Below are 126,704 nucleotides of genomic sequence, written 5' to 3'. Positions count from 1 at the left end.
TTAGGCATCTTATGCTCTTATTTAGCCCAACGGTCCGTGGAAGCATATCTTGTTATCCTCGTTTGACAGATAGGAAACAGGGTTTAAAGAATGCAGGTAACCTGCTCAAGGGCCCAAGGCGCCACGTCCAAAAGTGTGAGTTAAGGTTGGAGCCCAGAACTGTTAGACTCCAACAGGGATGCAGAGAAGTATAAGCTGTGTTTGCCACCAAAGAGTTGATAACAATGATAATAATGAGGAGAAGGAGGCAGCTGCTGTTTATTGAGCACCTGCTGTGGACCAGGTACAGTACTAGGCACTTCGGTTACACTACTAGGTCACAGGAGCGGAAAGTCCCCATGCCCGCTCAAACTCTGTAATGAGTGGGGGTCTGATTTCAATAAGAGAGGTGGTCACAAAGACAGGGAGCTGTACTTTTCAGTGTGAATCTTGCACTTACTTGGTTAAATTTTTCCCTAAGTATTTTATTTGTTTTGATGCTGTTACACATGGAATTCAAGCGTATCCATGTCTGGGCTTTAAGAAGTCTAGCTTCCTGTGAAATGTGAGAGGAAAGGATTCCGTATTGATACTAAAGATTTCGGAAAGCTGATTATAACAACAGATCCATTCCTAAATGAGGCCAATCTTGGAATCAGTTCCATTTAGAAACCAGTATGTGCTAGGCACTGGAAATAAGATGAAGCTCCTTCTCTCTTGGAGTTTAGGTGTTAAAGGTGTACCAGACAATTAAAAATTTAGGACTAAAATTAAATAGATTATGAAAAGGACTGTGAAGAATGTAAACTGAGTGCTAGTTACAGTATTTCAAGAAAATTACTTAACATGCTGACTTTAACATTCTAAGTGTCTTCTCCATGTGTGCACACAGGGTAGACCTCTGAAAAGTGACGCTGTAGTTTTTTCTAGATTAATGGCTCTGTTGAGACAAGGTGGGATGGGGGAAGTTTTCCCATGCTAATGTAAAGGGCCATTCACTTGGTTTTAGACTCTTTCCCAGAATGAATTGCTCACCTGCCCCAAACCCCTCCTACAGAAGTTCTGCAGTCATCACTGATTCAGTGGTAACCCCTAATAATAGAGGGGTGAATTAATAATGAGACGTGAATATTGAGAGTTTGGAGGAAATGGCAACATTTTAGAATAACTGTAAGGTGTGTTCCCCTCCCGCCACCTTAACTGGTGCTCATTTTGCAGGTCAGCTACTTTTCTTGTCAGCCGTGTGGCCAAAGCGGGGAAGAATGTCTCTCAGACTTGAGCTTTGAGGAGGAAGAGTTCAGATTGCCAGAACTGGACTAGCACTTTTGAATTTCCCAGAATGCCAGGTCCTGTGGTTTCCTTGGGAAGCTCTGCATCCTTCCCAACCCCCCGCCACCCCTGGGCCGCTGGAGTTTGGGGCCACTCGGGTCTGCAGCCCAAATCCCGCCTCATTGTTTGGGGCCAGGGAGGGTAGGGAGGGCTTGGGAAGAGGGCCTGGCAGGAGGTAATTGTCGCCTTTGCAAGGGGAACGATGGCTTGCGCCCTGGGGACTCTGAGGAAAAGGCCCACTCGGGTGGTGCGCATTGGATCTCCGCAGGAACCTAAAAACGGTGGCGGAACTAAAGATGTCGTAAATAACGGGTGGGACGTTAGGTGGGGGAGGGGCGCGCGGTTGCTGACGGTGAGCCCTCGCGTCGCGGCGCTGGCATAGCGGTTCGGTTCGGCTCTGAAGGAGGATATGGCTCCGGCTCCTCAGTGGCCTGGGTCACTGCGCCTGGGAGCCGCCGCGTGTTATGTCCTGGCTGCGCCTTTGGTTGCCACAGCTCTTCCTCACGTGCCAACAACTGTGGCTAGTAGTCCTGGCAGTTCAGCCTCCGGAGTGGGCCCGGGACCCCGTCCAGGTGACCCCCAACCCCGCGCGGCTGACCGAGGCTTGGTCTTCATACGCCTCAGACCCCCCTCCCAAATTGCCCCATGCCCTTACACCCCTGGCAGAAGCCAGGGGCTTTAATTACTTGACGTCCTCGTCTCCAGTCCAGATGTTGGCCCCGCCTCATCAGGAGTTGACTGAGACTGAGGTTCCATACCCGGACACGGATTCGGTGGGAGAGCTGCCTACAGGGCCAGATCAGTTTGCTGTTCCACATCAGGATCTGAATAACAAGCAAACCCAACATCAAAAGCGCCCAGAGGCGGTTCCAGTGCTAGACTGGAATCAGAATCAGGCCTTGGTTCTGCCTTCTCGACACAAAAGTAAGACGAAAAACATAGGTCTAGATCAGGCTGAAGGTCACCAATCATTTGAAATAGTTGTTCCACCTCTAGGTAGTAAGAGCTCAAAACCAGTGAAGTTTATTGTTTCACCCCCAAACCTGAAGAAAGATCTAGTTCAGCATCGACGGTTTGCCAAACTTGTTGTTGGAACTATAGGCCAATTTGAAAAACAACACTCAGGGTCTAGAACAACAGTTGCAGGGTGATTATTTAGATCCCAGTATGGATGGATGCCTTTTACCCTGAGGAGAGCTTACCTAGGGATTTTTTGGGGAGCCCAGATGAACCTCCAGAGCCCCCTGAGGAAGCTGAAATTTCTCCATCCCAGCAGGAGGCCCAAACTCGTCATCCAGAGCTCACTGAGGAGGCTGAATCTTTACCCCAGCAAGAGGCCCCTGCTCAGCAGCCACAGACCCCTGAGGAGGTTGAATCTTTTTCACCCCAGGCAGAGGCCCAGGCTCAGCATCCAGAGCCCACTGAAGAGGTAGAACCACCTCCACTTCATCAGGAGGCTCCATCTCAGCCTTCAGAGGCCCCTGAGGAACTAGAAACTTCAAGTCCTCAGGAGGCCCTAGCCCAGCCTTTGGAGACACTTAAGGAGGTTGTAGTTCAACCAGTAGCACCTCATGGGGTAAATGAAGCTCAGCAGTCAAACTTGTACAATGTCACTGTTAAACCTCTGGATCTGGCACTTACCATAACTCCACAGGTCACGAAAGAGGTTGAACCTTCTCCAGTCCAGCAGGAGACCCCATCTCAGCCTCCAGAGCTCCCTGAGGAGGTTGAACCTTCTCTACTCCATCAAGAGGCCCCAACTGAGACTCCAGGGTTCCCTACTGAGTATGTACTTCAAATTCCAGTGAGGGATGAGGTAGCATCTCTACCTGGCGTTCAGCATCACGCTCATTCAAACTTGCCCAGTGTTACACTTCAACCTCTGGATTTGGAACTTACCATCACTCCAGAGCCCACTCCGGAAGATGAATTTCCTACAGCTCAGCAGGAGGCCCTGGCTCCACCTCTTGAGCATCCTGAGGAGACAGAATCTTCTCCAACCCAACAAGAGACCTCAGCTAAGCCTCCAGAGCCTCCTGGAGAGGTTGAGCCTTCACGTGAGCGCGAGCAACCAGCTCCGCCTTCTGAGCCTCCTGGGGAAGTTGAACCTTCTCCAACCCAGCAGGAGACCACAGGTCAGCCTCCAGAGCCTCTTGTGGAAGCTGAGCCTTCTCCAAGTGAACAGGAACAAGCGACTCAGCCTTCGGAGCCTACAGAGCCTCCTGAGGAGGTGAAACCAGCAACCCAGCAGGAGACCCCAGCTCAGCTTTCAGAGTCTTTCGGAGAAACTGAAACTTCTGCAACCCAGGAGGAAGCCTCAGCTCAGTCTCCAGAGCCCCCTAATGAGGCAGAATCTTCTGCAACCCAGCAGGAGATCCCAGCTCTGTCTCCAGCGGAGACAGAACCTTCGGCAACCCTGCAGGAGCAACCAGCTCAGCCTCCAGAGCCTTCTTCAGGGGAGGTGGAACCTTCTCCAACTCAACAGGAACAGCCAGCTCAACCTCCAGAGCATCTTGAAATGACAGTTTCACCTCCAAGTCACCATCATGCTGGGCATTCAAACTTATCCAGTGTCGCTGTCAAACCTGCAGATGTGGAGCTTACCATAACAAAAGAGCCCACGCCAGAGGTGGGACCTTCTCCAAATCAGCACAAGCCTTCAGCTCAGCCCTCAGTGCCCCTTACTAATGCAGAATTTTCTACAACCCAGCATGAGGCCCCCACGCTGCCTTCACAGCCACCTGAGGAGGTTGAACCTTTGCCAGTTCAACAGGAGGCTTCAGCCCAATCTCCAGAAGCCGGTACACATAATAAACCTTCAGTACAAGAGGAGATCCCAGCTCAGTATCCAGAGCATCCTGGAGAAGAAGTTATACCTGCCACAACCCAGCAGGAGACTCCAGATCAGCATCCACAGGCTCCTGAGGTTGTACCTTCTCCACCTCAGCAGGAAGCCACAGCTCAGCATCCACAGTCTCCTGGTGAGGTTGAATCCTCTCCAACTCAGTCTCCAGAGCTCTCTAATGTGACTATAGTTTTCTCTCCAGAGCATCATGTGACAACAGTTTCTCCTCTAGGTCAGGATCAAGCTCAGCTTCTGCAGCGGCCCGCTGTCACTGTTAAACCTGTGGATCTTGCACTTACCGTAACTCCAGCGTTCACTAATGAGGTTGAAACTTCTCCACCCCAACAAGAAACCTCGGCTCAGTCTACAGTGTCCACTAAGCAGTTGGAACCTTTGTCAGTCCAGCAAGAGGTTTCAGATCAGCATCCAACCCCCTCTTGAAAATGATGAACCTTCTCCAGTTCAGCAGGGAGCCCCAACTCAACCTGAAGAGCTTCCTGAGGAAACTGAACCTTCTCCAAGCCAGCAGGAGAGCTCAGCTCAGCATCCAAAGCCCACTGAGTGGGTTGGACCTTCTCCAGTCCAGCATCAGCACCCAACTCAGCCTCCAGGGGCCTCTACAGATGGTGCAGCTCAATCTTCAGTACATAATGAAGTGACATTCTCACCTCTAGGTCCAGGTGAAGTTGAACATCCAGTGTTGCCTAATGTCACAGTTAAACCCGTGGATCTGGCGGTTGTCTTAACTCTAGAGCCCACTAAAGAGGTTGAACATCCTCCAGTGCAGCAGGAGGACCCTACTCAGACTCTAGATCCCCCTGGAGGGCTAGAGCTTTCTTTAGTCCAGGAGGAGGCCCCAGCTCAGTCTCCAGTTCCCCAGGGGGGCTCAGCTATATCTCCTGAGCCCCCTAAGGAGGTGGTACCTTCTCCCACACAGCAGGAGCTTCAGGCTCAGTCACCAGAGCTCCCTGCAAAGGTGGAACCATTTCCAGTCCCTCAAGGGACCCTTCCTCAGCTTCTACAGCCCCCTGAGAATATGGAATCTTCTCCAGTCCAACAGGAGTTCCCAGACCTACCTCTGGAACCCCTTAAAGAGACAGAACCTTCTCCAGCCCAGCAGGAGGCCCCATCTCAGCCTCCAGCGGCACCTAAGGAGGTTGTAGCACAAACTCCAGTGCATTATGAGATGACAGTTCCAACACTAGGACAGGATCAAGCTCAGCATTCAAACTTGCCCAGTGTCACAGTTAAACCTTTGGACAAGGGGCTTCCCACAGCCCCAGAACCTACAATGTAGGCTGAACATTCCACAGCCCTGCAGCAGACTGCAGTTCCTCCAGCATACCTCGAGGTGACATTTCCAAATCCAGAGCAAGTTCAGGCTCAGCATCCAACCTTGACTGAGGTCACAGTTCAACCTTTGGACCTTGAACTGACCATAAGGCCAGAACCCACTAAGGAGGATGAACCTTCTCCAACCATGCAGGAGACCTTAACCCAGCATCCAGAACCACCTAAGGAGGTTTTTGTAGCTCAGCCTCCAGTATATCAGAACCCAATAGTTCCAGCACCAGATCAGGATCACACTGAGCCTCCAACATCACCCAGTGTCAGAGTTCAACCTTTAGACCAGGGGCTTACCACAACTCCAGAACCTACCATGGAGGCTGCACATTTCACACCCCTGCAGGAGACTATAGTTCCTCCAACATACCCCGAGGTGACACTTCCAAATCCAGAGCAAGTTCAGGCTCAGCATCCAACCTTGACTGAGGTCACAGTTCAACCTTTGAACTTCTTACTTATGTTAACTCTGGAATCCAGTATGGAAGTTGAACCTTCTCCAACCATGCAGCAGACCCAAGCTCAGCCTCCAGAGCTCATTAAGGAAGTTGTAGCTCAGTCTCCATTGTATCCCAAGGTGACAGTTCCAGCACCAGATCAGGATCATGCTGAGCATCCAACCTCACCCAGTATCACAGTTAAACCTTTGGATCTGGAGCTTACCACAACTCCAGAACCTACTACAGAGTGTGAACATTCTACAGCCCTGCAGCAGACTACAGCTCCCCCTCCAAAACACCCTGAGGTGACACTTGCACAGCCAAACCTGACTCAAGTCACAATTCAACCTATGGATGTAGAACTTACCGTTACTGCAGGATCCAATATGGAGACTGTACCTTCTCCAATCATGCAGGAGACCCCAACCCAGCCTCCAGAGGCACCTCAGGAGGTTGTAGTTCAATCTCCATTCCAGCAGGAGGTGACAGTTCCAACTCCAAGTAAGGATCAAGGTCAGCATTCAACATCATCCAGCGTCATAGTTCACCATGTGGACCTAGAGCAAACCACAACTCCAGAACCACTATGGAGGCTGGACATTCTACATCCCTACAGCAGACTACAGCTCCCCCTCCAAAACACCCTGAGGTGACACTTGCACAACCAAACCTGACTCAAGTCACAGTTCCACCTGGGGACCTGGGAGTTAACATATCTCAGCAACCAAGGCCATCTGAGACAGTTCTTTTTCCTTCGACTCAGTATTCAGTATCCACAGGTCTTCCTGGTGTAAAATATACCCCAGAAAAGAAGCAGCCAGAACAGAACGCCACCACAAACATCAGCATATGTGAGCTCTGTACCTGCAAAAATGAGACACTGTCATGTGTTGTTCTCAGCCCAAAGCAGAAGCTCCACAGAGTGCCTGAGCCAGAGCCTAACGCCTACAACAGCACCTTCACCATCATGTAAGAATCGCCTTTCCTCATTTGTTCTCTGCATCCTGCCTGACATGGCAGCCTTTCTTCAGGTCTTCCTGGGTCCTCCTTATCTCCCCAACCCACATTGACTGACTTTCTGTTTCCACCTTTTGTTTGTCAATGATTCCTTATCTTCATTCTCCTTCTTACTATTTTTCCCTCTCCTCCAGTCTTTTACTTTTAATTGCCCTTATTTTTTCCTTCTCCATTTTTTACCCCATTATTTAATTCCTTAACATCTACTCTTCTCCCATCTTTACTCCATCCTCTTTACAGCAACATGTCCCTCTCCCCATCTCATTGGTGGTAATACAACAAAGTGGTTAAGAGTACAATTTCCGGAGCCAGACTACCTGGGTTTGAACCCAGGTCTGTCATTTATTAGCTTTATGACTCAATTTCCTCATCTGTAAAATGGGGATTATGGTAGTCATCATCTCATAGGATGACTCCTATGACTCCTAAATCTCCCAATGACTCCAATCTCATTGGGAGATTTAGATGGGTTAATATAGGTAAAGGTCTTCTATCAGTGCCTAGCATATATTTTAGTGTTAGCTATTATTATTATTCAATCCCTCAGTTATATCTAGAACTCATCTTTGTCCCCTGGCTTTCTATATGTAGCACCCATTTTGTGCCCAACCCAGGGCTAAGTACTGTGGGAGCCACAGAAGTATACGGCATTGTCTCCAGAACATGACAATGACAAGTGGGAAGAAAGGGGATATGCCTTTAAAGGGAGGTAATATATAATTAAGTCTTAAGAGAAATACAGAGAGGTGCTGTAATTCACCAGAACCTGTAATCACAGGGGTGTGGAGGTCACGGAAGGCTGCATGGATAAGCTAAATCTTTAGCTGGGACTTGAAGATTGGCTGTGATTTGGCAGCAAAATAATAGGCAGTACAGTCTAGGCAAAGGTGTGACTGCAGGGATGATCAGAATTTAATAGATTAGTCTGGCTGTGAAGAATTGGGTTAGGCAACAATGAAAGATAGGATTATGAAAAACCTTGGCTATCGGCAATGGGGGTTTGAAAGTTACGCTGTGAGATATGCGGGGCCACTGCAAGTTTTCAAGCAGGAGAGACAAATGATTAAAACAAGTGGCTTATTTTAGATTTCATATGTAGAGCGATCTAGAGAGGAAAGCTTGATTCAGGGAGACCAAATAGAATGCTTTAGCAAAATCTAGGAGTAAAGTGAGAAGGGGCCGAATTAGAGTGGTTGTGATGGAAGTAGAAAGAAAATGCCGAGAGTACTACAGAGGAAAAACTGACGAGATGTAGTAATTGACTAGAGTTGGGGGATTGCAGTACAGGAAAGAGAAAAATCACATGTGTTGATGGGCAGAATGATGGTGGTATAACAGGTGGAAATCCAGCAGTTGGGAAGCAGTGTCAGTTTGAGGGAGATGAGTTCAGTCTTAGGCATCTTTTATTGGTGAGCATAAAGCAACCAGAAGGCTCTGTTTGAGTGGAAATGTCCCTCAGGCAGATGGGCAGACAAGTATCCGTTTTGACTTATTTCTGACTCGCGTGAAAAATGTGCATATAAACTGAATAGTTACATTGTTGCTGAGGGAAGAGGACAAAGCTAAAGCTAAAGATTCAAAGTCATCCACTGAGTTCGTGGTTCACACTGAACCTCAGGCATTTAACAGCTTCTCTTAAACATGTCTAATTCATGGATACATTCTCACTGTTTAAAAAAAGAAATGTCACAGAAGTATAAAGGATAAAATGTGAAAATCCCACCCCACCTTCCCTACCACCAATAAGGTAACTCCTGTTACTGTTTTGATGTGTGTCCTTCCTTCCGAGCTCTTTCCTTTGCATTTTGTTCCCCTAATGAGGTAATAACTTTACTCCTTGCTCAGTGACTTGTGCTTTTCCCTATGCAATATGTTTAAGAGATATTTTCATATTAGTCCCTTTAATTTCTAATTGCCCGTATCCTTCTGACACCTGGACAGATTCTGAGGGCACTGAGCCAAAGCTTTGGTGTTGCCTGGCATAGGATTTCTGTATATTTATTTGCTGATATTGATAAATGTTTGCCATTTTTCTCATTGATTTGTAGGAGTCATTTTAGACACATAAGTGATTTTGGAAAAAAAGTAATTGGCATTATGTATCCAAGAAATTGGACAGATGGAAAGTTCAGGTTCTGAGGAGATGCCTCATTGTTTGTGCCAGTGGCATCACAGTATGTTTTTTTTTTTTGTTTTTTTGTTTTTTTGTTTTTTTGAAACATATTTATTGGAGTATAATTGCTTTACAATGGTGTGTTAGTTTCTGCTTTATTACAAAGTGAATCAGTTATACATATACATATGTTCTCATATCTCTTCCCTCTTGCATCTCCCTCCCTCCCACCCTCCCTACACCCTCCCTACACCCTCCCTATCCCACCCCTCTAGGTGGTCACAAAGCACCGAGCTGATCTCCCTGTGCTATGCGGCTGCTTCCCACTAGCTATCTATTTTACATTTGGTAGTGTATATATGTCCATGACACTCTCTCACACTGTCACATCTCACCCCTCCCCCTCCCCATATCCTCAAGTCCATTCTCTAGTAGATCTGTGTCTTTATTCCCGTCTTGCCACTAGGTTCTTCATGACCTTTTTTTTTTTTTTTCCTTAGATTCCATATATATGTGTTAGCATACTGTATTTGTTTTTCTCTTTCTGACTTACTTCACTCTGTATGACAGACTCTAACTCCATCCACCTCATTACAAATACCTCCATTTCATTTCTTTTTATGGCTGAGTAATATTCCATTGTATATATGTGCCACATCTTCTTTATCCATTCATCTGTTGATGGACACTTAGGTTGCTTCCATGTCCTGGCTATTGTAAATAGAGCTGCAATGAACATTTTGGTACATGACTCTTTTTGAATTATGGTTTTCTCAGGGTATATGCCCAGTAGTGGGATTGCTGGGTCGTATGGTAGTTCTATTTTTAGTTTTTTAGGGAACCTCCATACTGTTCTCCATAGTGGCTGTATCAATTTACATTCCCACCAACAGTGCAAGAGTGTTCCCTTTTCTCCACACCTTCTCCAGCATTTATTGTTTCTAGATTTTTTGATGATGGCCATTCTGACCGGTGTGAGATGATACCTCATTGTAGTTTTGATTTGCATTTCTCTAATGATTAATGATGTTGAGCATTCTTTCATGTGTCTGTTGGCAATCTGTATATCTTCTTTGGAGAAATGTCTATTTAGGTCTTCTGCCCATTTTTGGATTGGGTTGTTTGTTTTTTTGTTATTGAGCTGCATGAGCTGCTTGTAAATCTTGGAGATTAATCCTTTGTCAGTTGCTTCATTTGCAAATATTTTCTCCCATTCTGAGGGTTGTCTTTTGGTCTTGTTTATGGTTTCCTTTGCTGTGCAAAAGCTTTTAAGTTTCATTAGGTCCCATTTGTTTATTTGTGCTTTTATTTCCATTTCTCTAGGAGGTGGGTCAAAAAGGATCTTGCTGTGATTTATGTCATAGAGTGTTCTGCCTATGTTTTCCTCTAAGAGTTTGATAGTGTCTGGCCTTACACTTAGGTCTTTAATCCATTTTGAGTTTATTTTTGTGTATGGTGTCAGGGAATGTTCTAATTTCATACTTTTACATGTACCTGTCCAGTTTTCCCAGCACCACTTATTGAAGAGGCTGTCTTTTCTCCACTGTATATGCTTGCCTCCTTTATCAAAGATAAGGTGACCATATGTGCGTGGGTTTATCTCTGGGCTTTCTATCCTGTTCCATTGATCTATATTTCTGTTTTTGTGCCAGTACCAAACTGTCTTGATTACTGTAGCTTTGTAATATAGTCTGAAGTCAGGGAGCCTGATTCCTTCAGCTCCATTTTTCGTTCTCAAGATTGTTTTGGCTATTCGGGGTCTTTTGTGTTTCCATACAAATTGTGAAATTTTTTGTTCTAGTTCTGTGAAAAATGCCAGTGGTAGTTTGATAGGGATTGCGTTGAATCTGTAGATTGCTTTGGGTAGTAGAGTCATTTTCACAATGTTGATTCTTCCAATCCAAGAACATGGTATATCTCTCCATCTATTTGTAGCATCTTTAATTTCTTTCATCAGTGTCCTATAATTTTCTGCATACAGGTCTTTTGTCCCCTTAGGTAGGTTTATTCCTAGATATTTTATTCTTTTTGTTGCAATGGTAAACGGGAGTGTTTTCTTAATTTCACTTTCAGATTTTTCATCATTAGTGTATAGGAATGCAAGAGATTCCTGTGCATTAATTTTGTATCCTGCTACTTTACCAAATTCATTGATTAGCTCTAGTAGTTTTCTGGTAGCATCTTTAGGATTCTCTATGTATAGTATCATGTCATCTGCAAACAGTGACAGCTTTACTTCTTCTTTTCCAATTTGGATTCCTTTTATTTCTTTTTCTTCTCTGATTGCTGTGGCTAACACTTCCAAAACTATGCTGAATAATAGTGGTGAGAGTGGGCAACCTTGTCTTGTTCCTGATCTTAGTGGAAATGGTTTCAGTTTTTCACCATTGAGGACAATGTTGGCTGTGGGTTTGTCATATATGGCCTTTATTATGTTGAGGAAAGTTCCCTCTATGCCTACTTTCTGCAGGGCTTTTATCATAAATGGGTGTTGAATTTTGTCGAAAGCTTTCTCTGCGTCTATTGAGATGATCATATGGTTTTTCTCCTTCAATTTGTTAATATGATGTATCACGTTGATTGATTTGCGTATATTGAAGAATCCTTGCATTCCTGGAATAAACCCCACTTGATCATGGTGTATGATCCTTTTAATGTGCTGTTGGATTCTGTTTGCTAGTATTTTGTTGAGGATTTTTGCATCTATGTTCATCAGTGATATTGGCCTGTAGTTTTCTTTCTTTGTGACATCTTTGTCTGGTTTTGGCATCAGGGTGATGGTGGCCTCGTAGAATGAGTTGGGGAGTGTTCCTCCCTCTGCAATATTTTGGAAGAGTTTGAGAAGGATAAGTGTTAGCTCTTCTCTAAATGTTTGATAGAATTCGCCTGTGAAGCCATCTGGTCCTGGGCTTTTGTTTGTTGGAAGATTTTTAATCACAGTTTCAATTTCAGTGCTTGTGATTAGTCTGTTCATATTTTCTATTTCTTCCTGGTTCAGTCTCGGCAGGTTGTGCATTTCTAAGAATCTGTCCATTTCTTCCAGGTTGTCCATTTTATTGGCATAGAGTTGCTTGTAGTACTCTCTCATGATCGTTTGTATTTCTGCAGTGTCAGTGGTTACTTCTCCTTTTTCATTTCTAATTCTATTGATTTGAGTCTTCTCCCTTTTTCTCTTGATGAGTCTGGCTAACGGTTTATCAATTTTGTTTATCTTCTCAAAGAACCAGCTTTTAGTTCCATTGATTTTTGCTATTGTTTCCTTCATTTCTTTTTCATTTATTTCTGATTTGATCTTTATGATTTCTTTCCTTCTGCTAGCTTTGGGGTTTTTTTTGTTCTTCTTTCTCTAATTGCTTTAGGTGCAAGATTAGGTTGTTTATTCGAGATGTTTCCTATTTCTTGAGGTAGGCTTGTATTGCTATAAACTTCCCTTTTAGCACTGCTTTTGCTGCATCCCATAGGTTTTGGGTTGTCGTGTCTCCATTGTCATTTGTTTCTAAGTACTTTTTGATTTCCCCTTTGATTTCTTCAGTGATCACTTCATTATTAAGTAGTGTATTGTGTAGCCTCCATGTGTTTGTATTTTTTACAGATCTTTTCCTGTAATTGATATCTAGTCTCATAGTGTTGTGGTCGGAAAAGATACTTGATACGATTTCAATTTTCTTGAATTTACCAAGGCTTGATTTGTGACCCAAGATATGATCTATCCTGGAGAATGTTCCATGAGCACTTGAGAAAAATGTGTATTCTGTTGTTTTGGGGTGGAATGTCCTATAAATATCAATTAAGTCCATCTTGTTTAATGTATCTTTTAAAGCTTGTGTTTCCTTATTTATTTTCATTTTGGTTGATCTGTCCATTGGTGAAAGTGGGGTGTTAAAGTCCCCTACTATGATTGTGTTGCTGTTGATTTCCCCTTTTATGGCTGTTAGTATTTGCCTTATGTATTGAGGTGCTCCTATGTTGGGTGCATAAATATTTACAATTGTTATACCTTCCTCTTGGATAGATCCCTTGATCATTATATAGTGTCCTTCTTTGTCTCTTGTAATAGTCTTTATTTTAAAGTCTATTTTGTCTGATATGAGAATTGCTACTCCAGCTTTCTTTTGATTTCCATTTGCATGGAATATCTTTTTCCATCCCCTCACTTTCAGTCTGTATGTGTCTCTAGGTCTGAAGTGGGTCTCTTGTAGACAGCATATATATGGGTCTTGTTTTTGTATCCATTCAGCCAGTCTGTGTCTTTTGGTGGGAGCATTTAATCCATTTACATTTAAGGTAATTATCGATATGTATGTTCCTATTCCCATTTTCTTAAATATTTTGGGTTTGTTATTGTAGATGTTTTCCTTCTCTTGTGTTTCTTGCCTAGAGAAGTTCCTTTAGCATTTGTTGTAAAGCTGGTTTGGTGGTGCTGAACTCTCTCAGCTTTTGCTTGTCTGTAAAGGTTTTAATTTCTTCATCAAATCTGAATGAGATCCTTGCTGGGTAGAGTAATCTTGGTTGTAGGTTTTTCTCCTTCATCACTTTAAGTGTATCCTGCCACTCCCTTCCGGCTTGCAGAGTTTCTGCTGAGAGATCAGCTGTTAACCTTATGGGGATTCCCTTGTGTGTTATTTTTCCCTTGTTGCTTTTAATATGTTTTCTTTATATTTAATTTTGGATAGTTTGATTAATATGTGTCTTGGCGTGTTTCTCCTTGGATTTATCCTGTATGGGACTCTCTGTGCTTCCAGGACTTGATTAACTATTTCCTTTCCCATATTAGGGAAGTTTTCAACTATAATCTCTTCAAATATTTTCTCAGTCCCTTTCTTTTTCTCTTCTTCTTCTGGGACCCCTATAATTTGAATGTTGGTGAGTTTAATGTTGTCCCAGAGGTCTCTGAGACTGTCCTCAGTTCTTTTCATTCTTTTTTCTTTATTTTGCTCTGCAGTAGTTATTTCCACCATTTTATCTTCCAGGTCACTTATCCGTTCTTCTGCCTCAGTTATTCTGCTATTGATCCCATCTAGAGTATTTTTAATTTCATTTATTGTGCTTTTCATCGTTGCTTGGTTCCTCTTTAGTTCTTCTACGTCCTTGTTAAATGTTTCTTGCGTTTTGTCTATTCTATTTCCAAGATTTTGGATCATCCTTACTAACATTATTCTGAATTCTTTTTCAGGTAGACTACCTATTTCCTCTTCATTTGTTAGGTCTGGTGTGTTTTGACCCTGCTCCTTCATCTGCTGTGTGTTTTTCTGTGTTTGGGGTCTCCTTTTCACAGGCTGCAGGTTCGTAGTTCCCGTTGTTTTTGGTATCTGTCCCCAGTGGCTAAGGTTGGTTCAGTGGGTTGTGTGGGCTTCCTGGTGGAGGGAACTAGTGCCTGTGTTCTGGTGGATGAGGCTGGATCTTGTCTTTCTGGTGGGCACGTCCACGTCTGGTGGTGTGTTTTGGGGTGTCTGTGGCCTTATTATGATTTTAGGCAGCCTCTCTGCTAATGGATGGGGCTGTGTTCCTGTCTTGCTAGTTGTTTGGCATAGGGTGTCCAGCACTGTAGCTTGCTGGTCATTGAGTGAAGCTGGGTCTTGATGTTGAGATGGAGATCTCTGAAAGATTTTCGCCGTTTGATATTACGTGGAGCTGGGAGGTCTCTTGTGGACCAGTGTCCTGAAGTTGGCTCTCCCACCTCAGAGGCACAGCCCTGATGCCTGGCTGGAGCACCAAGAGCCTTTCATCCACACGGCTCAGAGTAAAAGGGAGAAAAAATAGAAAGAAAGAAAGAAAGAAAGAGGATAAAATAAAATGAAATAAAATAAAGCTATTATAAAGCAAAGCTATACAGACAAAATCTCACCCAGAAGCATACACATATACACTCACAGAAAAAGGAAAAGGGGAAAAATTAATATATCCTGCTCCCAAAGTCCACCTCCGGAATTTGGGATGATTCGTTGTCTATTCAGGTATTCAACAGATGCAGACACATCAAGTTGTTTGTGGAGTTTTAATCTGCTGCTTCTGAGGCTGCTGGGAGAGATTTCCCTTTCTCTTCTTTGTTTGCACAGCTCCCATGGTTCAGCTTTGGATTTGGACCTGCCTCTGCGCGTAGGTCGCCTGAGGGCGTCTGTTCCCCGCCCATACAGAACGGCGTTAAAGGAGCAGCTGCTTCGGGGGCTCTGGCTCACTCGGGCGGGGGGGAGGGAAGGATACGGATGCAGGGCGAGCCTGCGGCGGCAGAGGCCGGCGTGACGTTGCACCAACCCGAGGCGCGCCGTGCGTTCTCCCGGGGAAGTTGTCCCCAGATCACGGGAGCCTGGCCGTGGCGGGCTACACAGGCTCCCGGGAGGGGCGGTGTGGAGAGTGACCTGTGCTCGCACACAGGCCTTTTGGTGGTGGCAGCAGCAGCCTTAGCGTCTCATGCCCATCTCTGGGGTCCGCGCTGATAGCCGCGGCTCGCGCCCGTCTCTGGAGTTCGTTTAGGCGGCGCTCTGAATCCCCTCTCCTTGTGCGCCGCGAAACAAAGAGGCAAGAAAAAGTCTCTTGCCTCTTCGGCAGCTGCAGACTTTTTTCTGGACTCCCTCCCGGCTAGCTGTGGTGCGCTAACCCCTTCAGGCTGTGTTCATGCCGCCAACCCCAGTCCTCTCCCTGCGATCCGACCGAAGCCCGAGCCTCAGCTCCCAGCCCCCGCCCGCCCCGGCGGGTGAGCAGACAAGCCTCTCGGGCTGGTGAGTGCTGCTCGGCGCCGAACCTCTGTGCGGGAATCTCTCTGCTTTGCCCTCCGCACCCCTGTGGCTGCGCTCTCCTCCGTGGCTCCGAAGCTTCCCCCCTCTGCCACCCACAGTCTCCGCCCGCAAAGGGGCTTCCTAGTGTGTGGAAACCTTTCCTCCTTCACGGCTCCCTCCCACTGGTGCAGGTCCTGTCCCTATTCTTTTGTCTCTGTTATTTCTTTCTTCTTTTGCCCTACCCCAGTACGTGGGGAGTTTCTTGCCTTTTGGGAGGTCTGACGTCTTCTGCCAGCGTTCAGTGGGTGTTCTGTAGGAGCAGTTCCACGTATAGATGTATTTCTAATGTATCCTTAGCTGCTCTCTTTCACAATTCGTCTGTTGTCTTGAAACCTTTCTGTCCTCTCTTTCCACACAGGTATTGCAGTCTACTTTGATATCCGTGTCTCATTCACGCGTGGCAAAGGCATCCGCAGCCTTCCATCGCGGCTTCGGTGTGCCCGGCTTCCATCCGCCGCCAAGTCCCTATATCCACAGTATGTTTTTATTAATTGTGCACACCGGGAAGCTGATAAGCTGTGGGAATTAGAAAGCTGGTCTTTTCTGCATTTGAATATTCCCCACACGGTGGCCATGATTCTTTTCCTTATTCTCTACATTCTTTTCCTGCCTATTCAAGGATATGAACTGTGTTTCTTCACAGAAATTTCCAAGGAAACTCTATTTCTTACATTGATGAAAGTATATGGAAGGCATACCGCTGGGCTGAGAAGCTGTGAGTATATTCTCCCCAAATATGAATACAAAAAGCTAACTGCATTGTAAGATCCTTCGTGGTCCAGAATTTTGAGGTCAATACCTGTGAGAAAAGGTATTTCCCCTTCCATATCCCAAGGCAACCTAATAATTTAAATTTTGTGTTTATTTTAAAAATTAAATTTGGCAGGACCTCTTTAAAATCAGTAAGAGACAATTTAAACTTATTTTCCATTATACAAGTAATACATGATTATATTCTCAATAGATAACAATGAAATAACAGGTATAATGAAAACCCTCCGTGTGCCCTAATCCCCCACCCACTACTTTGAGTTTAGTATTAATCCTTCCAGATTATTTTCCATACGTTTGAGTACATACATATTTACAGATAGCAAAATAGGTTTGTGTGTTTTTCTTATCTTTTTTTTACAGAAGTAACATCCTGCAACTTGATTCCTTCATTTCATGATATGTCTTAGATTTCTTTCCTTCCCAGTACATAGAGGGTTACCCCATTCATTTAAACTCCTGCATAGTATTCCATAGTATGAATGTATCACAGTTTAATAATGCCCCTGTTGAAGGATGTTCAGATTATGTCCAGTTTTCTTGTTACTTGCATTGCTGCAATGAATATCCTTGTGCATGCATTTTTGTGAGCCTGGTCATTTATTTCTATAGAATAGTTATCTAGAAATGGGACTGTTGGGGTGAAGACTATTTAGATATAAAATTTTAATTGCCCTCAAAAAAGTTGTGCCACAGTTCCGGCAGAGAGCGCGGTGAGAAGCGGATCGCGGCCTCCTAGCCCGGGGCCCTCCAGGCCCTCCGGCCTCCAGTCGGCAGGTGAACTGGGGGGCCCCCGGGACAGGCTCAGGCTGTGTCTTGCCGAGCCCCAGAGCCCTCGCCGCAGCCGCCCACTGGCAGGGCCCGAGCCTGGAAGCAGCAACGAACTGCTTCCCCCACCCCCACCTCCGCGACCTAATGGCGGCGGCCCCTCGGAGCCCAGATCCCACCCACCGCCGGCTCTCTTTACCCCACGCTGCAGGGGTTAGGCGAAGCCTCCGGCAGGCCACCAAGGACGTGGCGCATTTGGGCGTCGGGCGTGGCAGGGCGAGAAGAATGGCGGCCACTGGAACGCCGCGGAGGGCCGTTAGAGCCTCGAGGGCCCGGGAAGGGGGGGTCTACGTGGACGCCAGCTCAGCCACCCTTAGGCTTTGGAGCCCGTGCGGATCCGGGACCTGAGGTGACCTCTCTGTCCCAGTTGGACGAGACGCCGGACAAAGGCCTTAATGGGCCCGGAAGGTGAGCCGAGCCCCGGTCGACGGTGGATGGAACGTTAGCGGGTCATCGGGCGGTTGGTCGTCGTTCTACCAAGACCTCGATGTCGGAAGATAGAAACGGTAGAATAACGTACCACGTGCGGCCAATAGGAAGTGCCCGCCACCCTTTGGGAAGATTTACTGGCCGTTTATAGAAGGCCTGTGTATATAATATGAAAAAGCTGCTCTCAACTTTCCCCCCAACCTTTCCAAAACTTTCCGCTACATATAGGCCTTCTAGATGTGAAGAGGTTGCCGACGTATGATAGAGTTAAAGTCACATGTCTTGTAAATGCCCATTTGTTTCCTTAAGAAAACCGTAGAAAAGAAATGTCTTCTGGAAATGACTTTGCGAAATGGAGCTGTTTGACCACCTCTAGAGGCGACATCAGGAGCCACAGAGGTCCACGTTCGTTCAGTGGGTTAGAGGACATGGTATGACAGATGTTGAGGAGGAAGAAAAGAAGACTCTATGCCAGACTGGTCACAGTTAGAAGATATATCTAGTCTTAGATATATTATTAGAAAGACTAATATCTAGTCTTTCTAGATGTTCTGAAGTGCCTGATATATGTTCAAAGTAGAGGTAGTAAAAAGACATTTTGTAAATATCTTTTTGTTAAAATTCGTATGAAATGTTGTTTTGGGGGGGAGGGGTGGCCAAACCACCTTTTTGAACAGTACGCAGTATGCACTGTGTTTGTGCACTGGTTCAAGGTCGGGGGGAGGAGAAGGAAGTGCGAAGAGTTCTGTGCCAGTGTGTTTATAGTGAGGCAAGATGAACCATTGTCTTTTTTATGTTCCCGCATTTTGTTTCACTTTGCTGTGTATATGGTGTATATAATGGACAAATGAGTCCTAATTGACAACACCTAGTCTTTCTAGATGTTAAAGAGGTTGCCAGTGTATGACAAAAATAGAGTTAGTAAATAATACATTTTGTACATTTTGTGTTAACATTTCTAGGAAAGATTGTCTTCTGAAAATTTGAGCATTATAGCCCTCTGGGTTGGTGTAGGGGGGAGAGAGAGAAGGGGGTTGGTCTTAGAATGGCTAGAATGCTGGTATTTTGAAGACACTTTCAGATTATAACTGTTACATGTGTGCAGTTCGTTCAGTACTGCTCTGTATATAGTGGACAAATTAAGTCCTTATTTGAAACATCTAGTCCATCTAGATGTTTAGAAGTCCCCAACGTATGTTAAATGTAGAGGTAGTAAAATATCACTTTGTAAATATCTTTTTGCTAAACTTCATAGGAAGTACTGTCTTTGGGAATGTTAAATGTTAAACCACCTCTCTGAGCAGTATACTATTGTCTATACTTGTTCAGTGGTTTGGAGGAGGGAGGGAAAGAATTGCAAAAGGTAATATGCTAGTGTGTTCATACCTGGACATTTTCGGACAAAACCATTTTTTGTATGTTCATTTTGTTTTGCTGTGTATATAGTGTATATAATGGACAAATTGAGTCCTAGTTTTGCAACATCTAGTCTCTAGATGTTAAAGGGGTTGCCAGTGTATGACAAAGTAGTAGAATTAGCACATTTTGTACACTTTATTGAAATTCATAGGAAAGCTTGTCTTCTGTAAATGACTTTTGGATATGAATTTGTTCAGCCACCTCTAAGCATTACACATGCACGTACTTGTCCACTGGATTGGCAGTGGAGAGAAGGAAGTGAGGGAGGAAATGGTTCAGGCCAAAATGGTCATATTTAGAAGATACCTCAGATTATAACCAGTTACATGTGTGCAATTTTATTTAACAGTGCTGTGTACATAGTGGACAAGTAAGTTCTTATATGAAATATCTATTCTTTCTAGATGTTTAGAAGTGCTTGATGTATTTAAAAGTAGTTTTAGTAGAATAATGCTTCTTGTAAATAGCTTTTAAAAACTGATGGGAAGGGCTTCCCTGGTGGCGCGGTGGTTGGGAGTCTGCCTGCCAGTGCAGGGGACACGGGTTCGAGCCCTGGTCTGGGAAGATCCCACATGCCGCGGAGCAACTGGGCCCGTGAGCCACAATTACTGAGCCGGCGCGTCTGGAGCCTGTGCTCCGCAACAAGAGAGGCCGCGATAGTGAGAGGCCCGCGCACCGCGATGAAGAGTGGCCCCCGCTTGCCACAACTAGAGAGAGCCCTCGCACAGAAACGGAGACCCAAGACAGCCATAAATAAATAAATTAAAAAAAAAAAAAGAGTTAAAAATATAAAATCGTTAAAAAAAAAAAACTGATGGGAAATACTGTCTTTGGAAATGGAATTGTTAAACCCCCTCTCTGAACAGTATACTCTGTGCTTGTTCATTGGGTTTAGGGAGGTGGGAGGGAAGACTGCAAAAGATGTTTTGCTAGCAGGTACTAGAACATTTCAACTTATCCATTGCTCTATATGTTACATGCATTTTGTTTAACTTTACTGTATCTATTTTGTATATACTGGACCAGTGGGTCCCAATTTTATAATATCTAGTCTCTAGATATTAAAGAGGTTGCCAATGTATGACAAAAGTAGAGTTAGTAAACTAACACATTTTGTACGCTTTGGGTTAAAATTCATTGAAAGGCCATCTTCTGAAAAGGACCTTTGGAAGTGAAATTGTAAATCACATCTAAGTGACACCTATGCCTGTACTTGCCCAATGTTGGATGGATGGCAGAAAGGAGGTACTGGGAGAAATGAAGTGTTCTAGATTAGAATGTTCCTATGTAGAAGACACTTTCAGATCTAACCATTGTTACATGTGTGTAGTTTATTCAACACTACTGTGTATATAGTGGACAAACTTAAGTCCTTCTTTGAAACATCTAGTCTTTCTAGATGTTTAGAAGTGCACAAAGTATGTTAAAAGTAGAGGTAGTGAAGTAACATATCTTGTAGATATATCCTTTTGTTAAAATTCATATGAAATACTGTCTTTTAGAAATGGAGTGATCAAAATGATCAAACCACCTCTGAGCAGTACACATTATTTTATTTGTGCTGGTTCAGGGAGAAAGAAGAAAGTGTAAAGAGCTTTATACCAAGACTAACCATTGTCTGGTGTGTCTCTGCGTTTTGTGTTACTTGGCTGTGTACGTAGTGTACATAAAGGACAGAGGTCCAAACTTACAACATCTAGTCTTCCTAGATGGTAAAGAGGTTGCCAGTGTATGACAAAAATAGCCGATAAATACATTGTGTACACTTTGTGTTAAAATTCATAGGAAAGATTTCTGAAAACAATTGGAGGAAGTAAAATTGTTTAAATCCCCTCTAAGCATTACAGAGGCTTATTATTCTTGTCCACTGGCTTGATAGAGATGAGAAGGGGAAGCTTCTAGGCCAGAGTGTTCCTGTTTAGGAGACACTTTGTGACTATAGCCTTTGTGTGCAGTTTCTTCAGTGCTACTACATGTATACATAGTGGACAAACTTAAATCTGTGTTTGGAACATCTAATCTTTCTAGATGTGTAAAAGCGCACAACATATGTTGGAAGTAGAGAGTTAAAAGTAACACCTTTTAAGTATTTTTTTTCTGTTAATTCATAGGAATGGTTGTATTGGGGGAGTGGAAATTGTTAAACTTGAGTCTTGGAGAGTAAGCTGACTATTCACTGGGTGGTGGAGAGGCGGGGAGCGGACAGGGAAGGAAGTACAGAGAAGGGATCTGTGCCCATGAGTCTTTAGACAAGTTCAGATTGTCTAACCATTGTTCTATTTGTGTGTTTTAGTTAATATTGCTGTGTATTAAAGAATAAGGAAGTCCTAATGCCCAAAGTATATTAAAAGTAGAGGTAGTAAAATAACCCCTTAATAAACGCCCTTTTGTTGGTTTTTAGGAAGGGCTGTGTCTTCTGGGAGCATCTATGTTAATCCACCTCTTGGAGCTAGATATAGTCCTGTACTTAGTCGCTGATATGCTGGAGGAAGGGTAAGAGGAAGGGTGAAGGGAAGGGCTCTTAGCTAATATCTCCATATCTAGAAGACAGTTTTAGGTTATAACCATAGGTCTAAATGTGCATTTTTGTAAAGTACCAATGCTTATTATGGACAAGGTTCATTCATTATTTTGCAACATCTAGGCTTTTTAGGAGTCCTGAGGTGACAATGTATGATAAAGGGTAGAGCTAGTGAATTAACCAATTTGTAAATATCTTTGTTATAATTGATAAAAAAGTAGCATCTTGGACATGGAATTGTTAAACCATCTGAGAAACGTACACCAGGCCTTGTTCATTAGGTTGGCAGCAGAGGGGCAGAAGGAAGTATAAAAGGGAGGGAAGTATGTGGATGTGTTCCTTTTTATATTTTGATGATAACCATTGATGTGTGTGCATCTCTTAGCTGTACTATAGGAATACATTGTTAAGTAATTCAGTGGAAACATACCTCCTTGCTAATACTTTAATAGTTTAGATCAGATAATGAATCCTCTTAAAAGCATTATACTTTGGGTACTGTGTTGCTTTATGTCTCATTTTTAATTGAACGTTAAGGGAATGTAGTATTTTAATCATAACTCTGCCAATATCTTTATCTAGAGGCCTGTTGCCATTTTTGTCTTTTCTGAAGTTTTTGTCACCAAGAAAGGATTACATTTTTTTTCCTTCCAGATTGAGTTGGTATAGTGTATTTTTGGTTATCAAAATACTCATAGCTTTGGGACTTTGAAATGGTAAATATTCATGATGTGTGAAAAAGCATGATACATAACTGTATGATCTTAATTACATAAAAATGGATGCTTAGTTGTGTTTAAATACACAAACGAGACCTAGAAGGACACATCAAATGGTAAACTGTGATGATGGATGACTTTGTTTTTTGCTTCTTGTGTTCTTTGGTTTCCTATTATGCACGTGTTAACTTTTAAGAAATAAATGTTATTTTGAAAACCTTAAAAAAAAAAAAAAAGTTGTGCCAGCTTATACTCCAGTCATCATGCTGTCATGACATTCATTTCCCCACACCCTTCCACCACTGGATATTCTCCCTTTTTTTTTTTTTTTTTTTTTTTGCTGATCTGACGGGTGAATAAAAGGGGTCCCATCTGAATTTGAATTTTTCTTATTACTTGTGGACTTAAATATCTTTATATGTTTACTGAACATTTGTATTTTATCTCTGAATTGTCTGTCCTTTGCCCATTTTTCTGTTACTATTTTTTTTTATTGATCTGTAGAAAAAATCAGTTTAGATACATAAGTGATTTTGGAAAAAAACATTCAAAGTAATTTTTCATGACAGTCTGTGGTCATATCCTTAGTTCAACTTGAATAGACAAGTCATAAATGACTTCTGAATTAATAATGAGACATAACAGTCAATCTAAAAACAGGTATTATGACCACCCTTAAAGAGATGCCCCCTTAGTCTGATATCTTATTGGTAAGGAAAAAAATGCTAGAACCAGGCAATTTGTTTTAATTTACAGATTTCCTAAATAGTATATGTAGTTTATATTTCCCGTGATAGTATCTAACTTGGAAATTTTATTTCCCAAACTTGTAAGAAAAATGAAAGTCATTTGGCATAAGAAATAGATAACTTAATTTCCTCTGGGAGTGGAGGGGGGTGGTAGACTGAGGGACAGAGGTAAGAGAAAAAGTTTGAATTGTGTGCTACATATTTTTGGAATTTTGAGATGTGAATATATATTACATATTTTTAAAAAATAAATTGAAATTAAAAAATTAATTTTTAAAAAACATGTGTTTGGGAGGTGATACACTATAACATGAGTCTGGTAAGGTTTGAAGATTTCTAAGTCACCTTGAAGTTTATACCTTATAAGCAGAGGTTCCTAACTTGAGGTCAGTGGTTCCCCAAAGCAGAATTTCTTAACCTCCCTCCTGCTCCCCCGTGTATACCTCTTTGGCAAGCTGCAGAAGCTTATGTTCTTGGGATAATGTTTTAAAATGTATAATAAGTCAAACTATATAGAAAAACAGAGGAAACCAACTATATTGAAATAGTTTTCAGAATATTTTTAAAATTAGTGAAATAGTAATAAATATGCTTCTCTTAACACATTAAATAACAAGATATAGTGGTAGGTCTGATAAATATTATAACTCCAGGGTAGTGATGAGAATAAATGATATTTCGAGGTATCTGCAGCATATACGTGATATGAAATGACCTGTGATTTCTATTGGGGACCAAATGAACTATACTGCTGATCTACTGTGGTTTGTTGCCTACATTCATAATGGGAGGAAGTGCTGATTTTAGTTAGAGATTTGTGAAAACTGAGATGTAATTTTATTTCCCATCCAAGTTTGGCACTCTGGATTCAGTCCTCTCTATTCACAGACCTCTGCCCTAAAAGGATGATCCACAAGTCGAAATTGCATGCACACTTTTGCGTGTGTTCAAGAAAGTGCAGTTTTTTAGGGAAAAGAACCATTGCTTTTATGAAATTCTCAAAGGATTCTTGTCTCAAAAGATTGAGGCACAAATGTAGGGGAGAAGAAAGACATTTCTTTTCCTGTACTTATCCTCATGAGTGACGATAAATGGATAATTTGTTTTAAATAAAAGTATCTGATAGTTGATAACTTGTCACTTTCTGAATTCATTCAATAAATATTTTTCGAGTATCTACTATATGCCAGGGACTGTTTTACATGCTAGGGTTACAGGCCCAAGAATGAAACAGCCCAAGTATCCCAGTTCTCAGGGGGTTTACAAATATATAAAAATAAGTATATAAGTATAATAAATAGATAGATATAATTTCAAGCATTGCTAAGTACTTTGGAGAGAAAGAAAGCAAGGGAAGGAGAGTAAATCAGTTCCAGAAAGGCCTCTTGTTTGCATTATATATATACTTAAATCAATCAAACAAACAAACCCTGAGCCCTCTCAATTTCCTAGAAGTTACAGAGGTGGAGAGAAGGATAATTGTCAATAATACAGAATCAAGAATGAATGTGAAATCCAGAAGATTGCCGTAGACCAGAACCCTGGTCAGAAGTTAGACATGGATCTTTCTTAAACGTTACTTCATGCCTGGTTTTGATATTTTCATGGTGTGAGAAAGTTTTAGATCTGGCTTTAACTCTGATTCCCCATAGTTTTAAAATTTTTTCTTCAGTCAAAATGAATATTTGGAGTTCTACAGATTAATGTATTTTATTTCAGTTATTCAGTTATTGCTTATTTGAAGCTCCTTTTTGGGTAATTTTTTGGTGACTGACTCATTCTCAGCCTAAACTTTACTTCTAGGCTGAATTTACCGTTGTTATTTTAAAAATTTCTACTATCCTGTCATCCAAACAACTTTACAGAAAGAAACCCCATTAGTTTGAAATACATACTGTTTGGTTACCCCCTGTCCAACCATGGTATTCAAGCTCTAACCAGTCTGATGTGGGCATCAGCCAATCAGAGAAGACAGTGCCATAAAGAGTTGAGGATCAGCCCCATCTCTTTGCTGTACTTACTGAATCCTTGTCAACGTTCAAAGTTATAATTAGTATATGTGAGTTCCACTTTTGTGTAGCTTTTTTTCATATACCATCATTTCCTGTGACGTTTGTATATCATTTATGGTATATACATACAGTTTTGTTATGCGATATGAGGAGGTAGAGTTTTTTCCAACCTTTGAAGGTATGTAAAGGGTTACTATAAATGTCGTTGGACATATTGATTTGGTTTTTTTCTTTTTGGATCATTTCCATGGAAATATGAAACCGCTACTTAGAGGTGAGAAAACAGTCAATCTTAGCACCATCTGTTGACCATTCCCCCTAACATGTATTCTGACAATCACTGCGATTCCTTCTAACGTGGTGAATTTCAAATTGAGGTCAGGGTCTTTGAAGCATGCTCAGGGCTCCAAGAGTTCTTTGTGGGAATTGAAGTCTTTTGTGTTTTTGTTTTAGTGATCTTTTAAAAATGTGTGTGACTATATTCTGTATAATATGAACCACCTTAATAACTGAGTTACAGAGTTTCCAGTTAGTAATATTTTAATTCTCATAAGCTATGAGTGAAGAATTAATTTATGAGCTGGAATTAAGCTATGAGATGGAATTAATATAAATATGTGACCAAGAGACACTGTGAGTGAAAAGCAGAAGGTTTTAAATGCAGAACTCAGTGGAAATAGTTTCACAAGGCAACATACCCTGTGCTCAGATCGCCAAGGCTCCTGAAGGATGTACCACTGTTAATATCACCTGCAAGGAAGGGGATTCTTCCAGGCAAGAGAAACCTACCTTTGACGTCTTATAGAGTTTCTTCTGTACTGGCTGTCTCTACTACTCCCTCACTCCACTCTTGGGATACTGGCTATGTGCCTACCTACTTACCAGATATAAGAAACAGGTGCAAAACACCACCCCCTCCTCCCCGCAGCATGTTCCTAGTCTTTATTGTGAGACCAGCGGAAGCAAAGGGCTTAACATTCCTCTGGCAGACCCAGGCATCAGGCTTGACTGTGAATCGTTCCTGCTCCCTTCATTCTGCATTCTGGAGAAGTCATTGGTTGGATCTCTCAGTTTCCTAATTTATTTTTTAACTGTCATTTCTGCTTCTCATATACTGAGATTTTTTATTATTGCTAACACTTTTCATTCGTATATTCTTTTTTTTTCACACACACTGTATTTTATTTTTACAAGAGATAAATAAACTGACACCAAGCATTGTAAATGGATGACCACAACAAAAGCAACAATGATTGCAATTACCAAACACGAAACACACTCATACTATGTCATAATATTGACATTCAGTCCAGTAATCCTCCAGTGTAACAGCTCCTTTACTTTTCAGTGAAAATTGATTTGTATATTTTTTGCCTCTGAGTCCTTGTGGGATTTTTTTTTTATTCAATTTTCGTATATTCTTGAGTTGATTAATGGATGCACTATCTGCTTACATCTGTCTGAGGGTAATAATTGTGCTATCCTAAGGTCCTCTTGTGCTTTTTTAACTCTGATTCATTGGCTATAAGCTCTTATGTTTGTTTTTGTTTTCTGTCCTTAATGGAGTTGGCTTTCTCACATTGTTTGGTCCTTCCTGAGTGTAATTCATCTTTGTAGTTGAGATTCTACTGCGTTTGTTTCCCAGCTTTAGGGGAGAAGTGAAATGAGCTGTTGGGGCTTATTACTCCCAATGGGTTCCCCTGAGAATAAGGCAGAGGTGGAAGGTGCCTTCTGGTGGCTAGTCAGGGAGTGCATACCTTTCTTCCAGGGTTCTGGGACCTTTCCCCCTTTCTAACACCAATTGCCCCTGCCTAGAGGAAGACACATTTTGCTGCCTGGATCAAGGAGGAAAGATGTGGGGTTGATGTGTGCTGTAGGCTGCTCCTACCGCACTATTCCAACTGATCACCCTGTAGGTAGCTCCAGGATGTTTCTGGTAGGGGAGCATTTGTGGAGCTGCTCCCACGCATTGAGCTAAGGTTGTGACTTTTAAGTTATATCTTTTCTATCATTCTTTGGGATTTTGGTGGAAGTTGAAGGGGTGGAGACTTGACATGTTTCAATCTGCCAACTTGAAATAGCACAACTTCTTAGGAAACAATTTTGTATGCCTATTACATCCTAGACAAACTCAGGCAAATATGTATCAGGATACAAATACAAGAATGTTCAAAGCAGTATTGTTTTTAATAAATAAAAACTAGAAAAATCTCAGTATACACCAACAGTTGAATGAATAAACTGTGGCATAATCATTCTTAGAAGTCATACACTTCATCAGAAACATAATGCAAGCCACATAAGTAATCTTAAATTTTCTGGTAGCCACTTAAAAATAAAAGTAAAATGAAACAGATGAAATAAATGTAGATATCTTTTACTTAACCCTTATATCCAAAATATTATCATTTTAACATGTAATCATTATATAGATTATTAATAAGATATTCTATGTTTTTTTATACTAAGTATTTAAAAATATCCAAAGTATTATCATATCTACATGTAATCAATATAAAAATTAATGAGAGAATCTACATTTTTTTTCCCATAATAACTCTTTGAAATCACAATTTGGTTGCTAAATTTTATTACCAATACTTGATCGGTCTTTAGATTTCATAAAATTTACAGTCGAAAAAGTAGTATCACATATGCAAATTGTTGCTAACATAAACATTTTCCAATAATTACATTGAGTATCAGTTTTTTTAATTTTAATTTTAAAATAATTGAAATTAATTAAATTAAAAATTCAGGGGCTTCCCTGGTTGCGCAGTGGTTGGGATTCTGCCTGCTAATGCAGGGGACGCGGGTTCGGGCCCTGGTCTGGGAGGATCCCGCATGCCGCGGAGCGGCTGGGCCCGTGAGCCACGGCTGCTGAGCCTGCGCGTCTGGAGCCTGTGCTCTGCAACAAGAGGGGCCGCGATGGTGGGAGGCCTACGCACCGCGATGAGGAGTGGCCCCCGCTTGCCGCAACTGGAGAGAGCCCTCACACAGAGACGAGGACCCAACACAGCCAAAAATAAATAAATTAAAAAAAAAAAAAATTCAGCTCCTTAGTCACATTAGCCACTTTCAAATACTCAGAAGCCTCATGTAGTTGGACATGCAACACTACATACTACAGGCAAAAATAAAATAATTTTACAAAATAATGTTGAATGAAAGAAGCAATGTGGAAAATAGTACATATAATATGATTCCACTTATATAAAGTTCAAGAAGAAGCAAGACTAAACTGTGTTGTTTATGGCTGATAGAGAAAAGGCAAAACTACATTTAAAAAGCAAGGAAATTATTATGAAAGTCAGGATAGTGGTTCCCTCTAGGAAGTCAGAGAGAGGGTTGTGATTGGAAAAGGGCACATGGGGGACTTCTGGGATGCTGGCAGGATTCTTTCTTGACATGAATGGTGTTACATGGGGGTCTGTTTTGTAATTATTAAACAACTGAACAGTTGTTCAATTGAATTATTGAACAGTTATCTATATTTTATGCACATTTTAATTTTCAAAAAATTTTTAATGGGGGAAAAAATCAGATGGCTTCATTTGCCCTGATAACAGTTGTGTGTGGGACTTCCCAATAAGGTTTGGGGAAAGAGAGGAGGGAAGGGCAGCTCTGCAACGTTGGTGCCACCCAGAGCTGGGTTCTAACAGAGATTTTGTGATCTAGAGAGTAGGCATTAACTATATGATTTGGTGGAAAGAGTGGGTGGGGTGTGTGTGTGTGTGTTTGTGTGTGCGCGTGCGTGCGCATGCGTGATGGAGAGAGACGGACACAAAGGAGGACGTGAAAAGAAGGTTTAAATGAAAACAGAGCAGAAATCACCATCCCTAAATTAAATAAGAATTAGGTTGTTTAGGTGGGACCATTACCCAGCTTTCCTCCACATATAGGAGTTAGTCCTATGTAGCATATAGTTGTAGTTATTTTGCATTTTGATCCAGAAATAACCTTTTCATTTTTCAGAATTCTCAGTGAAAATTATTTGACTGAATTACATAAGGACTCATTTGAAGGCTTGCTATCCCTCCGATATTTGTAAGTTAATCATATTTATTTATGAGTTCTTATCTATAAAGTAGATTATCTATAAAGTAAGGGGTTCAAGTTAGATAATCTCTTCAATTTCTTCTAGCAATAAAATTCTACAATTCTTTAAGTCTGTGTAGGGCCCCAGCCGATCACTAGCACTAAATATCTCCTATTCATTTTTAATTTTTTAATTATATAGACAAGGTATAGATAGAAAAATACCCTTTAGTTGTAGAGGAAAAGTGGTAATGAGGTCTGAGCAATTATAGACTCCCATATGAACCTTGTTATATAAGTGTTCATACACTCTCCATCTGTATTTATATTTTGTTTATGACCTATGGATCAAATCCGGCCCACAGTCCATTTTTATACAGCCCATAAGTTAAAAGTGATTTTTAAAGGGCTGTAAATGAGAAAAAAAAGAAACGAAGTAAAATATGTGACAGAGACTGTATGTGGCCTGCAAAGCCTAAAATATTGACTTATCTGGCCTTTACAGAAAAGGTTTGAAAAAGTTGGTTTAGTAAAATGAGAGGAATTAAAGTTAACCTCAAATTGTCACCTACAGGACAAGAAAATATAGAACGCTTACATTAATATGAATGCCATTAACTCATAACTTTGATAATTTAATCTAAATTAAATTAACATATAAATATTAAATATTTAAGCAGATGAAGTATGTAAACAGTATTGTCAAGGGACTTCCCTGGTGGCCTAGTGGTTAAGACTTTGCCTTCCAATGCAGGGGGTGTGGGTTCGATCCCTGGTCAGGGAGCTAAGATCCCACATGCCTCATGGCCAAAAAACCAAAACATAAAAAAAAAGAAGCAATATTGTAACAAGTTCAATAAAGACTTTAAAAATGGTCCACATCAAAAAAAAAAAATCTGAAAAAAAAAATCAGTATTGTCAAGAACACATTAAGTTACCAAAAGAATAAACTGTTGTTAAGGATTTCAATGCAGGAATTGTGATACCAACATTAAGAATGTTTAAGATGATGGTTAAGTGGTATATTTAGAAATGTTTACACTAAATAAGCATATCAGAAATGCCCCTAACAAAAATCTCTCCAGCCTTTTTTTTCTGGTTTTTTTGTTTTTTGGGCCACGCCACACGACTTGTGGGATCTTAGTTCCCTGACCAGGGATTGAACCCAGGTCCCCAGCAGTGGAAGCGCCGAGTCCTAACCCCTGGACCGCCAAGGAATTCCCTCTCCAGCTTCTTTATCAAAGAGGAAATGCTTGCCTAGTATTTCTTTTTATTTAGGGATAAGGAGATAACTGTTTTTTGCTATAAAAGCTCAGTTTTTGTCCTTTGTCCATGGCATCCAAAGCTGTGTATGTCATTAATCCTTATTAAGCCGATGAATGAGCCTCTTTAGCAAACAGATTCTTCTTGCAAATATAAAAGGCTTAAGGGAAGTGGGTATAAAGAGCCTCACATGACCCTAAAAATAGTTCTTTTAATTATCAAACCTTCCAAGCCTTAAGGGGCAATCACCTTTATATTAGTCTCTTCTCTGCCATCTGGGCTCCAAACCTTACAAACACAGTTTGGAGAAAAACAAATAAGATAACTGCTCAGTGGACTAGGCCCTTCATTACTTCTACTATGAAATACTTTATAATCTGATTATTTCATGTAGGCATAGTTGCTCCCACCCGGTAGAGGGCATATTAGAGTCACCCATGGAGTTTTTCCAGATGCTCCATTCACTCCCCAACATCCCACCGAATTATGTCCCTTCGGCGTGCAGTAGAGCAGCGCTCCTCAAACTTTACACCTGGGGATCTTGTTAACATGCAGATTCCGACTCAGTAGGTTTGAGGTGGGGCCTGAGATTCTGCATTTTTAACAAGCTTCCAGATAACGCTGATGCTGGCAATCCGCGGACATTTTGAGAAGCAAAGTATTATATTGTGTTGTGCAATGGGAGTTGCGTCGTTGAAAACTAATCCCTCCTCACCCCAACCATGGCTGAGAACAACTGATCTAGTCCAATGCCTTCATTTGCTACTGGAGGAACTGAGGCCCTTGCAGGTAAAGTGACCTGCCCGAAGAGACCCGCGGAGCTATATCATAGCAGGAGCAGGATGAGATGCCAGTCTGCACAGTTTCGGGTAGTGCTCTTCTCTGCCTCCAGCCCAGCTTCTAGGTCAACCTTCTGTGCAAGTAGCAGTCCCCTTTCTGAAAGTGAAGTCCATCTCCCTGGAGACAGTACCCTCTTGGGACTCATTCTTGTTTATCTAGAGGCAATCAGAAAATATCTCAGATTTCAGATGTCCCAACAGCCTTATCTGGCAGGTTTCCCCCCCGCCATCACCCAGCACACCTGCCCGCAGCCTGCCTCCTGGGGAAACCTCGACCTCAGCCTTCATTCCCATCCCAGGAGTGACCACAGGCTGGTATGCTGTGGCCAGGGCTCCGAGCAGCAGCCCTGATTGGTTGGCAGGGTGGATGTGGGAGAAGTATATAAGCTGCAGTGTCTCCCCTTCCCCCTTTCCTGGAGGGCTCCATAGAGCAAAAGGGTGTGAGATGCATTAGCTTAAATGCTGGTTATGGAGATGGTTTATAGAGGAAAATGACCTGGAAAGCAGAACATTTGGGCTCGGAGTCTACCTCCACATGGATATGTGCCCCCTTGGCCAGGATTTCTCCTTTGCTGTTTCAGTTCCAAATCTTTGGACTAGAAATTTCCAAATTTTCTTTCAAAGCTAACTTCCAGTGAGTTTGAGCACTGTGGGGCAGAGTTGGCCTTTTGGCGGTCGGATGGATTTTGTGCCTATGTGCCTTAAAAAAATGCATTAAATTATTCCTACACCTCCTGACCTATGACCACTCTTTTTTTTTTTTTTTTTTTTAGCGTCTGTATTGGAGTATAATTGCTTTACAATGTTTTGTTAGTTGCTGCTGTATAACAAAGTAAATCAGCTATATGTATACATATATCCCCATATCTCCTTTGCTTCTCCCCCCCACCCTCCCCATCCCACCCCTTTAGGTGGACATAGAGCACTGAGCTGATCTCCCTGTGTTATGCTGTGCTATGCGGCTGCTTCCCACTAGCTATTTTACATTTGGTAGTGTATACATGTCCATGCCACTCTCTCACTTCGTCCCAGCTTACCCTTCTCCCTCCCCATGTCCTCAAGTCCATTCTCTACATCTGTGTCTTTATTCCTGTGTGACCACTCTTATAGATCTTATTTCCGAGGGGTTGGGGAGTGGGAGGTGGGAGATGGGGAGGAGTAGGAGGGACAAGGCAGAGAGAGGATGCGGGAGAGGGGGCACCAGCCTGGCGTTGTACCTTTGGAATTCAAAGCAGGTCACAAGTAGCTAAGGTTCTTCCGTCATCTCTGGATGCCCTAGCATTCCCCGTTCTCTAACAAATCAGCCAAGTTTTTCTTTCCTCCCCTTTCACGTGGGCTCCTTTCCACCCCCAAGCTCCCTCTCCCGACAGTGACCCCATTGGAGGAGCTAGCGGATTCGTCGCAGCCTTTATCTGGCCTGAAAGCTGCGCCCGGGGTAGGGCAGGCAGCCAGCAGGACTCCGAAGGCTGCCTCGCTCCAAGAAGTGGTGCTGGCGCGCGCCCTGGTGGAAAACCAAGGAACTGCAGGTGCTCGATTCCGACTCCGCCCCCAGGCCCAAAGCCTTCCGGGTCATCTAGGAGCCTCCGCCCCTTGAGACCGACCTTACCCGAAGCGGAGGCAGTGGCGCTTGGGACTAGGCTGCGGATCTTGGAGGGAGAGAGGGTGAGGGGCATACAGTATTGGGGAAGCGAGAAACTGGCAGACAGCAGAGTGGCGTGCGACTCTTGAAGAGGGGTGGGGCAACGAGGGAGACGCTCCCGCGACTGCCCTGAAGGGTCAGGACTTCTGGTAGAACACGGCCCTCGGAGCATGCGGTCTGCGCCCGTCTGCTGACTCCCAAGCCTGGAGCCTGGGGAGAGAGTGGGCGTCTCCGTCGCGCACGCCGGGCATCGAGTGTGCGTGCGGTGCTGAGCGTCCAAAACCCGACGGCAGTGTCTTCCCTGAGTGTCTGCACGTGTTGGGAGAGGGGCTCCCTAGGACTGCGCCCCGCTCAGGATCATGGAGAGGTGGCACGAGAGGGACACACTCATCTCCACCTCTCCCCAGATGGCATCGTGGAGCCCTGACACCCCATGTTCCTGCGACTGCTTTGTCTCGGTGCCCCCGGCCTCGGCCATCCCAGCTGTGATCTTTGCCAAGAACTCTGACCGGCCCCGGGAAGAGGTGCAGGAGGTGGTGTTTGTACCGGCAGGCACTCACGTCCCTGGGAGCCGGCTCCAGGTGGGTTAGGCCTTAGAGGGTGCTGGGAGTTGTGGCAGAACTAGGCATTCTTCTAAGACCTTCCTCCTCTGCTCCCCCCACCTGGGAAGCTGCCAGATGTGGTGAAATGAGCATGAGCTTTGAGTCTACCGACCGGAACCTAACCTATTATTTAGCCTCTGTCGACCTCAGTTCCCTCATCTGTAAAATGGGAATAATAAGACCTTCCGCGAAGGGCTGTGTAAGGTGATGGGCATAAGTGCCACCACTTTATAGGTACCTCCTCCTTTCTGAGTGGACTCTCCCTTTCTCCTCCCTTATCTCCAGTGCACCTACATTGAGGTGGAACAGGTGTCAAAGACCCATGCTGCAATCCTGAGCCGCCCTTCTTGGCTGTGGGGGGCTGAGATGGGCGCCAATGAGCATGGTGTCTGCATTGGCAACGAGGCGGTGTGGACCAAGGAGCCAGTTGGGACAGGGGAAGCTCTGCTGGGCATGGATTTACTCAGGTGTGGACCCTGCCTCCCTCATCCCCTCAATACACCAGAAATCTGGGGCTGAGTACTGACCCAGGCCATCCTCCCTGCCCTGCCCCCAAGCCTGGTTCACAAGTGCCTCCCCCTTTCTGCCCACTTTGTCATCATCTCCCGGGAGGCTGCCCCTGCCCCGCCCCTCTCTTGGCCCCATCTCCACAGTCTGGTAAGGAGCTCCCAAGTGTGGCCATCTCTGGGCTTCTGCTGGCCCAGAAATAGGACAGTGGTTTAAAATTTTTTTCAATAGAAGTAAAATTTTTCTCAAATGAAATCTCAGGGCGAATTTTGATTTGTAAAACCACTAAACATGGAGCAGCTCTGATTGAAGAGGTTGGAGGGCTCAGGGCACTTCTTTCTCCAAGAATATGTTTCAGTCCTTTTCATGAACCCCTTAGAGCACAGCTTGAAAACCACTGGCCTATATGTGCTTAATACAACCGATGTTGGCCGATTTTCTCTGTGACTTGGGCCTGTCACCAAACCTCTCTGGGTCTCTTCTGTCCACTGAAGCTCTGCCAGCAGCCACTGATACCCCATCGCCCTCTGTCCCCTGGACTCTCTTTGTGCCAGGCTGGCTTTAGAACGGGGCAGCTCAGCCCAGGAGGCCTTGCACGTGATCACAGGCTTGCTGGAGCGCTACGGGCAGGGGGGCAGCTGCCGGGAGGACCCCATGCCATTCTCCTACCACAACACCTTCCTGCTGGCCGACCGGACTGAGGCATGGGTGCTGGAGACGGCGGGGAGGCTGTGGGCTGCGCAGAGGATCCAGGGTGAGGGGCCTGGCGCTGGGGCCTGCCTCCCAGAGGTGTTCCCCTTTTGGGATGAGAACAGTGCTGGGGGCAGGGAAGGCCCCATCCAGGAGCAAATGTCTCGGGTGGTGGGGGCATCCAGGGAGATGGGAAATGAGTCCACTCAGGAACTTATCCTCCCCCCTCACTTGGTTGAGTCCTCTTGTGCTCCACCCTGCCGCTTCCTCTGGGGTGCCTTCCTGGACTTCCTGGTGGCCAGGTTTCTCCCTTAAACGCAAGCAGGTTCCTCTTCTTGATGCTCACCACAGCTGCAAGCTCACAGTAATTTCTGTGATCGGTTTGTCTGTTCCCTTCACCACCGTGTTCTCAGCACCTAGCTGAACGCCTGGCACAGGACAGGGGCTTAACGATAAACGAGCGACTCCCCATCTCCTCCACAGAGGGGGCCCACAACATCTCCAACCAGCTGAGCATCGGCACAGACATCTCAGCAGAACACCCTGAGCTCCGGCCCCACGCCCGGGCCCAGGGCTGGTGGGGTGGGCAGGGTGCCTTTGACTTTGCCCAGATCTTCTCCCTGACCCAGCAGCCTGTGCGCATGGAGGCTGCCAAGGCCCGCTTCCGGGCCGGGCGGGAGCTGCTGCAGCAACGGCAAGGTCAGTGAGTGGATGGGGTGGGGGCCGGCCTCCCTCCCCTCCCACAGCTTCAGGGGGCTTAGTCTGAGGCCGGAGGGCCCCCTTCTGCCCTGGCAGGGGGCATCACGGCAGAGGTGATGATGGGCATCCTCAGGAGCAAGGAGAGTGGCATCTGTATGGACTCTGGAGGCTTCCGCACCACAGCCAGCATGGTGTCCGTGCTGCCCCAGGACCCCACACAGCCCTGTGTCCACTTCCTCACTGCCACACCAGACCCGTCCCGGTGAGAGGATGGGGAAGGCTGGGGAGAACGGGCCAGGCAGGGGAGACGGAAGGGTGCGATAGCCCTCAGTCCTTCCATCCCTGTCCCATCAGGTCAGTGTTCAAACCTTTCATCTTTGGTGTGGGAGCGGCCCAGGCCCCCCAGGTGCTGTCCCCCACTTTTGGAGCACAGGACCCTGTTCGGAGCCTGCCTCGATTCCAGACTCAGGTGGATCGCCGGCACGCCCTCTACCGCGGACACCAGGTGGCCCTGGGGCTGATGGAGAGTGAGCAGGTAACCCCCAGGGAATCCCCCACCCCCAGCTGGGACTCTGGAAACGTGAGGGAACCTGGGAGTGGAGGAAAGACTGCAGAGCTGGGGAGAGGAGTCTCTCCCTTCAGAGCCAGCTGTCCAGGAGAATGTTGGGTGCTCTGTCCTTTCTCCTGCTTCTGTGAGACGGCAGCCACGCCCCCCTTCCGGAGGGAAGCCGGTCCCAGGGACTCAGCGCTACCTCTCCCGGGCAGGATCGGGGGCAGCAGCTCCGGCAGAAGCAGCGGGACCTGGAGCAGGAAGGCCTGGAGGCTGTGCGGGGGCTGCTGGCCAGGGAGTGGGCCCCACCCCCCCAGGAGCTGGGCGGCCTCTTCCAGGCCTTTGTGGAGAAGGAGAGCCGGGTATATGCCTGAGCCCGGCTCCTCCCGGCTCGGCCTGGGGTGCAGCAGGCTGCAGTGGGCACAGGACCCCTGGAGTAGAGGGACAGAGCAACCCCTTCACCCCCTCCGCCTTGTTTTGAGTGGCCGGGTCGGCCTTTGCCTTAATAAATGTGTTCTATTTCCTCGTTCAGTGTCCAGGGCCAGTGGGGGTGGGAGAGCCGAGAGAGGGCAAAGGGCAGCCCTGAGGTGGCTGCAGGGCCTCTGGGTGCCTTGCTGGGCGGTGCATTCTTCTGACTTGGTGAAGGTCTTGGGGGGCCCTGTGGGGAGAGGAGGTGGCCCCCAGGCGTGTGGGTGTGTGTACACGGAGGAGCATGCATGCCTGGCACAGCAGGTGGCTGCTACGTGGGGAGGATTAGAACCACGGCTTTTTGGTCCTTGACTTGAACCTCGGAAGGGCACTCCCTAGGTGGGGCGGTGAGATGTGTGCACCGCGAGATGGCCTGAGACGGGGTGCCAGTCCCTTGGGTAGTTCCTGCAAGATCCTATTCTTTAGAATCAGGCTCTGTATTCCTGCCATTGTTTCTGGGTGCTTTTACTGACAGCTTCCCCTGAGATTCCCCCAAGTGACACGGAAGACACATGCAGGGCCTGGAGATACTTTACTGGGGACAGGCTCCTGCCACAGGCGAGGGCTCTGAGGGGGAGGGGAGACCCACTCCACTCCTCGTACCCCCGTGTTCCTGGGGCTTTGCTGATAGCGATGGGCTGCGCTTCACTTCTTGATTCTTTTGGTCACAGTTTTGGTCGTGCTGGGGGCCCCAGCCGGAGAGGCCTTGGCGGCTGCGGCCACTCTGACCCCCTTCCCTGCCTGAACAGTGCTTTGCTGGCTCCTGGAAGCCAGAAGGCATGGTTTCTTGGTGGCAGAGGAGGCTTGTGGCAAGGAGACGGGCTCCAGGGATGTCTCCTTCCCTTGCCTGGGAGTGACGGAAGGGCTTCTGTCCCCGGCCATGGGTGCCCCTGGCAGCAGTGGGGGGTCGGTGAGGGCGGGCCGCATCTCCACCCTCAGTAGGTGCTCCAGCAGGGCTGTCCGCTGCCTGTGCTCCCGGTGCCTGCTCATCTCCTGCCCCAGCTCCTTGAGGAAGCCTGTGAGGGGCCAGGACGGTGGGTGGTGGATGGAGCCCCGGGCTTAGCAGGAACAAACCCTCCCCTACCATCCCTAATGGGGAGGGGCCTAAGATGGGGTGGGGAGGATGAGTCACCTGCATGCCCAGACTGGTCTGGCCCTGGGACCACCTCCCCAGACACCACCGATGTCTTAGCTTCTCCCAGATCCCACAGGGCAGGGGTGTGCTCTGGGGAGGCTGCAAGCCTTGGAAAGCAGGGTCACCTCGCTCTGAGCAGAACGGGCCTTTCCGCTCTGGGAACTCCTCGTCCTCATCGCTTGAGGCTTTATCCTCCTCGTCCGAGGTCCAGCGCTCTGCCACAGGCTGCCTGTCTAGGTCCAGGAGCAGTGGCAGGGCTTCTGTCACCAGCTTCCTGCAGGGCAGAAAGAACAGAGGCTACCACCCAGGAGGGCACGCTTGGGTGTGGAGCCTGGGAGGATGCACAGACACAAGCCACAGCAACCACACCAGGAGGGGAGGTGTTCTCGAGCTGGAAGATAGGCCTGTGGTCGGGCCAACCAGCTGAGGGCAGGCCCCAAGTGGAGTTATGGGGGGCGGGAAGGCCAAAGGGGGCCAACTTGAGCTGGAGTGAGGGTGGAGAAGGTGCCAGGGACGGTGCCCCCAGGTTTGCAGGCCATCACCCCTCTCTTCCCACCTTCACTTCCTCCTCACCTGTAGCCATCCTGGTTGGTGCAGCTGTTTCCAGTCAGGTTGAGGATGAGAAGGCTCTCGGGGAATTCATCTGCACACAGCAAAGAGAGGAATAATGAGGTTCTCACACCCACCTTCCTGTCTAAAGCCACTGCCTCTTTGCACAGCCCCCCAGACCCCCGGAGGATGTGCCGATAAGGCAAGCACAGGGAGGGGGAGCAGAGAGGAGGGAGGGCACCACCGGGAGTTATTCCATGAGCCAGGGCAAGGGCGTTCCTACCCAGCTTCAGTATTTCTATCAGGTTCTCAGAAAGGTCCAGAAACTGGAGGTGTGGGAGGTCGCGGAGGTTTTCCACCTGCCTGATTCGGTTTCCTGCCAGAGACAGGAAGCTGTAGGGGAAGGGAGGGGGAGAGGCAGCTGAATCACAGAACAGCTGAAGCGGGGGACGGGGGCACCAGGCGTCCGGGGCCCCCCTGGCTAGGCAGCCGGATGATGAGTGGGGACACATGGCCTTCTGGGGTGAGGGAAGCAGAGCTAGGCTTGCAGGGTCCTCGGCTGACCAGCAGCTGGGCTTGGGGAGATCTGAGCCAGTTCTTTGAGGTATTACCAGGTTCCTCCCCTTAATCCTCCCTCTTCTTCCCTCCCCCAACCCAGCCTGAGCCCTGGCACCACGTACCGTAAGGAGGGGACGCAGGCCAGGTTCTCAATTCGCTCGATCTTATTCTGCAGGAAGAAACCGAGTTGGGGAAACCAAGCTGAGGTCAGCTGAATGAGGGGCCTTTTAAAGGGACAAAGCCCCAAAACCATGTCTACTCTTGAGGCTGGAGATCTGGCACTTTGGGAATGATCACCCCACTTCTTGAACTGGTTGTCACTACCTTGGGATGATTTGCTTTCTCCAGGTGGATGGTTGAGGGCATAAACTTGGGGCTGGGCTAAACTTGATTTAAGTACCCTGATCACCCCACAACCAAAGAGTGACCTGGACATCAGAGAAGGAAACCAAGGGGAAACAGGGAAAGGGAAAAGGCTTTGGTGGGGGATTACACACACGGAGGGGACAGTGTACCTATACTACTTTGGTCTGTCATGTTTCTGTGGGGAAAGGTTAAGGGATCTGGGTATATTCAACCTGAGGGAGGCTGGAGATCAACCAACCACCCACCCCCACTACCACCACCACCAAAAAGCCTTCAAGGTTCTGAAGGATGCAGAGGAATCTCGTGGTTCCTTCTTCCTTTTCTTCAAAACAGGAAATGGACTTGAGCTATATAACATGAGAGATTTGGGGCAGACACCAAGAAGGACTTCTAGAACAAGAGAAGTGTCTGACAAAAAAACAGTGACTCAAGAGCATAGTCAGCATCTCTTTTGGGTGGATTGGTCTTTCAATTCAAGATAATTCCTGATTCACCTGGAAACAGTTTCTATGAAGGTCTGCCTGCCTGAACACCAGTAAATGGGCAAGATGACCTGGTTGGCTCCTTTCAGATTAGACAGACATGGCCCACAGGGGATGGAGTCCTCTCCACAGGGAGAAGGAAGGGCAGGAGGCAGGAAGTTACCCCTTGCAGATAGAGGCTGTGAAGATTCTGGAGGCCCTCTAGGTTCCTGATAGTGGTAATTCCCTCCCGGTCCAGGCGGACAGTCTGCAGTTCAGCAAGCGTGTGGAACCTGGGCAAACGGTCAGCGGGGTTGGCTAACAGTGCCACTTCTGTGGTCTCTTAGGAGGAAGATGGAGGGGAGGGTGTTTCAAGGAGGGGGTGGATGGCTCAGTGACTGATCAGATGTCAGGGACACCTGCTTGACTCATGAGGCGGGGTCTAGATCGGGAACCTGGGTTGACTTGGAGACCTGGGTATCTGTCAGTAGCACTGGGAGGGATAAGAGTGAGAGGCGAGTAAGGGTCCTTGGACTGGGAAACTGGGTGATGGCAGCTTATGGTTCCTGCAGAGGCAGGGGAAGACTTCCTCCAGCCAGCTTGGGTAGGGGAGGCAGGGGCTGGGACAGAGAGGAGACAATCTCTGCAGGAAGATCCTTCCTCACCTCCCTTCTGAGTGGTCCCGGAGGGAAGATCACTTGTTCCACCCACCCATTCATTAATCCCAAAACATTTACTAAGTGCCCATTAGAGACAAATGAGAGAGTCCCTGCCCATCACTACTAGGGAAGCTGGCCAAACATCTATGACAAGTGGATGACAGAGGCATGTGCAAGGGACTAAGGGAGTCCATGGATTATACACTGAATTCAGACTGGGGTGTTCAGGGAATGCTTCCTGGAGGAGGTGACATATGAGTAGGAGTTAGCCAGGAAGGTGAGGGGGGATAAGGAGAAGGCATTTCAAGCAGAAGGTATAGTATGTGCGAATCCAGACTCTCTTGAACTTTAATGTGCCCATGAATCCCTTAGGGGGTCTTGTTAAAGTTCAGATTCTGATTCAGTAGGTGGGCCTGAGATTCTTCATTTCTAACAAGCTCCTAGGTGATGCAGATGCTGCCCACCCGTCCCAGCACCACTCTGAGTAGCAAGGTGCTAAGATGTGAGAACACGGGGTCTTAGAGAAATCACACACCTATGGAGAGTGGCAAGAAATAAGGCTGAAAAGGCAGCAGACGTCAGCTCAGGCTAAGGTGTTTGGATTTTATTCTGGAGGTAGCAGGGAGTCAAGGAAGGTTCTATCAGATTTGTCATTTAAAAGGATCACTTTGGCAACAGTATAGGGTGCCTGGACTGGGGGTAGAGAGACTAATTAGGAGTTTGTTGAGAGGTGATGACTTATTTAAGACCCTTACTTAAAGCAATTGAGTGGGCATGGTGAAAAAGAAATAGAATGATTTTTAAGGAGGGAGAATAGGTTGGACATTGCCACTGACTGAATGTGTGGAGTTAAGTAAAGAGAGGGACAAAGAAAGATAAGTTGACAAATTAGTAGAGCTCAGGGGACTGGTCATCCTGTGTGTTTCAATCTTCCAGCACCCCTTTCCTCTCCCATGCACTCACATCTTCTCTGACAGGTCCTCATCCTCAGGGAAGGCCAAGTTCCGCTTAGTGATAAGGGCTTCAGTAATGCACACACCGCCTTCCTCTGGACTCTGGGCAGGCTTAGCTGTGAAAAGAAGGGTCCAATTGTTACATTTCCTTATTCTTGGAGGCCTGACTGTACCGTTAGTCAATTGTTCTACCCAACATCCCACCTCCCTACTCACCTCCAGGCATGATCTAAAAGCTGCTGGCTTGGGGAGGGATTGGAACGAAGAGGAGCAGAGCAGCTTGGACAGCCCTGGGAATGGAGGAACCCAGGATGGTATGAGGAGAGAGAAGCTCAGAGAATTGGGGGACAAAGGAAAGGGGTTGATTCAGGGCAAATTGTTGGGGTGGCATAGAAGACGAAAGCAAATCGAAGTGGAGGGTCTGGAGTTTGAGGGGTGTATAGGGGCTTTACTGGCCGCCTACAGGGGGCTTGTAGGTAGATGGTGGCGCGTGCGGATGGAAAGAGCGGTTGGAGGAGTCTAGCGTCGTTGCTAGGAGACTGGACGCCAGATGGGTCATCCGGGAGGGCGGGCTCCCCGGTGCCGGGCTCGGCGCATTCGTGTTGCTGCTCCAGCCGGCGGCTCCGCCCTCCGCTTCCGGCCCCGGGACTACCCACAATCCTTAGCTCCTTCCGTCTCGCTAGGCTCCCGGTCGTTCTTCCGGTGGCGATGGCTGCGGCCGTGGCTGGGATGCTGCGAGGGGGTCTCCTGCCCCAGGCGGGTAAGGAGCGGCCCACGTCTTCTCGGCGCGTTCCTGCCGATGCTCTCTACTCGTCTCCCTCCTCTACTACTAATCCCCTCCCGAAATCTCTGATCCCAGACACCTCCTGATGACCCCTGACCCCAGCTAGATCGCCGGCCTCCTTCCCCCATCTAATTTCCTGTGAGTCCAGACTCTAGTAATAACGACAACACAGCAAAAACGTCAGCGACAACCACAGTATTTATTCTCGACGCCCCAGTCCCCCTGCCTTGTTTGGGGTTTCTCTGGCCCACCACCCAGCTCTTTCTGCCTCCAGAGATTCCTTAAGGTCTCAGCTTAAATGTCATCTCAGGCCTTCCCTCGCCACCCTCCGCAAAGGGTTAAATTTCCCCTGTTAAATCTGTATCTCTCACCCTGTTTATTGACCCCTTCGCCTTATCACAATCTGTAATTTAGCATTTGTTTTATTTGTTGTTTTCTCTATTAGACTTTAAACTCCATAATGGCAGAACCCATGTTCATTCAGCATAGCCAGCATGTGGCATGGTGCCTGACATTAATAGGCATGCTATAGATATTTGTTGAATGCATGATTTTAAGTACGTAATATAGGTCAGGCACGGTGATAAGTACTTTACATGTATTATTTCATTTAAACCTTAAAGCGTCCTTTGAAGAAGGCATTATCTTCCCCTCTTTACAGATGAAGAAACTCAAGTTTAGACCAGTTGAGTGACTGGTCAAGGTCACAGCTAGTAAGTGGCAGAAGAGAGATTAAAATCTGGTTCCATGTGTGTCAATTATATCTCAATAAAACTGCAAAAATTTTTGAAAAATCTTGTTCCATCTGATCTAACTTAACAGGTTTTGTGGCCACTGGCAAGAAAACCTCTCACTTAAGCAAATCTCCATGCTCTCTGACTGTTAGAGCCACCTTCTGGCTGCACCTTTCTCTGAGATCCCATTCCGGCCTTGGGAAGGGCTGAAAGTGGGAAGCTCTAGCTTGGGTCCTTTTGTTGAGCATGAAGCGGTTACCTTGGCTTAGGGCTTTCGAGTGGCTCCCTTGTCTTCTGAGGGGTGCTCTCCAGCAATGCCTGTAAACAAGAAGCGTAGAGAGGAGGGAGACTTGTTTGGGGGAGCTGTGAGGACAGTATAACTTTTCCCTCTTGCTTCAAATCATGGGGGAAGGAGCAATGCTTAGAGCAGTGGTTCTCAAACTTTAGCCAGCATCAACATCACCTGGAGGGCTTGTTAACACTGTTTTCTGGGCTCCGCTCCAGAGCTACTGACTCAGATCTAGAACGGGGCCCGAGAACTTGATTTTCTAACAAGTTCCTGGGTGATGCTGATGTTGGGTTGGGGAGGGGTGGTGGTGGTGCACACTTTGAGAACCACTAGCTTACAGCAGGGGTTGGCAAACTATGGCAGGGCTGGTCACCATCTTTCCTACATAGTTGTATTGGAACACAGCTACATCTGTTTGTTTACATATTGTCTATGGCTACTTCCATCATACAGTGGCAGAGTTGAGTAGTAGCGATAGGCCATATGGCTCTCAAACTTAAAATTTTTCTTTGGTCATTTAAGAAAACGTTTGCCCAGCTCTCTCCTCCTTTTTAAAATGTATTCAAAATACTTTCTCCTTTGTTCTCATTTTTTCCTTATCTCTGTGCATAAAGAGCTGGAGAAATGGGCGCCTCCAAGGATCAAGCACCTGAGCTAAGGTCACCAATTAAAGAGAAGAGAAGGTTCGGGGATTCAGGCTTTCTAGCAGAGTTCCTTGTCCCACTCAGTGCTGAGGCTAGCTCTGTGAACTCTGGTTGTCTGTGCCTAGGGGGTGGGTTTTGTCCATCTGGTGCAGACTGAGAGGCTGCTTCTCACCATATGGCCGTTTCTTCTCCCAGGCCAGCTGCCCACCCGCCAGCTTGTCCGCTATGGCTCCAAGGCTGTTACCCGTCACCGTCGTGTGATGCACTTTGAACGGCAGAAGCTGATGGCTGTGACTGAGTATATCCCCCCCAAACCTGCTGTCAACCCCAGATGCCTGCCGCCCCCTCCCAGACCCCCCCAGGAGGTAAGAAGCAGGCTGGGCATGTCGCCTGGTGGTGGGATGGTGGATTAAAGTGATCTTGTCTCTGTGGCCATAATGAAGTAGCACTCCAGGACGTGGTCATCCACATCATTGCTTCCCCACTCTGACCCTGTGGTCCAGATACTTTCAAATGAAATCTGCACTTGATTCTGCGTCGGCCTTTTGGGCTCTGTGTTTGGACAGGGCTCCCGGATTTCCTTCATTCTTGTCTCCAAAAATGTGTGTGTGAAAGCTATCCACACAGGCGGAGGTAGGAGAGAGCATCGCTCCCGTCTTGAAGCTTCCATGTTTTCTTAGAGGAACAATACGAGGTGTTTTGTCCTTGAAAAAGGACAGAAAGACCAGTGGAGAATTGGTAACTTCATGGTGGTTCTCAGCTCCACAAGTTCTCAACTTTGAGAAACACTGTCTTGAGAAAATGAAGTCTTGTTCTGTGAAAATACCTCCATTTTGAATTAACATTGCAAAAGAGTAATCTTGTATTTATAATTGGTAAAATAATTCAGCATGAGTACAGTGTCAGGGATAATTAAATGATTTTGACAGTATTATTATCAAAATAATGTTCGCTGGGTCAGACTGCTGTCCAGTTCAAGGGGACTGAGCGTTCTCAGGTTTTAAAAACACTGCTCTAGGGAATTTCCTGGGAGTCCAGTGGTTAAGACTCCGCGCTTTCACTGCCGAAGGCCCGGGTTCAATCCCTGGTCAGGAAACTGAGATCCCACAAGCCACACGACGCAGCCAAAAAGAATAATAACAAAAATTTAAAAATATATATTTATTTACTTATTTAGGCTGCACCTTGTCTTTGTTGTGGCACGTGGAATCTTCCTTGCAGCATGTGGGCTTCTTTAGTTGCGGCATGTGGACCTCTTAGTTGCCGCATGCATGCAGGATCTGGTTCCCCGACCAGGGATCAAACCCAGGCTCCCTGCATTGGGAGCGCAGAGTCTTACCCACTGGACCACCAGGGAAGTCCCAATAAAATTTTTTTTTTTTTTTTTTAATTTAAAAAAAAAACCCTTGGGGCTTCCCTGGTGGCGCAGTGGTTGAGAATCTGCCTGCCAATGCAGGGGACACGGGTTCGAGCCCTGGTCCGGGAAGATCCCACATGCCACGGAGCAACTAGGCCCGTGAGCCACAATTACTGAGCCTGCGCGTCTAGAGCCTGTTCTCCGCAACAAGAGAGGCCGCGATAGTGAGAGGCCCGCGCACCGCGATGAAGAGTGGCCCCCGCTTGCCGCAACTAGAGAAAGCCCTCGCACAGAAACAAAGACCCAACACAGCCAAAAATAAATAAATAAATATTTAAAAAAAAAAAAAAAAAAAACCCCTTGTGTCGAGGGCTGACTTTCAATACCAATAAAATTTTTAAAAATTAAAAAAATAAAAACACTGCTGTAAAGCCTGTGGTTATCAAATGGAAATGAAAAGATGGAGTGGGAGATAGAACATGTCTCTGAGAGTCAGGGGCCCAACTCTCCTGCCTCTACCCTGATCTTCGTTAGGGCATCACTGGAAGCTCCAGCGCCTGTCCCTGAGGGAGTAAGGGGTGTAAGGAGAAGGGGCATTTTACGTCCCCTTGGTCCTCCCTTTCTGACTGCAGGAGACAGGCCTCGTCCGGCTCCTCCGTCGGGAGATAGCAGCAGTTTTCCGAGACAACCGAATGATAGCTGTCTGTCAGAATGTGGCTCTGAGTGCGGAGGACAAGCTTCTCGTGCGGCACCGGCTGCGGAAGCACAAGATCCTGATGAAGGTCTTCCCCAACCAGGTAGAGAACGGCCCCCTGGCGTGGGTTGCCGTATTCCCCTCCCCCACCCCCATCTCAGACCCCAGCATCTCTCCCAAGATACGGCACTCCCGACTCCTCCCTGCCACGGCAGCCCTCCAGTCCGGGGCCTAATCTGTGATTAGGGTTTGAGGAGACCCTCGGCTTGAGCCCTCAGCCTGGTGTGGCCTGTGACCAAGGTGGGTGACTCTTTCTCCTACTCGACCCCAGTAAGCCCTTCTTTCTCGCTGCTCCAGATCCTGAAGTCCTTCCTGGAAGGTTCCAAGTACCAAAATTTGTTGCCCCTTTTTGTGGGGCACAACCTGCTGCTGGTCAGTGAAGAGCCCAAGGTCAAGGAGATGGTGCGAATCTTGAAGAGTGTGCCTTTCCTGCCGCTGTTGGGTGAGCACGCACCCCTGCCAGTTGGGGGTGAGGGTGGAGGGGAGTGGGTGCTAGAGCAGCCTGGTGCCATCTTCAAGGCTTGTGTGGGTAAAACTGTGGACATGCTTGGAGGGGACACCCTCTCACGATGGAGTCTGCGTCAGTAGCACCATTGGATGAGGGCTGCTTGTGTGTGTCACTCCACGGAGGGAAAGTTCAGACACCTTGAGTCTAGTAAGGGGGTACTGGGTGTTGAAACCCACAAAGACAAAGATACTTAAAACAAACAGCCCGGGCTTCCCTGGTGGCGCAGTGGTTGAGAATCTGCCTGCCAATGCAGGGGACACGGGTTCGAGCCCTGGTCTGGGAAGATCCCAAATGCCGCGGAGCAACTAGGCCCGTGAGCCACAATTACTGAGCCTGCGCGTCTGGAGCCTGTGCTCCGCAACAAGAGAGGCCGCGATAGTGAGAGGCCCGCGCACCGCGATGAAGAGGGGCCCCCACTTGCCACAACTAGAGAAAGCCCTCGCACAGAAACAAAGACCCAACACAGCCATAAATAAATAAATAAATAAATAAATAAACCCAAAAGTTAAAAAAAACAAACAGCCCAAGTGAAGGGTGCTGAGGGACAGTGAGCAATGTTTCCTAGACTCCCCTGAGGCCGAGAATCCCTGGAGGTGCTTCTTGCAGAGAATACTGATTTCACAGGTCTGTGTTGGGGGGCAGGAATCCGTGTTTATAATACAGACTCTCCCACCCCGCCCCCCCGCCCCAAACACACACTCCATGGTTTTTCAAGGAAGTTTAGGAAACAGTGACTTAGTGGAGGTTGGACCAGGTAGATGTATTATGTAAGGGTTTTCTAGGGAAGAGTTAGGAAGGAAGGGAGGGGATTGATCTGAAACAGTGGGAATGGGGCGGGGCACAAGTGGGAACCGGATTTGGGGGAAGGCTGGGAGGTAGAAAAGGGCAATGGAGAGCAAATTCCTAGGGTTGGACCATTGTTTTTGGAGAAGAAAAGCATTTGTGGGAGCCTCGCTGATCCTGTGTTCTTCCAGGTGGCTGCATTGATGACACCATCCTCAGCAGGCAGGGCTTCATCAACTACTCCAAGCTCCCCAGCCTGGCCCTGGTGCAGGGGGAGCTGGTAGGAGGACTTACCCTCCTCACCGCCCAGACCCACTCCCTGCTTCAGCACCAGCCCCTCCGGCTGACTGCCCTGCTGGATCAGTACGTCAGACAGCAACACGAGGAGGACCCTGTCGTGCCAGCCAGTGGGCAGCTGGATCCTCCCGACCCTGTTCCGGACTTGTAGCCAGCCTCTTGTACCCAGCCTGCCCATAAATACACTCTGCCCCGTTGGCTGTCGGAGATATGGGGAACTTGGGGTAGGGAGTGGCATTTGTTACCTGGCTTTCACTGGCAAAGATCTCTTCTAGTACATGGCAACCCAGAGATGCAGAGGGATCCCGTTTCAGAACGGAGGCGGCTCGTAGTCACTGTCTTTGTCCCTAGTTTTCCCAGCTTGGGACCTGATAGCAGCGGTCTCTTTCCGCTCTCCAGGTCCAAGGCGGAGGGGCCTTTGGTTTCTGTGTTCACTGTCCCTTGCTGCACGCGCCTCCCAGCCTATCCCCTCGTGGCTCCAATGTGCCAGAATAGCTCAACTGAGTAATTAGTTGTGCTGAGAGTGGCATCTATTGAGAGCCTACTATGCCAGGCTCCCTTTACATGTGCTAGATCCTGTATTTCTCACATGTTATCCCCATTTCACAGAGAGGAAGACTAAGAGGAGGAGAAGTTAAATAGCCCGCCCAAGGTCATGCTGTTGGTTAGAGGCAGCACAGGGACTGAACCAGGCTCTTCCTGCTCTGAAGATGCTGCCCTGGTTTTCTACACTAGAGCTTTTTCATTAGGGTCCCAAGTGTGCTTGGGTGTTAATTCTGCGCCCTCAGGGTGTGCCATGTCGTGGAAAAGTTGGGAGCACTGCTTTATGATAAAGTGAAATGCATTTTACTTACTGTGTTTTGCTGTTGACAAGCTTATCCTCCCTGTAGACTTATTCCCAAGGTCATCTCTGACTCACTTCTCTTCCTAGAAAATCCTTCCTCTTCCCATGTCCAAGCCTGTTACCTCCCTGTACCTGCTCCCACAAATGGCATTGCTTAAGTGCTTGTCCTTTTGAAGGCAGCTGCCCACTTTGTCCAGTATCTGACACATCTCAGGTGGTTCAAAACAAAAGAGCTGGGACTTCCCTGCTGGCACAGTGGTTAAGAATCCGCCTGCCAATTCAGGGGACACGGGTTCAAGCCCTGGTCTGGGAAGATCCTACATGCTGCGGAGCAACTACGCCCGTGTGCCACAACTACTGAGCATGCACGCTAGAGCCCGTGCCACAACTACTGAGCCCACGTGCTGCAACTACTGAAGCCCACTCACCTAGAGCCCGTGCTCCGCAACAAAAGAAGCCACCGCAATGAGAAGGCCGCGCACCACAATGAAGAGTAGCCCCCGCTCGCCAAAACTAGAGAAAGCCCGCATGCAGCAATGAAGACCTAACGCAGCCAAAAATAAAATAAATAAAATAAATTTATGAAAAAAAAAAAAAAAGCTGAGGGAAAGCCAGGATTCTGTTTTAATAAGGGGGTCTGGGGGCTCTCGAGTAGGAGGCCTCAACCAAGTCTCAGGGAACTGGAGGTTTTTAATGGAGAGGGGGTGTATGACTAGAAGCCTGCCCTTGTCCTTGATTGGAGCGCATTCCAGGTGGACACAGGGGTGATGCGGGGAGTTGGTTGGTGATCATTGCTTTGGGACTTGGAGCAGTGCCACAGCTTCCTTAGTCCTGGGCAGACACTGCTCTGGCAATGATGATCAGCAGCTTTTCCTTCCCTGGTTCAGGACCAACTTTCCACAGTGCCCAGCTCTGTGCCATTCGCCCAGGGATGCTCAATCAATAGGAATTGAATTAAAAGGCCCCTGAGGCTCCTGGATGCCAGAGCTGGTCTGGCCAGTGCTGCCCAGTGCTCTTCCTGACTCCCAGAACCCTGCCAGGTGCTAACAACGCCCTCCTGGGGTGGCAGGGACAGTGCTGAGGTTCTGAATGGAACAGAGAGCAGGCATCTCCTGAGAGATGTGTAAGCCAAGGCCCATGGGACAGCTGGTTGGGGAAGTGGCCTATGTCATATTGGGAATCAACGAAGAACCTCGAATTGCATCCTTCGCCTGCTGGCGTTGCCTGAAGCCACAGCATTAAACCCATTTCTTTCCAGAAAGTGGCTGCACCGAACTTAAACCTGTCAGTCCAGTTCACATTCATTTGAATGAATTCTAGACCTTTCTCAAGAGCTAATTTTTAATTAGAATTGAGCAGCTGGACACAGTACTCCAGCAGAAGGGCAACAGTATTCAGAAAGGGAGGCCGAGGATACCAGAGTCGGCTCCAGCTAGCCTTTTAACAGCCAGGTGGTTACTGCCCCAGACTTGCTCCCGATCCAAAGACTTGGTAGGCTGGGGGGTGGGGGGTGTCTTACCACATAGGTGCTTCCGGCCCCCATGGGTCCTGACCTGGTGGGGCATCACCCCCAATGACAGCCTCACTGTGGCCCTCTCGAACTTTGCCCTGCTGACTGCCTTTGGCACTGTCAGTTGTGGTTCCCTAGGGGCATCCTTCCCTTCCCGTCAACCTGAAAGCTTTGCTGGCTCCAAATTCCACAATCTATTTTCAGATGTAAAACGAGAGGCAGGGGTTAATAAGGAAATGGCCTTGGGTACTAATTGGGGTCAAGGCCATGCTAGGGTGAGTAAATTCTTTACCAGCACTAGCTTGGGGCCAGCAGCTCCCTAGTCCTCTGTGATCTATCTGGAACTGTGCCCAATGGGGACTCTGCCCCCACTCCCAAGCTTTCTGGGCGCTGGGGAGTCGGCTCAGCCCTGAGTCCTCCGGGGAGCAGGGGGGCAGAGCTGAGCGGCTGCCCGGAGTTTGGCTGGAGGAGGGGCCGGGGGAGGGGGAGGTGAGGAGATCCGGCTAGAGGGGAGGCTCCGACGTCTCCTTCCTTCCTGGTTCCTGCTGCAGCTGCCGCCACTGCTCAGCTCCGTGAGCAGGGAGCTGGCGGCCCGGAGACAGTGACTCAGAGGCGGAGCGGTGCGCGGGCCAGGGAGCACTGGTGTCCATGGACCCTGGGGTAAGGGGGCCGCGCTGGCATCAGCTGACATTCCCCAAGAAGGGGACATTCACCTGAAGCTGGTGGGTCTGCTCTTCCAGAGATGAGGGCGGGAATGGAGGTGGAAAGGGGGCACCCACCTGGCTCACCTCGACCTGCACCCTCTACTAACAGAGCCTCCCCTCCACCCGCAAGCAGTGAGGGGCCAGGATCCCACGGGGCCAGGAAAAGGGCACAGAGACACCCAAACACTGGAAGAGTTTGTTAACTTTCAATGGCTGAATGTAGGCGTTTCCCCCCAGGTCAGCCTCTGGTAGCATGGGGCCCTCTGCCCTGACCTCCTGGCCACCCACACCCCACCACGTCCCTGTCCCCTCCTGGCCTCAGCTCCACCGGAAGATCTGGGCTGCTTCCCCAGCCTCAGGCCAACCTTGCCCCTCCAGTCCCCTCCCCCGTCTCACACACACAGAGTCTCATGCATTATTGATCTCCCCGTGGAGCCAGGATGGCCAGGGCTGGTGCCAAGGGCGCCTGTGGGCACTGCTGCGGGACGTGTGCGGTCCTCGGCATGTGTCTCCAATGGCCCGTCCCCTGCTCTCTCCAGGTGGATGGCACTTCTCAGGAGCCCCAGGGACGGGGATGAAAGAAAGGAGGCTTGGGGGATGGGGGGACAGAGGGTCCGAAGTGGGCATCCTAGGGGGGCGATTGATGGGAGGCACAGGGGAAAATACAGGCTGTCTCAGGCCTCAGTTTCCTCAGGCAGAAAAATGGGAGCCCAGGAACTAGAGGATATGGAGGCCAATTGGTGGGGAGCTGGGGTCAAGAGGTTGGGGGGCTCTGTAAAGGGATGATGGCAGAGGAGTCTCCATGCCTTGGCGCTGGGGTCAGGGATCCTGGCGGAAGAGGAGCTGGGTTGAGATCTCACTTGTCCAGTCTCTGGATCCCTCTGTCCTATTTTGGAGCCTCTTCCTTCACTCCCCTGCCTCACCTCTGATTACCCACAGGGAATCCTCCAGAGAAAGCACCGAGTGTTTCCTGGAGCTGGGGAATGTGTGAGTGCCTAAGGTGGGACAGGGCTGACTTTTCGAGGTTTTCTTTTGGCACCGGCCTGCCTGCTGCGCGCTCCACCTCTCTGGGCAGTGGGCACGGAGACCTGCCCAGAGTGGGGTGGGGACAGGCTTGGGAGAGGTGTGGCAGGTGAGCGGAAGATGTGCTCGGGGGCTCTCATCCCAGAGGGTGCAAGAGGGGCTGGAGGTGGGGAAGGTGATAGCCAAGTCTGTGCTAACAGGGTCTCTCTCTGCTTCAAGGGCCCCCTCTGGACAAGGTGACATCTTTCCCCTTCCACTCTTCTCTACGTCCTCAGCAGGGAGTGGCCACTCCCTTCCCCATGGACTTCCAAGAGCGGGACCCTCCCTCCCTGGCTGAGAGCACACAGTCCGCAAAGCCCAGCAGTGCCCAGCAGGTCTGAGGGTGGGGAGCAGGCAGTGGGTGCGCCGAGCTTGGCCCACAGGGGAAAGGCAGAGGTGGTCGCCTCACCTGCCGCTCCCCAACTCTGTCCTGGACTGCAGGCCTCCGAGCTGTGGGAGGTAGTGGAGGAGCCTCGGGGCCGGCTGGGGGCAGAGGGTATCATGCCCGAGAGGCAGGAAGGCCACCTGCTCAAGAAGAGGAAGTGGCCTCTGAAGGGCTGGCACAAGGTAAGGAGGCAGGGCCAAGGGAGGGGCCAGATGGGGGTCCGGACAGGGATGTGTGGGGTTGCCGGGCGGTACAGGGTGTTTGTGTGTCAGAAGAAACTTCTGTATGGTTGCTCTCTCCCCACGTCCTTTCCTCTCTGCCCCCCGGGTCCTGTCCCTTCTGGGCAACGTCACAGAGATACTTTGTGCTCGAGGATGGGATCCTTCACTATGCAACGACTCGGCAAGATGTGAGTCAGGGCCTCGGCTGGGGGATGAGGGAGGAGTTTGGCCCCAGAGTGCCCTGGGCGGGCAGGGGGCTTCTGGAATCCCCCAGAGCAGGGTCTGAATCCCAGGTACACCAATTATTGGGTGTGGGGTCTTGGGCAGGTTACTTCCCTGGGCCTCAGCTCCTCACCTCTAAGGTACAGAGAGTGCAGTCACCCATTTATAGAGTCTTTGTCTTGGTGAGGGCTCTCAGGACAGTGCCGGGCATAAAATAAGTACCCAAGACATGGGAGCTTTATCATCCTCGCCCTTGTCCTCTGCTCTTGCAGGAACAAGGAACTAAAGGCCTAGACACCCAGGCTCTCTCCAAGAAGGTGCTCCTTTCTCAGCCTCGCAGATTCCTGAGGGTGGGAAAAGTTTTCCTCACTCTGTGACTGCCTAGAGCTCAGATTGTGACTTGGCATAGCGGGGTGTCCTGTGCGCAGGAGGGCGACTGACAAGTCCTGCTGATACTGTGACTTGGGCATGAGGGTGAACCTGCTGCCTGGCCCTTGAGCCTAGCGTGACCTCAGGAATGGTGGCCCTGGTGGCCTAAAACCAGTCCCCCTTTCCCCCTCCGATCTCTCCACCCCAGATCACCAAGGGGAAGCTCCATGGCTCCATTGATGTCCGACTGTCGGTCATGTCCATCAACAAAAAGGCCCAGCGCATTGACCTTGACACTGAAGACAACATCTACCACCTCAAGGTGATATCCCTGGGAGCCAGGTGGTGGCTTGGCCCCCAGCCTGTCAGAGGCACTGGGGCACGCAGGAGAGAGGGACAGGGGTCGAGGGTCTGTCTGAGTTTGACCAGAAGGGAGTTCCCACCATGTACAATAGCCAATGGCAAACTGGCCCTGTTGGTTGTTATATGAACAGGAACAGAGCTGAAGGCTTGGACACCTGCAGAAGCTGTTCCTGCCTCCCCACAAGGGACCTTTGCACAAGCTGTGTGCTATAGGGAGAGACCCTGCCTGCCTGCGGACCAGAGCCCCAACTTCTTGCCCCTAGAAAGCAATCCTTCCTTTCATGCATCCCTCCCCTTCTCCATCACCTCTGCAGATCAAATCCCAGGACCTGTTCCAGAGCTGGGTGGCTCAGCTGCGTGCCCACCGCCTGGCCCAGCACCTGGATGTGCCCCGAAGCCTGCTGCCCAGCACCACTCACAGGAAGGTAAGATGGGCCCTGGGGCAGGAACAGGTGATGTGGGGATTCAGGATGAGACTCAGGGAGGCAGGCACCTTCCTGACCCTTGACTCACCCCACAGGTTCCTGGTGCCCAGCTTCCGGCAGCGGGTAGTGCCTCGGCTCTGCCAGGGGTTGGACCTCGGGAGAAGGTGTCCTCCTGGCTGAGGGACAGTGATGGGTTAGACCGCTGCTCTCATGGTGAGGGGCCCCTGGCACTGCGCCTCCGTGGGGAGGGCCCATGCTATTGCATCTAGGTGGCATCAGCAGTCACAAGGAGGAGAAAATGTTACCTCCATCCCTGCCTCTGGGAGCCCCAGTCTGATGGGGGAGACAGCCTCCGCCTCTAGGCTGATCAGGTCTCCTAGGGCCCTGCCCTGGGGAGCCTCAGGCTTACAGAGAATGGTGGGGCTCGTGCTCTAGGCACATAGACAGACCCGGACACTGGGCCAGGACTCGTGAAAAAGAAGATCCAGAATGCCAACGCAGGGAGGGGTCCTGAGGAGTAGTGCCAGGGAAGGGGTGTGCACTAGAACCGGATTCCTGGAGTTGCAGCCTGCGATGCTGGCCTGGGAGAGGGAAATGCAAACCAAGGGGGGAGAGCAAGAGTGGGGGCCCCCTGACCTGTGTGGAGGCGGCCGAGGTAAGGTGTGGTCTGGGGACAGAGTGCAGATTGGGGTGCGGGCACTCCCGTGAGGCCAGACCAAAGGGTGGGAGCTGGGAACCGCTTTGGACTCGTGAGTAGGGGAGGGGAGCCAGTGTCGGGATTTCCGTGGCTGCCGGTGAAGTCTTTGCAGGAGGAAGGGAAGCTAAGGGACAGACTCTGGGGGGCCTGGCCAGTGTTGGGAGAGGGACTTCCTCATTCATCCTTCCCACAGAGCTCTCTGAGTGTCAGGGGAAGCTCCAGGAACTCCACAGACTCCTCCAGAGCCTGGAGTCCCTGCCCCGGATCCCCTCAGCCCCTGTTATCCCCACACACCAGGTAAGGTCCAGGGGAGGAGGCAGGGGCCCGCCCAGGGCTCTCTCCGCTCTTGCTGTCTTCATCTCCGTCACTTCCCCAGACAGGTCCCCAGTCCCCCTTATATGCTGCGGTTTCCTGGAGAGCCACCATCTCCCCGTTGCCCTTCCCCACCGTGTCCAGACCGCCTCAGGGCTGTCTTTCTGCCCCTTTGGAGCGACCCCTTCCTCCTGTGCCCAGGCGGCTGCCAGGCTATCGGTCTTCTGCCTCCGGGATGCTGGTGTCTCTGCGTCCTCCTTCATGACCGTCTACCTCTCTCCCGGCTTTGGTGGTCTTCCCCACCCTGAGACTGAAACTCCCTCACCTCGACTTGCCAGGCCTCGGTGACGACCGAGAGACCCAAGAAGGGGAAGCGGACCAGCCGCATATGGTGCACACAGAGCTTTGCCAAGGACGACACCATCGGGCGGGTGAGGTGGGGTGTGGACCCCGAGATGCTGGATGGGAGGCTCTGAAGGAGGCTGCGCCCTTCAACCCCTCCCCTTCGCCTACAGGTGGGTCGTCTCCACGGCTCTGTTCCCAACCTGTCTCGCTACCTGGAGTCCCGGGACCCCTCGGGCCCCCGCGGGCTGCCACCCCCAGACTATGCCCACCTGCAGCGCAGTTTCTGGGCCCTGGCTCAGAAGGGTGAGTGCGTGCCCTGGGGGTGGCTGGGAGCAGGCGGGGAGAGGGAAAGGGAGAGGAAGGGAGTCTGATGGCCGGCCTGCCCCCACAGTGCACAGCTCGCTCAGCAGTGTCCTGGCCGCCCTCACCACTGAACGGGACCGACTGAGGGACCTGCACCAGGGATCGGAGCCATCCAGGCTGGGGGTGAGGCTGGGGGCAGGGTGGCCAGTGGGAGGAGCGGGCCGGAGCCCGAGGACTGCAGGCCTGGGCGTGGTCGCGGACCTGGGCCGGGAAGGGAGGTTGGAGGAGGCAGGCTGTGCCTGGCAGGCTGGGGAGGGCTTCACCCGCCCTGTCCCGGCACCTGTGCCCTCACCCTCTCCCTGCAGGTCTCTGAGGCCGCAGCCGGCCCGAGGCGCCTCCACTCGCTGTCCGTGTCCTCCGACACCACTGCAGACTCCTTCAGCTCCCTCAACCCCGAGGAGGTGGGAGCCGGGGTGGGCTGTGGGGACCATTCCTCTGGGCCTTCTCTCTCAGCAGAAGTGAAGGCGTGGTTGGCTTTCAGACCTGAAACTCCAGCCCCTTTCACGGAACACGGGCAGCAGCCACATCTGGGTCATTTCTTAACAGCGTGCAGAGAGCTTGTACTTTTAAGTCAGAGTCCCGTGAGGCAGTGATTCTTACCCTCAAGTTCACAGATGAGGAAACTGAGACTCAAAGAATCTAATTGATGGGCCCAGGCTCCCGTACTACACGGGTTTGAATCTGGCTCCACTGTATGCTGGCTGCATGACCCAGAGCCTCAGTGTCCTAATCTGCAAAGTGGGGGTAATAATTGCACCTACCTGGTAGGGTGAGTGTTGGGATTGATGGAGTTGATACACGCAAAGGGCTTGGAGCCGAGCTCAGAGTCAGTGCCCAGGCAGTGTAAGCAGTTATTATGGAACCCGTGTCTCCTCACTTCCAGGCCGGGATCTTTCCACCAGGCCTTCGTACCCCACTACGCTCGGTCCCCTCCGCATCTTCTCCTGCTCAGCAGGTCTCAGACTCAGATAGTAAAAGTCCCCAGTCACACTTCCCTCACAAGGGAGCTGTCAGGCCAGGGGAGCCCTGCCTGACTCTCCCGGCTGGGCCTTGGGCCTGACACCTGTCCCGCTCCCACAGCAAGAAGCTCTGTACATGAAGGGGCGAGAGCTGACCCCTCAGCTGTCCCAGAGCAGCGTCCTTTCCCTTGCTGATTCCCACACAGAGTTCTTTGATGCCTGTGAGGTTCTCCTCTCTGCCAGCTCTTCTGAGAATGAGGTGAGGGAGCGGGGAAGCTGGTAGTGAGAGAGGAGGGACCCTGGGAATAGAGGGGTGGGGTCCCGGGAGACTGGAATCTGTAGATTCCCAAGTCCTTTCTAACCACCTCGGCCACTATCTCTGGGAACATGTCCAGATCTGCTGGGTTTGTGTGGCCCTGCTTAGAAATCTCTGCTGGGGACCCTTCTTCCAGTTTGATGTGCTCCATCCCCATGGGTTCTACTGAAACTGCTGCCTCAGCTGCACCCCGTCATCTTTCTGTGACCTCGTTTCAGCCTTAGCACTCCCTTGACGCTCACCCTCCTGACCCTGAATCCCAGTGATCCCCAGCTTCCCTTTCCTTAGTGTCCCGCCAAGTCCCTGAGCTGTCTCCCTGCTAGTCGTAAGGCCAGGCCCTCTCCCTCCCAAGGTGGCAGGGCACACCATGATGCCAGGCCTCCCAGGGCAGTGTCTTAGGGCTCAGACCCTCCCAAATATATTCTCTTCCCCTTCCCACCAAAGGGCTAGCTGGGCAGATTCTTGCCAGGCCCTGGGCACTGTCCAGCTGCCTGGGGGAGGCCTAGTCTGCCCAGCCTGTCATCTGTCCCTGGCCCAGGGCTCAGAGGAGGAGGAGTCATGCACCAGTGAAGTCACCACCAGCCTGTCCGAGGAGGTGCTGGACCTCAGGGGAGCTGAGCGCTGTCAGAAAGGTGCCAGCCAGACGGGCGGGAGGGAGGGCTGGAGGTGGGCACAGCAACGGGGTTTGTCCAGGCCCAGGCCCCTTGGGAAGTAGTCCCTTGTAGTACTGGTGGGCTAATGGCTTCGGGTGCTGACTCCAGGGGTGACCCTGGGGGTGAGTACGGCTAAGCTGTGACCGTGTTCCAGGGGCGGCTCTGGGGGTGGGGCAGGCTCAGCCTGGGGCTAGCCTCCACTCTGGGCTTCTGAGAAGGCTTGCATGGGCCTGATAGGCAGAAGGGCCCGCTTTTTAGCAGTGTGGCTTTGTACGTGTCATTTTACTTCTTGGAGCCTGTTTCCTCATCTATAAAATGGGCTGAATAATTTTGACATTGGTTTCTGTGCTTAAGAAACGGAGCAGAAGCCAAGGGTGAGACTCAAGAAGGGCTTCTGGGGTGCAGGGTTTCCGTTTCCAACAGTGGGAACTGTCCTCTGGTTCTTAACCGTGATGCTCACCTAAACCCCCAGGAGCTCATCAAGAATTAACCACTCCCCACCCCCCCATCCCCCCCCCAAAAAAAAAGAATTAGCCCCCAGCCGCCTGCCCCATAGTGAGTCGAGCCTGGGGCCTGGGAGCGAGCAGACCTAGGAGCACCTCAGGAGCTCGGGAGGCCATGGGCCTGGATGCGAGGTGCCCAGGGCAGAGTGACAGGCGGGTTGGCCCCGGGATTGTGTTCCAGGAGGAGCTGTGGGACCACCCCGCCGCCAATGCCTACCTGCGGCCAGTGGGCCCGGGGCCGACGTGAGCCTGTGGAACATCCTGCGGAACAACATCGGCAAGGACCTGTCCAAGGTGTCGATGCCCGTGCAGCTCAATGAGCCACTCAACACCCTGCAGCGGCTCTGCGAGGAGCTGGAGTACAGCAGCCTTCTGGACGAGGCCAGCCATACCACCGACCCCTGCGAGCGCATGGTGGGTCCGCCCTGACCCCGCCCAGGCTGCCGCCTCCGCCCAGGATCCGGTCTACCGGGCCGACCCCAGGCCCCCATCCTGGCTCATGGTGGGGTGGTGGCGGGGTGGCATCTCCTCTGATCCCCCGGCGCCCTGCCCCCTGCAGGTGTACATCGCAGCCTTCGCAGTGTCAGCCTACTCCTCCACGTACCACCGGGCGGGCTGCAAGCCCTTCAACCCTGTCCTGGGGGAGACCTACGAGTGCGAGCGGCCTGACCGAGGTTTCCGCTTCATCAGTGAGCAGGTGAGGCCCTGGAAGAAGTGGGCTGGTCGGGGCAGCCATGTGGCCAAGGCCGGGGAACACCCAGGCTTCAAGGGGCCAGGGCGTGGGTGAGAACACCCGACAGACAGTCGGGCAGTCAGGGGAGGAGCTCCCCGCTGCGTGGGGAGATGGACTTCAAACCAGGAGTTACTGTACCATGTTCTAGAGCTGGGATTGTGGAAGCTCATAGGAGGTTATTCAGCTCTATTGGTTGGTTGGGTTTTAAAGCCTGAAGGCCACGGGGAGTCATGGGAGAGTTTTAAGCAGTAGAGTGACAGGCTTAGAATTGCACTTTATAGAGAACCCTCAGGCAGTGATGGGCGCCAGGTGATGGGGAGAGGCAAGGAGGGCAGGCTGTGGGATCCTTGAGTTCTAGGTTCCAGATGGGGAGCTGTTCTAATGAGGGCAAGGCCGAGTTTTTCCAAGGGTGTGTTGTGGAGATTGCAGGGTGATGATCAGCTTTGGGGGAGAAGATGACTAAGGAAGAGGGTCCTCATGGGAGGGCTGGCTTTCAGGCAGGGCATGGGTGGAGGCCCCACCGGTCACTGCTAGAGGACTTGGGCAGGGTCTCTGGAGGGCACCATGCACAGGGTCGGCGAGGAGGGCCCTAGAGGGGAGGGAGGGAGAAGGGAGAACATAGGGGCCTCGTGGGAAAGGAGAGCGTGAAGGAATTTGGGTGGTGGCCAAGGACACCTAGACAAGAGACCTGGAACTAACTGGTCTTCTGGTTCCCAGGGGAACTGGGGATGGGGGTGAGGGATGTTGGGGGCCTGGAGTCAGGAGCAGACCCCAGGGTCCTCAGGAGCAACCTCTAGAGAACTTCCTTGCTCATCAAGGTCTCCCACCACCCCCCCATCTCGGCGTGCCATGCGGAGTCTGAGAACTTCATATTCTGGCAAGGTAAAGGATGGGGCTGGGGGTGAAGGGCAGATGGGGGAGGGGCTGGAACACTCTCTGGTCTTATCTCTGCAGTCGCTCTCCCTCCCCCACCCAACTCCAGACATGAAGTGGAAGAACAAGTTCTGGGGCAAATCCCTGGAGATTGTGCCTGTGGGGATGGTCAATGTGAGCCTGCCCAGGTGAGTGTAGGCAGCCAGGCCCAGCCTACAGGCCATCCTCCCCGGCTAGGATGGGGAGGTGGGAGGGACAGGAGAGAGAGGCCTGGTCTGAAGCTGCTCAGGGTGGGGCAGTGTCTGTACATTTATACCTGTGTTAACAGCAGTTGTCAATAAAGAAAGGTGAAAAGTCTTAGAGCTGGAAGGGCTCATCAAGGCCATCTGATCAAGTGGCTTTCACACTTTTTGACCACAACTCACTGTAAGGAATGCATTTGAGACTTCAAGTCAGTGCACAGTAACCCATTCCCACACACACACACACACACACACACACGCACACACACACATGCACCCACCCACACACACACACACCCCCCACCCACCCACACGCGCGCGCACACGTGCACACACGCACACACACACACACATGCACCCACACCCACCCCCCCCCGACACACACACACAGAAACCTAAGGTGATTCTAAAGTGATTTCAGGACTGCTCACAAACCACATTTGAAGCACCCTCATCTAGCCATGTTATAGGTGAGGAACTGCAGCCAGAGGCCAGTGCAGGGGTGGGGAAGACCCTGGACTTCAGGGTCAGAAGTCCTGGGTGGGAGTCTTGGTTCTGCTACTTAATAGTTAGACAAGCGGCAAAAAGACTTGACGCCTCAGAGCCTTGAGTCTGCTCGTCTATAAAATAAGAGTAATAAGTAATATTCGACAGAAGTGGGGAGTAAACAGGCTGATATATGTGAACAGACATATATATATCCCAAGGACATGGACCCCGTCTATGTTTTTACCCCTGTGACTTAGGCACTCAGGAGCTTTCTAAACAAATGGAGACGTGTTAGTTGAATACTTTCTGTGAAGGCTGCTTTGCTTCATAAATATGTTGTCCTTCATGGAAGGACCATGAGCTGGAACCAGGACCCCAGGGTTCCTTTCCCAGACCCGCATGACCTGCTCTGATGAGACAGGCGTTCCCCGGCTCCGGGTGGCGCTTGTTCCCCAGGGCCGGCCAGCTGCCCCCCGCCATGCTCTGTCTCTCTCAGGTTTGGGGACCACTTTGAGTGGAACAAGGTGACGTCCTGCATTCACAACATCCTGAGTGGCCAGCGCTGGATTGAGCACTACGGAGAGGTGCTCATCCGGAACACGCAGGACAGCTCCTGCCACTGCAAGATCACCTTCTGCAAGGTGGGTGGCCTCCCTGCCCCACCTGTCCGTCCCAGCAGCTCGCCCCAGGGAAGGGGAGGGGACACCTCCCTAAGCCCTCTGTCCCACCCCCACCCCAGGCCAAGTACTGGAGCTCCAACGTCCATGAGGTGCAGGGTGCCGTGTTCAGCCGGAGCGGCCGCGTCCTCCACCGACTCTTCGGGAAGTGGCCCGAGGGGCTGTACCGGGGACCCCCGCCGGGCGGTCAGTGCATCTGGAAGCCCAGTAAGTGGGGTGCTTGGGGCGGGCTGGGCAGAGGTGAGGGCAGCTGTGCTCAGTCCACCTGCCCCAGCCCCCTGCCTTCCCCCTAGACTCAATGCCCCCAAACTATGAGCGAAACTTCGGCTTCACTCAGTTTGCTTTGGAGCTGAATGAGCTGACGGCAGAGCTGAAGCGGTCCCTGCCTTCCACAGACACGCGGCTCCGGCCAGACCAGAGGTCAGTGCCAAGCGGGTGCCACTCCGGAAGCTCCGGGCTCCTCCCTCCCCACGTGGGTTTCCACACAGACCTGGGACTATGTCCTTCCTTCCTTGAGTTGCCTCAGGGAGATGGGACCTGTTTGAGGGCAGAACTGGGCAGGCGCAGCGGCCTTGGATTTGGGGGCCTCTGAGGGTGGGCAGTTCCGCTGACTGCAGTCTGGATGCTCAGGTACCTGGAGGAGGGGAACATACAGGCCGCCGAGGCCCAGAAGAGAAGGATCGAGCAGCTTCAGCGAGACAGGCGCAAAGTGATGGAGGAGAACAACATCGTCCACCAGGCTCGCTTCTTCAGGTGCCTCTACCCCCCTCTCCAGGTCTCTCTGCAACCCAGGCCGCCCTCCTCCTCCCCACTAGCCCCTTCCTGCTTTGAGTGGGGCCGGCAGTGTAAGGCAGCATCTCGGGACCCCGGCCTCAGTGCTGGATGTTCACCCCTCTTCTTCCATGGCCCCCTTCCCCCAGGCGGCAGACAGACAGCAGCGGGAAGGAGTGGTGGGTGACTAACAACACATACTGGCGGCTGCGGGCCGAGCCCGGCTACGGGAACCTGGACGGGGCCGTGCTCTGGTAGCCCAGGTCCCAGGGGCAGGAGGTCCCGGTCCCCCCCTCCTGCCCCCACCCCCCCACGGACACATGGGCGAGGCCAGGCTCTCCCACTCACTGCCCTGGAGGCCAAAGGGGAAGCCCTGGCTCTGGCCCTCTCCCCTCTGCCGGCCAGAGGGGCTGCATCTCAGCCCATCACCCACCCCTTATTTGGGGTGGGAAGCAGGAATCGTGCTTCCCCAGTCTTGTTGCCCCAGACAACCAGCATGTAAGACCCTCCTTGCTCTGTCACCCCCCCTTCCTTACCCCCTGGGGTACTTGGGGGAGACTCCAGGCCCTCCAGGATCTGTTCCCCATTTCAGTGCCTTCCTAGGACACAGGGGACCCCTCGACGTTCCCCAGGATTCCTATGCCCAGGACTCTGGCCCCAGCTGTGAGGTTGGAGTGAGTGAAGGAGAGGGGACGGCCTTTTCTCCCACCCCTGTCCCTCCCATGCCCCATCTCCAGCATCTTCTCCCCATGCCCTGGCCCAGAGGGGCTCCCTTTGCTTGGCCCTGGCAATTTCTCCTATCTTCCTGGATCCCCTTCTCCCAAACTGCAAAACGCCTGCAGCTGCCAGCTCCTTCGTCCCTGGTCCTCAAGTGGTTTCCTTCAGTCTCAGCTCAGTGGATCCCCCAGAGCAGACAGGGCAGGAAGGGCGCCTGGCCTCTGACCCACCCGGAGCGAGCGAGCACTCATGAGAGTGTTGGTTTGTGTAGAAGAGTGTGTGCGTGTGCCTGTGTACTGCTTGCGGGCAAGCAGGATTCCTCATGTAGGCCGGATGTCCCCTGCCGGGGGTCCGCCACCATTGCTGCTCATTTTACCAGTCTGCCTCTGATTAAGGTGAATTGCTATGACATTCCAAACTCCAGTAAAGACTGTCCCAAACTTTGGCCTGTGACCATTCATTGAAAAACACGTGCGCTCAAGCCCAGTGAAGGCCCATAACTCCCCACTCACCTGGGCTAAAGACCCAATGTCATCTCTCTCCCTTAATCCTCACCTCCTGTCAATTCTGCCTCAGTGTCTCTCTGGCCCCTCCTGTCAATTCTACCTCAGTGTCTCTCTGGCTCCTTCTCGTGATTGCACCTAGCTTAGGCTGGGCCCTTATCAACTTTCGCCTGGACTATTGCAGTATCCTTGGAGCCTCCAGTCACTTCCATTCTAATGCTGGCTTTCAGGGTGATATTTTAAAAGAGAAATATGGCACCTCGTGCCTGCTTCAAATACATTCATTGCTTCTGAGCGCCTCAGTGGAAAACCCAAACTCCTTAACCAGGCAGAAAACTGTATGGTCCCTGTCCCCCTCTGGCACAGAAGCTGCCCTCACCCCCAGCATCCTCAGTCAGGTCTGTGCTCACCCTCTCACCCCCTCAGTGACTTTCCAAGGGAAGGGGGGAGGGGGGAGGGACGAGAAGGGATGGGAGAACAGGGCGAGCTGCCTTTCTCCCCCTCCCGCACCGCCTCGGCTGAGTTCAGGTCCCAGCTCTGTTATTCCAAAGCTGTTCTGATCTTGGTCAAGTGCCTTACCTTTCTGTTCAGGGACTCCGTGGTCCTTCATTTGGCCTCTTTTGTGTCTTAGAGGAGAATGTATGTCCAGGCTCCTGATTTCATTAGTTGTCTCCTAGCCCCTCAGCCCACCGCATTGCACACACAGGCCCTGCTCTGGTTTGAGGAATGTCCCAAGCGCTGGTCATGCTTTCTCAGGGGGCAGCAAGAACAGAGGGAACCCCTGAGCTACAGCAGCCCTTCCAATCCTAGTCTTTTTCTTCTTCCCTCTCCTCCAGCCCACCCCCACCCCTGCCCCTGGGGTGGGTGGGGGGGGGGGTCCACATTTCCACAGTTTATTTACAGAAGGTGCTAAAAGGAACACACTTGTCCTGACACCATGCACCAGAAATAACCTCAACCCATTCCAGAAAAAAGCCAAAGCCTGCACACATTCAGGGTCTTTTTTAAAACAAGGAACACTGTCTTCCTCCCCCACCCTTTCTACCCAGAGCTACACACAGCCTGACTGACCAGCCTGTGTTCAACTTCCACATATTTTAAGAACTAGAGTTTCAAATAGAACAAATTCCAAAGTTATTTTTGTAGTGGAGACAGGAGACTAGCAACTCCTCTGCCCACAGGAGCCAAGCCGTCTGTGGCTATCGCCGTCGAGACCAGTATCCTCTCCCCTCCCCCGGCGAAGGTGGTCAGGTTGGTTTTGCTCTGGCTGGGGCATTCCCTGCTGGAGGACTGTTGTCTCTCAGAAGCCCTCCCCATCCATCCAGGGTTTGGTGGATCGTTGCTGACAGGGCACTAAGGCCAGGCTGAGGGGAGCCTGGATTTCTGACTGCAGGCCGTGTTCTGTGGACAGAGTGTGAAGGGGCAAAAGCAGCTGTGGGTACAGAGGGTGGTGGCCACCTCCTGGGCACCAGGAAGACAGTTGGGGGTGTAGCTCAAGTCTGGTCTGAGAAAGAAATGCTGGGCCTCCTTCTCAAGCCCCTCTCAGTCTAGTCTGAGGGCTCACAGCAGGACTGCCCACCGTAGGGCTTTGGGGCAGCCCAGCCCAGGCACAGACCCCTGGCTTTGTTGGGAGGCTATGGCGGGCCTGGGCCGAGGGGAGGATATGGGCTCAACGGCCCACATCTTGACTCGGCTTGGGAAAGAGGCAAGGTGGGACACACCAGTTTGTAAAGCGGGGCACCTGCTTTCCCAGATGAGCAAAGGTCAGAGCTTGAACAGCAGGGGAAAACCTGGGCCCGAGGATGGTGGCAGAGGGTGAGGGGGGCAGGCGAGAGTTGGCAGTCCTGACCTCACCTGCCGTGGACCCTCCAACCCCAAATCGCTCCACCTAGAGACAGATTAAAATCGCCCCACCTAGAGACAGATTAAAATCGCCTTTTAAAACTTAGTTACCCTCAGCCATAAAAAGGAATGAAATTGGGTCATTTGTAGAGACGTGGATGGATCTAGAGACTGTCATACAGAGTGAAGTAAGTCAGAAAGAGAAAAACAAATATCGTATATTAACGCATGTATGTGGAACCTAGAAAAATGGTACAGATGAACCGGTTTGCAGGGCAGAAATAGAGACACAGATGTAGAGAACAAACATATGGACACCAAGGGGGGAAAGCGGCGGGAGGCGGGGGTGATGAATTGGGAGAATGGGATTGACATATATACACTAATATGTATAAAATGGATAACTAATAAGAACCAGCTGTAAATAAAATAAAATTCAAAAAGAAAAAAGAAAAAACAAAAAAACCCCAGAACTTAGTTACGGAGGGAATTCCCTGGCGGTCCAGTGGTTAGGACTCAGTGCTTTCACTGATGGGGCCCAGGTTTGATCCCTGGTGGGGTAAATAAGATCCTGCAAGCCACGTGGCATGGCCAAAAAAAAAAAAATTAGCTACTGAATGGCTGATGGGGATGCCTGCGTAGCAAGGGGCAAAAAAGGCCAGAAAAAAAGACCAGAACACTTATAACCTGCACCCCCCAAATTCCCTGGATCTTCTGAATAAAGGGTGGTTTGGGGTGCATGCATGTGTGTTTGTAGTGACTCGCAGAGAGGAGGGAGTGCTGAACCAGGCCAGGAGCCAGTGTCAAAGGTAAACATAGTCGGACATTAGCTGAAGTGGTGAAAACAGATTTTATTCAGTGACTACTGACAGGAGGGGAAAGAGCTGAGCTCCGTTCCGATCTGTGCAGAGGAGACTGGGCGGTTAAGGGGAGAATGAAGGAGTGGGGAAGGGCAGCAGGGCCTCAAGCAGCTCAGAGAAGAGAAAATTACAAAGGGTCGGCAGTGTAAGTGCGATGAGGCCAGGGTGCCCGCTAGCAGCAATCATCCTAGGATTGTGTCCTCTGAGAGAGACTGGGAGACAGGACCTCTACCCTTCCTGATGACTGCATTTCAAGTAGTGGTTTTCAGGTCCTTGAGAAAAACACTCTTGTTGTAGAAGGAGGAGGGACAGAGGAAGGAGTCACAATTACAAGCCCTTTTTAGTAAATGCTCTAAGAAAGGGAAGTCAGGGCCCTGCGTCAGGTGTTGGCTAGAACAAGCAGTGAATTCTGCTGGCAGTGTTGAGCTTTCTCAGGCAGGCATCTGAGGGGACTGGGGTCATCCTAGGGACACAGGCTGCTGGAAGCTGTGCTAGAGTTTGGTCATCTCCTAGTGCAGGGGTTTGGGCGGAGTCATTATGTGCTGATTTGCAGCTCTCAGGGGACACCTCACTTCCTCTCCTGGAGGACAGGGTCCGGATCTGATCCCCCGAAGCCGGAGGCACCCACCTCCCTGCTCCCCAGTGGCATGCAGCCCAGGTGGCTGTGAGTGGGGTTTTCCCACTGGCTCTGCTACAGGGAGGAGGAAAGCAGCATCGGGGCAGTGGTGGGGATAACCTCAGGGTCTGACCAATGCCTGCTCAGGATGCAAAGGTGTTGATGCCTGACTTCAAGTCCGCTGGTTTCGGTCTGTCCCCAAAAGGCCCTACTATTCCCCTTCTTCACAGGCACCTTAAAGATCCCTGGTCACATTGCCTGGGATCCTCTTTAGGGAAAGCTCAGGGGGCCCCTTGTGGCTGGTCATTAGCTTAACGATGCCCTCTTCCTGGAAAGGACCCACTGCACAAGTGACTTCCCCCTTCAGAGACCCTCTGGTTCCAGCATGGGCAGAAAAAGAGGTGGGGCTTAGTGCTCTCCCCCTGGGACCTGTCTCTGTGCCCCTTAGGTGGTCAGGGAGGGCAGCAGAGACTTCAGAGGGACCCTCACAGGCTGCTCTGCGCTAAGTCTTGCTCGTCTATTCCTGGTACAGACTCTTTTTTTTTTTTTTTAGAATTTTCCCGAATATGGACTCAGAATAGATTGCAGGCAGGATCAGATTATATTTTTATTTATTTATTTGTTTATTTTTGGCTGTGTTGGGTCTTCGTTGCTGTGCGCGGGCTTTCTCTGGTTGCGGCGAGCGGGGGCTACTCTTCGTTGCGGTGCACGGGCTTCTCATTGAGGTGGCTTCTCTTGTTGCGGAGCACAGGCTCTAGGCACGCGGGCTTCAGTAGTTGTGGCACGTGGGCTCAGTAGTTGTGGCTCGCGGGCTCTAGAGCGCAGGCTCAGTAGTTGCTCCACAGCAATCTTCCCGGGCCAGGGCTTGAACCCATGTCCCCTGCATTGGCAGGCGGATTCTTAACCACTGCGCCACCAGGAAAGCCCCTGGTACAGACTCTTAACCCGGCCACATGGCCTGAAGAGTTCAGGGACTGATCCACCCTGATTCTTGCCTCATCCTCTCCTCACCTGCCCCCATGCAGAGAGGGGTCACTGAGAGCTCTTGAGATCCCCAACACAACAGAGTCAGCTCAGCATGGGGCTCTGGGGCAGGGTGCCCCCAGGGGCTGCGGGAGCTTGGCCCTAGGAGTTGGGGTTAATGAGACTACCCATGTCTCATTAACATATGTCATCACACGGTACAAAATCCTCAGGTTGCTGGAAGATGCTTCCAGACCCTAAAGTATTTGGAAGGGTGGTTTCCTATGGGTAAGTCCAAAGTGTTGGCACTATGCCCCATGATGCCAGGGCACTGGGGATGCTGGGCCTTGCTGGTTCCTAATATGAGAGGCCTCTCAGAATGATGGGTGGGCTGGACTATGGGGAGGCTGTAGGTGGAAGAAGAAATTGGAAGGGTCTGGACAGGAGCCAGAAGGAGAGAGAATGGGGAGGAGAGTTGGCTTCAGAGTCCCTGTATGCAGGATGGAGGTAGTGAGATTCGTCAAGTATCCTCAAGAGGGCGCCTGGGTCTCCTGAAAGGACCCATTCAGGCACATCCTGAACCCACCTGGTGAGTGTCTGGCTGCATCCACTGTCTGCTCAGAGTATCAGGCCCCCAAGAATCTTCAGTGGCTGGCTCCCAGCTCAGCAGTGACAAATGAGAGCACAGACACCATTTATCAGCAGTGCATCCAACCACTGTTCACCTTTACTCTTCAGAGAACACTCACTGGGCCAGGAAACCCCCTTTTCTGGGAGACCCAGGTGTCCCAACCACTCCCAGAAATGGCCCAGGTTGTCTGGGGGAGGCACTCTGCTGGTGCCTCCTCACTGTCAGGTAACAGTGCCCCCAGGGGCTGTTTCAAGCCCTTCCACCACACAGAGCCCCTGTGAGAGAACTTTCCGCTAAGTTTCCACTAGGTTTCTACTAACACCTCTCCTGCTTCTGTAGCCCCCGGACCCATCACACACTGGGTCAGGAAACTCTGAATTAGTCTTCTACCCTAACTTTGAACTTCCAAAGAGAAAGGCAGGTAGAATGTAGAGTAAGAAGAGGGCCATCCTTAAGTCCAGACAAGAGGTGCCCCTGTCAGGGCCCTCAGCTTTGAAAGGTCTGGTTCTGGCTTTCCTCTGACAGCTCCCCTCCCACAGGGCTGCAGATCTGTGGGGGGGACGGAATTCCTGACCAATTGGCTTCTAGACCACAGGGCAGGTATCTTTTCCAGGCACACCCTGTCAAGGGTTAACTGCCCACCAGTGTGAGCAGTCCCACCCATGACAGAAATGAGGATCTGCTGTTGGCCTAGTGCCAGGTCTCCCTACACCGGCGAGGAACTTGGAGGAGTCTGGAAATTCTAAATTCAAACCTGACCTTTCAGGTCATAATGAAGTTATATTTTGTCAAGTTTGGAAAATAGACCATATTTGTTAGCTTGGTTTATAATCTTTAAGTGTTTAACACATGATATATAGACCTGCATTTGTACTCCTGTTCTGGGCCCGGGAAGACTCCCTGTGTTGTGTTTTTCAAGGGTGTATGCATGTGTGGGAAGGTGTGGGGTGTGAGGGGCATCCGTGTGCCCTCCTGGGAAGGATGAGATTGGGGATGCGAAGGGAGCTAGGTCAGTGCCAGTTTAGCAGAGAAGTCTTGGCTGCTGTGGGAAGCCATCTCGCCTAGGACCCCTGGAGAGAGCTAGAGAGTGGGCGATAGGGAGGGCTGGTCCCATTAGCTCCCTTCTCTATCACCTAGCAAGATACTCCAGGCCTAGGGCAGCCTCTCTCCTCCAAGCTAGTCCACCTGCGAGGCAAGGTGGGCAGGGGAGAGCGCTGGACTAAGAACCAGGAGGTCTGAGTTCTGGGTCTGGCTCTGCCATTTATTCCCTTCCTCCGTTTTTCCCTCTGTAGGGTGGGTATAATGATAATGGCCCAGTTTCTCTCCTTTGTCAAAGGAGATTCCGGGACACAGCAGTGGGGCACTGGACAAGGGTGGCTTCAGATGACCTGGACCAGAGTCACCACCGGCTCTGCTGCCCCAACACCTGGGGCCTCCCGGTGCAGCGCTAGTCCTCCCTGAGAGAGAAAGATGCAGAGTTCAAGGGTGGGCATGCAGACACCAGTCAGTGCCCTAAGTTTCCCAATACTTTTTCCAAGAAAAGGAAGATACAAAGCATCTTCCCCAAAAGGTGGGTGGTTCAGGCACTGGTCAAGGGGAATGGGGCACCAGCCCTCACCTCTGTGGGCCCCTCACCATCAGTGCCTGAGACGGAACACAGCATCCCTGTGTCTGTTAGCTGACTGATCCTCCCTCCGCAGTTAAGGAGCCTCGGGCTGTGAGAAACTCCTGTCCCACCTGAGTCAGACACTCCAGGCTAAAAGGGGCCAGAAAGTCCTGGAAGAGCAGCAAGTCCCTGGCTGATAAAGATGAAGGTTAGGGGACAGAAGTGGGCACCTGCCCCAGGCACTTTAGCCTTCACCTGTGGCACCGACACGGGGTGGCCGGGGTGGCAGGTGGCCCGGGCGCGTGTGGACACCCAGCTTCGCAGGAGACCCGGGGACAGAGCCGCGCCGCCCAGCCTGGCCGCTCGGGTGCAGCTGGCCCGGTGACCGCGGGGCGGAGCCCGAGGACCGGAGACGCCCGAGCGCGGGGCCCGGGCCGGGCGGGAGGGAGCGGCGCGCCGCGTCCTCGGTCGCCTCTGCGCTTCCCCCGGGGCTGCGGGGCTCGGGGCGCCGCGCGGGGTCCGCGGGGGCGGCCGGAGTCTCCGTGTCCTCCCTCCGCGCGCACGAACGCCGGTCCCCTCGCCCAACACGCGCACCGGGCGCTGCGGGACCCGGGACCGCGCCCCCGCCTGCGGCGCTCCCCCTGCAGAGAGGGCAGGCCCGGGAGCCCAGTCCCGGACGGCCTCCCCCAACAGCCTCACCACTCATCCTCCCCACCTCAACGAGTATGAGGTGTGTCCCGGAGATGACCACCTGGAAAAGGAAGTCCTGACCGAGGGGAGGACAGAGAAGGGGCAGCGTGGGCTGGAAGAGCCGCGAGGGGTGAGGACAAGAGGCGTGGAGGCAGAGATGTCTGAAGGCAGAATAATCTAGAGTCCCTGTCATGGAGAGGAGGTAGAGACCAAGTTCCCTTTCTAGGTTGTCGGGTTTCCCTTTTATTTCTTTAAAACGACAACAATATAGCGCGTGGGTTTTTTCGTCTTTTTTGTGTGTTTGTTTTGTTTTTTTGTTTTTTGTTTGTTTTTACCCCCTCTCCGCCCCTGTTAAAAATAATGCATGTTCATTGTTGGACAGTTAGAAAATACAAAAAGAATAAAGATCTGTCTCCTAAAGCAAAGGAAACAAAAAGCAAAAATAAACAAATGGGACCTAATGTGAAAGCTTTTGCACAGCAAAGGAAACCACCCACAAAACGAAAAGACAACCTACTGAATGGGAGAAAATATTTGTAAATGATATGACTGATAAGGGGTTAATATCCAAAATATATAAACTGCTCATACAACTCAATTTCAAAAACAAACAAGTGGATTTAAAAATGGGCAGAAGACCTGAGTAGACATTTTGCCGAAGAAGACACACAGATGGCCAACAGAAACATGAAAGATGCTTAGCAACACTAATCATCAGGGAAATGCAAATCAAAACCACAATGAGATATCACCTCACACCTGTCAGAATGGCTACCACCAAAAAGACCACAAATAAATGTTGGCGAGGATGTGGAGAAAAGGGAACCCTATACACTGTTGGTAGGAATGTAAATTGGTGCAGCCGCTGGGGAAAACAGTATGCAGGTTTCTCAAAAAGCTAAAAATAGAACTACCATATGATCCAGCAATTCCACTCCTGAGTATATATCCAAAGAAAACAAAAACACTAATTCTAAAGGGTACATGCTCCCCAATGTTCATAGCAGCACAATTTACAATAACCAAGACATGGAAGCAACCTAAATGTCTATCAACAGATGAATGAATAAAGAAGATGTGGTATATATATATATATATATATATACAATTGAATACTCTTCAGCCATAAAAAAGAATGAAATTCTGCCATTTGCAACAACATGGATGGACCTAGAGGGTATTATGCTTAGTGCAATAAGTCAGATAGAGAAAGACAAATACTGTATATTATCATTTACGTGTAGAATCTAAAACATAAAACAAATGAATGTAACAAAACAGAAACTGACTCACAGATAGAGGGAAAAAACTAGTGGTTACCAGTGGGGAGAGGGAATTGGAGAAGGGCAAGATAGGGCTAGGGAACTAAGAGGTACAAACTACTATGTATAAAGTAAATAAGCTACAAGGGGCATATTGTAAAGCACAGGGAATATAGCGAATATTTTTTTTCATTTTCTTCTAGAAGCTTTATAGTTTTAGTATGTATATTTAAGTATATTATCCATCTTATATTAATATTTGAGTATTACATAAAATAGGAGTTGATTTTTTATGTATGGACAGCCAATTATTTTAGCAATATGTGTGGAAAAGACTTGAAATGGAAATCAATTGCCTATGGAAGTGTTGATTTATTTCTGGACTTTCTATTCAGTCCATTTATCCATTTATCTATCTTTATTCCTGCCAAATTGCCTTTATTTTATTTCATTTTTTTATTGGAGTATAGTTGCTTTAGAACGAATATTTTATAATAACTATAAATGGAGTATAATCTTTAAAAATTGTGACTCACTATGTTGTACACCTGAAACTTATATCATATTGTAAATCAACTACACCTCAATTTTTAAAAGTCCTAAAAAAATTGTTAAAAAATATAGCCCATAATCCCATATCCCAGGGACTGTCCTCCACTCATTAGCATTTTCTTCCCTAATGTTGCATGATCACACCGTATATATTGATAGTTTTGTATCCTACATCAGGACTACATTCCCATGTCATAGTCTTCAAAAATATGATTTTAAAAGTATATACGTAATATTCCATTGACGAATAGGAGGTTTAGATTTATAACCTTTAAAACATATCATAATAACACAGAAATGAAAATTCTTGAAGCTTTATCCACATCTGATTTTTTAGGCTAAATTACTAAACATGGAATTATTAAATCTAACGCAGCAGGTTTCAAGCCTGGTCGCACATTCTGCTGCTCTGAGAAGTTTTACAAAAGACCAGAGCCAGAGTGGTCCAGGTGGGGCCTGAGCCTCACTATTTTCAAAATGCTTCACATGCAGCCCAGGTTGACAACCACTGGTTTAAGGGTAGGAATATTTTATCTCAGTTTATTTTTGTTCTGAAAGTAACATATACTCCTAGAAAAATATTCAAACGAAAGGAAGGTATAAAAGTTATAAGACACAATAAGCATCCTGCCCCCACATTCCCTCCCACTGCCAGGGGCTCCTCTATTAGCTGTTTGGTGCTAGTGGCCCTGCCTTTTTCAGTGTGTGTGTATGTATATAAATGCATGTATATGTTCAAACACGGAGATATGTTTATGACGGGCAATGGCATATCAGGCAAATAATAGCAAAATTATACATACTCATTATAAAAACAAATCAAGAAATACAGGAGTATATACCCCCAAAGAAGGAGATTCTGGACGGCTGGCAACTTGAGCACGTATCATTGAAGCTGAACCACAATTCCAACCACTATTGGAACTGCCTTTCAAATACTGTGGGTTTTATGAGAAGAATGAAATGGCGAGGAGCCACAAATGTTCTGGGAAGGGCAGCAAAGAGCAAACTGCACTAGTTCAGGCAAAAGATAACACTCACTTGGCTAGTGCTATAGACTGAATGTATCCTCCCAAAATTCATATGTTGAAACCTAATCCCTAATGTGACAGTATTAGGGGGTGGAGCCTGTGGGAGGTGATTAGGTCATGAGGGTGGAGCCCTCCTCAATGGCATTCGTACCCTTATAAAAGAGAGTTCCCTCACCCCTTACGCCATGTGAGGACTCAGAATACAGCCATTTATGAACCAGGAAGTGGGCCGTCACCAGACACCGAATCTGCCAGTGCTTTGAACTTGGACTTCCCAGCCTCTAGAACTGTGAGAAATGAATTTCTGTTGTTCGTAAGCCACCCAGTCTGTGGCATTCTGCTATGGCAGCCCAAAGAGTCTTAGACAGTTAGGCTGCTGGCGCTGGTGCTGGAGAGCTCTCTGGTCCACCAGCCCCATCCGCATCTTGCTTCCCTCACCACCCCTGGACCCCATGGTCACTGACTGAACCAGCCTTGCTATGGAACCTCCCTGCTTGTATCTCTCTCCTTCCTGCTGACCTCCAACCCTGGATCCTCCCACAGTCTGTTCCCACACATGCGGCCTGCTTCTGGGGCATATTGCCCAGCTATGGATGGACGAAGACGGTCAGAGATACATGGCCTTTAATATGAGATCACATCAAAGTTCTTGGGGGAATTCCCTGGCGGTCCAGTGGTTAGGACTCTGTTTTCTCACTGCCGAGGGCCCAGGTTCAATCCCTGGTCAGGGAACTAAGATCCCACAGGCTGTGTAGTGCGGCCAAAAAAATGAATAAATAAAATAATAATAATAAAAAACAAAGTTCTCAACAATAGTTCAGAGTCTATTTGCATTTGAGCAACTGTCTCACCTGTTCTCCTCTGACTTCCAGACTCTCCTAACTGAAACATACTCACCCAAATATCTAACTTCTGACAAACTTGATAATAATTTTTATTTCTTCAATATTAATCAAATAATAATGGTTTTTCTTTCTCTCTAGTGGATTTTGGTCATTTGTATTCTGAGAAAATTGCTCATATAATCCACATTTCCAAATATATTAGTATGTAGTTGTATGTGTTATTTTCATTAACCCAGTAACTGTTATCATATCCCCTTCTTTTTTAAAAATATTTATTTAGTTATTTATTCATTTGGCTGTGTCGGGTCTTATTTGCGGCACACGGGATCTTTTGCTGCGGCGCGCAGGCTTCTCTCTCTAGTTGTGGCGCACGGACTCTAGCGCACGCAGGCTTAGTTGCTCTGTGGCATGTCGGATCTTAGTTCCCCGACCAGGGATCCAACCGGCGTCCCCTACATGGGAAGGCAGATTCTTAACCACTGGACCACTAGGTAAGTCCCTCACATCCCCTTCTTAAGTCTCAAATTTATTTCTGTCTGAAGGCTAAGATTTAAAAGACTGATAATACAAAGTGCTGGAAAGGAAATAGAACAATAGACCTCTCTTACATTGCTGGTGGGAAGGTAAATTGGTACAACCCCTAGGGAAACTGTCAATATTAACTAAAGCTAAAAATGTGTATATATACTCTAGGACCAACAATACCACTCCTAGCCATTGTCCCAACAGAAATGAATGCATGTGTTCCCTAAAATACATGTATAAGAATGTTCCTAACATTAATTATTCATTACTACCAAAACGGTGGATAAATTCCAGATGTCCATCAAGAGGAAAAGGGATAAATAAATTGTGGTATGACTATACAGTGGAAAACAAAACAATAGAGCAATGAAAAAAGAATGTATCACTACTTACAGTAACATGAATGAATATCACAGACATAATATTGAGCAAAGGAAGCCATACTATGTACTGAATGACATCATTTATGGAAAGTTCTATGGTGTTAAAAACCAATTGGTGATGACCTTTACAGAGAGAGGATTGGCTGAGAGGAATTCTGATGAAAATGTTCTAAATTCACCAAGCTATACATTTAAAATCTGTGCACTTAACTGTGTGTATAATTGTACCTCAATACAAAGTAAAAAAGAAAAAGGAAAGAGTACTTCTGTTTTGCAATATTTTCCCCAAATGTGAATTTCCTCTTCCGGGAGATGTTCATTTCCTTCTTGTTTCACATTTTATTAATGGATACCATTTGGTTATTTTTTAAAGTTTATTATTTCTAGGGACTTCTCTGGTGGTCCAGTGATTAAGAGTCCGCCTTCCAGGGGCTCCCCTGGTGGCACAGTGGTTAAGAATCTGCCTGCCAGCGCAGGGAACACGGGTTCGAGCCCTGGTCCGGAAGATCCCACATGCCATGGAGCAAATAAGCCCGCGAGCCACAACGACTGAGCCCACGTGCCACAACTACTGAAGCCCATACGCCTGGAGCCCGTGATCCAAAAGAGAAGCCACCGCAATGAGAAGCCCGCGCACCACAATGAAAAGTAGCCTCTGCTCGCCGCAACTAGAGAAAGCCCACGCACAGCAACGAAGACCCAACGCAGCCAAAAATAAATAAATAAATTTATTAAAAAAAAAAAAAAAGAATCTGCCTTCCAACGCAGGGGACGCGGGGTCGACCCCTGGTCAGGGAACTAAGATCCCACATGCCGCGGGGCAACTAAGCCTGCGTGCTCTAGAGCCTGCATGCCACAACTGGAGAGAAGCCTGTGTGCTGCAACGAAGAGCCTGCGTGACCCAATGCAGCCAAATAAATAAATATTTTTAAAAAATAAAAAATAAAATGTTAATATTTCTAGAGTGAGCATAATTGAATAACACACATGCTATATGCCCAGGATTGTCATGGCTGGCTTTTCCTAAGGTTTTATAAATCATTACTTGAGGATTGCTGTGAACCTCCCCACTAAGTTTTAAAAATGCAAATAGTAATTTTATTATATTAATTTTAATTGTGGTAAAATGCACATAACATAAAATTTACCATCTTACCATTTTTAAGTGTACAGTTCAGTGGCATTAAGTACATTCACATCGTTGTGCAACCATCACTACCATCCATTCTGAGAACTTTTTTCATCTTCCCAAACTAAAACTCTATACTCATTGAAGAATAACTCCCCATTCTCCCCTTCCCTCAGCCCTTGACAATCACCATTCCACTTTCTGTCTCTATGAATTTGACAATTCTAAGTACCTTACATAAGTGGAATCACACACTATTTGTCCTTTTTGACTGGCCCATTTCACTTAGCATAATGTCCTCAAAGTTTATCCATGTTGTAGCATGTGTCAGAAGTTCTTTCCTTTTTAGGGCTGAATAATATTCCATTTTGTGTATACCCTGCATTTTGTTTATCCATTCATCCATGAGTGGATGCTTAAGTTCCTTCCACCTTTTTGGCTATTGTGAATAATGCTGCTCTGAACAAATGTGTACAAATGTCTCTCTGAGATCTTTTTTTTTTTTAATTTATTTATTTTTGGCTGCATTGGGTCTTTGTTGCTGCGTGTGGGCTTTCTCTAGTTGCAGCGAGCAGGGACTACTCTTCGTTGGGGTATGCGGGCTTCTCATTGTGCTGGCTTCTCTTGTTGTGGAGCACGGGCTCTAGTCATGTGGACTTCAGTAGTTGTGGCATGTGGGCTCAGTAGTTGTGGCTCGCGGGCTCTAGAACGTAGGCTCAGTAGTTGTGGCGCACAGGCTTAGTTGCTCCACGGCATATGGGATCTTCCAGGACCAGGGCTCGAACCCATGTCCCCTGCATTGGCAGGTGAATTCTTAACCACTGCGCCACCAGGGAAGTCCCTCTCTGAGATCTTGCTTTCAACACTTTTGAGTATATATCCAGAAGTGGAATTGCTGGATCATATGGCAATTCTATTTTTAATTTTTGAGGAACTGCCATACTGGTCTCCCATAGTGGCTGCACCATTTTATATTCCCACCAACATTACACAAGAGTTCCACTTTCTCCACATCCTCCCCAGCACTTGCTATTTTTTGTTTTATTCTGTTTTGGTTATAATAACGATTTTAATGGGTGTGAGGTCAGCAAACAGTAATATTTTTGAATCAGGTTAATTTTGCACATTGTGATTTGACAGGATTTTGAAGAGGTCAGTTGCTGCCTGAAATATGATGTGAATGTTACATGGGGAAAAGTATGTTTTCAGGCACTAGAGAATCATATTGTCAACACTAAAAGAAAAGAAAAATATTTTCTTACATATTTTTATATATAAGAAAAATATCAGGTGGAAGAGATGGAAGCCTTAATCATCTTAACTCCAAGCCTGGACCCAGTACAAATTCTTTGGCTCCTGCCTTGGGCAAAATCCAGAACCAGAAGAGTCAACAGATCCCTGATTCAGAGTTGAGAACACTGATGACTTAAGATAGCATTGCAAAACCCCAAGGGGTGAGAGGAGAAGTTATTTTTGTCTCAGGAGAAGAGAAGGCAGCAGAACATTGGGATGACCCTGATCTGTCCAGGGTGCTGACAACTCACAAGCCATCCTGCCAAACACGTTGGAAAGATTTGATGCTAATTATGAAATTAACTCCAGTGGCTTTATGGCTTCCAGTCTCAAGGAGGGTCCAGAATCCTCCCTCGCCCCCACCCTGGAGAAAATAAAGTCAGAGACATCGTGTCCTGAACCAAATAGACTAGAATCCCAAGGAGCCTTGAAAAGAGTTACAAAGCTCAGAAAGAAGTACAACTAAATAATACCTTGTTTAAGAATATATGAACATTGGATTATAATTTTTAAACAAAAAAGTAATAAACTCACAATTCAGGATAATGGTAAACTCCGGGGGAGACTAAGGCAGCTGGGTAGGGAAGGAGGATACAGATAGATGCAAAGTTATTGGTATTGTTTTGGTTCTTAATTTGAGTGTTTGATTCATAGGCATTTATTTTAATATTACACTTTAAGTCCTAGGTATATGCCACATGTATTTTATTTACATGAACCAAAAATGCAATATAAAAGATAATGAAGATTAAGAATATTCCTTAAAAGAATCTTGGGGGAAAAAAAAAAAAAAAAAAGAATCTTGGAAAAAAGAATTAAGCCTAGGGATGTGTTTACCCAGTGCTGAAAGAACTGGGCCACCCAAAGAAATGAAAGCTTTTGTTTTTTTTCATTTCTGACATTGTTTGTTACTACTGAAAACATTTAAATTGTTAATTTTACACTTTTATATTGAAAATGTCATTATATAAAATTATGCAATATATTATAGACTAGTTTAGAAATATTGCTTTGTCACTCTCCCATTTTATGAAACTTTTGATCCAAATTGCTCCTTTGATATCATTATACTTGTTTTCACTACTGGGATTGTTTGAGCGCTTCCATCCAAGCTACCTGAGGATAAGCAATTTTTGCATCACGTATGATGGTGTCCCTGGAAATGTTATCCCAAGATACCCATTCACTATTCGTGATCTTCACAACAGAACCACCTATTATATAAATTTTTAATTTTCATTATGAAAGCATTACAAAACACAATGACCCCCATATTCTCATCCTCCAGAATTAGCGATTATCAAACTTTTCCCACATTTGCCTAATCTATTCTTTCTGTTATTATTGTTTTAAACTCTGGACCTCATATATTTTTCAATCCTATAAATTTCAGTATACATCTCTAATATATGGATATTTTCTTCAAAACTCCAGCCATGATCATGCCTTTAAAAAATAATAATTTCTTTGGTGTCATCTAACATCTAGTCCATTTTCAAATTTTCCAAGTGTTCCAAGAATGTTTTTTTATAGTTGGTTTGAATCTGGATTCAGTCAAGGTCCACACACTGCCCTTCATGATGTCTCTTAAATCTCTTATTTTTTTTAAAGTTTATTTATTTATTTATTTATTTTTGGCTGCATTGGGTCTTCGTTGCTGCGCACGGGCTTTCTCCAGTGTCCCCTGCACTGGCAAGTGGATTCTTAACCACTGCGCCACCAGGGAAGTCCCTTAAATCTCTTTTAATCTAGAGTAATCCACCCTCTCCTCACCCTTCTTCTACTATGATGTTGTTGAAGAAACCAGGCCGGTTTCCTTGTAGAATATCCCATATTCCAGATTTCTCTGTGCCTTTGGGATGGCATTTAACTTGTTCCTTTATCCTCTGCATTTCCTGTGAACATGAAGTTAGGTCTAAAGGCTTGATTCGATTCAGGTTTAACTTTTCCCTTGAATAAGAACATTTCAGAGGTGGTGCTAAGTCCTTCACATCACATGTCCCCAGAAGGCACATAATGTCAGGGTGTCCCATTCTTAGTGATGCCAATATTGATCAGTAGGTAACAACTTGAAGCCTCCACTGTAAAGTTGCTCATCAACCTTTCATTTATTCCATGATTTTAAAAATAACGCCATCCTCTTAATATATAGAAAAATGCAAATATACAGAAAGGAGAAAATAATCACTTATGTTCCTACCTCCAAAGGTAATGATAAATTCTGCTGTTTAGATCATTTCCTTCCATGTAATGCATTCATTTTTCCTTGCTGTGGTCATATTAGCGTACATTTTTATAATGTATTTTTATAATACCACTAAAGTACTTACAGGTGTTATTAAAACTTTATGACCATCAGTTTAGTTGCAGCAATGCACTAATTGTTGGTTGCTACTAAAACTTCTGAGCCAGTGTAGGGTAGGGCTGGCAAGCAATGGGAAAGAAGCTTGATTTCCTCCAAGGTGAGTGGGGTTGGTGGTGACATGCAGAGCTCTGCTGTATCGGGGAGCAGATTCTCTGCCCCAGGTCCCTCAGGCTTAGAAGCTTCACTCCCTGCTTTCACCCACTCATAGAGAGACGTGCCCTTTGATTTTGACATCCTAATTTTAAAGTTGTATCCCATATAATAAAAGCACAAACAAGGAGCAGATATTTATTGCAGCATTGGTTTTGATAGCAAAAACCTTACCACCCCACACGGGAACAAATGAATTAAAACCCAACAAAATAGAAATTAAAAAGCTACTTTTCAGATGCATATGAAATGGTTTTCGGGTAAAGACTACAGATTGAACACATATACATAATTTTTCTCTCTGCCATATCACCCACTAAATGTATAAAATAGGTAACTAATAAAAATCAAATAACATCATTTTAGCAATATTTAATTGCAGTGTAATCATACAGTAAAATTCACCCTTTTTAAAGTCCCATTTTTAAAATTTTCTATGCATTTTTATTTTTTCTATGCATTTTAACAAATGCATATCCCCCAAAATTTCTCTTGTGCCTTTGTGTTGTCAACTCCTTCCCATACCCCATCCCCTACAACCACTGATCTGTTTTCTGTCCCTGTAGTTTTGCCTATTCCATATGTCATATAAACGGCATAATAGACCATATAGCCTTTTGAATCCGGCTTCTTTCACTTACCATAAGACATTTGAGATTCACATAGTTGGGTGTATCAACAGTTCATTTCTTTTTATTGCTGACTCGTTTTCCATTGTATGGATGTATCATAGTTTATTCATTCACCAGTTGAAGGACATTTGGACTATTTCCAGTTCTTGGCAATTATGAATAAAGCCACTATAAATATCCATGTACAGATTTTTGTGTGAACTTAAGTTTTCTTTTCACTTGGATAGATATAGAGGGGTGGAATTGCTGAGTCTTATGTTAAGTGTATGTTTAACTTTATAAAAAATTAAGCGTGTCTTTAACTTTATGAGAGACTGAAAACTGTTTCCCAAAGTGGCTGTACCATTTTGCATTCCCACTAGGAATGGATGAAATCTTTATTGGCTCCACACTCTCAACACCACTTGTATTATTAGGGATTTTTAAATTTGTTTTTTGTTGTTATTTTGAGCTATTTTATTTTATTTTATTTATCTTTGGCTGCCACACGGTTTGCGGGATCTTAGGTCCCCATCTAGGGCCACGGCAGTGAATGCGCCAAGTCCTAACCACTGGACCGCCAGGGAATTTCATTTTGAGCTATTTTAATAGATGTGTAGAGTTATCTCATTGTGGTTTTAATTTGCATTTCTCTAAAGAGTAATGATCTTAGCATCTTTTCATGTGCTTGTCATTAATATATCTCCTTTGCTGAAGCATCTGTTTGAATCCTTTGCCCCTTTATCATTGAATTGTTTTCTTATTATTGTATTTTTAGAATTCTTTATATATTCTACGTCCAAGTCCTTAATCAGATACGTATTTTGCAAATATTTTCTCCCAGACTGTGGCTTGTCTTTTTATTCTCTTAACAGTATCATTTGAAGAGCATAAGTTCTTAATTTTGATGAAGTCCAATTTTATCAATTTTTCTCTGCTTTTGGTATAGTATTTAGCAGATTTTTGCCTAACCTAATGTCAAAAATATTTTCTTCTATGTTTTCTAAAAGTTTTATAGTTTTACATTGAGGTCTGTGATCTATTTTGAGCTTTTTTTTTTTTTTAGTAAATTCTCTTTTAGAGTGATTAAAAATAAGAAAAAAATAACCTTATTGTTACTTTAATTTTTACCATTTTTACCACTCTTCATTTCTTTAGTGGAGTCTGCTTATCACATTCATGGGTTATTTTTAAAAGATATTTATAGACATTAAAAGAAAAACATAGCAATTGAGGTAGGAGACAGTATCAACAAAATTTTGGAAACTGGAAACTAACGGTCAGTGATAATACCATGCAGCTAGCAGTGGGAAAAGCCCAGTAACGACCCTGATTTCTATGTAATTCCCTAAAAGCTCTTGGTGTAGAAGTTACCAGGTACTTCTGGAAGTGGGGGAGAAGGTAAGTTTGGAAAAAGAAAAAGGAGGATTGTTTAAAAGCCTGTTTAAGAAACGTGTACGTCCTCTAATTTTCTCCATACTCAACACAGCTGAACAACTTCCCCTTCCAATTCCCCGAAGAAGAATGGAGGTTTATTATGTGGAGAGATTAAAATAAATAGTCTCTGTGCTGTGAGGTGCCAGATGTAGCTGAGGGTGGGACTACTATTCAGAAAACAGGAGGATAAGCGATGTTTACATGTTAAATTTTGAGACTCCCTTCCTGAACCTCTCCTTCCACTCAGCACCCAGACACTGGCCACGAGGTTTAAACTCCATAGGCAAGGGGTCCAAGCGGCCTTAAAGAATCCTACTAGCTCATGAGGAAAGATGCAAAAGGGGTCCCCTAAAAAGGTCCAGACAGATCACTACATGAGCCTACTGTAGATAAAGCTCAGCTACTCCATTAACTCAGCTCCTCCAATAAGTGCTCAGTGTCCCATTCTCAAACATAAACAGACAAAAGGGTCACTTGCTCTCTGAGAGCCTGGTGACAAGGCTTTCCCAGGTGATAGCCCATCACCTAAGTGTGGGTTGTGAGCAGAAGCTTTCAGAAGAGATTTCTTTTCTGGGGGATGGGAATCGAACCCGGGCCCATGGCAGTGAAAGCGCAGAGTCCTAACCACTGGACTGCCAGGGAATTCCCAGAAGAGATTTCTTCATAGAAGATAAAACTGACCAAAAAAAATCTAAAATAGATTCACTTCAAAGTACACCATCTCAAAACTTCCAAATACCAGGGACCCAGAAAAGATCCTACAAGTTTCCTGAGAAAGAAAGAAAAAAAAGTACCATATGAAAAACCAGAGAGGCTTTAAACCCCAAGAGTAACACCGGAAGTTAGAAGACAATGAACCACTACTTCTCTGAGGGAAAGTTAGTTCTTAGAATTTTGAACCCACAAAAACTACCAATTTAATGTGAACTGAAACAAGAAATTCAAGATATACAAATTCTGAAAATATGTGCCATGTACCCCTTCTCAGGAAGCTACTAAAGGATATACTCTACCAAAATGAGGGTGGAAACCAAGAAAGAAAAGACGTGAACACAGGCATCAGGAATGCAACCCAAGAGAGAAGCAAAAGGATGACGATGGAGAGTGGTCAGCCCAGATTGGAGCAGGAGGGAAGATTCTGCTCGGGAAAGATTATTCCATAAGATGAAAGGATCAGGGCTTCCCTGGTGGCGCAGTGGTTGAGAATCTGCCTGCCAATGCAGGGGACACGGGTTCGAGCCCTGGTCTGGGAAGATCCCACATGCCACGGAGCAACTAGGTCCGTGAGCCACAACTACTGAGCCTGCGCGTCTGGAGCCTGTGCCCCGCAACAAGAGAGGCCGCGACGGTGAGAGGCCCACGCACCGCGATGACGTGTGGCCCGCTTGCCGCAACTAGAGAAAGCCCTCGCACAGAAACGAAGACCCAACACAGCCAAAAATAAATTAATTAATTAATAAATAATAATAATAATAAAAGATGAAAGGATCAAATTACTTGATGTGACTGAAAATATTGAGAAGCGATTTGGACAATTGGTAAAAGGTTTGGGGTTGGAGTAGTGATATATTCATAGAAAAATTGGCAAACAAAAACAATTACTAAGTTTGGAGGGGAAAAAGTTGTTCAGAAAAGGAAAAGTACTTATAGTGCTCTGTGAATTTCAATTATGGATAGAGTTTTACATGGTCCCAGTGATGTGAACATGGACTATTGATCTAGCCAATCAGGTTTCAGCCATATTTATGATATAATTATGCTGAGAATATGTGGGGAAGTGAGCATATGTGAGACAGGGGTTGGAGATGAGGAAGATAAATCCTTATTTTCCATCCTGGGAAGTAAATAGATAATGTGTCAAAATTGAAAAACAACTAAGTAGCTATATAAACATTTTGAGCTAAAAGAGTTGAAGGGAGTTGCCTCCAAGGAACAAAGAATGGGAGATGTGAGAGGCTAAAGCTTTTCATAACAAGGCTTCCAGAACAATTTAGTTCTTAAACTACTGTATGATAAAAAGATAGAAAGAAAGCTAAATTATAAAATTAAAAAATTAGTAGGGTGTATATTTATTGATCAGGAAACATTTCTATTACTTACTCTTGAATAAGAAAAGCAAATTTCAGAGTAATGTGAATAATACAATCCAATGTTCTTTTTTCAATGAAAAGAAAAAAATAATCAATGTGTGTGTGTGTACATATTTGCATGTTTATATAAGCATAAAGAATGGGGTGGGACTTCCCTGATCCCCATGCCACGGAGCAACTAAGCCCGTTAGCCACAACTACTGAGCCCATGTGCCACAACTACTGAAGCCTGCACGCCTAGATCCTGTGCTCCACAACAAGAGAAGCCACCGCAATGAGAAGCCTGCACACTGCAAAGAAGAGTAGCCCCCACTCGCCGCAGCTAGAGAAAGCCCACGCACAGCAACGAAGACCCAACACAGCCATAAATAAATAAATTAATTAATTAATTAAAAGAATGGTGTGTAGGGATACACACTAACATCTAAACAGTAGTTGTGTCAGAGGGATGGAATAGGGTGGGGAGAGAGAGAAATTTTTATCATGGTCTTTATGTCTTTTGCATTGTTTGAATTGTTATTATGAGTATAAATTACTTCTGTAATAAAACAAGAGTGGCCTTTTCTTTGCTCCTTGACAATGTGATTCTTTTTTTTAAATTAATTAATTTATTTTTGTCTGCATTGAGTCTTCATTGCTGCACGTGGGCTTTTCTCTAGCTGCAGAGAGCAGGGGCTACTCTTTGTTGCGCTGAGCGGGCTTCTCATTGCGGTGGCTTCTCTTGTTGCAGAGCACGGGCTCTACGTGCCTGGGCTTCAGTAGTTGTGGCTCATGGGGTCTAGAGCGCAGGCTCAATAGTTGTGGCGCACGGGCTTAGTTGCTCCGCGTGCCACAACTTCCCGGACCAGGGCTCAAACCCGTGTCCACTGCATTGGCAGTTGGATTCTTAACCACCGCGCCATCAGGGAAGTCCGACAATGTGATTCTAAATGCTACTGGTTTTCTAGATTCCTGAAAGAATAAACATGAGACCATTTAAGAAAAAAATTTGAAAAATAGACCTTAAAATTAAGTAATTTTTATCAGCTATTAAAATACTTTCTAAATTAATTAGGTTAAATGTGTTACTTATTAATCATCAAATGGATTATGAAAAATAACACAGAGCAGAGGAGACTGGAGGACATGTAAGAATTTAGCCTGTGCCAAAGGCAGCGTCATAAATCAATGGGAAAGAAAGAAAAAAAGAGTTTGACAAATAGTACTATGACAGTTGATAAACCATTTGGTCAAAAATAAAGTCAGATTTTTACCAAACACCATACACTAAAATAAACTGCAAATATGTTGTTAATATAAAAATAAAATTAAAGTATTTATGTTTATATATCTGTTCTTAAAGAGGTTTAGACAAAGATTTGCTTCCTTTTGTTACAGAAGTGATGCGTTCTTAATGCAGAATAAATTTAAATACTACAAGCATGTAAAATAAAAGGTAAAAGTGACTCCTCCTCCTATCCCCACCTCCCAAACTCCACTTTCCAAGGTCATCAGTCTTATCACTTTGCGGTAAATGTGTTCAGGTGGGTTTTTTTTTGAAATTTTTGTTGAGATAATTGTAGGTTCACTTTACAGTTAGAAGAAATAATAGAGATATCACAGACATTTTGTCCAGTTTTCCCCATTGGTAACATTTTGCAAAACTATAATGTAATATTTCAACCAAGATATTAATATTGATACCATCCATGCAATTTATTCAGAATTCCTTAGTTTTACTTGTTCTCATTTGTGTGTGTGTATGTTTAGTTCTATACCATTTTATCACCTATGTAGGATTGTGTATCCACCAATACAGTCAAGATGCTGAACAGTTCCAATACTGCAACAATCCTCTCCTGTTGCCCTTTTATAATCACACCTCCTTCCCTTCCATCCGTTCTCCCCACCATCCCTAACCCCTGGCAACCACCAATCTGACTGCCTTTTCCAAATTTTTGTCATTTTTAAAAATGTTATATAAGTGGAATAATACAGTATACAACCTTTTGAGAAATGCTCTTTTTTGCTCAGCATAATTCCCTGGAGATTCATCCAAGTTGTTGTCTGTGGCAATAGTTCATTCCTTTATATTGCTGAGTATTTTTCTATGGTATGTATGTACCACAATTGGTTTAACCATTCATCTGTTGAAGGACATCTGAGCCGATTCCAGTATTTGGCTTATACTCCAGTTATTTGTGTTATAAACAAAGCTGCTATGAACATCCATGTGTTAGTGTGAACACGTATTTTCACTTCTCTGGGATAAATGCCCAGGAGTACAATCGTTGAGTCCTATGTCAGCTGCATCATCCGGGTGTTTTTGCACGTGCAAACTACATAGGTATATGTTTTAACAGATGCATAGTCATTAATCACCACAGCAGTGTAAGTTTCATCATTTCAAAAAATCCCCGTGCTGCCCCTCTGAGGCCAACTCTCCTTCCACCCCTGCCAACCCTTGCCAATCCCTGGTCCGTTCTCCATCACCTATTCCAGTATGCTGGGTATCTGTTTAGCTTTCCCCACTCTCTTGGTTTTAGAGTATTCTCAATATCACTGGACTCTGAAATGTCAACACAACGTATATGTGGGTTGATCATTTTAATTCTTCCTGTGCTACACTCAGTGGGCTCTCTCAAACTGAAGATGCATAAGAAATGCTATCGTATTTCTTTATTGCTCCCCCCACACCCTTCCCTCTATTCTCTTCTTAGAGAACTTCTATTAGATGGAGGTGGAAACTCTACATATACCTTAAGCTTTTCACTCACACTTTCCATCACTTTCATTCTTTGCACTGTATTGTGGGAGATTCTTCAGCTCAGTATTCCAGTTAACTAATCAGCTGTATCCATACTGTTATTCAACCATTTTCTGAAGTTCTTTTCCCCCTGACAATCAAACATTTAATTTCCAGAACTTCTGGCTGTGTGTGTGTGGATGTTATCTTGCCTCCTGTTTTCAGTCATTCACTGAAGTACAACAAACTACCCCAGAACTAAGTGTCTTGAAACAACTGTTTGCTCATGATTCTGTCCTCTTGGCAGGGCTCGATGGGCAATTCTTCTATTGGTCTTGCAGGTGGTCCATACAGCTGCATTCAGGCGGAATGGCCAGGCCTCTCTTTCTCTATGCAGTCTAAGTGTCTTTTGTTCAGTCTCTCGACTTCATCTCTCCAGCAGGGTAGCTGGACTTCTTAAACGGTGGCTCAGGGCTGCCAAGAGCACAAAAGGGGAACATGCCAGGCCTTCTTAAGGTTTAAACCCAGAGCTGGCACACTTCTGCCATAGTACACTGATTAAAGCAGGTCCCAGGCCAGCCCAGAGCCAACGTGGGTGGGGACTATCAAGGACACGCACAGCAGGAGGCATGGTTCTTTGGGGACTGTGCATGTGACAGACTGCCGGCCATCCCTCTGGAGATACTAATTGTACCTCTTCACACGTCTCATTTTTCTCCGTTAACTCTTAAGATGTTAGACACAGTGTGCCACCAGGAGGGATGAGCTGGGCGTTTGTCTTCTGGGTGTGAGGACGTCTTTTTTTTTTTTTTTTAATATTTATTTATTTATTTATTTATGTATATGTATGGCTGTGTTGGGTCTTCGTTTCTGTGCGAGGGCTTTCTCTAGTTGCGGCAAGCGGGGGCCACTCTTCATCGCAGTGCGCGGGTCTCTCATTATCGCGGCCTCTCTTGCTGCGGAGCACAGGCTCCAGACGCGCAGGCTCAGTAATTGTGGCTCACAGGCCTAGTTGCTCCGCGGCATGTGGGATCTTCCCAGACCAGGGCTCGAACCCGTGTCCCGTGCATTGGCAGGCAGATTCTCAACCACTGCGCCACCAGGGAAGCCTTGTGAGGACGTCTTGATCCTACCTTTCCAGTCACAGGGCCCACACTTGTTTTACCATTTCTGCAAGCGTCACTCATGCCTGCTGCTCAGCTAGAGTGACTAAAGGGAGGGTAGGCGCTGCCCACTGATCCAGATGCAGCATCTAACCACTTCGATTCTGGTTCCAGGGCCGTCCTCCACCTAACGCATGGTGTGATTTTCTTCCTCAGGAAGGCTGATCTGGACTGATCTCCATACTGAAGAAATTCTTCAGCATTTCCAGTTTGCTCACACTATTTCCCCCTCCCGTCTTTTCTGTCCTTTTGTGGGACTTGGTGTGAAATGGGGTGCAGAGGTGTGCTCTATCTACCATGGCAATGCAAATCCACTGCACGGATTTGCCATAATTCAGGTAACCATGTTCCTCCGCAAAGTCAGGGCACTAGCTAGTCCTGGGATAACCTGTTGCTCAGTCCTGGATATCTGGCGCCTCCTCCCCCTCTCCATCCAGAGCTGACAGACATGTCGAAGAGGATGGTGGTACTGAATACACTATGAACTCTGGGGGCCAAGCAAGTGGTAAGTGCAGCTTTGGGTGACACCAGACTAGAGATCTCATCAGCCTGGGCTGTCTTTGGCTGTGCTGCCCACCACACGTTGGGCTCCAGGTCTCATTCCCTCTGGTGGTCAGGCAGGGGTCCCGAACGCTGGCTCCATCACGTGTACTCTACTGACAAAATACAATATCATCTGTATATCTAATACCCGATATTTGACCCCCTTCTCGAATTAAGGAGCCTCGGGCTGTGAGGAGCTCTGGATCCACCCACCTCAGACACAGGAGAGACACTCCAGGCTAAAAGGGGCCAGAAAGTCCTGGAAGGGCAGCAAGTCCCTGGCTGACAAAGATGAGGGTTAAGGGGGCAGAAGTGGGCACCTGCCCCAGGCCTCACCTTCACCTTCACCTTCACCTGTAGCACCGACACGGGGTGGCCAGGGTGGCAGGTGGCCCGGGCGCGTGTGGACACCCAGCTTCGCAGGAGACCCGGGGACAGAGCCGCGCCGCCCAGCCCGGCCGCTCGGGTGCAGCTGGCCCGGTGACCGCGGGGCGGAGCCCGAGGACCGGAGACGCCCGAGCGCGGGGCCCGGGCCGGGCGGAAGGGAGCGGCGCGCCGCGTCCTCGGTCGCCTCTGCGCTTCCCCCGGGGCTGCGGGGCTCGGGGCGCCGGGGAGGCGCGGGGTCCGCGGGGGCGGCCGGCGTCTCCGTGTGCTCCCTCCGCGCGCACGAACGCCGTCCCCCTCGCCCAACACGCGCACCGGGCGCTGCGGGACCCGGGACCGCGCCCCGCCTGCGGCGCTTCCCCTGCAGAGAGGACAGGCCCTGGAGCCCAGTCCTGGCGACCTTCTACCCCTCAGAATTAGTGACCTAGGGAGTGGGGAGGCTGCAGGATGACAACGAAAATGCACCTCAGGTCCTGTGAATTAAAGGACTGAGGGTCAAGAGGTGGTTGGATTAAGAGAAGGGGAGTTTGGAGGAAAAGGTGTGTGTGGAGTGGGGCGGAACAAGCCAACTCAGACATCGTTTGATGGAGAGGTTGGAGGGTCTATGGACACTTTCCAGGCTTAAATGCTCTTTCCATTCATTTAATTAAATCACTGTTTGTTTGTTTGTTTTTTCTTGCAGATAAAATGATGCGAATCTATTTGAGAAAATTTGAAAATTTACAACAAAATAAAGAAAATTATAAATTGCTCCTAATCTTATCACCCAGAGGCAATCATTTATATAACCAAACTATATTTACTTTTGTATCCTGCTTTTAAAACTTAACTTTATATCAAGAGCATTTTCCCATATCATCAAGTAATTTATAAAAGTGTGATTTTTGACGTATCAAATTTTATTGGAAGAGTAGATGACAACTTATTTAGCCTGTTCTTTGCTGATGGAAGATTAGGTTGCTAGTTTCTAAATATTCTCTAAATCATGCTGCAGCGAACATCCTTACACATGAATGTGCACCAACATATGCTTATTCTTTTAGGATAAGAACTAAGTATCATTGAGTGAAATATTATGAATACTTTTTCTGAAAGTTATTTTAATTCTAAAAGAAGTACTTGTAAAATGTATAAGCAATCCTAAAGGGTACAGAAGAGAACATTGAAGATCTACCCTCACTCTTTGTCTAACTCCCCAGAGGTGACATTGTTCACATTTTTGTAGTAAAGCTTCAAGATTCTCCCATATGCATTGAAAGATAAACATACCCTAAGGTATATATTTGTATAGATAGGGACACAGCAAATCACACAACCAAAAATCAAAATTTATTTGATTTTTTTTTAATAAAATAAATCATTGTAAGAAAAATATACATTCATTGTATAAGCAATAGCAATCAAACAAATTAGGGAAAAAAGAACATAATTGTTATGATAATGACGAACCCCCCTCAAGTCCCTGATTACATTCTAACTCCAGGTACATAAGACAGAACAGCTGAGCACTTAATTAAGAGCAGACTGAGCTGAGACGTGCAGTCACTTGCCTATTTGCCTGCCCTGATTGAGTGGGGCCCTGTCCTAGGGGGGAATGTCAACTCTGCCCTCAGATCTCAAGAGCAGGAGGGAGCCTATCTCATGTGACCCACCACTGTCAACATGCAGTGTGAAAAACATCTCTACAAGCACCATCATAGGCATCATCTAACAGTCCCTTTAGTAACAGATGGAAAAACGTTCCAGGAAGGGAAGGGACATGCTGGGGAGGGGCTCAGGTACCTTACATGACTTTTTTTTGTTTTTCATGACTTTTTGTTTTTAATTCTTGTAACAGCCTACATGGTGAACACTTACCCCATTTTACGGAAGACAAAAGTAGAAATCAAGACACCTGACTCCCAGGCCAATGTTCTTCCCGCACCCAGGACTACTTCATCTTTCTGTGTTGTTATGTATCTTGCCTCCTCACCAGAATACGAGCCCTGGGGGACAGGGCCCTGCCATCCCAGAGGCCACAGACTATGCTGTCCTAGCTGTGATTCCAAGTGACAGAAGTCTTATTGAACCTCTGTCCTGAGCCAGGCCCAGGCCAGGGCACCTGGAACATGGTGGATAAGAATATTCAATTCCTAAAGGATTCCTGGCCTGAAGGGCAGGTTAGAGCTGACACAGGGCATGAGGCCCCAGGGGGCAGTAATGCTGAGACTGTGCTAGGCCAGGCTCTCAACCTTTCAAAGGCCTGCGGAAGGCTGCTTTCCTGAATGCAGTGCGGGAGGGGGGGGGAGGATGGGCATTCCTTACACACGCACACACACACACAGCCACACCCGAAGCATGTCAGAAGCCCAGACTTGCCTGTCCGAAAGGGGACCACCTGAAGCACAGAGGACTGGGTGGCTCTGGCTGACCCGCGGGCATCTGCTCTCATCCCCAGTCCTTGACACAGATCCTGGAGAATGGTTCAAGTTTGGATAGCCTGGGGGTCCCCTTCACTGGTGACCCACTGGTGCAGCCTTCCCCCAGGCGCTGCTAACGTGACCTCTCGCTCGAACTACTGAGTCACCTTGAGTAACCTGTAAGCTTTCTTTTTATCTACACATACCAAGCCCTGTGGTTTCTCTGTTTGCTAGTCGGTTCCTGGAATTTCCTCAGCTCTGAGGGTTAGCGTAGGTAGGAGCGTCTTACTGCACGAGGAGGGTGGAGGAAGCCTTTGGGCTCTCAGACTCCTAGGACAGGGTGTGAGGAGAGCAGTTCAGCCCAACAGAGCCGCTGGGTTCAGGGGTGGCCATATCTGAGCAGGGAAGACCCCTCAGCTTGCTTGACCTGCAAGTCTTTGCTCCAGGTCCCACCAAAGAGGCCAGTCCTTCCCCAGGCCCTTCGGGGCCCCATCTTCCCAGAATCTCAGACGGTAGTGGCACTGGGATGATAGCTTCCACTCAGTCTGCACCAGACAGCTCTGGGGTCTCCCCTCCAGCACCCCAGCTTCAGGGGTCTGAGGGCCTCTCCTCCAGACCCTCACAGGGAGTCGTCAGGCTTTTATCATGTGACTACGAAGCAGACCTGGGGACAGTGGGAGGCAGGGACAGGCACTCATCTTCCACGACTCTACTTTCTTTCCTAATGTTATTTGATCAGTTGTTGTGGTTTTACAATAAATGCGCATTTTTCTTAAAATGGTTTATTATATTTTCAAAAGAGGGTGAAAGTGTTGTGTGATCTGCTGGTCCCCCATCGTATACAAATGTACACCTTTAATTCACAGGACCTGAGGTGCCTTTTCGTTGTCATCCTGCAGCCTCCCCACCCCCTAGGTCACTAATTCTGAGGGGTAGAAGGTCGCCAGGACTGGCTGGGCTCCCGGGCCTGCCCTCTCTGCAGGGGGAGCGCCGCAGGGGGGCGGGGGGGGCGCGGTCCCGGGTCTCGCAGCGCCCGGTGCGCGTGTTGGGCGAGGGGACCAGCGTTCGTGCGCGCGGAGGGAGGACACGGAGACTCCGGCCGCCCCCGCGGACCCCGCGCCTCCCTGGCGCCCCGAGCCCCGCGCTCGGGCGTCTCCGGTCCTCGGGCTCCGCCCCGCGGTCACCGGGCCAGCTGCACCCGAGCGGCCGGGCTGGGCGGCGCGGCTCTGTCCCCGGGTCTCCTGCGAAGCTGGGTGTCCACACGCGCCCGGGCCACCTGCCACCCCGGCCACCCCGTGTCGGTGCTACAGGTGAAGGTGAAGGTGAAGGTGAGGCCTGGGGCAGGTGCCCACTTCTGCCCCCTTAACCCTCATCTTTGTCAGCCAGGGACTTGCTGCCCTTCCAGGACTTTCTGGCCCCTTTTAGCCTGGAGTGTCTCTCCTGTGTCTGAGGTGGGTGGATCCAGAGCTCCTCACAGCCCGAGGCTCCTTAATTGGGGAGGGAGATCAGTCAACTAACAGACACAGGCATGCCGTGTTCCGTCCCAGGAACTGATGGTGAGGGGCCCACAGAGGTGAGGAACCCTATCTTTTGAGAGAGATCTCAGGTCACTATCTGCTCTGTTCCAGCTGCAACTAAGCTGTCAAGTAATTTTAGGAACTGTTTTTGGCAGTTGGCAGGACCCCTATCCCTCCCAGTCTTCAAGCTCGGATCCCATCTCCTCCAGGAGCCAGTCAGCAACCCCACTGCCTGAGCTGCATGGCATCCTTATCCCCACCTTAAGGATGAGGAAACTGAGACTGAGGGAGGTGACAACAGTCGATGACAGTGACAAGCATAGAACCCAGGTCTCCTATAGAGCCCAGTGCTGTTTCCTCTGCCCCTGACTCCCTCTGTTGTGAAGCGGGGAGGGCTTTGGGAGTGATTCTGCCCTGTCGGGGTCCCCGAGCGTGGCATCCCCACAGAGCTGGCTGCAGGAAGGTGGCCCTGGGCCTGGATTGAGGGGAGGAAGGGAAAGGTGGAGAGGGACAGTCTGTGGGACTTCCCTCCCTTCCCCTCCACCTTCTCTACCCTCCAGCTTCTCTACCCCTTACTAGAGAGACCCAAGAGCAGTGGTGTCCTGTGTTGGTCTGAGTTCTCTGCTGAATCAGGCACTGGGTGTAATCTCCCCACTTCAAACATCAGCATCTCAGTGGGGCCAGACCAAGGAGAGTCTCCGGTCTCACCACCTCACTCCCCCTCCACTTCCAGATATCTCTGGAAGACCAGAGATGAGGACCAGAGCTGGACTCACATGACCCAGCCCAGACTCTGGTCAGGCTCGGGTAGCTGGGGGAGCAGGAGAGGTGGGTGAGGGGTCTGTGATGGCATGAGGGTAAGAACCATTTTGAGAGCCTGATGGGTGAGGTTAGTGGAGGGATCTGACTCCGGGGGGTGGGGTGGGGATGGGGATGAGGGAACTAGCGAATCTAGGCATGGAAGCACCTGACACTCCCTTTCCCAAACATCCAGACCGCAGGGTAGCAGGTTCAGAGACAGTGCTAAAGGGTGAGGATATCTGGGTCTCTGAGGAGTAAGAGGTGGTGTGTATTGGGGTGCACACAGCCTGAGTTTGGAGATGATTTTGTGTGAGTCATTTATCATCACTGGACAGCACCTTCATCCAATATGGCTCATGGAGGCAGTTAAGTCCCCTAAGGCTCTACATAAGGAAGTGGGCTCTTTTGGGAAATTGGGTGCCCTCTTGTGGATACTTGAGGAAATTCACTATATCTTTTCCATTCTCCAAGTCGTTCCATGACCATTTCCACCCCTGCACTCACAGACAACTGAGGGGTCTCTTTATTAAGGACGAAAAGTGTTCTGGGATCCTATGATTGAATTTCAAAACATGAAACCCTAGTATAGTCTAAACAAGCATCTACATAGCGCTTACTATGTGCTTTACAAATATCAACTCATGTGTCCCTCACAGCTACACATGAGGTTAATTCTACAGATGAGGCAGTTGTGGCACAGAGAAATTGTGACTTGCCTAAGGTCACACAGCCACTCTGGATCCCAGACCCTCCACCACACTGCCTCTCAATGGTGTGAGAAGCCTCGTACAGCAACACAGGCACAGCAAGAAGATGTGTGTGCTGCAATGGAGAGAATCTCCCCGGGCCCCTTCCCTCACTCCCCCAAAGCTCACCCCACACCTCCCCAAGATTAATCTGCCACGTGCCCTGCCACATGAACAGAGGGCCAGGAGATTCCCAAGAACCTCCCTTTTCTGACCTTGTTGGTTCTGGGAGGTGGACAGTGAGAGAGGAGGTGGGGCTCCTCAAAGCTCCGCAAAACTCAGGGAGAGTCAGCGCTCTCTAAGGCAATATGGTCCCATCACTAACTGAACCAGAAGCCAGAGCAGACACAGGCCAGTCAGATGGCATGCACACTGCCTTCCCACTCTCCACCCTCTTGGCATGGAGGGGGTCCTGGGGAGGGATCACAAGACTCACCTTTCTTCTGAAACCTGAAACCTGGAGGTGTGTGGGGTCAGAAGAACTCCCTTTCTACCATTTAACAGAGAAGGAAGTGAAGCCTCTTCCTAAGACCTCCACTCACTCACCACATGTTAGTTGACAGTGTGCTGTGGGTGTTGGGAGATGGGGACACAGAGGTGGATAAGGAGCAGCTCCCCGCCCATAAGGAACTCTGTCTAGCAGAGGAAGGACAGATGAGTAAACCACAATTGCAATTCAGTGCGACGGGTGGACAACGGAGGTGACTGCTGCAGAAAAGAGGGCTGGACTCTGCCTGGGGAGGGGTGGTGGGAAGGTTTTGAAGGAGGTGCCACTTGAGACTGGCCTTGGACGGTGAATTGGGATTCATGGGCAGGGGGGAGCATTCCAGGCTGAGGCTCAGGCAAAGATGCAGCAGTCAGGAACAACAGCGCAAGTGCAGGCCTGTGAGCATTTATCTGGCTGGCACAAAGGCTGCCTGGGAGGAGGACGGGAGATTGGCCGGGGAGTTGTGGTCAGATTGCAAAGGTCTCACTTGCCAGGCTGAGGAGTTCAGACACCATAAGTGCAGACAAGGGATGGTATCAACCTCTCCAAAGAGCATAGATGAGGAGGCATCGTGCCATGCTCAGAGGGAGCACATGGGAGAGAGAGGCACTGTAGCTGGTCCACTTGGTTTATTAATGTTTTCCTTAAACTTTTATGGAGTTCTCTATTAGTCAGAACTCTTTCAGTTCAAGTGGTAGAAACCCACTCAAACCACCTTAAACAAAAAGGGAATTTGTTGGTTCACACGACTGGGGGTGGTACTGTGAGCGCCTAAAGGAGAGAAGGAAGGGCAACAGGAGCCACCAGAGCTCCACTCCTGTCCGCAGCTCGTCTCCATCTCTGCTTGGCTCTGCTCTGCAGAGAGACTCCTTCACGTGGAGGGAAGGTGGTCACCCAGAGCCCCGTGCCTGTGTCATCTCATCTAGCACTCCCAACATGAAGAGGACCTCCTTCCTGTGTCTGCATATGAATCCCAAGGAACGGTCTCATTGGTCCTGTTCGGTCAGCAATACCTGTTGGTCTAATCATTGTTGCCGAGACTGTGATTAACCCAGGCTGGGTCACGTGTCCACGTCTTTAGAGGAGGCAGAAGTGAGGGAGCACCCCAACTCACAGCTCTTCAGGACCACGTGGAGTGGAGGGGATTCCCCAAAGAAAAGGGGGTTCAGTTATGAGGAGGTATGTACAGCACAGAAAAAAAGAATGGGAAGCTTCCACTTTTCTGTGCCAAACCCTCTACTAGATGCTGGGGATTCAGAGATAAGATCCCATCTCTACCATCAAATAGCTCCAGTCCAGATGAGGGGTCAGATGGTTAGAAATTATCACGATGATGAGGAGATACAGGGACTCTCCAGACACCTTGGGAACCCAAGAGAGGGGCACCCAACCCAGACTGAGGCAGAAAGAAACCAGGAAACACATTCCCCCAAAAGTTGCCCCTCAACTGAGTTATGAAAGATGAACAAGAACTAGCCAAGGGGGACTTCCCTGGGGGCTCAGTGGTTAAGAATCCGCCTGCCAATGCAGGGGACACGGGTTCGATCCCTGGTCCGGGAAGATCCCACGTGCCCTAGAGCCTGTGCTCCGCGACAAGAGAAGCCACCGCAATGAGAAGCCCGCGCACCGCAGCCAAAAATAATTTAGAAAAAAAAGAACTAGCCAAGGGAAGAAAGGAAGAAGGAAGTTCAGGGAGAGGAAGCAACATACAGTGGTGTAGACCACTCCAAAATGGCGGGTTCCTGGCATGCGCAGAAGGGAAAATTGCTGGCAGTTCCTCAAGAGAGGGACACAGAGGAATTGCAAACTGGGGTGAGAGGAACGGAAGAGGTCAGAGCGGCAGTGAGGGGTCTGGGGGCCCGTGAGTCTGTCAGGTGGAGAGACCAGTAGGTAAGTGTGTTGTTTTGGATCTAGAGATTGAGAAAAAACTTAAGCTGTGGATATAAATTTGGGATTCATCCCAGTGGGTGGTAGCAAAAGCCACAGGAGGATGCTGTCACTCAGGGAGAGTGAGAGGAAAGCTGAGAACACCCACGTTGGCTGAGTGGGTGGACAGAGAGGACACAAGAAGGAAGGAGTCTGAGAAAAGGACGAGCAGGTCAGCAGCACATGGTGAGAACATGATTTGTGCTCTCAGGTCCCAAGGCCTCTGCAGATGTAATTCTCTCCCATTTGAAACTTTCTAGGAGAAAGATCAGGTTACCTGCAAAGGAATGAAAATCAGATTGTCTTCAGACATCTCATCGGCAACCCCTGATTCAAGAAGAAGGTAGAGCAAAACCTGCAAAGGGAAGAGGGAGTGGCAAGATTGCTAGTTGTTCCCAGCGTCCGCTTCCTCATTCTTCCTTTGTAGTAGAACCTTTGGTGTTTAGCTGTGCACAGAGCCACCCAGAATCAAGGTTGTATTTCCAGCCTCCCTGGAAGCTGTGTGGCCATGCAAGTTCCAGCTGTCCTTTCCCCTTGCACCTTCCTCCCTCCATACTGCTGCCTGGAAAGCTAATAAGAGGCCATCATCTCAGACTGTGATAACAAGGACCACATCTTACGTGTGGCAGAAAACTGGGAGGAGCCTAGTCCCCTGCCATCTTTTACATGAAAAAACAAAAAACAAAAAACTGCAACTTGTTTGAGCCACCGCTATTTTGGGTCTCTTTTTTACAGCTAAACCTGATTCATATTGATATTTAGGGGAAATTATACCCAGCCAACATATCAATCAAGTATGAGAATAAAATGAAGTCATTTTTATATAGGCAACAACCCAAAGAGAAGTCAAGAAATAGATATTTAAATGTATTATTTAAAGCCCTAAAAGTAAGTAATAGTAGGAGTAAATACATAGGTGACTGGCAGGGATTAGGGAAAGACAGGAAATGGTGAAAGCAAGCTAAATTCATCACCTTTCATTGCAGGGAGTCAGGAGATAGTGTTTAAACTTGATGAATTAGGTACAGAGATATTAGCATATTTTCTGGCATCATGGAAGTACTATCAGGAAGGTTAGAAGGAGAAATGGTTGAAGACGATTACTTCAGGGGAATGGGCCTCAGAATTGATGGAGGAAGACTTTAATTTTTCAATTTTACTATGTACACTTTAGATGTACATAGGAAAACCTCTGAAGGATACAGACCTAACTCTTAACAGTGTAAACCTCAGGGAGTAGGAACTCCCAGAGGAGGAGGCTCTGGAGACAGATTAGTGTTTCACTTTATAACCTTCTATATTATTTGGTGTTATAAAAGTGAGCACATTATTTTCATAAAAAACTTTTACTGTATATATTTTTTAAAGTATAAGGGGGAATAACAGACAGTGGTCTACAGTCTGGAAAATATCACAGGCAGAAGGACGGGATCTGCAATGTCTCACTTCCCTGGCAGTGAAATCAGGTTTCTCTTAGCAAGTCTGATAGCCTCTGATTTTGCCCACTGCCTGGATTTATCTCGTCCACTGTCCTCCATGGCCAGACCTGAGAGGAGTTTAAAGAGTATTCCTCTCTCGGGAGGTGTCCTGTTCAAATGCTCCACTTCCCGCTGGCATAATTAGAGTTGGAATTATCTCAGGGCTGAACAATCAGAAGCCCCTGTTTGCCAGGCTTGTGATTTCTCTAGTGACACAACTCCCTTAAATCCTAGCTGGCTGTCTGCCATTTCACTTCCTAGGGATACCACATGCAAGTAAGCAATGCCAGAAATCTTGCCCAGTCATGAAACTTGATTCTGAGCCCACTTCTTGTGGTTTGTTTCTTAGCAACAGGCTTGGGGCTCTGACTATCCTTCTAAGCCTTAGGTTAAGAATTCTTCCTTGGTATATATATGGGCATCTGGGGTTCACAGACCAGCATCCTTTCTGTGACTGAGACTGAATTTCTTTTGGGGAACCAACGTTCATCCTCTCATTCTCAGCCAATAAATTTAATCTGGGGTTGTTTTCTACCCCGAAGTCCAGGGATGTGCCAATCAGTATGTCCCCATCTCCCTCACCAAAATGATTGTTCAGGGATGGGCACATGATCTATGGCAGCCCAATCAGAAGTAATCACAGGACTTTAGCTGAAAATGCTGGGACATGGACTTGTTCTTTCTTGAGGATCTTGATGATCTTGAACAAGGAGCTGCTGTCAGCCATGAGGACTGTTGGGACTATAAGGGGAGTTATCCAACACTGAAGAAGCAGAATAAAAAGAGGAAGAAAAAAAAAAACTAGGTTATGATTACAATGGATTGCTTCCTCTGGCTCCTCTTAACTTTAGCATAGAAAATAAAATTCAGCTTTTGCAATTACAGGTAACTCACAATTGTCTCTCAGTGGTCTTAGATGATTGGTCTTAGATGATTGGTTAGAGCTTTATTAACAAAGCTAATTATCCAACCTCCTCTGATGGTCCAGCTTAAAGGAAAGATTTTTGTTATCTTGTAGCACCATATGAAGACCACAAGTAGTACATCACCTTCAATATCTAATAAAAATATGTAATATTTTTCTATGAAACCTCCAATAATTCCACCAGCATTGGGCACATAGTCTGAGCCCTAAAGTACAACAGGAGATGGTTAGATGAGCTAATCCATTTCCATGAGGATAATAAAATTGGAAAGAATATTTTTATTACTGCCTTCCATACCATTTGGCCAGGTCCACGTTTTAAATTCTGTGACATACAACACCCCACTTCTCGTACCAGATCTTCTTGGTCAAGATTCTTTTAGTTGCAAATAAAGCAACCTCACTCAAAGTAATTTAAAGAAGAGGGGGCTTTTTGGCTCATGGGATGGGAAAGGCAGGGGTATATTGAAAACAGGGACAAAATACTGCTCACACACTCTCTCTCACTTTCTCAGTTGTCTTGCTTTCATACCCTGTTTCACCTTAATTGTCTTCCAAGTTAGGGTGGCTTTCTGTAAGCAAATTAGAGAACATTGGCCACCAGTGGCATCCAGGATTGTACCTGACAACTCCATGACTAGAAAAGAAACAAACCTCCTGCTTGTCAACAACAACCATAAAAAATCCCAGGAAGGGTTTTGATTGGTTTATCTTGGGTCATGTGTACACCTATCATCCAGGAGCATAAGACGCTGTGATTGACTTGTACTGGATTATATATGCACTCCTGCAACAGTTACCAGAAGAAATGGGGAAGGGGATGCTTAGAAGAGAAAACAAAGCCACTGAAAAAATTTATGAAAAGACTGAGTGAAATGTACAGGTACAAGATAAATATATAGAAAACAATGACTCTATATACATTCACAATTACCAGTTAGAAAGTGCTAGTTAGTAATATCCCATTTACAATTTTAAAAAAACCTATAACTGTAAGAATAAATCTAACGAAAAGTGTTCAGGGAAACTATGGATCTTCAATAAAGAGCATAAAATACAGCGTGACTAAAAATAAAGAGATTTTGATCTTAGATGGAACAACTTAATATTCTAGTACAGTGGATACCCTCTCCTCTATAAATTTAATATAATCCCAGTCAAAATTCTAGTGGGATTTTCAAAAAGGGAATTTGAAGTGCTAATTCTAAAGTTAACCTGGAGGAACTTTCCTAGTGGTCCAGTGGTTAAGAATCCACCTTCCAATGCAGGGGACATGGATTTCATCCCTGGTCAGGGAACTAAGATCCCACATGCTGCAGGGCACCTAAGCCTGCGTGCCACAACTAGAGAGTCCACGTGCCACAACTAGAGAGCCCACATGCCACAACTAAAGAGACTGTGCACCTCAACTACTGAGCCCGCATGCCCTGGAGCCTGTGTGCCACAACTAGGGAGAAGCCCCCGTGCCACAACAAAAGATCCCGCAAGCCGCAACTAGGACCCAGTGCAGCCAGATAAATAAATAAATAAATATTTTTAAAAAATAAAAATAGGGTTTCCCTGGTGGCACAGTGGTTACGAATCTGCCTGCCAATGCAGGGGACATGGGTTCGAGCCCTGGTCCGGGAAGATCCCACATACCACGGAACAACTAAGCTCGTGCGTCACAACTACTGAGCCTGTGCTCTAGAGCCCGTGAGCCACAACTACTGAGCCCACGTGCCACAACTACTGAAGTCCATGTGCCACAACTACTGAAGCCCGTGTGCCGAGAACCTGTGCTCCACAACAAGAGAAGGCACCACAATGGGAAGCCTGTGCACCGCAACGAAGAGTAGCCCCCACTTGCCACAACTAGAGAAAGCCTGCATGCAGCAATGAAGACCCAATACAGCCAAAACTAAAATAAATAAATAAATATTTTAAAATAAATACCTTAAATAAATAAAAATAAGGTTAACCTGGAAGTGGATGAGTATAACCAAGACAACTTTTTAAAAAGAAAAATAATGAAGGAGGTGTTGCCACCAAATGTCAAAACATAATATAAAACTACAGTAATTAAAAGTGTATTCTTGGGCTTCCCTGGTGGTGCAGTGGTTAAGAATCCACCTGCCAATGCAGGAGACACGGGTTCGAGCCCTGGTCCAAGAAGATCCCACATGCGGCAGAGCAACTAACCCCGTGCACCACAACTACTGAGCCTGTGCTCTAGAGCCCGCGAGCCACAACTACTGAGCCCGTGCACCACAACTACTGAGCCTGCATGCTGCAGCTACTGAAGCCCATCGCCTAGAACCTGTGCTTTGCAACAAGAGAAGCCACCACAACAAGAAACACGAGCACTGCAACGAAGAGTAGCCCCCGCTCGCCGCAACTAGAGAAAGCCCACGCACAGCAACGAAGACCAAACACAACCAAAAATTAAAAAATAAATAAATTTATATACTAAAAAAAAAAAGTGTATTCTTGGGGATGGTTCAGTTTCCAGGTAGATGGAGTAGACATACTTTCCCCTATTCCTATTGCTAAGTACAACTAAAAACCCTGAATCTTTTACATAAAACAACAAGAAAACTCTGAAAGATGGAGAGAAGAAGGTGGACTGGCATAGGGACCTTGTGACCTGAAAAAGGACACAGAGGTGAGTTCTATGGGTTTTCTTTTTGTCCCATATATCCCAGACTAGGTCTTGGAGAAGCCAGCAATCTGGAGACACCAACAGGCAAACAAACAAACCCTATGAAAGTCTACTCTCTCTAGCTAAAGGATAAGGAAAAGGGCAACTTAGCAATATAGAAAAATTTTGAACAATAGCCACTTTACTACAGCCAAACACTACCAAAAGAAATCCCCCAAAAAACAAAACAAAAGTACAACAAAAAAACTGACCTAATCCCCATACATGCCAGCAAAGACCAAGTGGGAGTCAAGATCCATGCTTGCCAGGCTGTAAGGAGGCAACTGACCCTTCCTCCCACAAACCCACTGAAATGGTGTCAAGGAAAGGCTGAATAAGGAGTCAGGACTTTCATCACCACTGAGGGCAGTCTCCTCTCTGCAGTGTCCATAGAGATGAAGAATCTGGATTTCCACCTTCCCTTGGCAGTAAGGAGGGGTGCCAACACTTTCATTGCCTGATCAGTGTCAGATGAAGTCAGCTAAAACAGGAGGTTTAAATAAGATCCAGAGTATTATAACACAATACTCAAAATGTACAGATTTCAGTAAAAAGTCACTTGTCATATCAAGAAACAGAAGTTCTGCGCTTCCCTGGTGGCGCAGTGGTTAAGAATCCACCTGCCAATGCAGGGGACACAGGTTCGTGCCCTAGTCCGGGAAGATCCCACATGCCATGGAGCAACTAAGCCCGTGTGCCACAACTACTGAGCCCACGTGCTACAACTACTGAAGCCCGTGTGCCTAGAGCCCATGCTCCGCAACAAGAGACGCCACTGCAATGAGAAGCCCACGCACTGCAACAAAGAGTAGCCCCTGCTCGCCACAACTAGAGAAAGCCCGCGTGCAGCAACAAAGACCCAATACAGCCAAAAATAGTAAAATAAATAAAATAAATAAATTTTTTAAAAAAAATATTAAAAAAAAGAAACAGAAGTTCTCAAACTGAATGAAAAAAGAAAATATATGCCAACACACATGACAGGTATGTTAACACTATGTGACAATGATGGCAAGGCAGCCATGATTTTTAAAATTCTTCAATAAACACGCTTGAAACAAATAAAAAAAAATAGGAAGGCTCATCAATGGAATAGAGTTTCAGCAAAGAAATAGAAGACATAAAGAAGAACCAATAGAATGTTAAAATTGAGAAATGTAATAACAGAAATTTTAAAACTCGGTGGATGAGTTCAATAGCAAAATGGAAGGGATAAAGGGAAAAATCAGTGAACTAGAGGACTGAAAAATAGAAATTACCCAACTGTACAGCAGAGAGAAAACAAAAATGAACAGAGCCTCAGGGACTTCCCTAGTGGCTCAGTGGATAAGACTCTGCACTCCCAATGCAGGGGGCCCAGGTTCGATCCCTGGTCAGGGAACTAGATCCCACATGCATGCCACAACTAAGAATTCATATGCTGCAACTAAGGAACCCGCTTGCCACAACTAAGACCCAGTGCAACCAAATAAATAAAAACATAAATTAATAAATATTAAAAAAATGAACAGAACCTCAGGGACTAGTAAGACTATAACAAAAGATCTCTAACACTCCTGTCATCAGAGTCTCAAAGAAAGGAGAAAGAAGGCAGGGTTTGAAAAGTACTCAAAGAAATGATGGTGGGATTTCCCTGGTGGCACAGTGATTAAGAATCCACCTGCCAATGCAGGGGACATGGGTTCAAGCCCTGGTCCAGGAAGATCCCACGTGCCACAGAGCAACTAAGTCCATGTGCCACAACTACTGAGCCTGCACTCTAGAGCCCACGACCCACAACTACTGAGCCTGCATGCCACAACTACTGAAGCTCATGTGCCTAGAGCCCATGCTCCGCAACAAGAGAAGCCACTGCAATGAGAAGCCCGCACACTGCAGCGAAGAGTAGCCCCCACTCACCACAAATAGAGAAAGCCCGTGTGCAACAACAAAGACCCAATGCAGCCAAAAATAAAATAAATAAATTTTTTAAAAATATAACTTAAAAAAAAAAAAAGAAATGACGGCTGAAAATGTCCCAAATTTGGCAAAAGATATAAACCTACAGATTCAAGACACCGAGTGAACTCCAAATAGGAAACGTCAAACAAATCCACATCAAGGTACATCACAGTCCAAACTTCTGAAACCTAGACAAAGAAAAGGTCTTGAAACCAGTGAGAGAGAAATGATATCTTTCCTATAAGGGAAAAACAACTCAAATGGCAGTGGATTTCTCATCAAGAACCATGGAGGCCAGAAAGAAGTGGCATAATTTCCAAGTGCTGAAAGAAAAGCACTGTCAGCCCAGAATCCTATATTTAGCAAAGATGTCCTTCAGGAATGAGGAGGAAATCAAGACATTCTCTGATGAAAAAAAACCAAGAGAATCTGTTACCAGCAGACCTACCCTTTAAAAAAAGACTAAAGAAAATTCTCTAAACATAAATGAAACTACAAAAAAAAAGGAATTTTTTGGAACATCAGGAAGGAAGGAAGACATGAAAAACAAAAATATGAGTAAATTCAATAAGCGTTCCTTCTCCTTTTGAGTTTTCTAAATTATGTTTGATGGTTGAAGCAAAAATTATAACACTGTCTGATGTGGTACTAAATGTATATGGAGGAGATATTCAAGACAATTATACTAAATATGGGGAGGGTAAAGGGACATAAAGGGAGGTAAGTTTTCTATATTTCATTCTAACTGGCAAAATGACAACACTAGTGGACTGTGACAAGATATATATAATATATAATGTAATACCTAGTGACTACCAAAATATACTATACAAAGAGATATACTAAAAAACGTTATAGATAAATGGAATTCTAAAATATGTTCAAGTAACCTACAGGAAGACAAAAAAAGAAAGCAAAGAAATGAAATACAGAAAAAACAATCCTAAAACAAAATAAACAAACAAAAAATGACAGACTTAATCCATAACATATCAATAGTTACATTAAATGTAAATGGTATAAATACACAAATTAGAAGACAGGGGTTGGCAGAGTGAATGAAAAAATATGACCTAACTACAATTGACCCTTGAACAATGTGGGGGATTGGTTCCAGGACCTGCTGCCAATACCAAAATTCATGAATGCTCAAGTCCCATAGTAGGCCCTCCATATCTGCAGTTTCACATCCATTGATTCAACTAATTATAAGCATTTATTGAAAAAGTCCACATATAAGTGGACCCACAAAGTTCAAGCCTGTGCTGTTCAAGGGTCAACTGTATATGCTGTCTATAAGGAATTCACTTCAAATATAACACTATAGACAGACTGAAAATAAAGGAAGGAAAAAGATACATCAAGCAAACATCAAAAGAAAGAAGGGGTGGCTATATTAACATCATATAAAGTAGACTTCAGAGCAAAGAAAATTACCAGGCAGAGATGATGAAAGGGTCAATCTACCACAAGACAACAATTGGAAGTGTGTATGCACCAAAGAACAGAGCTACAAAATGTGTGAATCAAAAACTGATGTAAAAATACTAATTTGAAAAGATATATGCACCTCTATGTTCATTGCAGCATTATTTACAATAACCAAGATATGGAAGCAACCTAAGTGCCTATTAATAGATGAATGGATAATGAAGATGTGGTATATACGTACAATGGAATATTACTCGGTCATAAAAAATGAAATCTTGCCATTTGTACCAACTCGGATGGACCTAGAGAGTATTATTCTAAGTGAAATAAGCAGACAGAGAAAGACAAATACTGTATGATTTCACTTATATGTGGAATCTAAAAAACAAAGCAAATGAACAAACATAACAAAACAGAAACAGAGTCATAGCTACAGAGAACAAACAGATGGTTGCCAGAGTGGAGGAGGGTAGGGGAAGGAGAGAGGTAGGTTAGGGATATTAACAGGTACAAACTCCCAGGTACAAAATAAATGAGTCATGGGTATGAAATGTACAGTGTGGGGAATATAGTCAAAGACTATGTAATATCTTTGGATGGTGACAGATGGTAACTAGACTTATCGTGGTGAACATTTTGAAATGTATAGAAACTGCAAATCACTATGTTGTGTACCAGGAACTAACATAGTATTGTAGGTCAATTATACTTCAAAAACAATGAAGCTCATAGAAAAAGAGATCAGATTTGTGATTAGCAGAGGTGAGGTGTGGGGGGAGGGGGAATTGGATGAATGGTCAAAAGGTACAAACTTTCAGTCATAAATAAATACTAGGGATGTAATGTACAACATGATAAATATAACTAACCCATTGCTGTATGTTATACATGAAATTTGTTAAGAATGTACAATCCTAAGTGTTCTCATCAAAAGGAAAAAATATTTTTCCCACTTTTTAGATTTTCTATTTATATAAGGTGACAGATATTCACTAAACTTATTGTGGTAATCATTTCATGATGTATGTAAGTCAGATCATTATGCCATACACATTAAACTTATACAGTGCTGTATGTCAATTATATCTCAATAAAACTGGAAGAAAAAACAGGAAAGGGAAATAAAATGATATAATTGAAAGGAGAAATAGACAAGTTCACACTAACACATTATTGACCAGGGGATTTTGCAGACACTAATGCCTGTGGCCATAATATGACCATCTCCAGTCAAAAATGTGTTAAATTGGAGACTTCAACATCACTCTCTCTACAATTGATAGAACAACTAGACAGAAAACTACCAAGTATAAAAAAGAACTTAAGAATACCATCAACCAACAGGATCTAATTGACATTTATAGAACACTCCACTCAACAACAGCAGGATACACATTCTTTTCAAGTGCCCACACAACATATACTAAGATAGACCACATCCTGGGTCATAAAACAAAGTCGAGGTTTTTTTAAAAGAATTGAAATCATATAGACTGTGTTCTCCAACCACAGTGAAATCAAACCAGAAATCAAAAACAGAAAGATAACAAGAAAATCTCCAAACACTTGGAAACTAAACAACATATGTCTAAATAATCCATGCATCAAAGAGGAAGTCTCAAAGGAAATTTTAAAAATACATTGAACTAACTGAAAATGAAAAGACAACATATCAAAATTCATGAGATAGAGCAGTGCTTGAGAGAGAAATTTGTAGAAATAAGAAATGGTCTAAAAGATCTGAATACACCAATTAGAAGACAGATTGGCAGAGGGAGTGAAAAAATATGATCCATCTATATGCTCATTCTCAAGAGATTCATTTTAGATACAAGGACATGGAGAGGCTGAGGTGAAAGGATGAAAAAGATACTTCGTGCAAACAGTAACCAAAAGAGAGCTGTGGTGCCTATATTATTGTCAAAGTAGACTTTAATTTTTTTTTAAAGGTTACAAGAGACAAAGAAGGAAATTATATATTGTTAAAAGGTTTGATAACAATTACAAACATATATGCACCTAATAACAGAGCTCCCAAAATATATGAAGCAAAAATTGACAGAGAACAAATTAGTGGATAACCCCCTAGGGGTTAAGGTGAGGGTGGGGTCAGAACGGAAGTTAGTGTGGTTATAAAAGGGTCACAGGAGGTATTGTGGTGATGAGAATGTTCTCTCTTAATGGTATCAATGTTGATATCCAGGTTGTGATATTGTATCATAGTTTAGCAAGTGTTACCATTGAGAGAACTGAATAAAGAGTACATAGACTCTCTCTGTGTTATTTCTTACAGCTGCATATAAATCTACAATTATCTCAAAGTAAAATGCCATTTTAAAAAGTGTATTATTGGTATAGTAATAGGCAAAGAGATGAATTTTTAAAAAGAAAATATCCAGAAAGATACCCATGTATACCTTTCAGTTTGATGTATGGTAATGATGGCTTTGCAAATAAGTGGAGAACTAATGGACTAGTCAACAAATGGTGTTATGATAATGACTATCTGTTATCTTTAATGCACATATTTCCCCTGATAACTTAGTCGGGAGGGGGTGTATTGATTAGGACAGGTTAAGCTGCTGTAACAAACAGACCTCAATGTTTAGTGGCTCAGAGAAAACAATATACTTTTTTTCCTTGGAGACCTCTAATTTAGGGTGAGTAGGTGGCCCACCTCTGGGCACAATTAGAAGATATGTATTATTCAGGTGCCCCTATCTTTGAATATATGACACCAGACCCTGCCTGAATTTCACTTACAATCCTTCTCACTACAAAGTTGGTCAAAAAGTTCTAGCCGGACAACCAGATAGGCTGTTCATTCTAATGTGATTCTCTCTCTCTCCATATGTATATATGGAGTTATATATATATATAAAACTATACTATATAATATACTATATTCTACTATAGTATATTATTCATATATATGTCATATATATATATAAAATTTGTATGAAATGAATGGGAAAGAAGAACAAGTTAAATGATACCATGAAAAAGCAGTCAGGGGACTTCTCTGGTGGCGCAGTGGTTGGGAATCCGCCTGCCAATGCAGGGGACAAGGGTTTCGAGCCCTGGTCCGGGAAGATCCCACATGTCGCAGAGCAACTAAGCCTGTGTGCCACAACTACTGAGCCTGCGCTCTACAGCCCGGAAGCCACAACTACTGAGCCCACGTGCCACAAATACTGAAGCCTATGTGCCTAGAGCCCGTGCTCCGCAACAAGAGAAGCCACCATAATGAGAAGCCCACGCACCACAATGAAGAGTAGCCCCCGCTCACCGCAACTAGAGAAAGCCTGTACACAGCAACGACGACCCAACACAGCCAAAAATAAAAACAAACAAATAAATAAATAACTTTATTAAAAAAAAAAAAAGCAATCAGATCCAGTAGGTGAGATACTCCTCTACAGAGCAGCAGAGCAGCTGATCTGGCTTCTTAGAAAGTCAACAGCATGAAAGAAAAGGTGGGGGACTGTTCCATATTAAAATATGTTTAAGAGGAATAACAACCAAATGAAAGCTGTGGCCTTTGGGAGCTGTACAGACAAATCAATAGTGAAATACATTTGGGGGACAGTTTTGTAAATGTGAATAACGACTTAGTATGGGAACATATTAGGAATTGTTGTTTTTGTCAGTGTGATAATGGCATTGCTGTTATGTAAGAACGTGTCCTATTTTTTTTATATTTATTTATTTATTTTGGCTGTACTGGGTCTTCATTGCGGCACGTGGGATCCTAGGCTGTGGCATGCAGACTTCTTTAGTTGAGGCAGGCAAGCGGGATCTAGTTCCCCGATCAGGGATCGAACCCAGGCCCCCTGCATTGGGAGCACAGAGTCTTACCCACTGGACAACCAGGAAGTCCTGTAAGTGTCCTTATTTTTAAGAGATGCAGACTGAAATATTTGGAGATGAAATACCATAATGTTCATAATTTTAAATACATCTGGAAAGAAAAGATGAAACAATATGGAAAATATCAACAGTTGTTAAATCTGAGGCGTTTTTTGTATGTTTGAAATTTTTCATAACATGTTTCAAAAGAAGAAAGCTGTCACTAAATATAGCATCTGAGAACCCCCCTGGCCCTGGTGATGTTCAAGGGCCACCTGGAGAATGCCCTCGAACCCTGCCAACCTGCTGTCAGTCCCAAAGGCTTGATTCCCATCTAGATGAATCTCACTGTCTTCTTTCTTTTTAAAAGGCAACCTGCTGTTCCTCCAAAGTCACAGCATCCATCAAAAATGTACGCCCACTGCTTTTTCACTGATCTGCAGTGCTAGGTTTCTCTGGCTAATATTGAACATGAGAAGCAGGCAAGCCTTGGATATGACCCTCCACTTCAGCCTATGTTTGGGGTCCTCACCACCAAGCTAAAAACTCTCACTCACCTTTAATTCCATGATCAGGAATTGGCTATTAGCTAAGCTTCACAAGCTTTTGCTACTCATATGGAACCCGTACCTCAGTACTTCAGCAAGACCTAGGAAAGGGGGTGGGGTCTACCTTCTGAGGGATCAGAAAATAATTTCCACAGAGGTAAAATGAGGCTGTGGTCTCTGTTCCCTCATCCTAACCCACCCCCACACTTTTTCACCTTGTTTCCTAATCCTCTAATATTATTTTGGGATAAGCTGGATACATATCCTCCCACTATTGGGACAGAATGTGAAACATCTTTTTCAACCTCTTACTCACAATGATACAATTTGCTGATAATGGCTCGGAAGGGATGCCTTAATCAATGTTCTCTTAGTAGTCTCAGACTCCTACTCCAAACTAAAGGGAAATTGTTGTTAGCACATGGATGTGGCTCAGAGGACAAAGAGATGAAGTTCAATAGGACCTTAAGAGGAACTGGAACAAGGAAGTGCTTTCTCACTGTCACGCTTGCTCTTGCTATCACTCACTCCCTCCTCTCTCATATTCTATTCCTATATCTCTTTGCACATCTTCTTCTGCTCCTGTATCCACAAACTGCATTCTTTGTGTTTTCATATACCTGGCTGCCTTGTTGAACCACAGTTTGCACAATCTAAACTCAAGCAATACCCCAAGGTAACTAGTAACTCTCAACCCCAATTCCTTCATGCATCAATACGTCTTCCAACCAGCTATGATGGGGTATGAGGCAGGGCAGAGTCACACTATACAAGCGTGGCCTTCAGGGTCTTACCCCTGGAGGGAAGGGGGTGTCGTTAGAGTTTGCATAAAGAGGAGTATGGTCCTAAGACATATGTCTATTATTTTCCCCAAAACTGCTATTGTTCAATTATTCATTTAACTGATTTGTAGCTAATAATCCCAATTAGTAAGCTGCCTCACTCAACTATCTTGCCATTTCAAGATCCAAAAGAAAATTCCAGGGAACTATTCAGCATGCTCAATTAAGTAAAAGAAATCTATTAGGAAAGAATTGTTATCCAAGGATAAGTAGGCCGGGATGAAGGAGAGATAGATGGGATAAGACAAAATTAAAAAGGAAACTAAAATCCAATATCAGAATTTAAACTCTCAGTGAAGCTCTAAAGAGCACAATTGAACTGTGGGAAAAATGAATCAGTGTAGTGAAAGATCATTCTTTTTTTTAAGATTTATTTGTTATTTATTTATTTTTATTTATTTATTTATTTATTTTTGGCTGCGTCAGCTCTTAGCTGCGGCACGCGGGATCTTCGCTGTGGTGTGCAGGCTTCTCTCTAGTTGTGGCGTGCGGGTTTTCTCTTCTCTAGTTGTGGCGCGCAGGCTCCAGGGCGTGTGGGCTCTGTAGTTGTGGTGTGCAGGTTCCAGAGCGTGTGGGCTCTGTAGCTTGCGGCACGCGGGCTCTAGTTAAGGCATGAGCTCAATAGTTGTGGCACGTGGGCCTAGTTGCCCTGCGGCATGTGGGATCCCAGTTCCCTGACCAGGGATCGAACCGGTGTCCCCTGCATTGTAAGGCAGATTCTTTACCACTGAATCACCAGGGAAGTCCCGAAAGATCATTCTGATGTGTGTGTTTTGACGTGATTCAGCCACATATCTTTGCCACAATTTCTCTTTCATCACAGAAGGATACTTGTCATATAAGGACATGAGCATAGGCAGTTATGTTTTCTCAGATATTTCCTGACAATTCTTGTGTCCCTTTTCCCACTTGGAGGAACCATTGGTAATCTACATATAAGTAACTCAAACAGGCTGGGTTTTGCTAAGTCTGAGAAAAGATTAGACTAGTGTTTAATGTAGTTTCACATCTTGAGCCCAACAGTTACTTTTATATCCAGCTATTTAGAACTCTTGCCATTATTAACTCTCATAAAACAACATATTAAGACATAGCTGTAACCATAGACATTCACAAAGGCGTTCATGTAAATTATAAGTACAGGTATTAACCTTTTGGATCGCTCTCCCCTAAGAAATTAGTCTCCAGCCATCCCTAAGTTAGTATTCCATTACTGCGATAAATTTGGAAACCTCTCTCAGAGTACAGAATATAAATTTTAAAAGATGAAAATAAACTCATAGGGAGAGAAAAAGAGGGTAGAGATCAAGTCAAAGAATCACAGATGTCCCTGAAAAATAAAAACTAACTGGATGAGAGGTAATCAGAGACAAAAGTAAATAAAACTTTCCTAAAAAGGGGGGATAAAAGCCCAATTATAATGATTGAAAGATTTACAAATTTCCATTCAAACTCAATGAAAAGTATTTAGTTTAAAAGTAGTATATTAGGGGCTTCCCTGGTGGCACAGTGGTTGAGAACTGCCTGCCAATGCAGGGGACACGGGTTCGAGCCCTGGTCTGGGAAGATCCCACATGCCACGGAGCAACTAGGCCCGTGAGCCACAACTACTGAGCCTGTGTGTCTGGAGCCTGTGCTCCGCAACAAGAGAGGCCGCGACAGTGAGAGGCCCTCGCACCGCAATGAAGAGTGGACCCCGCTTGCCGCAACTAGAGAAAGCCCTCGCACAGAAACGAAGACCCAACACACCCAAAAATAAAATAAATAAATAAATAAATAAAATTTTAAAAAAAAGTTTTTAGCATGGCTACATGCTTAAAAAAAAAAAAAGTAGTATATTAGTCCTGCCCCCGCCACCCTCACCCCACAACCAGCCACCTTAGGACACAAGCTCAGTCACCCTAGGACATGAGCCCACCCAGCAGTGGGCTGGCACCAACCCCAGGACCCCTGGGATGCACAGCCAGCTGCACCTGGACACAGCCCCACCTATCAGCATGCCTGCAGCTACTACACAAGACAGGGCCTGGCAGCCAACCATGCTGGGGGCTGCTTACCAGCTTGCCCACAGTAGTCAGTCCCACCACAACAGAAAGGCCCACACAGCCTGCATAAGGGGTACCCCTAGAGGATATACCTCTGGTGACCAGACGGGAGTGTGCTGCTGGGCCCTCTAGGATGTCTCCTACATAAGGCCACTTCTCCAAATCCAGGAAATGTAACCAACTTACCTAATACATAGAAATAGACACAGAGAATTAGGCAAAATGATGAGACAGAGGAACATGTTCCAAATGAAGAAACAAGACAAAACCTGAAACAAAGAACTAAGTGAAGTGGAGATAAGTAATCTACCCAATAAAGAGTTCAAGGTAATGATTATAAAGATGCTCAACAAACTCAGGAGAAGAATGGATGAACACAGTGAGAATTTTAACAAAGACTTGGAAAATATAAGAACGAACCAAACAGAGCTGAAGAATACAATAACTGAAATTAAAACTGCACTAGAAGGAATCGACAGTAGATTAGATGATAGAGAGGAACAGATCAGCAAACTGGAAGAGAGCAGGGGGAGTCACTCAAGTGGAATAGAAAAACAAAAATAAGAAAACTTTAAAAATGACAATAGTTTAAGAGACCAATGGTATAACATCAAGTGTACTAACATTTGCATTATAGGGATCCCAGATAGAGAAGGAAGAGAGAAGGGGGCAGAGAACTTATTTGAAGAAATAATAGCTGAAAATTTCTCTAACCTAGGAAAGGAAAAAAACATCTAGGTCCAGAAAGCACAGAGAGTCCCAAATAAGATGACCCCAAAGAGATTCACACCAAGACACATTATAATTGAAATGGCAAAAATTAAAGATAGAGAATCTTAAAAGCATCAAGAGAAAAGCAACTAGTTACATACAAGGGAATTCCCATAAGACTATTAGCTGGGACTTCCCTGGTGGTCCAGTGGGTAAGACTCAGCATTTCCAACGCTTGAGGCCTGGGTTCGATCCCTGGTGGGGGAACTAGATCCTGTATGCAAGCCGCAACTAAAAGTCTGCGTGCTGCAACTAAGAAGGCCGCATGCCACAACAAAGATCCCACATGCTGCAACTAAGACCCGGCGCAGCCAATAAATAAATAAATAAATAAATAAATCTTTAAGGAAAAAAAAACTGTCAGCTGACTTTTCAGCAGAAACTTTGCAGGACAGAAGGGAGTGGCATGATATATTCAAAGTGATAAAAGGAAAAAACCTACAACCAAGAATACTCTACATGACAAAGCTATCATTCAGATTTGAAGAGTTTTACAGACAAGCAAAAACTAAAGAAGTTCAGCACTACTAAACTGGCTTTATAAGAAATGTTAAGAGAACTTCTCTCAGTGGAAGTGAAAAGACCATAACTAAAAATATGAAAATTATGAAAGGAAAAAATCTCATTGGTAAAGGCAAACATACAGTAAAGGTAGTAGATCAACCACTTATTAAGCAGGTTGGAAGGATAAAGGACAAAAGTAGTAAAATCACCTATACCTACAGTAAGTAGTTAAGGGATACATAAAACAAATAGATATAAAAAATGATGAATGATGTCAAAAACATTAAACGTGGTGGGGGGAGTAAAAAGGCAGGGTTGTTAGAATACGTTCAAACTTGAGATCATCAACTTAAAATAATCATATATATATATATATAAAGATATATATATGTATAACATATACATATATATGCTAAGCCACAAAACAAGTCTCAATATATTTAAGAAGATTGAAAACATATCATACCAAGCATTTTCCTGGCCACAGTGGCTTCAGACTAGAAATCAACCACAAGAAAAAAACTGCAAAAAAACACAAACACCTGGAGGCTAAACAATGTGCTACTAAGCAATATGTGTCACTGAAGAAATCAAAGAAGAAATTTTAAAATACCTGTAAACAAATGAAAATGGAAACACAACAATCCAAAATCTATGGGGCGTGGTAAAAGCAGTTCTAAGAGGGATGTTTATAATGATACAAGCCTACCTCAGGAAATAAGAAATGCTCAAATAAAAAATCTTACCTTACACCTAAAGGAACTAGAAAAAGAAGCACAAACAAACTCCGAAGTTGGTAGAAGGAAAGAAATAATAAAGATCAGAGCAGAAATAAATGAAATAGAGACCTAAAAAACAGTAGAGGACTTCCCTGGTGGTGCAGTGGTTAGGAATCCTCCTGCCAATGTAGGGGCACATGTTCGATCCCTGGTCTGGGAAGATTCCAAGTCCCATGGAACAACTAAGCCTGTGTGCCACAACTATTGAGTCTGTGCTCTAGAGCCCATGAGCCACAACTACTGAAGCCCGTGCACCTAGAGCGCATGCTCCACAACAAGAGAAGCCACCACAGTGAGAAGCCTGTGCACCACAACAAAGAGTAGCCCCCGCTCTCCACAACTAGAGAAAGCCCGCTTGCAGCAACGAAGACCCAACACAGCCAAAAATAAATACATTTATTAAAAAAAAAAAAAGTAGAAATGATCAATGAAACTAAGAGCAGTTTCTTTGAAAAGATAAACAAATTCACAAACCTTTTCCTAGACTCATCAAGAAAAAAAGAGAGAGGGACCAAATAAATAAAATCAGAAACGAAAGAGAAGTTACAACCAACACCACAGAAATACAAAGGATCAAAGAGATTACTGCAAACAATTATATGCCATAAAATGGACAACCTAGAAGTAATGGATAAATTCCTAGAAATGAATGATCTCCCAAGACTGAATTAGGAAGAAATCGAAAATATGAATAGCCAACTACCAGTTATGAAATTGAATTAGTAATAAAATAACACCCAGTAAACAAAAGTCCAGGACCAGACAGTTTCATGAATAAATTCTACCAAACATTTAAAGAGTTAACACCTATCCTCAAACTATTACAAAAATTTGAAGAGGAAAGAATGTTTCCAAACTCACTCTACAAGGCCAGCATTACCCTGATACCATAACCAAAGACACCACACAAAAAAAGAAAATTGCAGGCCAATATCACTGATGAACATAGATGTAAAAATCCTCAACAAATTATTAACAACCCAAATTCAACAATACATTAAAAGGACCATACACCATGGTCAAGTGGGATTATCCACTTGACCATGGTATATGATGCAAAGATGGTTCAATATATGCAAATTAATCAATGTGATACACCACACTAACAAATTAAAGAATAAGAATTATATGATCATCTCACGAGATACAGGAAAAGCTTTTGACAAAATTCAACATCCATTTATGACAAAAACTCTCAACAAAGTGGGTATAGAGGGAACATACCTTAACATAATAAAGGCCATACACAACAAAACTACAGCCAACATCATACTCAATGGTAAAAAGCTGAAAGCATTTCAAGATCAGGAACAAGACAAGGATGCCACTTTCATTCAATATAGTATTGGAAGTCCTAGGCTTAGCAATCAGACAAGATAAAGTAAGGAAAAGAATCCAAATTGGAAAGGAAGAAGTGAAATTGTCACTGTTTGCAGATGACATATCATATAGAGAAAATCCTAAAGACCCCACCAAAAAAACTATTAGAATAAAAGATTTCAGTAAAGTTGCAGGATTCAAGATTAATATACAGAAATCTATTGCATTTCTATACAGTAACAATGAATTTTCAGAGAGGGAAGTTAAGAAAACAATCCCACTAACAACTGCAATAAAAAGAATAAAATACCTAGGAATAAATCTAACCTAGGAAGTAAAAGATTTGTACTCAGAAAACTATAAGACATTGATGAAAGAAATTGAAGACTACACAAACAAATGGAAAGGTATACCATGGTCATGGATTGGAAGAATTAATATTGTTAAAATGCCACTCCACAAGGCAATCTACAGATTCAGTGCAATTCCTATCAAAATACCAGTGGCATTTTTCACAAAATTAGAACAAATAATTCTAAAATTTGTATGGAAATACAAAAGACCGTGAATAGTCAAAACAGTATTGAGAAAGAAGAACAAAGTTGGAGGTATCATGCGCCCTGATTTCAAACTATATTACAAAGCTACAGTAATCAAAACAGTATGGTACTGGCACAAAACAGACACATAGATCAAGGTAACAGACTTGAGAGTCCAGAAATAAACCCACACTTATATGGTCAATTAATATATGACAAAGGAGGCAAGAATATACAATGCAGAAAAGACAGCCTCCTCAATAAACTGTGTTGGGAAAACTGGACAGCTACATGCAAAAGAATCAAACTGGACTACTTTCTCACACAATATACAAAAACAAACTCAAAATAGATTAAAGACTTAAATGTAAAACCTGAAACCATAAATATCCTAGAAGAAAACATAGGCAGTATGCTTTTTGACATCTGTCTTAGTAATATTTTTTTTGGATATGTCTCCTCAGGCAAGAGAAACAAAAGCAAAAATAAACAAATGGTACTACATCAAATTAAAAAGCTTTTGCACAGCAAAGGAAACTATCAACAAAACAAAAAGGAAGACTACTGAATGGGAGAAGATATTTATAAATGATATATCTGATAAGGGGTTAATACTCAAAATATGCAAAGAACTCACACAACTCAACATCAATAAAACAAACAACCCAATTTAAAAATAGGCAGAGATTTGAATAGACATTTTTCCAAAGAAGGCATACAAACAGCCAACAGACACGTAAAAGGATGCTCAACATCACTAATCATCAGAGAAATGTAAATCAAAACCACAGTGAGGTACCATCTCACACCTGTCAGAATGGCTTTCATCAAAAAGATAACAAATAACAAGTGTTGGTGAGGATGTGGAGAAAAAAGAACTTGTCACTGTTGGTGACATTGTTAATTGGTGCAGCCACTATGGAAAACAGTATGGAGGTTCTTCAAAAAATTAAAAATAGAACTTCCATAGGAGTCAGCAATTTCACTTTTGGATATTTACCCAAAGAAAACAACAACACTAATTTGAAAAGATATATGCACTCCAGTGTTCACTGCAACATTATTTACAATAACCAAGATATGGAAGCAACGTAAGTGCCCATCAATAAATGAATGGATAAAGACAATGTGGTATATATATATTTATATATATATATATATGCAGCCATTAAAAATGAAATCTTGACATTTCTGACAACATGTATGGATCTAGAGGGTATTATGCAAAGTGAAATAAGTCAGACAGAGAAAGGCAAATACTGCATTATCTCACTCATATGTGGAAACTAAAAAACAAAACAAACAAAATAAAACAAAGCAAAAACAGACTCAGATACAGAGAAAAAGCAGGTGGTTGCCAGAAGGGAGGAGGGTAGGGAGAAGAGAAACTCAGTGAAGGGGATTAAGAGGTACAAATCTCCAATTATATAATAGACAAGTCATGGAGATGTAATATACCGCACAGGAATATGGTCAATAATATTGTAATAACTTTGGGGACAGATGGTTACTAGATTTATTGTGGTGATCATTTCATAATGTATGCAAATGTTAAATCATTATGTAGTACACCTGAAACTAACATAATATTGTACATCAACTGTATTGCAATTAAAATTGTATATTGGTTACAAAAATGATAATATAAGAATTTTCTTAATTATTTTTTATTTTTGGCTGTGTTGGGTCTTTGCTGCTGCATGCGGGCTTTCTCCAGTTGCTGCAAGTGGAGGATACTCTTCATTGCAGTGCGCGGGCTTCTCATTGCAGTGGCCTCTCTTGCTGCAGAGCACAGACTCTAGGCGTGCGGGCTTCAGTAGTTGTGGCACATGGGCTCAGTAGTTGTGGCTCGTGGGTTCTAGAGCACAGGTTCAGTAGTTGTGGCATACAGGCTTAGTTGCTCTGTGGTATGTGGGATCTTTCCGGACCAGGGCTCAAACCCATGTCCCCTGCATTGGAAGGCGGATTCTTAACCACTGCACCACCAGGGAAGCCCAAGAATTTTCTTAATGTATAGAACCACAGAAGCAACAGACATAAAGGAAGCAGACAATAAATTTCAACAAATTTTTGAAATATAGAAAATAGATGAAGGAATAGTATCTGATTAAGCAAGATGGAGCAACAAACTAAAATGTAGCCACATCTGAAATGCCTGCAAACAGGATCAACAATAAGTGAACTGATTTACCAACCAATAACCCCTAAGAGGCTCAGGACTTGGGAGTATCAGGCACAGTGACAGTTAAGGCATGGTACTGAAAATTGGTGGATGGGCTAAAAGACTGAAATCATGGGTATCAAGATGTCTACCACCACCTAAAAGAACAGAGTGTAATTTTCTGAAGAAAGTGAGAACAGACATGGGACTTGGGGATACCAAAGTCAGTGGCTGAGAAGGGTGAGGCAAAGCTGAAAGCAGAAAATTTAAGTGAAAGTTTATAAAAGAAAAAATGGGACCCCCAATTTCTCTTCTCATATTCTACTCATAGAATGCTGTCAACCAGGGAAAATTTGAAAGTCTCCTTAGGAGAACTGAATAGTATCTTAGGAGAAAAGACCTCTATACACTCCTCTCAGGTTTCATTATGAGTTTCCCAACCTAATATACCAGCTCCCAGTGATGTGGCAGTAAATGTTTAACAACCAACAATTTGGGAGGAAGTGTACCCTTGCTTGTAGCGTTTGCTGATTTCCCTGGTGTAAATATTCCCACGGACAATTTCAAGCTACAAACATGATGCCACTGAATGCAGAGTTGGGATATATGTGCCCATTCACCTTCTGCAAGCTGGTGTCAGCCAGCTCCAGCACACCATTGCCAGGTCCTCAACCTGACCATCCTTTGATATCACCTTGAAATGAAGCCCACTGGTTGATTAACCCCTCACCCATGAACACACAAGAGCTTTTATGTAAGCTTTAGTGCTTTGTTCTTTTTTAAATTATTATTTTTATAGTGGTTTGTTCTCAAACATGAACAGTCAAGGATTACTAAATATTTGAGCAAAGTCTCCAATATGAAAAAGAGTCTAAAATAAACAAGCAGGAAAAAGGAACTTTGAAAAAACAGATATATTGCAAGAAGCAAAATAAAAACTCTCTCTTCCAATTAATATATTTAGAGATATGAGAAGATATTTCATCCATAAAAGAAGTACAGGGTGCTATAAAAACATTTGGAGGACAAGAAAGAGTTTGTAGAATTAAAAACAATTTAGGAGAAATTTTAGTCCATAACAGAATCAGATGATAAAGACTAGAAACTCTCTTAAAGGGACTTCCCTGGCGGTTAAGACTCCGTGCTCCCAATGCAGGGGGCCTGGATTTGATTCCTGGTCAGGGAACTAGATCCCACATGCTGCAACAAAGAGCCTGCATGCTGCAACTAAAAGATACCACATGCTATAACTGAAAGATCCCATGTGCTGCAACTAAGATCCGGCACAGCCAAATAAATAAATAAATAAATTTTAAAAAGAACCTTAAAAAAGAAAGAAACTCTTTTAAAATAATAAAAAGAAAAAGGATTAAAGTTAGGAAATAAAGTTAGAGAATCACCTTGGACATCTACCATATGATTAAAAGAAGTTGAGAAATAAACAAAAAAGAATGGATAAAAGGAAAACTTTCTAAGACTAAAGAACATAGTCTCTGAATTGGTAGGTCTCATTGAGTGCCCCAGAATAATAAATAGACAAAAAAAAAAAGGCTTCCAACCAATGCATATAATCTAGAATGTTCAAAACACTGGGGATAAAGAGAGGATCCAAAAACATAACACAAAGGATCATGAATCAAAATGGCATCAGACTTCTTAAGAGCAATACTGAAAACTAAAATACAATGGAAAAATACCTTGGAAATTTCAAGAGAAAGTTATTCCCAACTGAGGCTTTTATACCCAGTCAAGCCATCAATCAGATGTCCAAGTCAAATAAAGACATTTTCAGACATGTTGAAAACTTAGTTTTACCTTCTGTGCACCATAAAACTCCTTCAGAAAAAAAAAAAAATGTCCTTCAGTAAAATAAGAGAATAAACAAAGAAACAGAAAGATGTGATCCAGGAAACAGGAGATCCAACACAAGAGAGACATGAAAGTAATCCCCAGGCTGATGGTGAAGGAAAGATCCCAGGACAATGGCTAGGCAGCACATGCCACTCTTCCATCCAGAGAGGAAATAATTTCTCCTCCCCTTGTATATGGTTTGGCCCTGACCAATAGAATGTAGTGGGAGTGATGCTGTCCCAGTCCCAGGCCTGGCCCTTAGCGGTCTGGAAGCTTCTGTCTCACTCTATTGAAGCCCTTAGCCAAGAAAACAAACTTTAGTGCTGGAAAAAAAGTCCAGCCACTACTTGGTGTTCCACATCTGTTGAATCAGAGGCAACATCTGTGGAATAAAGTTTCCCAAGTTAGTCTTACCGGACTTGTATGGGTTAAAAGTCAAACATGGCCTTACAGAGACTATCAAGTGTGCAAGAAGGCAAACCCACTATCAGTGAGGACCAGAAGAAACAACGTTTAGACAATACCCCTACCACCACCCCCACAAAGACAGCAGACGTTGGAAATGTCAAATACAAAATACAGAATGGTTACATCTAGAATGTTTACAGAAACAAAGAATGCAAGTATAAGGGAAAACATACAATAAGAAATCATCAGGATTGTACAAATTGGAAAAAATAGAAATTATGAAAATGCAAAGCATAATCTTGAAATAAAACTTAATGGAGATATAAAATACTTATGAAAACTGTTTTTTAAACTGTGGAAAAAACCCTCAGTGGATGGGCTAATCAGTCAGCATATTCAATACAGTTGAGAGTAGAATTTAACTAAAAAATATATCCCAGGAATTTATCCAGAATGCAGCAAAGAAAGGCAAGGGGGAAAATATAATAGAGAGTTGTGAGACATGAATAATAATAGAATAACAATTCTTACATCCATCTGATTGGAGTCCCAAAGGGTGAAATTAAAGAGAATGGAAAGAAGCAATATTTAAAAAAATAATTAACTAATATTATAAATAACTATACTTCAATTAAAAAATTAAAAGATAATTGACTGAGAATTTTCAGAACTGATGAAAACCATGAATACACAGATCCAGGAAGCACAGAATATCCCAAAATGAGCAAGAAAATCAATTCATACCTTGTCACATCATAGTGAGTCTGTTCGACATCAAATATAAATAGAAGATCTGGAAAGCAGAAAGAAAAAGACAGATGACCTACAAAAGAATGGCAATTAGAGTAGCAGCAGATTTCACAAGCAACAACGGAAGCCAGAAGACAGTGGAATAACTTCTATAAAATGATAAGAAAAAAATTACTAAGCATTTAGAATTGTCTTCTCAGCAAATCTTATTCATTAATGAGGGAAAAAACAATAATATTTACAAGAAACAACACATGCGGAGTTTACAAAGAGATCCTCTCCAAAAGAACATATAAAGGATTTAGTTCAATAAGTAGGAAAATGGGGACTTCCCTGGTAGTCCAGTGGTTAAGAATCCACCTTCCAATGCAAGGATGCAGGTTCGATCCCTGGTCAGGGAACTAAGATCCCACATGCCACAGGGCAACTAAGCCCGCTCGCTCTAGAGCCCGTGCACTGCAGCTAGAGAGAAGCCAGCGTGCCGCAAAAGATTCCGCATGCTGCAACTAAGACCCAATGCAGCCAAATAATAAAATAAAATAAAATAAAATACAAAATTTTAAAAAGAAGTAGGAAAATGATCCCAGAGAAAAGTAGAAATGCAAAAAGGAAAAGTGAACAAAACGAATAGTAACATAAAAGTAAGCCCAAACAAGTTCTGTCTCAGTAAAATAATACAGGAGTCCAATCTGTGGGATTAAAAAAAAAAACAAAAAACAGAGCTGAAATGTTCAAAATCAGTAAGTTGGGGAAAAGCAATAGTGAGTCAGTAGGGGTTAGAGCAGAGCTAAAGTGATCTAAAATTGTTTTACTGACCAGAATGGAGGGCAAAATATCATTCAACATTACAACGTTGTTAGGTTAAATGTGCATATAAACTGTATAGAGATACCACTAAAATAAGAGAAATAGGTTACAGAAATACCAAACCAGCATAAGGGGGAAAGTGGAATAAATAGGGGAAAATCATCCCTCCAAAGGCAAGAAACTAGCACTTGAAGTTCTGGCCCATACAATACGATAAGAAGAAGAAAGAAGAAATTAGATGGAATCTAAAAAAAAGGGTACAAATGAACTTATTTACAAAACAGAAGTAGAGTCACAGATGTAGAAAACAAACTTTTGGTTACCAGGGGATAAGGGTAGGAGAGGGATAAATTGGTAGATTGGGATTGACATATACATACTACTATATATAAAATCGATAACTAATAAGAACCTACTGCATAGCACAGGGAACTCTACTCAATACTCTGTAACGGCCTATATGGGAAAAGAATCTAAAAAAAGAGTGGATATATGTATATGTGTAACTGATTCACTTTGCTGTACACCTGAAACTAACACAACATTGTAAATCAACTATATTCCAATAAAAATTTTAAAAATAAAAGAAGAGGAAACTAGAAGCATAATGATTCAAAAGGAGGAAATAAAACTCTTGTTATTTGAAATAACCTGATTGGCCATAGAGAAAGTAATGAATTTATAGCAAACCACTGAAAAATAATAAGAGAGTTTAGCAAGGTGGCTGGATCTTATGATCAGCATACAAAAATTAATTGTAATTCTATATACTAGTAACAATTAGGAAATATATATTTTTAAAAGATACCTTTTATAGAGAAAAAAACTTAATACCTAAGACTAAATCTAACAAAAGATGTACAAGATCTATACCTAGAAATTATAAAACTTTACTGAGAGACCTTGAGGATGACCTAAATAAATGAAGAAATATTCCATGTTCATGCATAGAAAGATAATACAAAGATATATACATATATATTATAAATTCAAAACAACCAAAAACCAAATAACATAATAATGAGATATATAAAGTGTTAACACATAATTTTAAAAAGCAAGAAAAAGATAAACACAAAATTCAGGATACTAGTTATCCATAAGGAAAAGGCAGGAAATGGGATGGGGTAATGTTATTAATGTTTTAGTCCTTAAGTTGTGTGGTGGGTTAATAAGTGATCATTATATTTATAAATATATTTTAAGAATCTTTTTTTAAATAAATTTATTTATTTATTTATTTACTTTTGGCTCCACTGGGTCTTTGTTGCTGCGCAAAAGCTTTCTCTAGTTGTGGCGAGTGGGGACTACTCTTTGTTGCAGTGCACGGGCTCCTCATTGCGGTGGCTTCTCTTGTTGCAGAGCACAGGCAACTCGCCTAGGCGAGTGGGCTTCAGTAGTTGTGGCATGCAGGCTCAGTAGTTGTAGCGCACTGGCTTAGTTGCTCTGTGGCATGTGGGATCTTCCCAGACCAGGGCTCAAACCCATGTCCCCTGCATTGGCAGGTGGATTCTTAACCACTGCGCCAACAGGGAAGTCCTTAAGAGTCTTAAAATGTGTTTTTAAATTTGTTAGTTTGCTGCTTAACACAGACATAACTACAACAAAAATGAAACTAAGACACTATCAACTAAAAAGGAGAAAATTTATCAGATGAATTAAAATAAAAACAAGTTAGTATATTAATACCAGACCGTATAATTTTAAGGTAAATGCATTACATTATCTAAAGACTCTGTGTATGTGTATTCATATATATTCAGTAAAATAAATAAATATATTACTTATTTATTCAGATATATATTTTTTTCAGGAAAAGGTACATCTAATAGTGAAGAAATAATAATAAGGGATCTTTGTGAGTCAAATAACAAAGCATCAAAACATCTGCAGCCAGACCTCTGGAAAAAGAAGAGTATGACTCAATCACAACTCCCTTCACTTCATGTCCAATGTACTGAACCAAAATCATTTAAAAATAGTGAGGGAGAAGAGTATTGTAAGGGGCTTCCCTGGTGGTGCAGTGGTTAAGAATCCGTCTGCCAATGCAGGGGACAGGGGTTCGAGCCCTGGTCCGGGAAGACCCCACATGCTGCAGAGCAACTAAGCCTGTGCACCACAGCTACTGAGCCTGCACTCTAGAGCCCGCGAGCCACAACTACTGAGCCCGTGTGCCACAACTACTGAAGCCCGAGTGCCTAGAGCCTGTGCTCTGCAACAAGAGAAGCCATGACAATGAGAAGCCTGTGCACCTCAACAAAGAGTAGCCCCTGCTCGCCGCAACTAGAGAAAGCCCGCGCGCAGCAACAAAGACCCAACACAGCCAAAAATAAATAAATAAAATAAATAAATTAAAAAAAAATTTTTTTAAAAAGAAGAGTATTGTAATTACTCACAACAGTTCCCAAGAAAGGAAATAGGCTCAGTTTAATATCATTAACTCCAAAGAGTGACAGCCAAGGGGTGGGGCATGGGGAGGATTAATCTGCATTCACGGAGTGCAATATGGCTGAACTCTTCATGTCATTTTAAAAAGATGAGCTTCCAAATCCAAAGAGGATGGAACCAAATATGTATGTCTCCTTATCTTTTCCTTCTTCTGACTAGATGGTGATGAAAATTACCTCTGGGCAGAGACCAGTAAAGAGGGGATGTGAACTGTGAGACATTAGTGAAGTTCTCCAGGCTCCAAAAAGAATTGGAAGAACACCTATACAGCCTATAATGATGTTCCCACATTAGAATGGGGTATACTCTGGACTGGGGTGAGGCAAACATAGTAACTCCAACCTCTTAATGTTTCTCATAAGCTCCTTTTTAACCTTAGAGTGCTCTTTCAGGAAGCATCTCTTATCATGAAGGAAGATTTGACTTCGGCAATTGTCCTCATTCACTTGAGATTCTTGGGGGTTTTGATGGTTTGGTGGGTTATTATTATTATTATTATTATTAACTTCTGTTAATGAAAATTCAATAGATTTCATTAAGAAAAAGCATTTTCAGTATGATTCCAATATTATAAAAGTGTTTCTGTCTCTCCAATCTATCTAATGTTAATGATAATTATTGATGGGTGGTAAGATTTAGGATAATTTATTGTTGTCTTTATAGTTTTCTGCATTGCTTCAATTCTTTAAAAGAAGCATGTATCATTTTACAAATGCAATTCAGTATGTGTATAAGGAGAGAGAGAAACGGCTAGAGAATGATAATAATGACAATGATGATAGTTTACACTCTGAGTGCTTACTGTTTATCTGGCACTGTTCTAAACCCTTTACACGTACTAAAGGGTAAATCATGTGAAATTGCCAATATTTGGCTGTTTTTGACCTACAAAAACAGCAATTTCATGTGGTCCTATTTACATTTACTCCTTTAATCCTTGAACAACCCTAAGATGAAGATGGAGGATCCAAAGCTGCTAGAAATGCAAAGAGAAATCAAGTGCCATCCTTCTCCTCAGACCCACCCAACCCGACCCAGCCCCCATCCTCTGGCCTTGCCCTCACACCCTGCTCTACAGGTCAGGGTATCCCAAGACACCTTAAGAAGCGGCATCAGCCATTAACCTGAGCACCAAAGGCAGGACACGTAGCATTGCTCTAACTCAGTTTATCCCCTGAATGAAGTCACCTCTGGTTTCTAGGAGGTACATGGTCTTCGGAACTTCAAGTTCTGTTCTAGAGCAGAGAGAACAGCTTTGGTGCACTTGCAGTTCCCAGTAGAGTCCCCGCCCGTGTCCCCCACCCAGGCACTAAAGCAGGACACACTTGACAGTTTTGTGTTTATTTTCAGAAAGTGATGAAGACAAAAGCAATATATCCGGACACCACTCTCTGTACAATAAATAGCCTCCCCTGTTCCCAAAAAAGAAAAAAGAAAAATGCACCCTCACACACCACCCCCCCAAGACCTTGGTTCTTGAGTCGTGCACAATCCCTCCCCTTCCCAGCCCCTTCCTTGGGACCCCACTGCCTCTAAGAGGGTGCGGCCCAAGCCAGCTGCCCAAAGTCATTGGGTCCTCTCCCCTGACTGTGGCTGGCTGACTGTTATAAAATTCATGTGTCTTTATTTCCACATCAGGGATTAACACACACACACAAATGTTGAAAGTTACTCTGTAGAGGAAGAGATCTGAGTCTCCAGTCTGGCTGTCCCACCTGATCCTGACCCCCCCACTCCCACCCCTACACCCCGCAGAAGGGAGGAAGCTCCTTTGTGTCCCAGACCTTCCACTGTCTGTTTTCTGTTCTCCAGCTGGGAACCCACAGCCAGAAGCAGCACCAGGTAAATGACTGTAGTTGGGACACAGGAAGGGGCAGAGAACACTCCTCGCAGGTTTCACTGTGGGCCAGGAGACAGCAAGTGAACCCCAGAATCCTTCTTGGCCCCCTTCTTCCTCAACCAGCTACAGAAGGAGATGGGACAGAGGGAGCTGGGGACGGCTCAGTCCTGGGTCTGTGGTCTACGTTAGTTGGTGTCACCAACCCAATGACACTCTTTCTGTTCCTTTCACCATGTCATCTGCTCAATTGGGAAAATAGTTATAAAACTGGCCTTCGGTTTCCTTATCAAAAGGAGAAGGGGCCCCCGCAGGGGAGGAGCTGTCGCCACTAGAAGGATAGGGGGACACACGCCTCCTCTTAGAGTCTCCTTCACCCAGTCCTGAGTCGCTGGACTCTGGCCGGATGGGGGTGATCTCAGTCCACAAGGAGGGGGAGCCCTGGTCTTCCGGCCCCCGCCCCTCTGAGGCTCCTGGGCCAGGTTCCATGGGCAGAGTTCGCATGGAGCGGAACCAGCTGGTTGGGCCCATCTTGGGAGGGTACTG

General features: G+C 46.0%; 6 protein-coding genes across 12 annotated transcripts in view; 4 read left to right on the top strand and 2 right to left on the bottom strand.

Annotated features, from left to right (window-relative positions):
• The first annotated feature begins 5,633 nt into the window (after window positions 1-5,633).
• Window positions 5,634-6,910, top strand: LOC133080854 (leucine-rich repeat-containing protein 37A3-like). Its single transcript, XM_061176940.1, is given in 2 exon segments — window positions 5,634-6,534; window positions 6,537-6,910. Coding segments are annotated over 2 exon segments (1,275 nt in total).
• Window positions 6,911-33,009: 26,099 nt separating this feature from the next.
• On the top strand, window positions 33,010-36,641 carry SCRN2 (secernin 2). Of its 2 annotated transcripts, XM_061174791.1 has the most exons (8): window positions 33,010-33,090; window positions 33,475-33,648; window positions 33,955-34,136; window positions 34,731-34,930; window positions 35,350-35,565; window positions 35,662-35,827; window positions 35,920-36,100; window positions 36,331-36,641. In XM_061174791.1, the coding sequence occupies exons 2-8, from the start codon at window positions 33,475-33,477 to the stop codon at window positions 36,487-36,489; spliced, it is 1,278 nt and encodes a 425-aa protein (XP_061030774.1). In that variant the 5' UTR covers window positions 33,010-33,090; the 3' UTR covers window positions 36,490-36,641. The 2 variants fall into 2 exon arrangements, with proteins under 2 accessions (XP_061030774.1, XP_061030773.1); XM_061174790.1 differs by having other exon boundaries at window positions 33,024-33,648.
• Window positions 36,642-37,124: 483 nt separating this feature from the next.
• On the bottom strand, window positions 37,125-41,885 carry LRRC46 (leucine rich repeat containing 46). Its single transcript, XM_061176230.1, has 9 exons — window positions 41,728-41,885; window positions 41,481-41,554; window positions 41,275-41,380; window positions 39,837-39,945; window positions 38,948-38,994; window positions 38,551-38,660; window positions 38,292-38,361; window positions 37,844-37,992; window positions 37,125-37,599 (listed from the first exon to the last, which is right to left on the bottom strand). Exons 2-9 carry the CDS (start codon window positions 41,488-41,490, stop codon window positions 37,229-37,231), a joined length of 972 nt encoding a protein of 323 aa, XP_061032213.1. The 5' UTR covers window positions 41,491-41,554; window positions 41,728-41,885; the 3' UTR covers window positions 37,125-37,228.
• MRPL10 (mitochondrial ribosomal protein L10) lies at window positions 41,745-48,263 on the top strand. The gene is made up of 5 exons (XM_061176229.1): window positions 41,745-42,024; window positions 43,911-44,080; window positions 45,705-45,869; window positions 46,124-46,268; window positions 47,309-48,263. Exons 1-5 carry the CDS (start codon window positions 41,745-41,747, stop codon window positions 47,563-47,565), a joined length of 1,017 nt encoding a protein of 338 aa, XP_061032212.1. The 3' UTR covers window positions 47,566-48,263.
• Window positions 48,264-50,420: 2,157 nt separating this feature from the next.
• OSBPL7 (oxysterol binding protein like 7) lies at window positions 50,421-62,609 on the top strand. Of its 6 annotated transcripts, XM_061174997.1 has the most exons (25): window positions 50,421-50,428; window positions 51,412-51,459; window positions 51,715-51,869; window positions 51,976-52,101; window positions 52,275-52,328; window positions 52,635-52,679; window positions 52,940-53,053; window positions 53,409-53,519; window positions 53,615-53,732; window positions 54,410-54,513; window positions 54,867-54,959; window positions 55,044-55,176; window positions 55,265-55,359; window positions 55,542-55,637; window positions 56,317-56,454; window positions 57,050-57,143; window positions 57,849-58,081; window positions 58,227-58,364; window positions 59,219-59,282; window positions 59,383-59,461; window positions 60,501-60,645; window positions 60,744-60,888; window positions 60,975-61,101; window positions 61,312-61,434; window positions 61,602-62,609. In XM_061174997.1, exons 2-25 carry the CDS (start codon window positions 51,456-51,458, stop codon window positions 61,708-61,710), a joined length of 2,643 nt encoding a protein of 880 aa, XP_061030980.1. In that variant the 5' UTR covers window positions 50,421-50,428; window positions 51,412-51,455; the 3' UTR covers window positions 61,711-62,609. The 6 variants fall into 6 exon arrangements, 5 of the variants coding, with proteins under 5 accessions (XP_061030980.1, XP_061030982.1, XP_061030983.1 ...); XR_009698219.1 differs by lacking the exon at window positions 61,602-62,609 and having other exon boundaries at window positions 61,019-61,101; window positions 61,312-61,400; XM_061174999.1 differs by lacking the exon at window positions 55,542-55,637.
• A 63,795-nt stretch (window positions 62,610-126,404) lies between these two features.
• The window catches only part of TBX21 (T-box transcription factor 21), an 11,191-nt gene continuing 10,891 nt past the window's right edge, over window positions 126,405-126,704 (bottom strand). The window contains exon 6 of the mRNA XM_061176248.1: window positions 126,405-126,704. This exon is cut by the window's right edge and continues 319 nt beyond it. Coding sequence (XP_061032231.1) covers window positions 126,405-126,704 — 300 coding nt within the window.

Source organism: Eubalaena glacialis, chromosome 19, assembly GCF_028564815.1.
Source record: "Eubalaena glacialis isolate mEubGla1 chromosome 19, mEubGla1.1.hap2.+ XY, whole genome shotgun sequence".
NCBI lineage: Eukaryota > Metazoa > Chordata > Mammalia > Artiodactyla > Balaenidae > Eubalaena > Eubalaena glacialis.
This window is presented reverse-complemented; position numbering and strand designations above follow the sequence as displayed.

Bases quoted from the DNA above. Each gene is read 5' to 3' on its own strand.
- SCRN2 (XM_061174790.1), top strand. From the start codon at position 33,427: ATGGAGAGGTGGCACGAGAGGGACACACTCATCTCCACCTCTCCCCAG. The intron at 33,649-33,954 runs GTGGGTTAGGCC...CCTTATCTCCAG, and splicing joins TCCCTGGGAGCCGGCTCCAG to TGCACCTACATTGAGGTGGA. The intron at 35,566-35,661 runs GTCAGTGAGTGG...CTGCCCTGGCAG, and splicing joins GCTGCTGCAGCAACGGCAAG to GGGGCATCACGGCAGAGGTG.
- LRRC46 (XM_061176230.1), bottom strand. The intron at 38,362-38,550 runs GTAGGAACGCCC...TGCTGTGTGCAG, and splicing joins GATAGAAATACTGAAGCTGG to ATGAATTCCCCGAGAGCCTT. The intron at 37,993-38,291 runs GTGAGGAGGAAG...TCTGCCCTGCAG, and splicing joins ACCAACCAGGATGGCTACAG to GAAGCTGGTGACAGAAGCCC.
- MRPL10 (XM_061176229.1), top strand. From the start codon at position 41,745: ATGGTGGCGCGTGCGGATGGAAAGAGCGGTTGGAGGAGTCTAGCGTCG. The intron at 42,025-43,910 runs GTAAGGAGCGGC...TTCTTCTCCCAG, and splicing joins GGGTCTCCTGCCCCAGGCGG to GCCAGCTGCCCACCCGCCAG. The intron at 44,081-45,704 runs GTAAGAAGCAGG...TTCTGACTGCAG, and splicing joins CTCCCAGACCCCCCCAGGAG to GAGACAGGCCTCGTCCGGCT.
- OSBPL7 (XM_061174997.1), top strand. The intron at 55,638-56,316 runs GTGGGAGCCGGG...CCGCTCCCACAG, and splicing joins GCTCCCTCAACCCCGAGGAG to CAAGAAGCTCTGTACATGAA. The intron at 59,283-59,382 runs GTAAAGGATGGG...ACCCAACTCCAG, and splicing joins GAACTTCATATTCTGGCAAG to ACATGAAGTGGAAGAACAAG.